Genomic DNA, 132,824 nt, shown 5'->3' with positions numbered 1-132,824 from the left:
TCCTTAACCCCAGCCTCTGCTTGTCCTTGTGATAAATTAAAGCCAGTGTTCCTTATGAATAATGTATGAACCTAAGAATAGTAGTAAATTCTTCAAAAAGCACTCTTCCACCACAGTCCCTTTAAGGGCCTCAGCAACATCACTGGAAGCCCATCCTGGTTGCTTTGGAAAAACTCACTACTTTCAAGATTAGAGATCCAATTTGCCAAAGTCAGTCTTTACGCCATTTCTGAGACATCACCTTAATTTATTTTCAAAATTAAACTTATGTGAATAGGGTTTGGAATTGGAGTGTCAGCTTTTGTCATTACAGTTTTGTAGGTCCTGAGTCTTAAAAAGTTCTGTGTAAGGAGCGCTTCCCACAAAGTATTCCTGCTTTCTCTCTGGCGCACCCTGAGTCTCTCTGTACCTTATTTTCATGGTTACAAAGTTATTTCTTTTGAATAGTTCCTTGATCATACCCATGGAGTTACACATCACCAACAGCTTTTAAAATCATGTGTGCAGAAATGTATTTATGTTCCTTTTGCTTTGGAGAAAATAGGATACATGTTGGGGGAGGGTAGCAGTGGAAAGCGTCATCCTTCATAGGCACTCTGTGTGCACTTTCACCCAAACTGAAGTACACAGTATAGTTCTCTGTGGATCTGTCAGCAAGTACTGTAACAGAAGTCAGTACAGTGAATTAATTGAGGACACACGTAACCAAAACTTCCAGCTTATGTTGGGAGGGTTCTTTTCAGCTAGCAGGTAATTCTTGCTAATGTGTGGGTATATCGCATATAAACAGGCATGCACATGCATGCCCAGGCTGTCGAGTGTATTAGTGCTGTCATTGTCATGCTTATGAACAAGGGAATTAAGCTATTAGCCATGTGATAGTGCTTGATGCCAAAGAAAGATTTTTTTTATGCTGTATTGGCCCTGCGGACGAGTAGGAAACTTTACACCTTGGATTACAGCTTGAATATCTTTAATACACGTTAATTTCAGTATCAGGTAGTAATTCTTTTGTCTTTCTTAAATCCTCCCATGTAGTCCTGTCAAAACAGGCAATGAGGCAACAGCCTCCACCTCTTCCTTCCAAGGGCAAGGGATTGATGTATGTCATGTCATATAAGGAAATCAATGACTCTTTAAAGAGCTTGGTCCTGGGTACCAACCAGAGGATGTCAGTGTGTCAAAGACTTGGCTAGGGCCTTTTGATGAGCAGTTGGAACAATTCTCTAACAAGGTGCAGAAACAAAGAATACATCTGAGTCTTATCCCAAAAAACCCAACTAGAATTTTAATGTTCATTTCATTCTTACTTCTATGTATGGAGAAAAGTTGTGTGCTGGCAAGAGTTTACTCATCTCCTTTGGGGCTGTGCTGAGTTACAGGTGCATAACTGTTTGACCCAGTATTGCTCTACCCTAAAGACAACAGGTAAGATGCCAGGCAGGAGTGCCACTACTGCCTGAGATGTTTTCTGCGCAGGAGAATCTAAGTAAGCTCAAATCAGGCATCAGATTTTGAATTTACATTTTTACAATTAGAAAACAGCTTAAGAAAACAGACTTCCTTTGATGCTCCTTGTTGCTTACATCAGCCTCTTTTGAAATGCTGTGTAATACCTTTGATAAAACTGCCCAGAACGTATTTACTTTGTCTCCAAATTCATTGGTTGCACACAGATAGAAGAGGTACTGGGAGAAGGGTGAGGGTGGTGTTTGTTGCAGTTACTATAAATGGTTATCAAAATGAGGAGGAATAATTATGTAACAGTTCAGTGAAGCAATGATGTATTTTCTGAATCAGTCACTTCCTGAATATTATACATGAGACGTGCACAGGTATGTTCTAGTAATTCCCCTTTCTAAAAATCTTGGCATTGTAAATGTCTCTCCCCTTCCTTTTTTGCCCCTGATATGGAAAAATTGTTTTCAAAAGAAAAATTACAGGAAACTTTGTTCTCTGATTAAAATATTTCACAGAAATGAGAGAAAAATCTGACATTTAAACTTGCTAGTGAAGCACATTCATCTTTCAAAAGTTGTACTGTAGTTAAATCTACAAAACCGTGGTATTTTATTGCAAAGCATATAATCTGTAATACTGGATCTGTTTGTGTCGTGGTTTTGTCTCAGCCAGCAGCTAAACGCCAGCCAGTGCCTCACTTTCTTCTCCCCCTTGGCGGGATGGGGGAGAGAATCAAGAGTTGAGGCAAAGGTAACAACTAAGGAAAGCAAAAGCCACACACAGAAGCAAAGCAAACCAAAGATTTCCTTCCCCATTTCCCATGGGCAGGCAGGGGCTTGGCCATCCCCAAGAAAGCAGGGCTCCATCACATGTAACAGTTACCTGGGAAGACAAACCCCATCACTCTGAACATCCTCCCCCTTCTTCCCCCAGCTTTACACACTGAGCATGATACCATGTGGTATGGAATGTCCCTTTGAGCAGTTGGGGTCGGCTGTCCCAGCTGCATCCCCCCCCCAGATTATTGTGCACTCACTGGTGGAGTGGTGTTGTCCCAGCACACGCACAAGGCCTGGGCTCTGTGTAAGCACTGCTCACCAGTAACAAAAACATCTCTCTGTTAGCAATGCTGTTTCCAGTACAAATCTAAAACGTGGCCTCATGCTACCTGCTATGAAGAAAACTAACTCTATCCCAGCCAGAGCCACACAATTTGTCATTACTCACAAATATACAATTATGTTTATTTCACTAATAAGCCAAAAAGTAATTTCTACCTATGACCTTAATTATGCATAATATAATTCTTATTCTTAAAATAGTGAGATTTTATTTCAGGAAGTGGGTGGTTAGCCTGGGCCTTACATTTTTCACCAAAAAACTCTGTATAGTTCTTCTAGAAGATATTAAATCCTTAGACCTCTGAGCTTTTCCTGAGTAGAATATAAGGCATATGGATGTTTCTCCTTTTTGACAACAACATTGCACAGATGTATAAGAAGCTTTTCGAGCCTTAAGGTGAATAATAGAACAGAAATGTGCTGTGGACCTGTAAGTCTATTTTTATTTGGACATAGGAATGTGCCCTGCATCCTGCCTACAATCCCTTCCTTGTAAACAGACAGGAATTTACAAGCTTGGGCTGAGAGAAATGCACAGGTACATACCTACAGATCACCTCTGTGAGAGAAATTTTGGATCATTTCTATTCCATTTCAGCTCTATAACTAAATAACATCAAACAAGGTAATTCTCTTCCTGTGGGCTCTCATTAGCACCATTGCTAGTCTTCACCCTGCCAAGGCCACACCAGTATGTCACTTGTAAGCTTTTATGGATGCCAGCAGGAAATCTCAGCTCCCTGGAGCCCCTGCGCTGAGGAAAGGGTGTAAATGATTTTATTTATTTAAGGGTGTAGGTGATTTTGTTTATTTATCTATTTATTAAATTTTAGGACCAGGAAAGTCCTACATTTATGTAGTAGCATTTTTAGTGGGCTAAAATTCTCCTGACCTGCACATAAAGCATCTTTTTATCTCACCTGCTGTGGAGTGGACACCATTCAAGTCACTATGTCCCAGACAGTGATATGTTTGGGAAGCTAGAAACGAGCTGCATTCTTACACGTGTAATGCAGCCAGTGGCACAGTCCAACATGAATGCAGTGGAAGGAAGGTGGGATGCTAAAACTTCTCCCTGCCTCTGTGGCAGTAGTAGCCTGGCGTTGGTTAGCTTTGTGCCAGAAGGTGTTTAATGTTACCCTTACCAGAGCTGGGCTCCAGGGAGCCTCTCCCAGCCTAACTTGATGACCGGCATCGAGGTCCTTCTGCTATATGGGGCTGTGCTCTTGGATGTTCTTATTGCCTGGCCCCGGGAGAGGCTGATGTATCACTTGCTCTTTTTTATTGCTAAGACAATCTTTTATTAATATCATACATTTTATAAGCCGTTTTCAAAACCTCTGACCTTTATCTTGGTTAAATATTACCCAAAAATCCCTTGGCCCTTGCAATAAAACTTGAAAAGCAAAACCAAACAGCTAACCATTCATCAGCTTGTGATTTTATCAAGGGTTTTCTCTCACGGCAATTCTGGGTCTTACATAGTGATCTGGTGCAGCATTTTTGGTCTTATATTGGCATGAGGTGAGAGATTATCTTGGTTCATTCAGTGGACAGATGAGTTGTGTTACTGACTAACTACAACCAAGTGAATTTGTTTCATTTTCGCCTGTATAAGAAGGTGCTGTACCAGGCTGGGGATTTGTTTATTCTTTTTAGTTCCACTCCATTGTTCCCCCGTAGCATCAAGCAGCTCAATTGCAGTGGTACTTTTAGGTTTAGATTTGCAATTGCATCAGCTGTCTGTGGGAATGTCAGGACTATGCAGAGAAGTGAGACCATGTGGAAGAAAAGTTTCCAGGTCTCTTCATTGCAAGGGCACTTCAACGTGCAATCAGAACTAGCGATACTATAAGGAAGGCAGACAGTTGGAAGGCAGAACCAAGCACCTTGGTTAGATATATCTGGCCTCTAATCTGGTGTGTGAACCCACATCTGAGATGGGGCCAAAAGTAGTATGTTCCTAGCTCCTCCTTAGACACCTTCTCAGAGCATTGTGAAAGTAGTAAGGGATTTTTTTCATTTCTCACAAATCAGGTGGTTGATGACAGAAGTGTGTTATGCAGGTGTGAGCTGTTGAAGTTTCCATAGAAAATATAGTTACCTGCTTGGACAACAGCTGTGAATTTACATTAATCCAACTCTGGCTTTTCTCAGTCTGCTCAGTCAAAATAATGCTTTGGAGCTCAGATATGTGTGCTGTGAGGACACCTTAAAGAGAAAACACAGCTACCTAGAGGGATTGTAGTTAACTCTAAAAGAGATTTCAGGCAGAAGGCCCTCACCTTTCAGTGCAAATATGTTCTATAGGGAAAAATAAGGAAATAAAATAAAAAGAAGTGGAAAACTATAAGTGCAGGTCTTTAAGCAAGCAAGCAAGCAAATAAAATTGGGAGGAAATGAGAGGTAAATTAACAGGTAAAAATTAGCAAAAAAAATAAATCTCTTTGGTTGCAAAACCCAAAGAGTTTGCAGTGGCTTAATACAAGATGGTTCCTAAATTTATTCATTTTTTTCACAAAGATGTACATGGCCCTTGAATTTAAAAAGGGAGGGCAGTGTTATAGCTATTACAGAGCAGGATGAGAAGCACATAACCCGCTCAGGATTTGTCCTCTTTAAAGCCTCTGGCCACTATCAGAGACAAGACTATTGCACCAGATAGGTGGACCACAGCCTAAGCCAGTTTGGCGTGTATTTCCCTGTGACACATACAGACGCTGCCACAGAGAGGAGACTGGTATATCCTGCTCCTAGCATGCTGTGTCTGCATTTGCCCTCTCTGATTTGAGAAAGCCATGTCTGACTTGCCAAGAGTGAGGAGGAAGCTTTCCTGAGCCACGGCTCTTTACTTTCACAGAGATACAGGTTTATTGAAGGGCAGAGAGGGGAATCTCAGAGTGTTACTGCAGCTGCAGTAACCACCACTCCCACCACCCTGTTCCAAATTAAGCTATTCAAAGGTGTGATTTCAGGGAAATCACTCTAAAAATGCTTTTGCTTTTCAGAGCTGTGCCAGCAGTCAGGGACTTCTCAAGGAGTTTTCAACAGAATGAAAATCACCCTCTGCAGTCCTACAGTTACTGTTCATATCAACAAAACCCCTGTGGTGATTTTCTTTTGTTGCTTTAGGGATCTGCAAGGAAGGGACAGCATTGAAGTTAATCGCCTGAGTTGACCACAAAAGGACAGTGACCAGAAAAAGTACCAGTGGAGGGGAGAGCAACAGAGGAGGTGGCAGATGCTGCAGCAGACGCACTGAAGCAGGGTAGAGGTGGTGGCATGGGAACCTGAGAGGGGACTGTGTCTGTAGGAACTTGTATGAGAGTGCAAAATGGGAGAAACTGAAAATGAGAGTGGCAAACACAAGGCAAAGCGAGAAAGAGGAATGTGATAAGGGCAGTAGTAGCCTGTTTATTTTAATTAAAAAGGATTCAGCTGACATCATGCTAGAGATTTCCAGCCCACGCAGAGGAACAGTGATGACATCTCCAGCGTTGCAATGTAAGGATGAGGGGTGGAGACGCCATGTCTCCCTGTAAGCAGGCACTGAGCGTGCCTGGGAGAGGGCAGGGGCTCCTCCAGGAGCCTGGAGTCCCACCTGCACTGGAGGCAGCATGACACATGTCTGCCTGCCCAGGTCCAGGCTCGCTATGACCCACTGGCAGTTTGTGGTGTTTGTATTTCTGTTGAAGTAACTCTGGAGCATCCCAAACAAGGATTAGATAATGCAAGTCTGTATTAAATAGTAAAAAACCCTAATCCACTTTTCCCATTTAGGAACCTTTATCTAGACAATATCTGTTTAGGCTAAATTTGGTTGTGCTTTGATTAATCAAGAGAAATTCTTAACACAGTCTCCTGGGCTGGTGAAAGGTTGTTAGCCATTACTGCTGAAAAGCCTGGTCTGGTGATGGTCAAACAAGGAAGGACAGTTATTTTCCCCATAACTGGTTATTCAAGATGGACTCGTGCAACTCATCATCTCAGTGTCCCAGTGTTTCATGGTCTAACTACATTTAATGGGCAAATAATTTGATATCCGATAAGTCACCTGTGGTTGCACTGTTGTTTTTCCTGGCATTCAGTATATCCCCCTTTCTGGAAAGGCTGAGTAAAAGTGCATAGAGAGCACTGCATCTTCACTTTGAAGTGAAGAAGCCTTTTGGGCGGAAGATTAAGTTTTCCTCTTCCTCCCAATTTTCCCTTTCCAAATGAGGCACTACAAGCACAGAGTAAAAAATAAAGTTCATTTACACCTTAACAAATTGTGCGACTGCTACAGGCCTAACAAAGGGTCACATATACATGTTTTTCAGCACAGGACATGACACCCCAAGTGAGATAGCCCTCATCCTGCAAACAGACAAGTCCTTTGCCTGTACTCCAGCCAGGGCTATGTCACATAAAAATCAGGTGAGTTCATCCCTCAGAGCGGTTCTTCCCTATCATAAAATGGTGAGGGTTGGAAGGCATCTTAAAGATCATCAAGTTCCAACCCCACTGCCATAGGCAGGGACAATTCCACTAGACCAGGCTACTCAAGGTCCCATCCAACCTGGCCTTGAACATCTCCAGTGAGGGAGAATCCACTGCCTCCTCTTCTCCAGGCTGAACTATCCCAACTCTCTCAGCCTATCTTCATAGGACATGTGCTCTAGCCCTCTAATCATCTTTGTGGCCCTCCTCTTGACCCGTTCCATGTCCTTATACTGAGGACTCAAGAACTGGACACAGGACTTGAAGTGGGGTCTCACAAGAGTGGAGTAGAGGGGCAGAATCACCTCCCTTGACCTGTTGGCCACACTCCTTTTGAGGCGGCCCAGGATATGGTTGGCCTTTTGGGCTGTGAGCATGTATTGTTGGCTCATGTTGAGCTTCTCCACCAGCAACCGTAAGTCCTTCTCTGCAGGGCTACTCATCTCCCAGCCTGTATTGACAATGAGGATTACCCCAACCCAGGTGCACGACCTTCTACTTGTTCTTGTTGAACCTCATGAGGTTCACATGGGCTCACTTCTCCAGGCCCTCCGGATTACATCCCATCCTTCCAGCATGTCATCTGCACCACTTAGCTTGGTATCATCTGCAAACTTTCTGAGGGTGCACTCAACCTTGTTGTCTATGTCACTGATGAGGATATTAAATAATATTGACCCCAGTACAGACCCCTGAGGGACACCACTTATCACTGCAGTCTTATGTTCCACACTAGTTTGGACAGAGGAGTTTTTCATCTCTTTGCATTTTTTAAACAGCCTTATTGAGCCATTCTATACATCTCATTCCTCTGTGCCCTCTTCTCTTTCCTTTCTTTCTCTTCATGGGTATCTATGTTAAAACAACTGAATCTTCAAACCATGCTTTCAGCTTGGAGGGCAGGGCACGCTGCCTTTCCTGAAGTCTAGAACCAATCTTGACTGGCATGTAGACAGAATACTGAACTGAAAGGTACTGTGTGATTCAGAGGACAGTTTCAAAGGTCCCAAAAACATTTAGATTACAATGACTTTGGTAGAGAAATAATTCAGTGGAGAAAAGGAGGCACACAAATTTTACTTTGAGTGACTGAATGAGCTTTCTGTCACCCTGGGAAGCCCTTCAATGCCCTGAACTCAAAAGGACTTCTGAATATTATCTACTTATAAGAGAAAGCGAGCAGCTCTCTTCTATGAAATATGCACGTACTGCAAATGCACAGCTGAGTTACCAATTCCTCTTCTAAAGCGCCAAGGAACTTTCATTTCCTTGATTGCCATCTAGTGGACATTGTCCTCTCTGCATTGCCTGGTTCATTCTAATACTTCCACCTCCAAGCTCACTAAGTGATAGCAAGGGCTTGCTAGGTCAGGAGATGACACGGTAAGGTGCGCAGTGGCACGCGTGTTTCTGAGGTCGGTAAATGGTATTGGCAAGAGGTGAGCTACCAGTGTGAGGGTTCATGGCATAACCTGGCAATCTCTCAGGTCACAAGTCATTCATGATGGAAAGCTACTGTGCACGTCTCCTTCCAGTCAGGTAGAAAGCAAGCTACTGTAGCCAAGCTATGTAACTAAGGTGTATTTTCTGTGGTTGGGATGACTGCATGTTGAAGATTAGCCTTGGCCTGTTTCAGAAGGTTATAATGACTGCTTTAACATGTGTTGCAGAAACAGTGAGGTTATATCATGAAGAAATGTCATTGATTTTCTCAGCTCACAATTTTAGCTCCTTTGTAGTGTTCCTTGAGTATTATGTCTCTGTAAGATGTTCTTTGAAAAATATTTGACATGTCAATCCAGATGCCTGAAAAGTACCAGAATAATTCATTTTGAGAGTGTTTGCTCATGTGCAGACACCAGAATGCTGCTTAGATTTCAACTCTGCATTGAAAGTCACATTTGGTCTTACCCTTATTTCTATGATGCTTTTTCTTGCTTCTTCCGTGTTTTTCAAAACTTCAGCAGCTTTTCTTCAGGAATTTTCATTAGATTATCACCACTCATCCCTAACACCGAAGTTTCTAATCTTGTTCCAGGCCTCCTTACATTGAAGTCCTGCCAGTGCCAAGTGTTTTGGCACCAAGTGAGTGTATCCATGCCATGTGCTTGTGTCCCCTTGTCCTCTCCCTTTCTCATCAGCAATCTTTCACTCTCTCTTGAGAAGGACAAGATTGCTCTTGCTGCCGAGCTGACATGCTTCATGCAGCCTGATCCAAACCTTTGCTGAAGGAGCGTGTATTATTCATGAAACCGTGGTGATGTTGGAAAGCAACCAAAAACTCACTATTCAGAAGCCTTGAGACATGAGTGTCAGCAACCCAGAGACAGAACTGTTGGCAATTAGCCTCAGTACTTAAGCAGAGTGATTCTCTTTAAATAAAACTGTATGCTCTAGAAGTTTCCCAGATAAGATGCATAACTAGAAGCGTTTTGTAACTCTCCTCATGACTAGATTGCATTCAGGAAATTAAATTGATCATTGGGTTTTGCCTACTAATAAAGAAAGTTTATTTTTAGGATTTTTTTTTAATGTTGACCTTTTCCTGTATAGGAAAAACTAGTGCCCAGTAGAAAATCAAAAGTTCTTTAGAAAAATCTTTGTTAATGTTTTTCCTTTCTCCGTTTTTTCTTATTTTTAAATAAAGATATGCAGAGCCTTGAGAAGTTGCTAAGGGATGCGATAATATATGGGCAGCCTCGAAGCCGCAGAGCATGGAGAAAGATTATCATCCTCGTGGAGGGCATTTACAGGTATGTCTGTGTTTTAGAAACCTGAGTACTCTCATTTCTGAGGACAGAAAGAAGCAAACTTTGATTCTCAGTATCTAAGGAAATCTTAATAAGAGTGGGAGCTACAATAACATTCTGTGATCTTATACATATGTTGATTTCCATTCCATCAGCCTGAGCCCTGGTGTAACTTGCTCCAGTTAAATCCTGAATGTCGATTTAGCAAATCACAGTGGAGTGGGAGATACATGGTGAGAGCAAGACAAATCATCAGCTGGTTGATGTGTGTTGTCACAGGTGTGAGAAAACTAATGGAGCTATAGAAGGTGAAGAGTTGTGCTGAGTGAGTAAACCAAGTTTTCTAGAGCTGTTTGTTATGCACGGGCAGATCAAAATACAGCTACAAAGGACTAATTAAGTTCTGCATGCCCAGCTCTACCCAGCTGTTGGAATGTAAAGCACAAGCTAAACATAGGCCAAGTGATATCAGCACCTTTCTAGTAACTGATGTTAGATCTAATGGGCTCACACTTTAACAGGAAGGACAATTAAAAGACCAGCTTTCGAAGAATTATATAGTAATGGTATTTCATGTAGCCCAAATCCCTGGAGGAATTTGAACAAGAGCAGTGCCTTTAAGAATCCATTAGATAATATCAGCAACAATAGTACATTTTAATTATAGAGCATCGTAGTCTGATAGCTCTGATTCACTAGTGTAGTGCATCTTATACCCAACCAGAAAGACAAACCATCACTAGAGGTGAGCAGCAAAGAAGAGGCACCGGGCAGGCTCACCATTCTGGGCTTTATTCTAGCAACTGCTTAAGTCATGATAAGGTTTCTGGGAGGCAGCCATAGGGTCAGTGGATGGCATGGAGGGGAAGCCATTGGTGGGCAAGGAGCTAGAGCAGGGAGAGGCAGAGATCATGAAGAGGAGGGAAGGGCTGATGAAGCAGGAACTTGGACAGTAAGCAGGTTTGCAGGGATCTAGGCAAGGCTACTGCAACAATGACAAGAGGGTGGCGGGGGAGTAGCAGCAGGATAGTTTTGGGAGTAGGAACACCTGCACCAGAGAGAGAACCAGAACCACTCATTCACAGGACATGACATGGGTTATGAAAGCAACATTAAGCTATCTGTGTTGGCATCATATCGTGTGTTGCTGAAATACAGCCAGTCTAGATGGGCACTCATTTATGCCATTTCATTGTGAAATGCTAGCACAGTTGAGCTGATAAGCTTTTCTTCATACAGAATCTTTTACAATCCCCTGTCATCACAACTTCATAGTTGTCAGTGCTTTTTTTTACCTAACATTTTCCATCTGCAAAGAGAACAAATCAGTCCTTACCTAAACACCTGTCACTCAGAGCTGAAACAGGTCAGCAGCAGATCAGCTGATCCAAAGCAGGCTGAACGTCTCCTTTCAAACAGAATAAACAGAGCAAGACTGCAAATAAACATAGCTTGGCACTCCTAAAAGAAAGCTCGGATTTAAGGACTTTGATCATGCAGAACTTAAGTGGACCACCAACATTTTACTGACAAATACTCACATCGGTCTCAGGGCCTAAAGAAACTGCTCCAGCTGCTGAGCTTTTTTCACTTTTAAATCCTTTACCCTGGATATTGACCACCAGAAGATAGACTGGTGACAGAGAAGCCCTGATCAGCCTGAGCAGTGGCACAAGCCCACTGTCAAATACTTGCAACTGTATCAAATATACATCTGAAAATACAGAGTTTTCTTTTCCTCTAGTTTTGCAGTTCATTTTCAAAGATTTCATTCTCAAAAGTTTGAAGAAACTTCTTTTCATGATTTTTGCAATCTAAAATCATGATAAACCTCAGACAACCTCACTAAGAAGAAACAACAAAGTTCCTTAAGCTCCATAAGGGCTAAATAATGTTAAGACCATGTATGCCCTGGCCATCTGTTCTTGTGAAAGGCATAAAGTAGAAGAAAAACAAAGCTCATCTCTCTAATAGTCTCTCATTGGAAACTAGCCCTAGCAGTAGCTAGTTTGGTTGGTTAGTTGTTTTCATAGTCCAAGCAGATCAGAAGTTGAAGATTGTGGTTTGGTTGCAAAGCAAGTTTTCTCTGATTTGAGGGAGCAATGCCACCACACCCCACCAAGCTGTATCCCTGCCATCACTGCCAACCTGAGATGCACGCAGCTGATCTGTCCTTACAGCAGCGTAGTCTAATCCAGTAAGTAGGTAATAACATCTCTTGTGCAAAAGAAAAGGTGGATAAAGAAATACTAGAAATACTCTTTAATTTTTTGTGTGTATGTTGTTTCGTTTCTTGGCCCACGATTTTTGAAAGAGACTAACATTTTCCAATCCTATATTGGCTAATGTTAGATTTCTTGAAGATTTGCCAAATAAGTTAACTTTCATTTAAGAGGAGGTAGTGTTGTTAATGTATTCTTCCTACAATACTTAATACTTTTTTTTTTTTACTTTTTTTTAGTAGTTTTTTCTTAATGGATTTTAGTTATGCTTCAGGGAGAAGTAATGAAGAATTTAAATAACTTGGTTGGAGCCATTCTCCAAGTTAAAGCTTGGCTTGCAAGTTTGGCTTGGCAAATTTTTACAGAAATGCTTTTTCCAGAGATATAAAAAAGAGAAAAAAAAAAAGAGCTAAAATCTAAGCTTTCCTTCTTAAAAAAATGTTATATAGGACACCATAGTATTAGTATGGTGAAGTTGATGGTATGGCAAAAAGTTTGCCTTCTGTTTCCATTAGGAGTATGTTAAAGTGTTTATATTCTGCATAAGATTGGACCTACTGGCTGGCAAAATTTGAAAAGGGTCATTGTTAGCTAACTTGAGCATTTCTGAAAATCAGACTTATGTTCGAAACCATAAACCACAGATTTTGCTTGGTTACTACTGAAGGCAGAATTGGCCCCTCAAGTTGGGAAGCTACATGTTAAATAGCAATAAGTATATGTTTGTTTGGTTTGTAATGTCTGTATTGTCTTAAAAAGAAAAAAAAAATCATCAGAAGTAAATGTAATTGCTAGTGAATGCTGGTTCTTAACTTGGACTAGCCTAGGAGCAAATATATTCCGTTTGAGTTCCAAACAGAGAGAGCATCTAGCCATCAATCTTCAGTACAAAAAGCACGAACAAGTTTTGGCTGCGTCCAGGGCACAAGTTAAACTGACTTGCTAAATCATATTTCTATTATTTAAATTCCAACTAATGTTTTCCTTGGCTTCCCCCATTTCCAGTTCAGGATTAATCAGTTACTACGTTCTTACATGGTTTGTGGTAGGCTTCTGCTCTCTTGCAAACATATTTACCTAGTAGTCAGATGGGCCAAGGCCCAGGGCAGGAGTTACGGGGCACCACAAACTGGTCAGAACAGTTTGTTTTTCATTTGGTTGTCCCCTGCTTTTAATTTAATTTGGGTATTTTCCCTTCCGGCCCAGAAAATAAAATAGTTTTCTGATCAGTTAGATGTTGTTCAGTGCTTTTTCATGTGCATTACATGTTCCTTGGGATTCAAGGCCAATACTGTAAGAAATTTATCAGGGTTATTTTTTATTTCCTGGGATTAAGTGACTGGACTTGCAGAAAAGAATGGGATAATGTTTAGTGTCTTTGACCAGGGACCAGCATTAAAGGTTAACATTTCTATCATCTCAGTGTATGGGGTTGTATTTGAGGGCGGGGCTGGTTGGAAGGTTCCCTTAAAACTCTATACTCTAAACTACAAAACAGAGGTTGTGGTATGAATATGCAACTTTTATGTAAGAAAACAATACCTAAATAATACATTAAATTGGAATGCATACATTCTGGGAGTAACAGGTCAGGAAAGGAAGGGTTTTCCCTATTATAAACTAGCCTGAAAGGGGAGCAGATCAAGTTTTCAAATGTTGAAAGGATGGTGGTGCTACAGGGCATATTTGGAGATGTTGACTTGATATAATTACGAAGAAGATAGTAGGTTGAATATCAGTGAAATAATTTTCCTGTCAGGAAGAAAACTTGAAACTGTGGTGCCAGCAGGGTGTAGAAAACTCTTTTCCTGAGACATTTCAAAAAAACCCAGACAAAAACTGTCAGTATCCTGTCAAGAACAAGCTTATGTTCCAAGTGAAGTGACCAGAACAAGTGCACAGCTCCTGTCTCTCAAAGCACCTGGCTCCACTATTCACCAGCTACATCAAGAAGAATCTCAGTGGTTTGGTAGGGATTGAATCAAGATGCAAAATTCAGCGGTCCCAAAATTTTGGATTATGTCCTCACATGTGGAAGTAGATCCAAACTGTACTGAAGCAAGCTTTTGTGCCGGCCCACTGAATAAGGGAGATGAGGCTCAGCTGCAACCTAGAAGCTGCCACCAAGCTAATAATTTTTGCTATGAGACAGGATCTAAGAGCCAGTTTACGTTCATCTGCATCCAGCCTTTTTGATGTGCCCTGTGTGCTTGAGCCGATCTGGAAACAGATCAATAACTTTGTAGAAGTGACACAACCAGAGTGAGACAGACCCATTACAGTTCACTTCTGGCTTTTTGGTTTGAACTCATCCAACATCACTGTTTACTGAAGGATTCAGTAAACTTTCCATTTGGGCTACCCAAGGGGTTATGCAAAGTGAGCTTTATCTTGGAGCAATTCTAAACAGAGCTATGCTTGTATCACAAACCATCTCCCAGGGTGAAAAGAGAGACCAAGAACAGAACAGGCAGCAACAGAGCTTCATCTCTGCCATCAGGAGGGCTGAGGCTTGATTGAATGACAGCACAGAAAACATGCACAAACCCAGCATCACTTTATCTACTTCAAGGTCATGTTAGGATCTCTGTCAACTACTGTAACATTTATGTCAGCCAGCATCTTTCAAGACCACTAAATCAATACTGAAACTGAATACAAGTGCCTTGTCTTGCTAAACAGCTTAAAGTTCAAAGATAAAACTTACTCTAAAAATAAAAGTTTTCATTAAATCCTCTTAATGGTGAAGTTTTACAACAGCCATGTATCAACTCTGTGTGTTTTGGGATTCAGGAACAATTCTGCTTCCATTCCACAAATATACAGCGAACCAAGCTCTGTAGTTTTAACTTACCATTTTTACTCTTGTCTTTTGGAAGTTAAATATTGTCATCTCCATGAGCCATTAAGCTTAATGATGTCCATGAAAATGTGGAAAAGCTATTTTTGTCTGCTCTGCCCATGTAGTGGTGGGAGGTGGAGGGTGGGATGCCTATTTGCTTCCCTCTGCAGAGGTGCTCTTTGGCACCCCTCTCATTCTCTGACCGACCTGCAGACAAAAACGGCCATACCTGGCACATACAGTGCTGCGTGCCCAAGCACACCCAAGCTCAGTATAACTTTTAGCTGACTAATGCTTTCACTGTGGGCTATATGAGGACTGTGGGCTCTGCCTGTTTATTCATTAGGAACATAGCTGTGCTGGTTCAAATTTGCTTCTCCCCCAGCTACCAAGTGCCATTTTGGAAAAGGGAAAAAGGGAGAAAGCCCAACCTTCTTTCCTGTGAGACCAGGGTGCTGATGTACAGCCCCACAGCTGCGTTTTCTACAGCAAGACAGAACACAAGATTTGCCAGCAGTCACTTGACAGGCAAAAATGTGCCTCCAGACACACACAGCCAAGCTCTCTGCACCTTCCGGTATGAAGAGTATGGTCAACCCTTGTCCATGGGTGCTCCCCTGTGCTGTTCTTTCAAGCTAAGGGAGACTTACCTGTGGGCAGATCTCCTTCAAAACTGGAGACCAAGCTGTTTCCAAGTTTACTTAGGAGGCCAAAGGATGAAGAAGGACTAAAATTGGCTCAAGTGCTAAAAGTACATCCTGCCCCTATTGTGGTACCAAACTTCCAGCTGCATCGCGCAGGTAGAGTGGCAATAAAGCAACCTGTGAAAGCTACTGGTCCAGGATCTGAAAGCTGCCAAGAGTTTGTGTTGATATCACTGTTCTTTTGTACATGCTGTTCAGGAAGAAACGCAACATTTCTACTTACCTGAAACTCTTGAGCATTAGCCATTGGGTACACCTTACCTGGAGGCCTTAGCCCTATTTTTCCTGGCATGCAGCACTCTCACTTTGGTTTTCATAGGGAGTTTTTAGCATTGAAAGACCTGCTCACCAGAGCTAGGGCATGAGAGCATGTTTAACTCATTATGAAATGAATACTGAGTGCATCAGAGCATATCCAAGCATAGCTGTACTCCATCTCACAGAGATTTTCAAGATGTAATAATCTTCACAGCAATGCTATTGGTACTTCATCTTTATGGGATTAGAGTGCATTTCTTATTTGTCTCCCTGGGCTTTCTTTTTGCTGTACAGCTCCCCTGTGCCTTCTAACTTACTAACATGATTGCCAACAGTACAAAAGAATTATCATCTCTTCTTATGTCTACAAACCTCAGTACACCATTAGTGCAAATTCAGAATGTTTCATTTTCCTGCAGGGCTGTAAGAAAGTAAAAAGAATTGAAACTTTTTTTTTTCCCCTTTTGAGTGCTAGGTAGCAGGCTGCATTTCCTAAAAAGTATGTATTGGCAGAAAGAATTGGCAAAAGAGGATCTGAGCTCCCTTTTCTAATTCCCAATTCTGTCCACTCCGAAGGCTGCTGAGGCTGCTTTGAGTTATGGTGCTGTCTGTTCATTTCAGGTGGCCCCTTCTCCTCTGCATGTTAGACCCAACTACTTTGCACCAGGGTAATTTTCTCCACAGCTGTTATCCCACAAATATTGCCACGTTAGCTGATAATGAAGTAAGCAAAGACCAGACTGAATTACAGTGGTTCCTTATAATTCATTGCAATATTTGCTTTGTAGTGAATTGTAACATGTTGGTTTGGGTGAGTATCTCCCCCTCACTTTACAACTCCCCCTCTCCTTTCTGGCATGTTAAAAATTTGCAGCTCTCTAAAGTCTTTTTGACTGGTTTTGGTTCTAAAACTGTTTGACTGTTTTAGACTAACCCACAGATAGCAAAGAGTTGCAATTTTTCTTTCAACTATAACTACAAATTGAGGTTCCAGAAGATCTTTCATGGAGTAAGACAATTAATGCATATATTTTCTGGTGGTGTCTTACAAGAGAAAGAGAGTACAGGATTTGTTGTTCACCCATGATTCTCTCCATCTGCAGCATGGAAGGGTCCATCGTGCGCCTGCCAGAGATAGTCTCCTTGAAGAAGAAATACAAAGCCTACCTCTACTTGGACGAAGCTCACAGCATCGGCGCGGTGGGAGCTACGGGCCGCGGGGTTGTGGAGTACTTCGGTATGAGTCCTGATGATGTTGATGTACTAATGGGAACATTCACAAAGAGCTTTGGCGCAGCTGGAGGATACATAGCTGGCAAAAAGGTAAAGAGAAAACAAACATTTAAGTATTGGTGTGGCAGGAAGTACTTTCTTATGGATGATGTATTGGATTTTCTTTCTGCATAGACTGCTTTGCAGGAGCACTATCCTAAAGCTAGTGCCATTTTTGTCTGGATCACATCAAACAGTCAGACTTTTCTTATTTTTCTCTCATGTTCAGATTATGTAATTTGCTTGGGTTGGGTATTTCTGTGCCACCCTGATGACTGTTGTTTGTCTTGGAAATGTTTAGACATGTTGTGGTTGGATAAATATACTTCTCTATATTAATTTGCATGCAGACTGCTCGTTACTTTGTTTCACATTTGTAAACAGCATGTGGAGCAATATCAAGAGATTAAAGCCAGTTTCATCCACTGATAATAAAATTCCTAAACAGTTGTGGATTTTCATAGTTGCATTTTTTAGGAGGATGGAGAAAGAGGGTGAGAGAGGGCCTTTTGCAATAGTAAAACCCATGTCCTCAGTTGCTCTACGTACATTAACAAAACAACCTCTTGCCAACAACAGATGTCAACAAAAAGTTGAGTTTGTTTTAACTGGGGGTGTAGAAGAAGAGGAAAGCGTAATCAGCACCATTGTGAAATGTCATCAGTTTTGCTGCTTGACAGAGATATCAAGTGGTTGCTGATTATTTACTGTTCTCATACCCTGATGAATGTATTTCTTAAGCAGTTTGCTGAATGAGTAGGAAGCTTGTTTAGACAGCCCATATGGTGGTTGTCAGGAAAACATTCGTAAGGGTAGCGTTTAAGTAGAATAAAAGGGTCATAAAAAACATAGATTTCTTACTGTCTTTTTTGGGTTTGTCTCCAGAGATCTTAAAACAGGCTATACATCAATAACCTATTTTCTTTGTTCCCTTTGCTACTTCAATTTGCATCTGAAGGTTTAAACTCATACCAAAGACAACATGGCTAATGTAGCTAGAAATTATAGGAAACCTAGACCTGTGAAAAGCAGTCTAAAGTAATTCATTATCTAATCCTTGGAAGTTTTCTTAAATGGAAGTGGGTCACTATTCACTAAGCTTTGCCTTGGGGTCCTGGGTCCTGGTGGCAGCTGCTCATCCAACACACTTAACACACATTCATTTCTGCAGCCAAACCTCACTGTGGCATGGTTAATTCTGCATCAGCTAGAGCACAGAAGCCTTCTCAGCTATTTGATCAAACCCTTAGGATTACAACTGCAATATAGTAATGCATAACTCATATAAGTTTAAGTAAATCTTTATGCTTAGGATTGGAGTGGCCACATAGATTCATACAGCTGTTTGGGCAATAAGCTGTGTTACTATCTTTTGGGGTTTTCTGGCAGTATTTTTTATCAAAGGCAGTTTTCACACAGGCCTCATCCCTTTCTCACTGTCATGCATTCAACGTCTAGTGTAGTAACCATTACTCTGATACTTTACACTAGGAGGGGTATGCTGTCATAGCAATGATGGTCTGCATCAAACACTGAATTCCTGCAGTGTCCCCAGATTCAGGAGAGTTACTGGAGCTTTAAACATGCCCACAGGCCATCAATGGTTTTTCTAGGAGCACAGATTGTGCTTGTAGTTACACAAGGAGAAGTTAAAGCAACTATAACATGACTCTCCCTGCCACACTGATGGAAAGTTTCTGTTGAAAGAAATGCATATGCTAATAGCCAAAGACAGAGCCCGGTCATATTGCTTTTCCTGCCAGTGATGTTGCTTTTCCTGGGTGAAGTCTGGTGGCAGAGGATCATATAGGCTTTGCTTTGTTCCCAGAGAGGAACCAAATGGTATTTCAAGTACAGATGTTCATTGGTCTTTAAAAGGTTTTGGCTGCTTTATAGTGACCCTTAGCACAGAAGTAATCATTACTCTATTCCAGACTTTTGTTTCAGCTGTAATTGCCCCACTTAGATGGTAAAGTATGTGCACCTGACTGAAGTTTCTTCAGGCCGTGTAATAACAGCAGCCAAGAAAGCAAACCAATAACTGGTGAAACGTCCTCTTATTTTCACATGTTCTCACTCCTGCAGTAGTAAAGAGGGGGGATCTGCTGCTTGGCCAGCTCAAAGCTCATTCAGGCTTTTATTTTCCTTGCTCAAGGACCTTGTGGACTTTTTACGGACTCATTCTCACAGTGCTGTGTACGCCACCTCTATGTGTCCACCCGTAGCAGAGCAAATCATCAGGGCAATGAAATGTCTCATGGGACTAGATGGGACAACACAAGGTAAGCCACCTTCTTTAACTTCACTTACTTCAGATGCTACCAGAGCATCTACTGTGTACAGACACATGCAAAATGTCACGCGGCAGCAAAGCAGTACGGTAATACAATGCAAATGAAATACTTCTTACTGTAAAAATAATATCCAAATCATCATACTTGTAAGTGCTGTTGACTCTATTTCATCTTACACACTCAACCATGTGCAACAGGGATGGAAATAGCCTGGAATTCTGTCTCTGTAGTTGCAAGCACACACTTCTTTGCAGCAGCAAATAGAAGTACGTGAATTTCCCTTTGAATAGATTGAGTTTGTAGTAGGAGTTAATAAGGACGTGCTGTTCATGGACTAGATGCTGCCTGCCAGGGCAGCTTCATTTTTAGTGAGAACCTTCAAAATGGCAAGCAATTCAAGCACGGGGGAATATTTCAAAACAGGTATTCTATATTAAATAATAGCATGTAGAAGGTGAGCATAGTAATTCATACCTCACTCAGGCATTAATTACGGTGTCCTGAAAGTACTTTTGAAGTACATTTTGCCCCAAAAGAATTGACTACTTGGTGTCTTTATGAACAATTAGATTTATTTATACTCCTCTCCTGAAGTGGCAGATGCAGCTACTGTCCCATCTTCTGTGTAACAGGCAACAAGCAACAGAACAGCTGTGTGCTACTGTTTCAGAGTGATACTGGTATATATTCAATATTCTAGGATTTAGATCCCAACTTAGAGAAAAGCTGGTGCTTTTTGCATTTGTATAGTTTTTGTCCAGAACACCTGAGAATCATGTCAGTGTAACACCGAGCTGAAGATACAGATTCAGCTCTGAATTGCCATCTCTTTTACAGCAGTGCTGTGCTGTTTCCTCTTACCTTGTGCAGGACTAACAGTAATTCTGTGTTAGTGCTCCTTGATTGCTCTGAGTGGGATAAGGTGGGAATGGAAAGGAAAAATGGTATTATGAGAGCAGGGAGGCTACTGCTCTGTACTGTTTTGTTGCAAGTGCCCCGGAGGGTGATTTCAAACCATGATAGACACAAGGATATTAAGATGTTTATCACAGCCCTTCAACGAGGCTGGAATTTACAAAAGGAAGGACAGAAGATCCAGTCTCAGTGCCAAATTCTGCTGAGTGCAGTGACAAAGTGCAGCAAAACTCCCATGCAGCGTGTAGACAAAGAGGAAATGATGCTTCTGTCATTTTGGCAGAGAAGCCCGAGTGAACAACCGTTTCCAACTTGAAATTGGAAAGGTCAAGGTTGCACACACTAATGCAATAGAAGAGACCAGCCCTGACACGGTGCTTCTACCTCGGAGAGGGTGCGCGCAGCCTGCCTGGCGCCCGGCGCTAGCTGTAGGGAGGCCTTGCCGTCAGAGGGCGGCCTTACACTGAGCCTTCCCAGGAGCGAGGCCCTTCAGCCTCCCGTAGGCGCCGCGTGTAAAACACTAAACATGCAGAGCAGTTCCGAACCTTCAAAGCCTCTTAAAAATCATCTTCAGTTAGCGTGATGCTGCGTGCGGTTCCTCCCAGGATAACAGGAGAGCCTGGTTCAAGATGGAGTCTCTTAAGATGTGCGTGTCCGTCTCAGGGCTGAGATTTCCAGCATTTTCTCTTCCAGAAGCAGTGTTTTTTTAATGACCTAATGTTTGTATTTCTGCACAAGTGTTTATTAAGACAAATCCTTTATGAAATAAATTAGTGTTCCATCTTTTTGGTTTTTCCAAATTTGTCTTGCAGTATAAAATGCAAATGGATAGAAAAGCAAATTAATAAATCATATATCACAACTTAGAGTTGCACAAAGACTAGCAAAATGGCTATGGTGTGTAAAAATGGGTTTTGTCCTTCTGAGCCAGACTCATTATTTTAGTCTATTGGTTTTTCTTTCATGTGGGCCTCCCTTCATCAGCCTGTCCTGTGGACTACAAAAAAAACCCCAACACACAAAACCCACAACCCAAAACACAGGAAAAAATGTAATGCTGGACCACACTACAATGCTGCTTTGGCACTAGAGAGAGGAAGGTGGTGACTTAGAAAGGAGGGGGGTGGAACAGAAGGAAGAAAGCATTATGTCTTCTTAGATATTTTTGTTTCCAAGGGCAACAGCAGCCTTGGCTGAGTTCTTTTGGTCTGCTGTCATGGAAAATGGTGAATCCTGCATGTGAGCCATCCTTGTGAGAGCATGAACCATGTAGCAGAGACACCTGGCACAGAAGTGTCAAGTGAAGCAGAGTTGCCGCAGGGTGGTACAGACTCTTTGTTCCCTTGAAGCCCATTGAATTGAAAGAAAGGAATTTATTTTGCAATTTATTTCAAATGGCATTCTCTTCCCACAAGGAGATTTGGGGAATCCTTTATAAGGAGATCTCCACTGCCCGTGCTCCAGAGGGCATTTCTGTAGGAGCTAAGCAGCTGATCCAGAAAAGAGAAGCAGAGGTAGAATTATATAGTGGGTAACGCCAGAGGCCAGAAATGCAGTGAATACAGCTTGTGCTTATCCTGGCGTGGATCCAAATGATTGATCTTCTATATTGTCTTCCTTTATTTTCAATTAGTAAGAATATGATTGTTTGGAAAAGGAAACAGGGTGTGCATCTCCGGGATAGGATCAGTATGCTGGATGCATGGCTGCAGGATATGAATAAATGTGTATGGACACGGGGGGTACAGCTGAATTACAAGGAAGGAACAGGTTAGAGCTTTAAAAATAATACTATGAAATGTAAACGATTTAGCTGGAAATGATCCACAACAGGTTTCTGCTTCAGGCATCCATTTTTTTCAATCAACAACAAAAGTTCAGTCCTTTCTCATAAAACAGACAGATATACACATGGAGTTTTGATGATTTGGGGGGGGGAAACAAAAAAATAATTCTAGAAAAACCCTAGAAAATTTCCCTTCAGTTTCTCCAGGCTTTAGGATGCAGATCTGGGTTGTGGTAGGCAAGCTTATAATTTTTGCCATATCTATGAAATGCCATAGAATCATAGAATCATAAAATCATAGGGGTTGAAAGGGACCTTGAGAGATCATCAGGTCCAACCCCCCTGCCAGAGCAGCTCCCTAGCTCATTTTGCACAGATAGGCATCCAGACGGGTCTTGAATATCTCCAGAGAAGGAGACTCCACCACCTCCCTGGGCAGCCTGTCCCAGGGCTCTGTCACCCTCACTGTGTAAAAGTTCTTCCGCATGTTGGTGCGGAACTTCCTGTGCTCCAACTTGCAGCCATTGCCCCTTGTTCTGTCCCCACAGACCATTGAAAAGGGGCTGGCCATTTCCCCCTGCATCCCATACTTAAGACATTTATAAACATTAATAAGGTCCCCCCTTAGTCATCTTTTCTCTAGGCTGAACAGTCCCAGCTCACTCAGCCTTTCCTCATAGGGGAGACACTCCAGGCCCTTAATCATCTTTGTAGCCCTTCTCTGGACTCTCTCCAGGTGATCCCTGTCTTTTTTATACCAAGGAGCCCAGAACTGGACACAATACTCCAGGTGGGGCCTGACCAGGGCAGAGTAGAGGGGGAGGATCACCTCCTTTGACCTGCTGGCCACACTCCTCCGGATGCACCGCAGGATCTCATTGGCTCTCTTAGCCACCAGGGCACACTGCTGGCTCATGGCCAACCTGTCATCTACCAGGACCCCCAGGTCCTTCTCCACAGAGCTCTTCTCCAGCAGGTCATCCCCCAGCCTGTACTGATACAGACGGTTATTCCTCCCGAGGTGTAAGACTCTACACTTGCTTTTGTTGAATCTCATCTGGTTTCTCCCTGCCCAGCTCTCCAGCCTGTCCAGGTCTCGCTGGATGGCAGCGCAGTGTTCCTGCGTGTCAGCCACCCCTCCCAGCTCTGTATCATCATTGTACTTGCTCAGGGTGGATGCTATTCCCTCATCAAGGTCATCAATGAAGATATTAAACAGGACTGGACCCAACACTGAGCACTGGGGAACACCGCTAGTCACAGATTCTGCTACACAGATCTGCTACACAGATTCAGATTCTGCTCCACTGATCACCACTCTCTGAGCCCAGTCCGACAGCCAACTCTCAACCCACCTCTCTGTCCACTCATCTATCCCCTGCTTTCTCAGCTTTGCTATCAGGGTGTCGTGGGAGACAGTATCAAAGGCCTTGCTGAAGTCAAGGTAGATGACATCCACTGCTCTCCCTCCATCTACCCATCCTGTTATGAGATCGTAGAAGGCTATGAGATTGGTCGAGCACAATCTCCCCTTGGTGAATCCATGCTGACTACACCTCATGACCTTCTTTTCCAACTGCTTGGAGATGGCATCCAGAACAAGCTGTTCCATCACCTTCCCAAGGACAGAAGTGAGGCTGACTGACCTATAGTTGCTGGGATCCTCCTTCTTGCCCCTTTTAAAGACTAGAGTGTCACTGGCTATCCTCCAGTCTTCAGGCACTTCTCCTGGTCTCCAAGACCTGTCGAAGATGATAGTTGCAGGTATCCTCAATAGGTCACAGGGAGATTTCCGACAGGGGATGGGCAATGGTGGCTCCACTGAGGAGTCCTCAGGGCAATCCACAGTATTTTCCCTACTATCACGTCTGAGCCTTACGATGCTACAAGTCCCTGAAGAAATCTCTATTTGAAGAGTGGCAAATTTCATTATCAACTGAGTGAAGGTGAATCTTCCAGCTCAGTGTGGGGGGCCTGAACCAAGCTTCCCCCACCTGGCATCTGGGCAGGGTGTTGGGACCTGAGCACCTGAGCACATCCTGCCTTGTCAGGCACTTAGGGAGCTGAGCCAGGAAGATTAAAGAGATAAGAGACTTTGACAAGTAAAGGAGACACAACAGTGAATAGATAACAAGTGGGTGATAAGGATGGAGACTAGGACCAAAATAAGATGCTGAGGAGGCCAGCTGGAGGGGCTGTGAACAAAAAGGTCCTGGTGAGAGGAAAGCGAGGAAGTGGGACAATGAGGAAGTGGGACAATGTGTCTGCTAGAAAACTACAGTAAACACACAACCCTCCAAACCAATGCTGCTATCTCAGGCACTCCTCCTTGTTCTCTGGTCAGCAAACTGCTGCAGAAGTGGGCTAGCAAGATGTGTGCTTACCTTTCCTTGCAGCAGCAGACTCCAATTTGGATGAGGAAGTTCTCATTTTAAAAGCCTTGCACTGACACAAGTAAAAACCCACAGAGATGTTGTGTCTCCCACAGGAATTATTGATAAATGTATGAGGATGCCCCATATCAGTATTCATTTGTTGTTCCTGCCAGGGCAGTGAGTTGGGATCACTGACCAAGTCCTTTGTTTCTTGAGTGACTTGTATCAGAAGAGTCAGAGAATGACAACAAAAATTGCAGATTTATTTCCATTTTCATATAAAATTTTTAGCAGACTGTAAATCCTGGCATTTTTGATGCCATGTTTTACAGGACTGTCTGAATATTGATGGCTAGTAGAACAAGACACATTTAACCTTGGTAACATAATGTCATAGATAATATCATAGCTCCTATAATAGAGTTTTTCAAAAGCATATGAACTTCTGGCAGTCACATTTCCTTTAGCAATGTCATAAGGCAGCAAGTTCCACAGTTCAGTTCATATAGTCTATTAAAAAAAAAATCATTTTATCCCTCTGAAGCCTTTGTGGCCTTTTCATCTCAAATGTGTCTCTTCTCATTTATTAGGAGGTATGGGAAGCAGAAGTTCCCTTGGTATTTACTCTTTATGATTCATAATATAGATACACTTTATATGTTCTCCTCGTGGCTTCTCATTACACCACTGGACATGCCTCAGGAAACTCAGAAGCTGCCTTAGTGATTTTATCCCTGTGATGAGAATGTGGTTGACTCAGAGAGTTTGGACCCCTCACAAACTGTCAAGTACACTTGCTTGCCTGCAATACAGCTCCTTGAGCTGTGACCTCAGACCTTTTTGTACCCTTTCTCCCTGAGAATATCAAAAGGGTATTTTTACACTTAAAATTTGATAGGTAAAAAATAGAACCACTAAGCAGACAGAGTTAAGACTGCTAGAAAATCTAAAGCCATTTTCTTGATGACTAATAATAGAACCTAGTGGTGTAAAAAGCAAATTGCAGCATTTGCAAAGGCATCATTTTTCTATGTAATGAATGGCAAACAATAATTCACGGACAGCAATAGGCATTTTTCATGTTTTTATGGGATGGTGAAAAATTTAAACCCCCTACCCTCAAGAATCTACTGTCCTTGTTATGTTAAATGATAATCCCTGAGGGTGTTCAGATAGAAAGTGTTGCTTTAAAATGTTGATTTCCTTTGCCATTGGCCCTGATTGCTTTATCTTTTTGCAGCTACTAGTTTTTATATTTCCTTTAGCATTTATGCTCACTCAGACTGTTAGAAGCTGCAGAATGCTGCTTTCTGTTTTGGCTTGGCATTAAAAAGATCTGCTCTAAAAGGTTCCTTTCTCAAACATTTCCGTCTGCCTCCGATTTTTGTATAACTGGAGGACCAGCTTCTTAAACTCCTCAGTTTCCAACATTTTCCACTGCTATCCCTGCTCAGCAATCTTTTGAAAACATTGGCTTTGCCTGACAGGGCCCTCTGTAAATTCAAAACCTTAGTTTCACATCACCACGACCCGCGCTGGTGCCAGGAAGGGCAGTCTTGCCCTCCTCTTTGCCTTTCACCCCCTGCCTATCCCCTTATTCCTGCCCCTTCTCCTCATGCCAGCGTTAGTGTTCGTGCAGCCGTGCAGTGAACTGAATCAGAGAACTGATCTAGCTGAAAAATACCCGACCCTCCCACAAATGGCCAGCGTACAGCCAAACTGGTTCCCTGAGCCAATCTACCCTGTGGCTACATGAATCCCAGTGCCAGGATTTGAGCAGCTGGAGCAGAGAGGAATGATCCCTTTTGCAGCAAAATACATCTGTGCCAGACTGAGCTGGTCATGAAACTGTAGCTGTAAACTTTAATTCTGCAAGCTACTTAGCAACAGACCCCTTGAACCTGCTCGAAACAGCTTACAGAATCAGTCACACAAAAGTATGGCTTTTTTACTGTTCCCTCTCAAATTCTCATTTTGCTGCTTCATTCTGAGATGATTGCCTCTCTCGGGTCCTCATCAAGCAGTCTGTTTGAACCCTGGCTTTATTTTAAGTAAGTTAATATTCCCAGTAAGTATGTGCTTACAATTTAAAGCACTTCAGCAAATTCATTCCTGGTTTGCAGAGCATTGACTCCATGACTAGGGCTCCCGGACACTATGATGGTGGAGATGCTAATGAATATAATATGCTGTCATGGTTATTTTTGGTCTGAGCTGAACATCACAGGTGTTCTCCCAGCAGTGAGTGATGAAACAGCTGAATTCTGCCATCTTTACTCAAAATGAGTGGACGTGCTGTTCCAGTGGAGCCACCTGCCATGCGATCCACCTCCTAACAGGAAGCCAAATGTATCCACGGAGGGTCAGTTGATCTGAAGAAGCAGGGGTATTTAGTGCTTGCAGTGATTTGCAAGAGCTCTGAGGTTTGACCAAATTTGACCTCGTATGAAGTCACTTTTTCCACATCCAAACTTAAACCATTGCTGTACTCCTCTAGCAGACAGGTGTCCCCCCGCTACTCACAAGTAAGTACGAACTGCAGGCAGAGGAGGGATGTGGTCAGACTTGGATGTGACCCATAGCCTGTCCCCCAGCAGAGGAAGCTACACTTTCCCCAGGGACAGCAACATGCAGCTCCATGACACCATCACCTTTTAAGGGTGTCTTTGCTGCCAGGATAGAGCATGAGGATCCCTCCACCCTCCTAGTTGCTGCTTGCTGCTCCCCAAGGAATCCAGCGTGGTTATCAGCCTGAAGAGCACAGAGGAGGGAAGTGCCTTTTCTAAAGGGGTTTAGATCACTGGCATTTCAGAAACACCTAATGTGATGCAGATGGAGGCCTGGTGCACTGGCTGGCTTTCAGCAGGGGGACTGCCCTTGCTTTGTGATTAATCACCTGCGCTGGGAGTAAATAAAGCTCAGCCGAGGCTGGGTGCTCCATCTCTGCTCTTGTACAGGACACTGAATGCTTACATTACATATCTAAATATAGGCAAGGTGCTGGGTTGGCATAGCTGACTCATTCAAGGATTAAGGTAAAAATGACAGAGTTAGTACAATTCCTTTCCTTTCTGCTTCAACTGAAATTGCCACTTTTTTCTTCCCTTAATCTGCTCTGGAGAGTGTTTTGCAGCAGCTCGCAGTTAAAATTGGGCTGACCAAATAAGTCCTTAAGGGCTTATTTAGCACCTGAATTAAGTTGAAATTACTAGGTTTGTAGTTGACATTAGATTGTAGAAGAAAATGTCTTCACTTCTCCCAAGTGTGTAAAAAAGTTATTTTTTATAAAGATTTTTTTATCTAAGAAAATATTTCCTTTAGGCACCCCAGTTTTATAGCATTCTATTTGTGATTTAATGCACATGGAGGTGCATGTGTGTTACTCTCATAATGGAACCAGAGGAAAAAACTAAAATCTGTCCATCTGCAACAGTTTAGTGCGGAAGAGCTATTGTTTTCCAAATTTTTTTCAGCCTATGAAAGTTTGCTTTTTACTATCTAGTTGTTAGCAGAGGGAGGGCAGGGAGTAGAGTTCTCCATCCAAGGAACACAGATTGAAGAGACACACTGACACCGGTATGGAAAAGTCTGATTGTGTAACTAATTATCTAGAAAGACCCTATGAAACAACAGCTGGAGAAGATTAAAGCAGGTGGATTTGTGGCTGGAAGAGTCCACCATGTGCCAAAAAAAGTACGGCATGGGATTATCTTTCCTGGAATGGGTTCAGGGAAAATAGCTGTCCTTCAATTAAAATGCACCTGAGATATTGATATGAAAGGCAACAGGTTGCTTATTATCCTTTTCTATATACTGAGTCAGAATTTCCAAAGGTAGAAGCCTACAAGAAGAGTTGAAAGGTAAAATGTGTGTGCAGGAATTGAATGCAGATAGCTTCTCTGCTTATTAAACTCTTGCAGGAGTGAAAAGCAGACATCTCTGGAAGAGGAAAACAAGCTTTTGTTTCGAAGAGCTGATAGTTTTACTGCCTCTCTGACTGCCAGGACAAGGTCCTCAGTTGGCATAAATAGCAAAGCTCTATTGAAGTGTGTGGAGCTGTGCCATGTAACACCCATCTGAGATCAGGCCATCTGAGTGTGGTCAGATTGCCTTCCTGCTGTCAAACTCCTCATGAAAGCAGGTCTGAAGCCATGGACTGCCATGTGACAAATTGTCTACCAAGTCTGTTACTCTAAGTGTCTCTCTTCACTTCAAAGAAATGATGAGCAAGCCACTGGCTTTTATAATTTCTCTCTTGCCTTCTCTTGTTTTGTTGGGGTTTTTTTTCTTAAACTAAATCATATTAATTTGGACCTATGAAGCCTGCAGAAATGAATGAGCTAAAACTGGCACTATGCAATACTGCATGCCAAATAAAAGTATAATCACAATTTTTCCCAGTATTGTTAACACCTTAGAACTTTGCAGTAAACCAAATATTTTTCAAGCACTGTAACAAATGTAAACTCTAAATTTGCCAGCAGTAGGTGAATTGCAGACGCAGTAAATCTGTTTTTGTTTTAACTAATTAATCCTGCATTTCAGCAACATCTGAGCAAGCTGGCTGTGTATCACTGTGTGTCCCAAGCAGCGTGAAGATAACTTGTGAAATTTAAGAATCCCTTATTGTTCAGTTTTCTCTCTTTCTGTCCCTTCTTAATTCATCCAATAAAAAGATATAGAGCTCTTAATAAGGTCATGCTCAACCTTAGCCGAAAACTCAGGGGCATTAGTAGGTTTAGGTTTAATTAAATAAGGGTCAGTTTTCCCTGTCCAGGCTGTTTTCTCTGAACATATGTTGTGGTGTGGTTTGTGTGTCTGATGGAATATAACTATCTGGATATCCTGCAGGCTGTGCTAGAAGCTATTTGCATAGAGTGTAAATCCTGAAGAATTTTTCAAACTAACAGCTTTCAAACAAATATATTTCGTCTCTAACAATGGATCCACCATTTGGTGTCATACAGGTAAATTCTTACACTCCAATAGATGCAGCTATATTGTTTTACCTTGGGGTCTGTCCCTGCAGACTTTCATCCAGTAATAAAGGATGCAGGATCATAGCCTGGAGAATCAGAGGAAAATGTTTTTTAAATTCTATGTCCCTGCTTAAACATACAGCAGTGAATTTGGACTAAGAGCTGATTCTAAATTGAACTCATCACTCTTACACTGATTTAATCTGCAGTGTGGGGGGAAACTCGGGCTAATGAGACCAAAATAAACATTTTGCTCAGATCTATCTCCTTATCTGACATTGGGGGGGTCCCATAAAGGAACGCAAGAAAGCGTTGAAATACAGTTACAAACTTTAAGGTTTTTATTGCTCTTATCAGGACAGCATATAAGATGGCTGTGTATAAAATGCGTGTATGTGGTCTTGACCACAAAACCTAACATGAGAAAGGAAAGTGTTGACACTTGGTAAAGAAATAGGTTCCTCCCAGCCACCCACCCACAAATACAGTGTGTGTAGCAATCATCTCCTAATGTGCTTTTTTCCCCCTCCAGATATATATGAGTGCTCTGATCTTTTATTTGGCTCTTTAATGCATCCCTGCAAATGAAATTACTATTCTGAGATGTTGCTAAAACATTAAAGTGGCTCTTTTGCATCAGCGCTGGCTGGCTTGAAATGAGTTCCATAGGGAGCCTCGAAAGGGGAATCCATCCCTTCACAAACTGGTTGAGGATATAGATTTAGCAAGGCAACAATGGTAAAGGAAGAGGTGTTTGATTTTCAGGGGGGGTTGCCTGAAACTTCTTTCAGCTCTAATATTTCCTTTGCTACTTCCCCCTGCCTCTTGCTTTGGAGTCTAAATTTCCCATACCTAAAATAAGTGGAGACAAACTGATCAGCTCTGGGCGGTGAGCATATGGTTTGATAAATAGAGAGCAGCCTGGAATCTTGCACGGCTGACACTTTGTTTCCAGCTTTGTGGTAAACAGCTGAATAGAAAGGAGAAGGCGGCAAGTCTTAAACTGCACTCGCCAAGAACATCTGCATTTATGAAAACTTTCCCTAATTGAAAATCTAGTAGTTTCAAATGCTGTAGACTGAGAGCTTGGAAACTAGCTCAGGGGCTGCTAAGGCAGCAAGAAGCAGCAGTGGTTTTGAGCCCCAGTTCAGGTTACTCCCCCACCTCCTTGTAATTTGGGCATTCAGGAGGCGCTAATAACATCTTTACAAATTCTAACAAGGGAAGGAGTCTCTCTTTAGACTTCAGACACATTATTCTGCGGTTCTTCTTAAACTCCCTTTCCTTGCCATCTCCCCTGCCCCCATTTCTCCTCCTCAGTATTGCCTCCTGGTTCTTTGAGATCTACTACACCAAAAATATTTTTGGAAATACCACAGACTATTGTTTTTATTAGTGACTGGAAAGCTTTGTAGTAGGATGCTTTTGTGTTTCATTTGTTTTCCTTGCTCTGGCACAGCTGTTTTTGTTTTAGCAGCATTAGAGAGATGGTTAAACTATTTGTGGCCTTTTCTAACCCAGCAGATCTCTTCCACTGAGTGCTTTCAACTGAATGACTGAAACTCTAACTAACAGGTTGCCTGCGTGGGCAGTTTTGTGCATAAAGTTACAAATGCGCTGGTTTTATGAGCTCTTTTCATTTGTTCAGCAAAACACTGATCACTGTGAAGCAAGTCCCAGTTTCCCTATAAATTTCCCAGCCAGAACACTGACAGAACCTTGATTCGGGAAGATACAGAACAGATGGAGCAGTAGATCTTGTTCAAATCTATGTGTGCTCAGAAGTGATTAATGGAAGAGAAGTTTATGTAGGTGTGGTGATCCCCACCTTAACCAAGAAGAAAAGCCACAGCAGGCGGTGGGGCAAAACATGGCCTGAGGACAAATCTGCGGAAGGTGGTACTTAGCAGCTGTGAATGCAGAACTGGTCACTGGAGTTACAAGGAGGAAGATGGGAAATTTGGGAATAGGCTTCCAGTCAGAGAAGGGTGATAATAGAAAGTAGCAAATGAAAGATGAAGGAAATGAGAAATAAAGTAAAAAGAAAAGTGGAAATGTAATACTTCTGGCAAAGGCACTTTAAAAGCAAAGAGAAAAAAAGGAAATGAGTTGTAGTGGATGGAGGCTTCAGTGTTCATGTCTAGTGACATAACGTAAGTGATATTGAAAGTAAGGACTGATGAACAGCAGGAAAATGGAGGTTAGTACATCCCAGTCTTAACACATGTTCCAACCACCTCTGCTGGGCAGGCACAAGCAGCTGCATGGCCATTAGGTTTAGAGAATTGGTCTGTATGACATCAGTTTGGCAGTTTTCTTTCTGGCAAGGTCAGGCAGATGATGGACCTGATTTGATTCATCACACGGTTGTATGAACCTAGGACTGTTACTGGGGGGGTTGTGGGAAAGAGCAGCATGTGGGTATGGTGCAGGTGGCAGCATCTCTGTCAGCACCTTACAGCATTGGAAGAGCAGTGCATATATCAGCTCACTGATGAAATATAATGCAGAAGGAGTGGGGAAGGGACATACTAAGTCTACCTACAGCAATGTTGAGTGTGGCTCTTCCCTTTTGTATGCAATGGGTGGGGAAGCAAATACACTTGTCAGAAACCACTTCCTTAGGGACACGTCAAAAGAAAAGACTGAGGTGACTTTTCAGGCACATTTTCTCGCAGCTGGTTTTTGTCTTCTTCCTTCATTAAAAATAATTGTTTTCAACTCTCCTGTCAGTTTTGCTAGGGGACACATGAATGACAGAATGAGACCAGGGACAACGCAGAGAACAAAATGTGTGTCTAAAAGTCTTGAAAGACTAAAGTCTGTTGTCAGGTGATGATATTGAGGTAATAAGAAGAAGATAAGATGACACTCAAACTGAGCAGGACTCAGCAAGGGATTATGTATGTAGATGCATATTAGAGCAACTGCATTTATGCTGATTTTTGGTAACAAACTGCAGAAGATGGGCCCTTGTGTAATAACAAAGTTTATTGCATGCTTTTCCTCTAAAAAAGTGCGACAAAAGCATCAGTTTGAGCTGACCCAAAATGCAGTATTTTCTACTTTAAGACATATTACAGTCCCAGAATAAAAGAAAAAAACCAACCAAACCTGTACGTACAGAACTAGCTAAGATAGAAAATGATCCCTGTGGAATATTGTTAATGATAAAATACGCATTTACTGACATCCATATCATCATCTCTAGACATTATTTGTTTTCCTTTATAGTACATTATGTTGAGAGCAAACATACTGTGCCTATATGTGCTGTATCCACAGGGACATACAGCTACTTCTCTATAGGTGTGTGTCATTCAGTAGGCTTTATTGAGCACAATATAGTGATGGGAATTGTTCACCTATCCTGTGCCCAGCAGACACATTGTTTCTGTCAGTGGAAAGGCATCCCACAAGTACAGGAAATCACTTGTCTGTCCTGCAGTGCCATAATAATCAATGTAGTTGCATGTTGCTCAGTCTGTGTTTTTCTTTTAAATCGAATAGCAACATACACATTGCAGCCAAACTTTTTTGACCTATTACCCACAGCCCTGTTTCTTTCCTGCTAGTAGACTCTGGTTATGAACTTTGCACTGACTTTTGTCCTCACTGACATCATTTCAGGGCTCCAAAGAGTGCGCCAGCTGGGGAAAAACACAAGATACTTCAGACGAAGACTGCATGAAATGGGCTTCATCATCTATGGCAATGATGATTCTCCAGTTGTCCCCTTACTCCTTTATATGCCTGGTAAGATAGGGTAAGTACTGAAAAAAACCCTGTTAGCAAAACAAGCACTTCAAGGTCATAGGTTATTTGATATACACAGTGAAACATGTAGTTGTGTTGTAGGTTACTGACAAGAGTAACATACCCTGTTAAATAAATTCACCATTTAGTTATGTCCTATTTTAAATTTGGCCCTAGAATTAATTTTCAGCTGTTCCAGTGTTCAGCATTTTTATAACTTCTCAAATCTTTTTTTAACTTGCTACTTTTGATAGCACTTTGAATTTGGATCTGTTTGTCTTAATCTGTAGTCTTTAAAAGAGACACATTGCCTTTGATGTATGAATTGTTTTGGATTGGATGTTCTTTTTCCCCATCTGATCTTTGAACAGTCTTTGAATGTCTTACCACTCAGCACCTATCAAGCAGCACTTGAGCACTGACTTGGACATGCAGAAGGGCAGAAATCAATAGTATCATAATGTAAGAGTTGAGCTGTAAGGGAGTAGTTGCAAGTAACTATGTGCTCTAGGTCTAGTACATACCCACAAAAGGTTCCTAAACTGTCAGAGTAATTGTGAGAGCAAAGAAACCATCGCACAGATGGTATTATTCCTGTCAGTGTGTAAGAACTCAGCTCTTACCTTCTAGAAGGCAAACTTCTTGCATGCTTAGGGACTGGGAATGCCCACCCTTCTTGATTGGCCCTCAAAGCCTTTCATTGACACAGATGAGTCTTCTCTATTCTAGAGTGCTCTCTCTGTTGTCACATTTGTAGTATTTGACACCCACTGGCTTCATGAGCTGTTAAGCAGCAAAGAATCTCAGTCCTACTGGTAAAATTCTGGCTCTTATTGAATTCAATGGGAACATTACCATGCACTTTAGTTGAAGACAGGATTTTATCCATTGTTTTATTATACTTGAATGTTTTCTCTCTGTGGTCAATTTATTGGAGATAATTTACTTTTTTCCCTCCTTCTTTCTTTAGGGCTTTTGCAAGACGTATGTTAGAAAAAAATATCGGGGTGGTTGTGGTTGGGTTTCCAGCTACTCCTATCACAGAATCCAGAGCTCGGTTTTGTGTGTCAGCTGCACATACACGGGAGATGTTAGACACGGTAAGCAGAGCAGATGTCCTGGTGAAATTAACTTCAGATGCAAAAGAGACTGGGAGAAGCTGTGTGTCTGTTACTTTGAATCTCAATAACTCATTTTTACCCTTTTTTTCTTGCCTCGGCGCTTGATCTTTAAAGGCGTTTTAGCTTTATAGATTTATTTTTTAAGAGAAGTTATGGGACAGTTAAGTTGTTACCTTCTATTTCTAATAGTGACCAAATATGTCATCGCTAATAAAGACCTACATGAAGAGCACAACAAGACAAAACTTAAATGCTAGGTCAAAACTATCGGAGAAGGAAACCTGAAGCATTATGTAAATAATTGAAAATCAAGTTTTCCATACCCTTATTTTGATTCTGCATTTCCACATGTTTCTCAAATTTCACAAGTATATGGGACAGCCTTGGGGGTACAGGTGGAAATCACAAACAGTATTTGGAACTGTTTGAACCTAATGAAGTTTAATTGGTGCTGTCTGGTCTGTCTCAGTTCTGTATCTTTCCCTGATATCAGAAAAACTGTTAAGAATATGCTGAGACTTCCATCATAAACCTCCATTCCAAAGCAGTCAGAAATGTGTTTAAAATAAACACTTTGAAATTTTCCATCTCCCTTTCTTGCCGAAGGTGCTTTTGGCCTGGTTTGATATACGTTCTTTCATTCTCAGAACAAGCTGACTGAGAGGCATGAAACACAGAGGCTTCACAATAAATTTCAGGCTTTCTTTTTCCTCTCTTTGCACAAGTATGATGGTCAAAGGAAAAAAAATCCATGAACGTGGAAGGTGTTTGAGTTTAAGATTCTACGCCGTCATGCAGTCGAGCACCTGTGCCTGCAGAGCCCTGGCTCTGCATTTGCATCCTAAGATTGATGTGGAGCTTGAGGCTGGAGCCCTGGCCAGCTGACCAGCTCCCACGCCAGTGCAGACCCCTCTCAAACAGTGTCAGAAAATCTGCCTCGCATGTGTGCAGTCTAAAATTCCTTCTGCTCTTAAAGGTGCAGTAGTTATTAGCAGGGTATTGTACCATAAAGATAATATTGGTTAGAAGGAGGAATAGCTATAGCTATGCACTGTGTTGGACATTGTTAGCTTTTCCTCTTTGGCTGCATAGATTTTGGCTTATGTAACTTGTAACAGGCGATTAAGTTGATCTGAAGATTAATCTCTTGAGGTTGCTGCTTTGATTTTTCTTCCTCTCCCCCCAACCCCCAGACGTCAAGCCTGTTACATTTTTGGACCATCATTGAATGCTCTATTCCTTCTTCCTGCACATTGCTGCTCCCTGGTACCAGCAAAGGTCTGAAAAACTCCCCAGCCATCATTCTTGAACACTCTGTAGTTTTGCCCTTGAAAGCAGGATCGTGGCTGTAGTACTTGTGGCATTCTTTAAATGTTCTTACAGATTGGGGGAATGGAAATGCCCTGAGTTTAATTACTTGCAGATGGAAAGTTTTTAGGACAAATGCTTTGTGAATATGCCTAAATCCAGGGTAACAACAGGTAACGAGCACAATGAAAACTCTTCCCTTCGGCAAAATTTGTCTTGACTCTCAGCCTGGAACTAAAAAGAAGAAAGGTCCATGTAAGGGCAAGCTCCTGAGAATAACTTCCTTAATGACCTTGAAGCTATCCCTCTGCATATGCCATTACTAAATTACTCCTTCTTGTTCCTGAGCTCATTTTAGTGGCCTAACAGAAACAAGCTCAAAATCAAACTTGCTCTTTTCTTCTTTGATGCCAAAAGGTTGACTGCTCTTCAGTGTGGATCAGATGCTGCAAAAACCCCACCAAGCTGCTTCTCAATGTTATAGAGTTCCCGGGCTACTTTCTGATCTACTGAGAGCTGAGGTCACAGCTCAGCAAACTGTGTTGCAGTATTAATGCATTATTAATTATGTCTGTGATATTAATACAATAAGATAATGAAATACACTAAAAAGCTTAAAATATTTGGACTATTTATGATGGCTCCAATCAGCACTGTGGGCTGAGTCCTAGCTAAGAAAATGCAGTGACAACTCAGGCTTTGGGATCTACAATGAAATATTGAAGCATTGCCTTACACATCCCTTTTGCAGAAGCAAAGATAATTTTTAATCTGGATTATTATCTCCCTGTGCTTTTAGAAGGAGGTAATTTTTTATCTGTGTTCAATTAATGCACTTCCTAATAAAACATAACCTACTGAAGGAGTAAGTTCTGCTCTTGTAGGTGTTACCATACATCTACAACTGCATTGACATCCACTGAGTGAGAATGAAAGCAAAATTTGCCCATTTGCCCTTCAAGCTTTCTTTAATCAATGCTTTTATAATCTTCTTGTTCTGCTATAAAGTAGAGGTTACTAGAACTTCCTTCCTTTTCCCAAGAGAATTGACACAGTGTAATGGTCTTGCAGGTTTTGAATGCTCTGGATGAATTGGGAGATTTTCTACATCTGAAATATTCCCGGTATTCCAAGTCATCTCATCCTGAACTGTATGAAGAAACTAGGCTTGAACTTGAAGATTAAGTTTTCCATCCATGAAGAGAACATTGTGATGCTATGAAAGGGGGGAAAACCCGAAAACTAAAACATACAAATGCATTTCTTCCCTTCTAAGGACAATTTTTGTTTCTCAGTTAATTGAAAGGAGGGGAAGCTCGGGTGTTGCATTTTATTGTATCAAATTTCTGTATTCAAGAGACTGAAATATTGATACAGATTTGCCTCCCCAGGAGATCTGTCCTTCTTACGGTGTTTTTGATGCAGAATGAATGCATCCATTGATCGTTGCTAACGTACAGCTTTTGTTACAGCCCCTTTTTATGAAGAGGCTTCGGATAGTTTTAATTGTGACTGAAATAATAAAGTTTAAAAACTGAATGGATTCCGGTGTAGTATGGTAATATAGCTGAGCTTCAGCAGTGAAATTGACTTTTAGCTGTTAAAGGGCATAAATCAAGACATTGGTGTGGACTGTTAGAGAAGAATGAGCAGAAGGTAACCTCTTTAACTAAGTTGCCCTGCCATGCATTTCTCTGAGAACAGATGTTAGAAAAAGGCTAATGCTGACACCAAGAAAAGTAGCCTGATCAGATCTTGTATTTTTGACAGCAGATGATGGGAAAGGGAAAATGCCTCCTCTCCTCCACAGACCCTTCCTCAGCCACTTTAAATACACTATAAGCTTTGTAATGTACAAAAATTTGGGCTTAGGCATACACAGAAATGCTCTCCTGCTAACACGTTTTACCTACAGGCTTTCACATCACAACTTAAGTCCTTCAGCAGGCTCACTCCCTTTCAGGTAGCAGCAGTAAATAATTTTAATAACCATTTAACTTTCCCGTAAAAACCTTGATCAAAACAGTCAGATACTTGCAGTTCACAAACTGCAGATGACATTTATGGGCCCATTCCTAAGTTTCTTGAACTACTTACAGGCTTAATAAATTCACTAACAAGTACATAATGCTGAAGCTGTTAGTTATACAGAATGGGAAGTTCGAGATACCATGAGCAGTTCTGCCACCTGTTAAATTGAAAGCTCTGCTGTTTCTAAATGTGCTGAGGTCATCTGCTTAATAGCATGTCTCGAAGTAGTCTTGTGTGGTTTATGTATATGGGGTTATTTCACTTGTCCAATTGCAAACCTGGTTTTGGTGGTTCATTTTTCAAATAATTGATTATGTTGTCTTGGGGAGGAGGATGTCCTTGTCCCCTTTTCTGCTGCCTGAGTGACACGCTCAAAGATACTTGAAGGACTTGTTACATCCAGCAGCTTCCCTGCCATGCCTGCAGCAGTTTCTGTGGGCTGAGTGGTTTGAAGGAGATTGGAGGCTTTTCCCCTTTTTTTTGCAGCGTTGAAAAGCAGTTCTGCAGCTTTAAGAATGAACTCGAAACCCTTCCACGCTATCAAATGTCATTGTAAACACATCAGATGAGAGATGTTTAGCTTTCTGTTGCACAGATGTACCACACTTTCATGTTCTCTTGAAAGCAGTGGTGTAAACTTAACCCACAGCTGCAATATTAGATTTAAGAACAGAACAATTAAATTGTGGAGTACCAATTACACTATATTATTCCCTGCTTGTTAAAGCAGCTTTCAGGATATAACAAGGCTGATTGGTTATGAGGGCCCATTTTTTTTGTTGTTGGATTTTTGTTGTTGTTGTGCAAGTTAATAAAAATCCAGTGGTGCTATAACTTTAAGAACTGATTACAACAGATTCTATAATATCAAACGTCGGCTTTAGGAAACGTATATCGAGGACTCAATGGTGTCACAGGATTCTTCACTTCGGTGGACAGAGCTGAAAAACACTGCGGAGGTTCAAGGGAGCTGTGGCTGTGGAGAAGAACAAACTCGCTGTATAAATATTAAATTACCGAAGCCAGAGACAGAGAAATGAGGAAAGGTGAACTTTGTCTTTGAGTAACCTGGCACTTTGTGGCATACAGCTTAGCTGTGTGCAGGCTGAGCGGAGTTACTGCGAAGGAGACGGGGGTTGAGACGTTTCTGCAACCTGTTCCTCCAGGAAAAGTACGGAATCTGATACACCACGTTTTGATCTCTATTGCTGAACATCTGTGGCCAGATCCTCAGTTGACTTCTGACCTTCCATCTTAGGGTATACGGCCATAGTTTATATTTCAGCAAACACTATTACACGTGCTGTTGCAGGCAACATGCTATTTCCCTCAAAGAGAGGCCTGAGATTGATTAAGCCGCAGAATGATCACTTTTTGTCCCCCTATAGGGAATGTTTTCTGGCTAAAGCCAAATTCCTCCTGCCCTCAGAACATTACTCTCTCTCATATTAAGGAGACAGGACGGCTATTTTTCAGAGACTGTCAGTTGATTTATTATATGCTCTCTTCTGATTTCTTCCATCCCTTACACATTAGAGAAAGTAGAGGCTGACTATCCATGGGCTTGGGGAACATTTAGGGAGAACTCCCTGCACCACTGGTGCAATAATAAAGCTCCCAGGAACTTCAGACTTTCAGATCCTCCCCATGAGGTTTAGTTATGGTCTGGCACTAGCTTTTCCACCAGCATAATTTCAGTGGAGTTTTTCCAGATATACATCAATTTTAATAAATTTATCATTGATCAGCCCTTGGAGACTCTATTTTAGCTAGCTTAAGAAAAAAGCTGATGGAGTTGTTCTTAGGGAATTAGCACATCTAGCATAAGGATCACATATTTCCTAGAATATACTCCATCTTCAGGCAGGCGTGATCTCAGGAGATGTAGTTCTCTGTAATTGTTTTAGAAGGTTTTAAGGAACAACTGCCTTCCATAAATAAAAATTGCTCAAGTTGTCATATTTTAATCCTGTGGAAATGTAAGTATGACTACACTAACTTTCTGTTGGCAAGCTGCAATTCCAGCATCTTGTTGTCTCACATAAAATCTTGATTGACCTTCATGCTACAGGAGAGTGGAGAGCTGCCTGTTTGGCAGAGTATTGTTGGAATTGTTTGCCCTGTCTCACCTTTTAAGAAGCCTTCATTTCCTGAGCTTATCTAAACTTGTCGAGGTGGTTCCCCCAATCACTTCTGCCTCTTTATGTTGTTCTCTCCGTTCTGCTAGCATCTGTCCTCTGGGTCTAGGGGAAAGCACGCTGGCAGCTGCACAGATTTTGAAGTGCAACCGTTGGCTTTGTAGGCATTGCCTCATTCTGCCTGCTTTTCCTGGCATCCTCATCGGCTCCTGCAGACTTTAATCTTTCCTTTTCTAATAAAACTTCCCTCCCTTAGTTTCTAGGCAAAATTGAAGCTGAAGTGCCCGAGCTATTGAACCAACAATGGGCTCAATCTGTCACTCATTCAGGTGTAGATCAGGATAAGTCTTGCTTTGAAGTCAATACTGTTGGTTTAAAAATCACTGCAACCATGAGATCTACCTGTCGGTGTGTGGGTGAGCTGCCTGCCTTTATTTCAGAGGGGTTTGAATGCTGATATCTCTTGACTGTTTTGCAGTCACTGCTCTTCACAGGTGGACCAAGATACAGGAGGGAATTTATTTAAGGTAGGATTTTTATCAATTTTCTTCTTGTTTTCTCCCAAAAACGTGTGTGTTTGAAGGTGCATCACATATTTTCCTGTTTTGCTGAGACAGAAAACAAAGAAATGATGTAAGAAAGGCAATCAGTGCTAAAGGTGTTTGTGTACTTTCTAGCCTGCTCAGAAATCCAATAGATATTATGTAATATATGATGTGCTTTTTATTTGTGCATAAAGTTTAATTGTTCTTCAAATTAAAACACAGGTCAAGACCAAATTTTGAAAAAAACACAGCACCAGCTGAGAAATGTCATGTGTCATTCCAGTATTGGCAGCCTCCAAATGCCTTCAGAAAAGTATCTAGGTGTTTTGCTCGTGTTGTTCATGCTCACAGCAGACCAGTCACAAGATAATGAGAATCCCACTCTATCCATTAGTGAGACGGAGCTTCAGGATGGTCCCAGAACCACCACCCAAGTGACCACACAAAATAGTAATTCAGCACCACCAGAACAGGAGTCTGAATCAGACTGGTTGCTTAGCAGTTACCAAAGAGGTGAGTGTCTTTATATGTCATTAACAGGTGACATAAGAGGACAACAATAAATCCATTCATATCACATGCCAATCAAATAAAAAGGTTAACATAGAGGCATAGCATCTGGAGAGGTGTGGTAGACCAGGACACTTAGACTAGATCCAGTTGTGGGCAAAGAAAGTTTTGTGTGCAGGTGTTACAGTGGTTGTTAAATCTTTTTAACCAGCTGGGTGGAAAACAGGGTCTTTACTATCAAAATAGTGATTGTGGAGCAGGCAAAGAGGGATACCACACCCTGTGTGATACTCCAGCTTGTTTATGAAAAGAAGGCAGGGTAGATGGAGTGCCATAGTGGATGTTCCTGGTACTTGGTACTCTATTACATTTCATAGATCCCTTTTGGAGAGTCAATTCTGCCACATGTGCCAAGGCCAGAAGGCATTAATTGTTATCAGTCTATGTGAGCTCAACAGCTTGCGCTGCAGGGCTAACTGGGTTTGCAGTAATGCTTCAGCCATCATTTATAAAGAGCAGTGCTGATGCTAAAAATTGTTCAGGGACCATTCTAGTGGCAACTGTGCATAGCATCACTGATGATTATGATGCCCTCATTGCTGGGATGCCACTGCTGGGAGTGCCTGTGTTATAGTGACAAATGCCTATGCTGCTCTGCACTGGTGTGCCTCCAAAACAGGTATGACAGTCTACTCTCTTCTTTGCAGATACAGAAGAATCTGGCCTGAAGGCAGCAGATGAGTTCCTGGCAAATCAGCTCAACCAGAAGATGTAGCCATAAAAGCTGGACACTGTAAGAAGTCTAGAAAGTCAGTTCTCACAAGTAATTCAAGTCAAGAGAAGATTTTGTGTGTGTGATGTGGAACAGTGGAGTCAGATGCGATGAGTGAAGCTTGCTGCTCTATCACCCTTGTCAAAACTATCTCAAACAACTTGCTATGAACATGAGGTGACGCTACTATCCTCTGAATGGGCCAAGGTATGTGTATCCTCTGGTTCCTGGAGCATAAAATCACTCTCTCATTACATGAAGCATAAAGTACCATCAAGTTTGTTGCCCTTATCTTCAGTAGCTCCATTTCCACTCCCAGCACAGCAAAGCAGCAGGTCTGTCTTACCAGTCCCAAGCACAGCATAAAGTGGACAGCTAAGCCAGTGGGATCTAATATGACTTCATATGGTCCATGGCACCTCAGTGAGTAAATGTTTCTTGGCACAGGTTGGCTTTTGCTCTGATGCAGATAGTCTCTTGTCTGAAGCGGGTTCCTCATCTGTTGGCCTCTCCAGCAGCTGTTCTGGAATAGCGCAGAAGTGATGAAATCAGTGAGGACATTTCAAAAGCGTAGCTTCCCCTGTGTGTTTCCTGGAGCTTGCTCTGACACAAGTATCCTGTGTGTGTGTCCTACTCTCCCCTTGTTACCACACAAACCTCGTGATGGCTTGGCTCTCTGCACTGCACAGAAACTGTTTTGCGCGTTGCTGGGGATCCTACTTTCATGTGGGAGCTGCTTTTCATAAATCCCTAACACCAAGGATGCAGCTACGCTCAGGCAGAGTGGTCAGAAGAGGCATGCTATTTTTCATAGTTCCTGGACCATTTACACTTCTGGCATTTCCCAGTGTGCAGAACATCCTGATAGACAATCCTGAATTCCTACTGAATGCTCCAATACCCATATTTCAAAACCTGCTTAGCAAACCACTGTAATCTATGGACTCAAAGATGCAAGACACCCAGTTCTGATCTGTCTCTGTCTGTGCTAAGTGATTGCAGATGAGACACATTAGTGTTCCTTGCCTCGTTTTTAGCCCTCTGTAAAACTGATAGTGGTCCTGATTTATTTGTAAAACATGAAGTTGAACTGATGAGAAGATCTACAGAAGAGCTAAGGATTGTTATTATCCTAGCCATCTTTTCCTTTCTACAACTCAGAACTCCTCCATTAATCCTGTAAGAGTCACGAGTGCTCTGTTTACCAGACCTAGTATATGAGACAGTACAATGATGAAGGCTAATTATAAATCATAGAAAAAAATTTTCTGGAAAACAGATTCTTTTAACATTTCCATTCTGTGCAGGCTTTGTCAGTGCAGTACTACAATGATGCCAGTTGGATGAGGAAGCTTTTTAAAATGCGAATTTATCTTTTCAAAGATTTGTAGCCAAGCCTTTCCAGTTTGTTAAAATGTAATTAGTGTCTGCTTGTTAATATGATGTTCATTGATTTTTAAAGTACACAGACTTCAAAGCTGGAAATAAATAAATAAAATGAGAGATAATTCAAACCAGAGTGGAACAGCTCGGACAGTTTTACTCTTTTGCCAGGATCCCAAAGCTGTTGTGTTCAAACAATGCCACAGTTTGAGTGGAAATGTGAAGATTAAATCCAAACCCTGCAAGTCAGCTTTTTTGCAAATGACTATCCAGGATTTCAATAAAAAGTCCAACCACAACAGATCATGTTGCCGGGATTTTTATTGCTTAAAAACTTTAACAAGCATTATAGAACAACACACCTAGCACCCAGTAAGTAGCAGTGGAATTTTGGTACTGAACTCTGTTAGGCTTTTTTTGAAGAATAATTTGAAATGGACAAAAGAAGAAAAGGTTCACAAAGACGACGTGTGATCGCAGAAGCTCCTACTTTGCACATCAGTGCAATGTGGCACATGATGGACGGTACATTAGTATGAAACATAACTTGATACCAGTCATGGAGGAAACGATGCAAGCACTAGGGAGGCAAGTGGAGGTAACTCAAAATTCAGACAGGAATTCAAAGATTTGATTGAGGAATATCCCAAGGAGACAGCAGAAGAAACACTAGAGCACACCACTTTCTGAAGAAGCAGACAGTCTGAAGAACAAAGAGGTGGGAAGGGATATCCATGGGAGAACCCTACCCAAGTGCGAGAGAGATGATGAAATTAGCTAGTGCAGGAGAGATGAAGCAAGCAAGAAATTCGTTCAGTTGGAGAAGGAAAGCAATTCAGAAGCAAAGAAGAAAGGAAGGAAAACTACCCCCTAAAGATAAAATGACAAGACAGTGGAGACAGCCAGAATTGAGACTCCACAGGGAAGAATGAGGAGGGAAAAGAAAAGACAGACTGATTTTCAGATAAGGAGAGGAGATCCCACCACACCAGTATGACATAGCTGTCTGTGCCAGCAGGCAGGTCCCTTGAATGTTTAGAACAAGGGAGGAACAATGTGGAGCCGAAAAGCAGAGAGATGCCTTGTTCTTCCATAACTAGGAATGTTAGACATTAACCAGTGACAAACAAAAATAATAAGGAAAGCTGATGGAAACAGACTGTCTTCTGTTCAGAACAAGTTGATACTGTGGAAACAGAAGAGAGCAAATCCCAATGGAGAGAAAACAGTACTTTAAGATACAGATGCTTTCCACAGAACTCTCGGAGACCCAATGGAAAATGATAAGGTAATAAGAAGTGATGTGTTTCCTCAGAACTAGCTGTGGGGGATGTTTGATCACTGAGAGGCAAACAGCTAAAGCAGATTCTTCTCTGAGGGTGGTTTTCATTTGGCCACTTGTGATACTAGTGTTCCAGGACAAAAATTGGCAATGGTGAGTAAAGCCAAGTGTAAAATATGGAGCAACAGGCACAAGAGCTCTGTCTGATTTTCATTCTGGGTTTTAACAGATGGGGAAAGAAAGATCTTGGTAGTGAGTATTTTAAGGGGCAATAGACCTCAAAAGACTAAAGGCAAGCTGACATCAAATTATTCATTCTGTGCTGGTCCAAATATAAGAAAATACTTTTTTCTAAAGATTTTGAATTTGCCACTCACTTTATAATTCCAAATTTACTGTGTGATGCCATCATGGTGAACACAGAAGGAGGTCAGCCGCGTGATAACATCTAAGCTTTGATTTCTGCATTGTATACAATATAAGTGTTCTGGTCTCTTTCTGTTCTTTGAAAATCAAGGGGCCACCTAGGTTTTAAAACCACTACATAGTCATGCCAGACAGTACTGACGGGAGATGTATTCAGTGAAAACACTTTACCAAGTGGTAAAAATGAAAGTGGAGAAGGATGGAGAGAAATCCTTGTGTTCAGAATTGCCACATTGCTTTAGAAGCTGCTGCTTGACATAATCTCCTGATCTTAGTCTTGTCAAGTCATCATGTGAGGCTGCAGACATGGTTTGATTTAAGCTGTTCCAGTAGTAAGTCTTCATTACCTTGGTTCACTATGCATAGGAGCATAGATAAAAGCATCTGTGTAGACAGAAGATCATAGTTTAGGTGATGATAACTTTCAGAACAGGGATGATGCTGATGACCACGAGAGAGCAGCAACTGCTTTCTTTGATACTTATGAAGCCAGCTTACATATTTGTTCATAGTTTTGTCCATGTATGTAGAACATTGAATGCATTTAAGTCATCTACAGAAGTGTAAATCACCAGCAGCTCAAATAGCAGTCCATGAAGGATAGAGTTTTGACTGTGGAGTCAGGATCTTCTGTAAGTCAAATTTGGTTTTAAAATTGTCTTAGGGATTTGTATTTCAGTGGTGTCTCTCTGGGGAGTCCTAGGGAAGAAAAGTTGGTAGGAAGAATGCTCTCAACAGTAAACCCCCCAATGTGACTGTAAGAAGTGAGCTCAGATCCTGTAGGTACAGGGCAAGTGTCAAGGAAAAGCAATGCAGAGGGAAGAAAGCAGAGACATAAAGCGAGAACTGTGAGACCTCAACCTGAGAGATATGATGCCAGGTAATGACAGCAAATGGTAATGGGTCTGTTAGTCATAGAAAGGGAAGCAAAGAATTGAGTCGTGGTGTAGTGAAGTTGGGAACAACCTCATCTGGCAGTTGCAAAAGAAGTCAAAGATGTGCCTATGAATGTGCCCTGAGGAATGCAACATGGTGGCAGAGGTGTGATGCAGTGTTAGCTGGGCTGCCCTTGAAGTAGAACTGGCAGCACTGACAGCCAATGAACAAGGAACCAAGCAAAAGGCAATGTTGGGAAGACTTAAAATAATTAAGGGAAGAGGAGATATCACGGATCCAAACACCCTAAAAATCATTGCTGTGGGGAACTGAAGATCTAGAAGGGTGATTAGAGCTTGCTTAGGCAACACACAATGAAAACTTGCCCATGGAAGAGAAGTTGTAAGGTGGGTCACAATCAGTCAGCAAAGGATTAGATAACACACTCAAAGGAACAACGCAGGGCTAAAGTGATGCAAGGTCTAGGGGATTGGATTTGAGGACCCACAAGGCCCTGTCCAGCTTAATCATCTACAATTCCATGGAGACAGCAATGAAAGACCTGCATTGTCTTCCTAAGAACTAATTTCGTTAGGTATGGGCTTAGGTCACGTATTACAAATAGGTCTCTCTTATTTAGGATTCTAGTTCGGAGTTTGCAGTGATTGATGGATTCATTAAAACGTCATCACAGAAACAGACAAGAATTTTCTGTTTAAAAATAAATAAATGACGACAGAAGCCGCAAACGACCCTTCTGCTTTTCTTGCTGATTCCCCCTGCGGCTTAATATGGTTCAGGAGACTACTTGGTGGGAGAGAGAGAGGAGACAGAATAAAAAAGGATTAGTGAGGGATATCAGCATTTCATCTATATCTTTGGCTACCTGGTTACCCTTAAATTCTGCCTCCCAGTATCTTTCCCTTTGTTTTTCTGAATGTCACATAAGCGTCATTCTAGTGCTGAAAAATGTTTATCCTGTGATCTCCCTTTTGGCCTGGAAAAGGCCCCTGGCCAGATTCTCAGGTAGTTTTAACTGAGCTTTACTGTGCAGATGTAAGCAGAGTTGCACTTGAAGATCCATCCCACTAGATTACTGCTTGTACAGCTGTGCTGTCTTTTTAAAGCCAAATTAGTTGGTATAGAAAGATTTTCTCCACAGAATTTGGCTGTCATCCCTGTGACAGTATGTTATATTTTCAAGTCAATCCCATGGGCCAAATTAATTGTAGTATTCTACTGATGTCAGTGATGTTACCCCGAGTGTGAATTTGGCCCCATTGTTCTAAGGCTAATAGAGATTTTTTTTTTTAATGAAAGTGGATCATAAAATATTCTCAGATTTTCATCTGGTTTTGCTTATAGTAATTATCCTTTCCTGGAGCTGAGTAGTAAAGAAAATATTCATATTCTCCAGTGTCTGGTATAAATTGCAGTGCTTGCTTGCTGCAGCCGAAGACACAAGCTACAGAGAGAAACTGATGCATTTGCCCATGTGTGTACACAGTTAGCTACTTTCTCCACACCAGAAGCAGCACAGCAAAGGCTTTTAAACTTCTCCTAGTATTAGTGCTAGATACACCAAGGAAACACATTAGTTTTTGGTGGATTTTTATACTTTAGAAGGAAACTTTTCTGACAACAAATGTGTAAAGATAACATTGAATCCCACCCTTTGTTATTAATGGAGACAAAAGGCATGCTTTTTTTAACAGGTTTCCTTTATTTTTAAAATAATATCTGTAAGGCTTGCAGAATTAATGCTACAGGAGGGAGCCAGCACATTTCTGCTGGCAGCTTGCATCCAGTTAGGTCAGAGAAGGTGTGGGATGTGATTACAGGAAAATTAGCTGAAGTAAGCAGTTATTACAGGTGGTTCCTCCTACTGATCTGAATGACACACCTGAGGAGAAGCACAGTTGGGACTCTGTCGCTGTTGTTCTGGAAGGATAGGCTGGATTTCTCTGCCTGGCCACTGGTGGATTGCTCTAGCTGTGTATCAGAGCTAGGGCTTTCAAATTTGTATTGTGTGAAGTATTTGGCAGCATAGGAAGTTCCGCACCCATATGTGGAAGAACTTTTTCCCAGTGAGGGTGACAGGCCCTGGGACAGGCTGCCCAGGGGAGTGTGGACTCTCCTTCTCTGGAGATATTCAAGACCTGTCTGGACACCTCTCTGTGTGACCTGTCCTAGGGAACCTGCTTTGGCAGTGGGGTTTTATGATCTCTGGAGGTCCCTTCCAACCCCTATGATTCTGTGAATTGTCCAGAACCAGACAGGTCTGGTTGAACTATTGTGTCACTCTTCAGCACAATCTTTCCATTACAAATTGAGGAACATCAAAGGAAAAAGCTTAAGTGGGTATCGGACATGTCCCAAAACACCATGTAAGGAGTAGAAGGGACTTTACAGGGTATAAAATAATTTATAGCAAATCTTGAAGTGCTACATCTACATATGGAGTTCTCCATCCCTTCTTAAAACACTGGGACTCCTCACATACTCTTGTTGACCAAACTTTTTGGTCACTTTATATTGTCATGGAATAGTTACGGAACAGGAGTGCTCTTGGTTTACAAAATGCCATCAAATAATTTAAGGCTTTGACCTTCTGAATAAATGTTTAAAGAAATAGGTGTGAAAATTAGGGACATGGAGCAGGTACTGTCTCTCAGGCTTAGGAATCTGTCTCTGCAGGTGCATTTGAGGCTTCATCTGGGGAAACCAACCTTTCAGAGTCCACAAGAGCTGAAAGAAAACACGGTGCAGAATGAATTCTTTCTATCTGAGTTCAGTGGCCACTACCCTGATGCACTCCAGCAGGGTATCTGGCCCTCTGGATGTTTAATGAAGAATAAAGACTGGTTCTACCTCTGTGGTGTTGAGGGTGGGAGTTATTCTTGAAAGAGAAATGCTGATATTGGATCAGTCCTAAAAGTGGTGGTGAAAGCTATTCTGTTATTATGCAATTTTCTTTTCTTTCTATTGTGAGTAAGGGGTGGAAGAAAATGCCCAGAAATTGACCCTGTGCCCATGTAAACAGTGTATCTGTGAAAACCATAATTCTTGATGAAAGGAAAATAGTGTCCTAAGCACAGAGATATGATGTGCCCTAAGAAAAAACACAAGAGGGATCTTTATCTCTAGTTATATCTTTTTTTATATGTATTTTTTCCCCCACAAGAATGAGGGAAAGCAGCTGAATCTACAGTATCTTTTCTGGAAATCTACAGGGATTCTGTAAAGACACATCATTAACCAAAGAGAATTCATTTGCTGGTTTTCTCCTAATTCAATATCAATGTTTAAGTATGCTTTTTCCTCCAGAGTTAAGGCTCTGATTTCAGATTGTTCTAGTGTGAAAAACCAGAATTTTTGGTAGAATAAATTTCTCTCCCGTGCATATAGCAGAAATGTGAACTGGACATAGATATGTGTACTTCAGGATGTACTTCATGCTGTTCCTCAGAGTTGTATCTATTAACTACTGTTCCTTGGTGCCTTGGAATTCCCTTTCTTTGCCATCTGTTTATCTGTCAGGCCTCTATGACTTCAGTGCAACTCTACTGTCCTGTTAAAATGGCTCTGTGCATGCGCAGCGTTAAAATACAGAAATGTGAAGGAGCAGACAAATCATGTACTGTGCTGGAGAAGCATCTCTGTGCCTTTAAAGCTGGGTAGAGAAAAAAAAAATTGGAAAACCATGTCTGCTGCCAAAGACAGGCTATTAGCAACACATCTTTGCAGTGATGTTCTGAAGGATGAATACTTGTCTCCATTTTTAATGGGTGTGGTGATGTTCTGTTACCACTAAAAGAGGTTGAAGCCAGAGCAAAGCTTTCCTAAAGAAAACTCGAAACGAGGTAACGCAGCCCACTTCATGGGGTCTGATAACGTCCTGCAGTTCAGGCCAGTTGTGCTGGTATTTACAAACTGGTGCACAGCTCAGCATGAAGGAAGGAAAATTACTGTAACAGGTGGAAACAGGGCAGTGTTTGGTAATGCCACATCGTGCCACGTCGTGCCACATCATGCCACGTGATGCCACGGCGGGACTCGGCGCTACTCGGTAACTTGACATTGGAGAATTTAGATGGGCATAAATAGCAGAAACTGAATGTAGTTCCGAGGGAGCTGAATACTTCAGAATCAAAATGAGGACAAGTTACTAATCCACAGAAGCAAATCCTATCCTTGCCCATACTGTTCTGGTTGAAACCAAGACTTACAAAGTTGTTTCCAAGCCTCAAGGCCAAATTTCTTTTTCTCTTGCTTATAGGAGTACTTTTGATCAGCATCTCCCATGGAACCCCTTACTTCATAAGGTACAAGGCACATTCTGGAGAGCTAGAAGTGAGCAAATGGTTCATTATTTTAGAAGGATGTTGGAGGTGATCCCCTTCTCCAAGCCTCCATGAGCAAATATAGGCCAGTTAACCTGATGTCAGTTCTGAGACAACTGTGAGAAAATCAGATGTGCAAAATAGTCAATGTGTAGTTTAAAGAGATAGTGACACAGATTGCACTAGTCGGTGCATTTTTTATTATAAAAATGACTGTACTAACTAGCTTTAAAATGTTACTACTCAAAATGTGGGACATACTAAATGAGTAAACTGATATATGAGAAGGGAATTGGAAGGTATTTTTATCAAGGTTCTGCAGTGATCTGTTCTTGTGCCTGGGCCATTCATTACTGCTATCAAGGATTTGAAAGGAAAAATAAATAAATTAGCTGCTGGAAAAGTTGCAGATATGCCATAGTGGTAAATAAACAAGATGGGTCAAGTCTGTGAGGCAGACTGAGGCAACTAGTAAACGAGGCTCCTCTGAACATATGTTTTAAAACAGCAAACCGCAAGGTCATACATTTGAGAACAAAGGCTACAGATGACAGTTTACATCCTGGAAGCAGTGACTGTGAAAGCCTTGGCCCAGATACATGCTGTGGGCTTTGTCAGTGCATACATGTGGACAGATTAAATCCAATCCCAACCATTCTAAAATCTGTTTGTGTTAAATCTATATAATGGGTCGTTCTCATTAGCCGGATCATTCGGTTCTCAGCCACCGTGCAGACTTCAGTGAAAGTTTGCCTGCTGGGAACAGTTTTTTTCCCCCTATTCCCAGTAGTTGGACAAAGGCAGAAAGTATCTGATTTTGAACTTGAAACTTAATTGGTTCTTCTCCCTCTGAAATGCCTTATCATCTGCAGTGAATATTCTGCAGCGGTGAACATTGCCAGTTACTACACCAATTACCTGACGGGGGGTCTAGTTTTAGGGCAGCTCAGCCAATTGTAAGTGAAGAAACAAGACCCTGTGGAAATCAGAGAGTTCAAAACATCGCTAAAGATCTGTTGGATAAATGGTTGAATTGGAAAGATCAGTCTGCATTCTTGGAGCCCATAAATGTTCCAAGATTGAGCAGTTCAGACTGGGTTTCATTTCACGTAAGAAAGAATTTTTCAGGTATTCAGAGGGTAAGAAATGCCAGGATTAAGGTTGTCTGAGAAAACTAAAGTAATTTTCCTTGTGCATGGGGATTAAGGTTGCATGACTGCTATTATTTTTTCCACAGGTCCCCTGCCTTACTGATTTGCCATTTGCATTATTTTTAATAGAGGCTCCTGAGTTCTATCTGCCTTCTGAAAATACAATGTGAGCTGTAAATCACTGAGGTGGTCTTGGAAAACATCATCCTGTTGAGTCATCACCTAGCAGGTAAGCTGCCAGAAATGAGCATCAGCCAGTCCTATGGGTGGAGATAGAGCACAAGTAGGAAGCCAAAAGGGATTTCCTCACCCTCTTGGACTTCCCACCCTCCTCTATATAACACCGGGGAGGCATTTTAAAGCCTGAGTAGGATGGAGTGAGGAGAGAGAGGAATAGTGGTGATGGTGAGCAGAGCTGCTTGGCTGGGCTATGGGGTGGGAATCAGGCACACTACAGTGATGAGTGATGGGAGGTTTGGTCTTCAGTCCATGAGCAGAGGGCTCAGCAGGCACAGCCTGGCTGTTACAGTGCCCTTTGCTGACAGCTCTTGTTCACTGAAGGAGAAATGGCAGCACTCCACTCTGGTAACAATCAGGCTGTTTCTATGGAGGTGCCAACTTTTCACCTGTGGGCACAAACTTTGGTAGATATATTGGAAAAACGTAGCGTTAAGCTCTAGAAAGACACACATACACACATACACACTTGTCCTGTTCATCTGACTAGGAATGCTCCAAGATCATATAATCTGGATGCTCATCTGATGGATGGTGAAGTTGTCATTCCCTCCCTTGGAGCAGGGCCACAGTCTTTGCACTATTCACTGGAAGTGGCATTTTTTCCTCTCTGGAAAAGGCCTGTGGCTGGTGATTTATACCCTTTGCCAGACCACCCTAGTTTAAGTTTCATGCCTTTCCAAACCTGGTGAATAGCATCCCTTTTCTGCAGTCTTTAGGGAAGCTGGATTCCCTTTGTAACCATAATGCTCCACATTCCTGCTGTATCCTTCATTGCTTTCCATGAGCCTGTCCTTCCTCTGGCCTGAATAACACCAGTTAGCCCAAACCCAAATAACAGCACAGCATCTTTAGTGAAAGGACCTCAAAAATTAATCAAACCTCTCCTAGCTCCTCTGTACAGCTGCAAAGTAAAAACTGAGGTAAAAGCTGGCAAAGCAGCTGTTTGATTTTGTCTGGTTTTGATTTTTTTTATGAACTGTAATGTTAGGTGTTCTCTCAGGAGGTGGCATGTCACAGAGCCTAAATGCTCTTGGCTATTCTGTGTTCCTCTAGTTGCAACTCTCTAGAAGGTCTGAGCTACCATTTTCTACGCCGTGTCCTAGCATAAGAAGCGATTAGGTTTCTTAATCAAAATATCTCAAGGTGCTGGTTTTCTCAGGCAAAATGGGTTTGGCTTTTCAATAAAATATAGCTGTGAGAACCTTCCCCATGCAGACTTTTCTCTTTTACTGTCTTCTAAGCTGCTCTGCTCTGGTACAACACTTGTGTCGCAAAGGCAGGAAGGCTCCTGGATTTCCTGTCTTTACATGACCAACATCACTTAGCATCCAGCCAGAAGATTTGGTCAGGATGAAAACGATATTGAATTTTGTAGGTCTCATTTATTTAAGAGAGTAAACCGTCTTTCTTTTCAAAGTGCTTCTCTTTAGCTTTCATTTCCTGTGCACAGAGTAGCTTTGTCTTGAGTACAATAATTAAGTTGTTGACCTTCCTTAGAGGTCAAACATAGCTTCCCTTTGGAGAAAGATAAAGACAAGCAATAATAGATACTTTGACTGGTCTAAAACACTTGGTCTTGCATATCTGTGATGTCGCTGGATGTTTTTACCAAGATAATTCAGGACAAGATGCTGTTGATCCATTTCTTTTGGTAGGTACGCAAGATGTGCTGAAGTTGTCTTTCCCAAATTCTTTATGAGTAAAAAAATATTCTATTGTAACTACATCGGTGAGTGTGAGGCAGGATGTATAGGAGCCAATGAGAATGTTTCATGTGATCCTTACCATGCCATTTTATTCATCTTAATGATTTTTTTCTCTAATCTTCTGAGACATTATCCTTGATCTTGAAAAAGAAAAAGATGGAGAAACGCCGAAGTCTTCATGTATTATACAAGCCAAATTGCTTTTATGTTGCTGCTCTTTTTGTGCATAAACAAATTCAGATACTCCCTTTAAAAGTACCTGTTTCTAACATTTGTGTTTGTTTAATTTATTTGGGTTTAAGTACGATTGCTAATTGATACGAGTGTCCCTAATTGATCCGTGTTGCATTCCACTTAGTATATGAGATCACATCAGCAATTCAATTCCCAGTAGCTGTGCCTGTGTGAGTAAGGAAGTCATTTGGATTATCTGATTAGTCTCTGTAAGCATCAGCAATGAGTTTGACTTCTTTTACATAGGAGTTTGAGATCTTGCCCATGGCATGGAAGCTGGGGGTGAACACAGTATCCTTTACAAACTGGGCAATAAATAGAAATCCCTGCAGATGGAAGAAATCCATTAATTCCAGTAATTTGAGACTTTATTGCTGATCTGTGCAAATAGCAGTAAATGTGGGGATTGTACTACATGCAAGAGGAAGGAAAAGCAAATATAGGAACTTCATCCCTCATGCTGGAATAGCGTAGGCAAGACTTAATACTTCTGAATTATTAAACCTTCATATTCCCTCTACCCTTCTAATTCCTTCCAGAAGCCTCTTTCGGGCCGTTAGAGTTCCTTTTTCTGGTGCAGGCAGTAAAATCCAGTCTTGAAGTACAAGTGTGTATACGGCCATATAAAAAGTTCAAATGTACATGTACCCCTGGAAGCAAAAGAACTAAATCTCATCGCAGCTGAGATCAAGCATTTGCCCCATCACATGCTGTTGTGGCACTTCCTATCTATTACCACATGAGTGATCCCCTCCTCATTCACCAAAACCCTTAAGTTCATCCTCCTGTCCCAACATGGTGAACTAAAGCTAAATATGCCTTAGTGAAAGGGGGTAAGTGGTAAAAGGCCTAAGCAAAGAATCTTTTCTTCTTCAGAAGCGAAAGAGCAATGCTGGTATCTAATTTTGGATGCCTGGGAAATGCCTTGATACTGAAGTGGTCAGCACCATGTAAAAACGTAGCAAGAGACTGGTATTCTCCTCTGCCAGCAGTGGTTCAGACTTGTGTGGGCACCCCTCAAAACCCCTAAGTAGAAGCTATGGTTGCAGCATTTTCAGTCGTTTTAGGACTTTGTAGGTAAATGTGGTCCAGTGGCAGCAAAAGGCAGTTCTGGTTTTAATAAAGATTAAAAAATATTTTTGAATGACCCTCCTTGTTCCTTACTATTATACAGTATTAAAATATAAGAGTGCAGCCAAAGAGAATAGAAAACAAAGAGAAAAGCCTTTAAAAAAATTCCACAATTTTATATCCTTTCCCTACTAACCCACCACAGAATTCAAGGGTGGGGGATTCGAGGGCTGAAAGAATCTTTATATGGTGCCAAAAATTCCCCACAGATCTCTCTGGTCCCTCTGCATTTGGCTATTTAAAGCAAACACATTGTGTTTTAGATGCTAGTTTAGATCCATTTTCCATATGAGGAGGTGGGATGTAATTAATTAGCTGTTCTTTTGATTTCTAAGTATCACATGTACATTTCATAAGGGCATGTACTTTTGACAGAGGCTAGGAAAAAGGAAATAAAATACAAGCTGCACCTCTTAAGTCTTCTGGGTACAAATGATGGATCAGCAGGGGATTATCATGTGTATTTCATTGCTACCAATGCTGATTGAATCACATGAGTGTTAATACAAACCTAGAAAAAAATCTGGATGAAATCACAGTAACAGAGCTTAAAGTGTTTATTTTAGTCATAATTGCCCTGGTTTTACATAACAGCTTTGATCTGTAGGTTGAAAAGAGGCAAAGCCAGTAGTCCACAGTAGAAGTAACTGAAGATAAACTTCTCTGTAGAGTTTAAGAAAATCAAGTCCGCAGTCAGAGATACACACGTGGACATACACAGCAGGGAGGTGAAACCCAGGCTCCAGCATGCCAGAAAACACAGTTCATTGCCACTGCAGCTAATGAAGTCCCTTTTCTGGGTTTCATAGTGACTGCATTTTTTTTAACCTGCTAGAGGAAATCCAGTGTAACAAAGCAGTCATGTAAGATGAGGGAAAAACCTTTACACCTCCCAGCCAGCACAACAAAAATAAATAGTCCTCCCAGACTGGAAGGGCCAGCTAAGTCCTCCAGGCCTTTTATCAGCACAGAGGTCCAGCTGTCCTTGCTCCACAGCCATGTTGGCCACAGATGATCCTGGAGACCCCTCAGATGGTTCCCTCCAGATTGGGAGCCAAATTCAGTGTTGTAGCACAAATTTGGTGCCTATGTCAACCTAAAAAAATGACAAAAATGCCTCTGTCTTGCAGAAGCAGCAAAGTCCTGGGTGTCTGCTTTCTCACCAGGAATAATTTTGCTCACCAACCTGCAGACCTAGGGAGATGAGGCACACAGGTGACAGTCAGGGAATGAACCAGAATAGGCAAGCCTCATTTCTAGCACACACTTCTTTCCTTTCTTTTCTTTTGTTTTGTTTTTCCCTCTTCTTTTTTTCTTTTATTATTTTTTTCCCTAAAGCTCAGGAGCATTTCCTAGCTGAAATGTTTGCAGACTGAGGACACAAAGGTATGGTCTAATTGCTCAAGCTGTTTGTCATCTACATCTTTACTCAGAGGAGCTCTGTAGAGAAAGGTACAAACTAGATTTCTGTCACAGAAGTCCTTTTTTTTCAGGTGCCTCTCCCACTGGAAGGCCAAACACCTTTAGCTCATTCAGTGTGTCCCACCCCTTATATTTGGTGAACGTGTACGAGCATTATTGCATGGCTGGTTTTTTTCTTAAGCGCAGTTTTCCAAAACAATTCCTGGAGTGTTTTGTGCCTGTTGACTCTTCCAAAGCCCTCTCTGGATGAGCAGAGGAACAAGCAGGTTTCTTTATGGGGTATTTCAGAAGCAAAGCCTACCACAGCTGCACCAAAACGCTCTGGAGAATAACTCCTCTCTCTCTCAGCTCCAGGGAGGACCAAAGGGTGCTGGAGGCTAACAGGGGCCCATTTGAATCCTTCTGTCAGTCATTATCCCATGCACTGCTGGTACATGCATGCCTGTTATTGCAAAAGGGAATCACACTTAAATGACAAATGTTTTTAAAACAAAACTATAAAATTCTTAATTCAGTTATTAACTTTAAATTAATTGTTTATGTTGTTTCCTTTCACACACCCCATCCCCATTAACTTATTCTTGAGGGGAATGTATTTTTGGAACCATGTGCCTCTCACATGGTTGAGGCTAAAAATAACTTTAGAAACTCATTCCAGCTAAAACTTAATTTAAAATTCAGTTTGTCAGCCTAAGACAGACTATAACTGGTCTATTAGCCTAGTTTCCTTGTGATGACAGCCTTGACCAGCCTTTTCAGTGCTGATTACTTCTGCATTTCCTATACTCCTGTTTAATTTTATACATATATATACACACATACATTCCTGAGCCTAAAGAAAGCCCCAAATTACACACAGAATTTATTTTCTCTGTATGGCCTGGACTTCTACTTGGGCAACAGGCAAACTTACTTTCATAAATGCAGATGTATACTGTGGAGATGGGCAGAAGCAGCTGAGACCTAATGCTAATGCAGCAGCATTAAGTTTGGTGGGGGTTTTGAGAGAGGGGAGCTTGTCAGACATTGCAAGTACACTGTCTAAGTTCTGAACTGTTTTTTCCCAGGTTCTTTTTGTCACTGATGGGCAAATCAGATGCTTCGAAATGTCTGAACCCTCATGGGTCAAATCCTGCTTCCATTTAATTCAGTATGAGTTTTGTCTCTCATTTTAAAGCCAAGACTGTAACCCATAATAGACAATTACACAATCCCTGGATAAAAGGGATGTTTTCTCCTTGTCCTAAATAATTAAGTAGAGTGGAGAATCTTTCCATCCTCATCACTAGTTGCTAGGTTTTTTAATTGGCCTTGAGATGACAGTGTCCTGAGCTCCAAGGGTTGAAATTCTTACAGAAAGGAGACTTTCAGCCTGTAGCTTATGAATCTGTGGGGCAGCAACAGGCAGCTAAGAGAAGCAAATGCATTGTAGGCTCAGGAACTGCACAGAGATCCAGATGTCTACTGAAAAAAATGCAGCACTCACCATTAAAAACTAGATGGAAGATCACTGGTTTTGTTCATGTTAATATCTCTGTGGAAGAGATTTTGGTCTCATAAAAATGCTTAGATTTGTGGAAAAATTCTTTGATCTTCTGGGTTCACACTTTTCTGTCTGAATCCCACTACCCATTTCTACAGTCCTAGGCATTTTCTGTTAAAAAGCATATTCCTTTTTGCTTCCAGAAGTCACGTCGTTTAAGGATGCTGCGTCCTCTCTGTCCAATAGCACAGAAGAGGTCATTTCCCTTTGTGTAAACTAGTTGCTATTTTCACTGGCATGTCTGCTCCCTTCCTTCCTTTCAGTTCTTCTAGGTCCCTTCTCACATGGGAGAGTTCACTGGATGTCAAGGACTTTTTCATCTATCAGTTTATAGCTTTGACACAGAGTTATCACTTAAAACACTAACTGAAATGACAGCAAGAGAATGTTTTCAGCATTATTTTCTCCCTGTCCTTCTCACCTTTTTCTTCTGAGCATTCTCACCAAGCATTTGTGTCAGGCTTCCACACAGGCACCCAGGCTAGTAGTAGTTCCCTTAGCATCAAGCAATGCATGAGAGTATTTTTGCAACATCATTTCTGCTGCATTTTTCTACTCTTTCTTCATTGTTGTGTTGTCTCTTTGAAATGGAGTTTGTTACCATTTTCCTTCAGCTTCACGTAGCTTTTTCAGTGTTGTGCTACCTGCCAAATTCAGCACATCTCAGATTCTATATAGGTGTGTGTAAATAAGTGTGTATTATTCTGCTTTTTAAAATTATTTTAACTGCTTAAATCATTTTCAGTCAGCAGTAGAATTTTGCCCTTTCAACTGTGGTGGTTCGGTTCATTCATTAATCTCTAGGAAGAGTCCTTCTACAAGGCCAGGCAGGCTTTGTCTGTTATTTTGCTGAAACAGTGAAGGAATGCTAGCAGACTGGAGAGGTATCAGATCTCTTTTTATGTCATTCTTGCAAGTCCTCTGTTTCTTTAACGATCATATCAGCTATTTTACTTGGTACTGATGTCTACCATAAGTAGATGCCATTATAGATATAAGCACTGCTGCATGAACCACAACTGTTTGTAGTCTAGCTGCTTGCAAGAGGATTGCCATGTGTTTTCTAGAGACAGAATTAAAGCTGCCATACTTAACTCCTTTGAAAAGGCCTTGATGATCACAAGAAGGAGACAAAACAGAGAGATTTAAACATTCACACATTCATTTTTCCCCCAAGTTGTTAAACATTGGCTAGTGTAAATTAGTTTATCAAGCAATCATATAAATTTGTTTGGGATTCCCACAAGGGTTCAGGCTCTGCACCCTTAACCATTGCTAACATTTTTGTCATCTAATGCACCAACATCAGCAGCTTTTACTTCCACACGCATCCAATTGATCTATCTGATCCCCCAAATTGTATTATGAGCCAGGAACAACCATGCCTTCCAACCTGGTTACATCCCATTCCCATTCTACACACAGATTCTTTTATTTCAGTTGGGGGGAAGATTTATTTGTTTTTTAATTGAAACTGTTAATTTAGTGAAAGCCCTAATGAAGGTAAGGTTAACAGCAGAAGGTGCTTTATCCTGGTATAACCTATTCCTGCAAATTGGAACACACTTTATGTTTGCATCTTCCCTACCTGCAGGGAGGGGGCAGTTGCACCACAGTATTTCAGCATCCCAGTTTCAAGTGAGGGAAGTTAAACTGATACAAAGCCCCTGTGTCCTTCAGCCTCAAGCTGCCACTGAGAGTTAAAAGGGCAGAAATCAGATGTAAAGCATTTCAGTAAATGCATGCAGAAATCTAGCACTTAACCCAAAATTATTTGTTAATGGAATTTCAACATTGTGGGAGGGGGCATGATACTCATTACAAAAGGCCAGAAATTCAGAGTTAGCACTCCCCTGTGCACCATCCTCCTTTTTGCATGTGTGCCTTGGAACTGGTGCTCTGTTACACGCAATATATTGTGGGTTTTGGCTGCTCACGAGTTGTCTACGCAGTCTGGTTCCTGCAGCCTCATCTGACAGTAGTGGCCTCCAAAGGATGGGCACCCTGGAGTGGGAAACACCACCATGGGCACAACTCCCCAGCGGAGGTTTTAGGCCTCTCCAAGGCAGTCTAGCCCAGCAGTGCTGGCTGGAAGTGCTCAGAGCAAAGGAGCTGAGAGTCAAACTCTGCAGCTACTGGGGTTTGTCGTCTTCTTTGAAGCCTCTTTGACTTAATTTCATTATTTCCTTTATATACGTCAGGGTTAGAAATGCAAGTTGAAAAAATACCCCACTAATTTAATATACTCACCTCGCTTGAAGTTTGAAGGCTTTAAGAATAAAAGAGTGATTGCCTCAACCCCCCCATTGATTAACTACACAGGCAAAAGCTTCTGTGTGGACCAAAATCAGAGCAACTCCAGGGGATTAGTGGCAGGTATCTGAGGACAAAATCTGGCTTGCAGTTAGGCAGGGATGGGATTTGGAAACCCCATCCACCACCACCACCACATCCATGAAAAAAAATCAAAGGACAGCAAGCAGTAGACAAAGTTCTGTTCTCTTTGAAACAAACAGCTGCCAAAATGTTCATGTCAGGCTTTTTTTTCTTGGCTTTTTTTTTTTTTCTCTCCTTGCTTTTTTCCTTTGGGCAGGCAGAGCTGGGTTGCAGCTGAGATGCTCACGGCCTCACCTGCACCCAAGGAGCAGGACGGCTAGGCCCAAGCCAAAAAGTCCAAATGCAAACACATGTTTAGGGGAGCCCTATGACAATTTGTGTGCAGGGGGGCTCTTTAAGCATGTTGATGATCGCAAGCATTTGCTTCAGCATCTTCTTATGCCCTTTAATGAAGCTACTGGCAATGAGGTAGTTATATTTTTTTAGGTTTGGTTTGAATTTCACTGAAGCATAATTTCAGCAATTTTTTCTCTGTTCTTATGCACACACAGAGAAATTGCTTTAGACAGGAAGAATTTTCTAAATTGAGTTAGATTTGAATCAAATAAATAAAACCCTATTTTTAAAAAAGCACTGTGGTACTTTACATTCTTAAAAAATAAATTCTTGTATTCCCACTTGTTTTCCAGTAAACTTTCATCGGTCTGTTCGGGTGGTTCTGCAAGTGTGAATATTCATATTTCAAACATCTGGCTTGCAAATCGAGCATTTCAGAAGTACTATATCCTCCTTACTACACAATTGTCAGTAACACTTCATCAACAACCCACTCACCAAGAGCTGGTTCTGCACTATGCAGACAAATAGACCTTTTTTTTTTCCCCATTAACTGGAATGGGAGCAGAAACCATCCTGAAATAGAGGCCCCCCTGGTTTAATGCATGATAAGAGACAAGCAAATAGACCCTTTGAAATGAGTTTCATCTTTTGTGTCCCATTTGTTGTCTTAAGCAGGTGTCAATTGGATCTTTTCCTGTCTGTCCCTGAAAACAACATGTTGTTGAAAAGCAACATGTTGTAGTTAAACCCACCTGTGAATTGTAGTATTTTAGGGGGAAGTTCTTTACAGAAAGAGTGGTGAGGTGCTGGAAGGGGCTGACCAGAGAAGTGGTTGATGCCCCATCCCTGGAGATGTTCAAGGCCGGGTTGGATGGGGCCCTGGACAACCTTGTGTAGATCCAGGCCTGGAGGTTGGTGGTTCTGTGGTCTGTGGCAGGGGGGTTGGAACTCTCTGATCTTTGGGGGCCCTTCCAACCCAGACCATTATATGATTCTACGCTTTTATCAATGAAACCTCCCAGGGATCTACTATAAAGCTACTTTAGGTTAAGTACCACAAGTCGAAAAGGGGTTAATTCCCTGTCTCCCTTTCCCATTTCTCATTCTGTTTCAACCTGTTTCTTGTTTAAAAAAACATCTCTCTACTGTCTCCAAATACAGTAAAAAGACTATTCGTACACAAGGGGCTGATCCTGCCTGCACTGAAGTTCAATTATTTGTAAATCATTGAGAAGAAATTCCTTTTATAGTCGGCCCAGCCACAAATTTTCTATTTTCTTGAGCCAATAATCTTATCAACCACCTGCTTTGTGGAGCAAGTCCTAGAAACAACCTCAGAGTTTTTAACCTTGTGAAGAGGCAACCCTGGAACTAAAACCTGCAAGAGGCTGGCACAAATGCCCTGCCATTTGATCCATCAGGCTGGTGGGCTATCCAGAGAAAAACACCATCAGCGGCTTCTGTAGCAACAATAAGCGCACACATCCCACGTTTTAAGAGAATCACATGAGGTAGAAGAAAATGCACTGGAGATGTATAAACTGTTACATGATAGAACTGCATGAAATGAACATTAATAGCCCACATGATGGAAAGATAAAGTCTGAGCTTGATCAGATGGGGCTGTGCTCCTTTATTGTGCATTTTCTACAGCCTCCCATGAGGATTTGTGTAGGGTCCCACTGCTTCCTGTAGACTGTTCTCACTGCACTGGGATCTTGTTGATACTTGGAGAAGAATAATGTTGGTTGTTGATTAGCACCAGATCACCATCTCAGGGCAGCAAGGTGGAGCTCCAGGCATTGTTTTTTCCATGCCACTTTCTTTCACATTTGGTGGTGTCTTCAAGGGTACTAGAGGAGTGAAAACCTCCTACAGACAGGTCAGCTGCCTTGGATAAACACACACTTTGATCTTTAGTGATTTCCTCAGTCTGGTGTCCCAGTGTTGCACATTTCAAACCCATCCCCCTCCCTCTCTGGCAGGGGCTGAGCACTGCTGTAAACCGTCTGTAGCCATGTAAAGGCGAGCGAGCCTCCAGCCAGCTCAATCCTGTGCCTCCAGTCAGTCAGAACAACTTCTCCAAAACTTCTGCCTCTGGCAGGACCAGGAGAGACACTCCTGTCTTTTCCCCAGGCACTGATGGATGCTCTCTTCTTCCCTTCACAAGCACACACCAAGCATCAGGTCTGCAGCAGAGGCTCTCTGAGCACCTCTCTCCTGCTTCGCTCCATGCTCTGACCATCTCATCCAGATCCGTCAAGATGTGGGTCTCATACCATCCCAGTATGGACAACAGGTGAAGCTGTTTCTATCCAAACCATGCTTGAGAGCACTGGCAATGTGCACATTTGTTTGCCAGACAGTATGCTCGAAGTTGGGTAACAGAAATTGTTTTTCTTAGATTCTGTTCTCTCTCTCCATTACTTTATTTGACATAACACCATCCTCCTTTAAAGGCGCATTTCCAATGATTCCTGTCCACTACTGCCTGGGACATTCCCCAAGCAACTCTGTCCCTATTTGTTCTTATGATTATCATTGTAGGTGCTGGGGTATCGCAAACACGGGCACCACTATGCTAAAAGCTGCACTAAGGGAGGACATGAAAACCAGCCTGCACTTAACTACCTTATGGACTAAACCTTAAAGGAGGGAAGTTTAGATATAGATATTAGGGACAAGTTCTTTACAGAGAGAGTGGTAAGGTGCTGGAACGGGCTGCCCAGAGAGGTGGTGGATGCTTCATCTCTGGGGATGTTCATGGCCAGGTTGGATGGGGCCCTGGGCAACCTTGTGTAGATCCAGGCCTGGAGGTTGGTGGCTCTGTGGTCTGTGGCAGGGGGGTTGGAACTCTCTCATCCTTGGGGTCCCTTCCAACCCAGACCATTATATGATTCTATGATTCAACACTGGTGGAACATCTAATCCAATTGCCTGTCCATAGTCCAGCACAAATGAGTCTGAGACCTCAGCAGCTTAATAAATAACACAGAAAGAGAAGAGACACGTGCTAGTTTAAATGATTTCTTCACCTGCAGTAATAACTATGAGCCTGTTCCTGCTGCTTCCTTGCGGCATGCCAAATTGCTGTGCAACAGCTAATGCCTTCACTGAGCACGTTGTCACAATCCCTACAGAAGGGAGCTTTTTTCCTGCATCTCAGCAAACAAATATGTTTTAAAAGACTGTTGCAGGTCATTCAGACATCTCTGCATTTGTCATCAGGCTTTGATTTGTGGGGCTCAGAGAAAGAGGTGAATGGCAGGGGGGAAAAACCTGCCCTTAGTCTTCATGTTTCTGCCACTTTTGTTGGAAAAGTCTCTCTGTAGAGACAGGACTGTGGCATTTTTCCACTTGTTTTCGTGTGTAGGGTGGAGTATTTATCTGGGAATGTTCACTGGAGATTCCACTATGGAAAAAAGAGGATATTTATCACTAATGCTATTTAGCTCCTGAAGCACTGGCTCAAAACTGAGCTCAGTGTTAATTCAGCACTCTAGGATTACAGACATTGGAGTATGCAGGTCTCAAAACAGAATGTTTCATTGATGTAGCATAATTTTGTCTTGACAAAGCACTGCACAAAGATATAAGTATCAGCTATCAAGTAGAAGAACTGATAGTTAGGACAATAGAATAACCCACTGAAGCCCTTGTCCAGGAGGCACAACTGAATCTTACCTGTGCCAGTGCAGCAAGACACAGACTGTGCTCCAGCCGTGTTAAATCACCTTGGTGAAGCTGTGTGACACTTATCACCTGAAGCCACCAAGAAATGAGCTTTCTTTTCTTTACCTTTCCTGTGGGAATGAAAGCCTTCCTGCAATGGAGGTAGCTTAAACTCTTTATAAGAGAGTCAGACCTTCATTTCACCAACCATCACAGCATTTGCTGTGAAATCCTCCTTCCCCAGTTTCCTTCAGCTACTTAGCTGGCTTTCTAATCCTTTTTTTTTTTTTTTAAATAAATTCCTGATCTCCAGAGTCACAAAAGTAGTCTTGGGGAAAAAAAAAAGAGTCAGTTGCAAGCCAGTAATGTGATATTTTCCCTGGGGAAGTGAAGAGTTGGAAACTGTAGGTGTGGAAGGTGTGAATTGCTCTTTTTATCTCTATTTCTTTAAATTTTTTAGCTATCAGAAAGGCTGCTCATCTTCTACACTGCCAAAGGTAGGACAAGGCTTGCCAGGAATGATCAGCCAACTCAAGCCTGAATCACACAACCCCTTAAGGTGATTTATAACTTTGTTACCCATGAGCTGGGCCAGGACCATCTCCTCACTCTGCCCTTAGCTCCAAGATGCCTTCTCACCATAAGAAGGACATCTCGGTCCTCGAGCGAGTGCAGAGAAAGGCAACCAGGCTGGGGAAGGGGCTGGAGGGCAAATCCTATGAGGACCGGCTGACGAGCTGGGGATGTTTAGCCTGGAGAAGAGGAGGCTGAGGGGAGACCTTATCACTGCCTACAGCTACCTGAAGGGAGGTTGTAGAGAGGTGGGCGATGGTCTCTTCAGCCAGGTGACAGAAGATAGGACAAGGGGGAATGGCACTGAGCTGTGCCAGGGCAGGGTCAGATTGGACATTAGAAAAAAATTTTTACTGAAAGAGTTGTCAGGGCCTGGAACAGGCTGCCCAGGGAGGGGGTTGAGTCACCTTCCCTGGATGTGTTCAAAAAAGGGGTAGATGAGGTACTTAAGGACATGGTTTAGCTTAGGATGGGAATGGTTGGACTTCAAAGGTCTTTTCCAACCTCGTGATTCTGTGATCCTGTGAAACTCTTCTCTGCAGTACCCACTGCCATGTACCTGCCAACAGCCTGCGTAGGTACATGCAGGGTGAGCTGCCACACTATTCCTTATTGCATGTAAGAATTTAAATTTCATGATTAATTTGGCTGAAACAATTTAATGGCTCATTGCTGCCAAATCCCAGGGCTGCCTCTCTGCCACACAGCTGGCACTGCAGCCAGAGAAACCACCGGGAAACTGCTCGTCTCAGCTGATGTGCTGCGACTCGCTCCACCAAGGTAACTCAATCAGGTGTCTGAGCCTTTATACCATTTGCACCTAAACCAAGCCAGGACTTATGCACTGATAGGAAAAAGGGGGTTGCTGGTTTCACTGTTATTTCTCAAAAAAGGCAAAAATTGCCTTGTGGCAAGCTCTTATGGAAGTCAGCAGAATTCAGGAGGCCCCATCTGGAATACTGTGTCCAGATCTGGGGCCCCCAATACAAGAAAGATGTGGCACTGTTGGAGAGGGTTCAGAGGAGACCATTAAGATGATCAGAGGGCTGAAGCACCTCCCCTATGAAGAGAGGCTGAGGGAGCTGGGCTTGTTCAGCCTGGAGAAGAGAAGGTTGCAGGAGAACCTCATTGCAGCCTTCCAGTCCCTGAAGGGAGCAGAGAAACAGGAGGGGAATCAGCTTTTTAAAAGGGCAGATAATGGCAGGACAAGGGAAATGGATTGAAGCTAAAGGAGGGAAGGTTTAGATTAGATATTAGGAGCAAGTTCTTTACAGAGAGAGTGGTGAGGTGCTGGAATAGGCTGCCCAGATTGGTGGAGAATGCCCCGTCCCTGGAGGTGTTCAAGGCCAGGGACGGGGCCCTGGGCAACCTTGTGTAGACCCAGGCCTGGAGGTTGGTGTCCCTGCCTGTGGCAGGGGGGTTGGAACATTCTGATCCTTGGGGCCCCTTCCAATCCAGACCGTTCTGTGATTCTATGATTTGGACACTTTTGAGATGTGTTGCCCAGTGTGCTGATTCCCACCGCTCCTTACTGCCATGTCTTGGGAAATGCTACAGCACAGTTGCATGTCATCAGCAAAAAACTGTGCAGCATATTGAAAAGTGAAAATGTGGTGCAGCATAAAGGTATTAAAAAATATAAATGACAGGCAGGAACTTGGGCTGGATTCTTTTTCTCCATTTCCATGTTCCATAATTCATACTACTTATTATACATTTCCACTTTTGCTTCAAATTTTAATAAAAGTGGCCACTGAATTTCCAGTCTGTCACACAAGGTCCTGGAGATTCAGAAATCTTGAGCCAGCTGTTAGGCCCAGCTGGTGGCAAAATACATAGATGGGCAGGAAAGCACCAGTCTAGGAGAAGCAAGAAAATGGAGAATTCTAAGCTAATAATTTCTTTTCAAAAGATGGTGGTTACTGTTCAAGTTGTAATTTATTGAGATAAAGGAACTGTGCATCTCAGAAAGACTTAAGTTGCCTGCTTGGGAAGGTTATTCTTTTTTGGTGAGTTTGGGGGGTTGTTTTGTTTTCTTTTCTTTTTTGTTTTCTTTTTTAGAGAACAGCCTTGTGTGTGCGTTTGCAGCTTATAGCTAAGAGGTTGGAGCTAGAAGCTAATCAGCCATTCTGTCTCCTATCTGCCGATCTGCTGGCGTTGGGGGAAGGGGAATGTGGGCAAACAGGCATTAAATTCCACCGGCAGGCGACGGGAAGGTATTTCTCGATAAGCAGCATCCAAGATGATGAGCCGTAAAGCAAAGCCCCTGTGAGGAAGCAGGGGAAGAGGCAGAGAAAGATTTTAGCCATCTGTCTCAGCCCAGCCTTGCTCAATGCTCTCCAGAGCAGAGGTCACCACCAACAATAATAACCCTCCAGAAGCCAGACGTATGCTTTCCATTCATCAATAATCTACAAAGCGTCTTAAGGTGAAATCCTGGCTCCTCTGAAGTCAATGGGAGCTTTGCCAATGACTTCAGTGGAGCCAGGTTTTCATCCCAGATAATTTTAAAGCAACCCCCAGGCTTAAAGATAAATCAATGGCATCCTGGGAGTGGGTGCAGGCAGGAGTGAGCTGAGGAGGGTAGACAGGGCTCTACCAGCAAAGCTCCTCTGAAAAGGTATCAGTCTTACAGATATGATGCCTCCACGGTCCTGGAATAAACCCAGGGTTGACAATAAAGGGGTAAAGTGGACAAGCAGGTATGCACCAATATCTTTTAACCACTGGGACAACTGGGGTGCAGGACCCAAGTGAGCTGTGGTGCTCTGACACAAAACCCAGTGTTGCTCATCCCAGTTAATATAGTGCACCCACCTCTACGTCCTCCTCATCTCTGAGATATATGTAAACGTAAAGTGAATCACATTGTGTTATATCATATCTTACTGTGGGTTTTTTCTGCCCCCCTTCCCTCTCCACCAATTCTTACACTGGTCTTGAAGGATGTCACCTGGTTGCACTCACCCAAAATGAGGGTGTTTCACATGTGAGCAGGTACAAATGACATACTATGCACTTCAGTCACTAGGACCACTTGGACTCTGTAAAGTGCCATGTCTCAGGAAAAATGCTTTGTTTTTTTAGAACTCATCACACCTTGTGCCTGCACGAGTGATGTGGTGGCGTTAGCCCATGGTGCAGTCAACCAAGATGGCCACAGCAGGAGAGAGGAACACCACCAGCAGGACATGCCAGTGAGGACATTGCAAATTCAGCCTCAGACATAGTTTTTTGGTCTTGAATGCTGAAGGTGACATGGTGGCTATGGATAACTGTTGTACATTTTTGTTGACAGGCTGGTGTAAAGAAGACCATGGGGCCTTTCACCTGGTAGCACCATGACTGTAGCCCTGAAACACCTCCCCAGGAGAGAGTCCTCACCATGTGATGGAAGCTGTGACAGACAGCCATGAATCCCCTTTGAAGCTGTGGGATGAGGAACACAGGATCTGCGGGGCTCCAGAGAGGCAGAGAATCAGATGATGACATAAAATGTGTGAATTTAACCCTCTTTTGAAAAGCTTGGGCTCAGCATGTTCCCCTTGGCACTGTTGAGGACCTAGGAGTGCACAGGAGCTGAGTCTGCCTTTATCATCAGAGATAAGAGAAAGGGAAGGTAAAAGCTGTGGGTGGAGGGGTGAGGTGTGAGCCGTGAACCTTCATGAAGGAGTTATCAAAGGAACACACCTCCCTTACCCCAGCAGCACTGTCAGATCCACTTGCTGATCTACCTCCCTGCTGACTGCCGTAACCACATCCCGGGAGCAGCATCCCCCTCAGAACCATGGCTTCCTTTTCCAGGAACCACATGGTAGCTGCTGTTCACCCAGCTGGGAAAAAGAGAGCTTTTCCCTTTGCTTTTAAGTCCATCTCCCCTAAAGGTTGCCTTTCAGCCGTCTGGATTCATTGATGAAGTCATCTGCTGATATAACAGCGTTCGTGAATTTAGATTGCCATCTACAGCGCGTGTGTGCGCACGCTCTCCGGTTGTCCCCAGCACAGCCACGTAGGCAGTGTCACCATACCCAAGTGCCGTTTTTACATTGACATTTTCAAGTAGAAAGAGGCTTTGGTTGCTCACTGCCATCTGCTCGCTAAGAGCAGCATTGCTCCCTCGCTGTCGCCACACAACGGCTTAATGTCCCACAAGGAAACGCGCACCAGTACGGGCCCGTCTCATCTGGATTAAAGATGTCTTTTGGTTCAGTCTCTTTCATAAGGCGAGGGAGAACTTACATTACCCAGAGCTCAGCAGCAGATCCATGTGTGTGTTTTTCACCAGGCTGTCACTTGGACTGTTTCGCGTTATGAGCCTTCAGTCCCGCTCTGGCTGTCGATTTGGATTATTAAGCTCTGAAACGCAGAACTCACGTGCCAAGTTCCACTGTTCTTCAACAACCTGGATCCACCAACAGCCACGAGGTAGGGTTAGGCTTTGGGAAACCCAGAGAAAGTTCTCCTGCCTCTTTGCTACCCATCTCCCCAAGCCTGCCTCCCTAACTGCCCTGTTTCGTGGTCGCTGCCACCAGCCTCCGGGATCACAGCAGCGGTGGCAGGAGAGCCCAGGCCAAGCGATGACAGCTGAAGTACATCAGTGTTTTTATCTTCTCAGTATTTTGATTAGCCCAAGGAATGTTTGGGTTTAAAAAAAAGAAAAAAACCCCACAATTCTTTTTAAAAACCATGTGACAGTCCCAGAGTCTGTTAGGGCTTTATGTAAGATTGAAGAGTTTGCTCTGGTTCACTGCAAACTGAGAGCATCAGTGTGAGATCGGCTATTTATCGACAAGTGATTTCCTGAGACAGAGGGGTGGGAACTCGCTGCAACATGCTCAGAGCACGCCCGCAGGAGTCCCTACCCTGTGCAACTGTCTGTGCCAGTCGTTCCTACTGCAGTGCTAATGTGGAATGTGTCTGCAGATTAAAAGTCCTTACATCTGAAAGGTTTGGGTTTGTGGCTTTTGGTCATATCTTTAATGACACTCCAATTATTTTAACCATATTCCTGCCTAATGCTTAATCATTTGCATTGGTTATTATTGGAAGAGAAACCTATCTGACTGGAAGAGTGTGAGACATCAACTCATTCATGACCCCAGATTTCAGATGCACCACGACACACATGAAAGCCCCGCTATGAGAGCTGGCTCTCCTGACACCCCAAATCTGCCAACTTCCTGGCTCAGGCGTACAGTGGGTTCCCACGGTGGGCGTCAGTCCCTGCTGGCACCACATGCTGGAAGCACGTCTCACCTTTGCATCGCAGGAGCCCTGATGAGGGCATCGGTCTCAGACCGAAAATATTTTGGATGGGGAACATTTCTTCCCCAGTTTGCCCATTTAAACATTTTGATACCAGTTCAACCTCCCAGCTGTCACACACTCACGCAGGCCCTGATCACTCAGTTCCTCATTTTTACACATCACATTCCCAACTGTGGAAGAAAGACAACACAAATTCCAAAACTTCCATTTTCTGTTAGATGACTTTATGTTTCAGTTTTATTTGAGCTGTGTTTGTTCTTGTTACACCAAGCTGCAGCTTCAGCACCCAGACCGTTTGGCTCCATCAGACTGGATGCAAGATACTGAGTTACAGCGGGTGATAATCGAACACTTGTTCTCACATATTTTCAAATTCATATTCATTTTAAATTTGGGGGCCTCCCATCCGAGAGAGAAGAGACTGTACTTAACGCTGTCAGCAACCAAGAGCAGGGCAAACAACAGTGAGGAGCATAAAACCCCCATGGCCTGAGTCCTCCCATGCCTCCTGCCCTGCCGGGGTGCTCAGACCCGGTGAAGGGGACAAGACACTTCAGGAAAAGCTCCGTCCCTGCCGTGGAAGGTACAGCCGTGAGTGGGACGGGGTGCGGTAACAGGGTGCCCTGACAAACCGGGGCTTACGGAGCAGCGCAAGGAGGAGGGGAGCGGGGCAGAAGGGGGGCGATGCTAGGCTGCAGCAGGAGCAGTACAGAGGGAAAAGGGAAAGGGGGGGTGGGAGCGAAAAGGAGGGAGGACTGCAGGGGAGGGAGGCAGGGCAATATAAAAGCATCCGACACGCACCTCTCCCGACACAGATCGAGGGGGCAAGAAAGTTGGTCTGGAAGCAGCAGCAGGAGACAGGAGGAGAGCCAGCCGCTTGCAAATACGCACGCACGGTGGCAGGAGAGAGTGCGGAGCTGCCCCTGCAAGCCCTAGGGCACTGGAGGGAAGAGAGAGAGAGAGAGAGATGGAGCCAGGTATCCAGCTCCCGGGGGGGACAGGCAGCTGAAGCTATTCGCAGCCCTTCGCCCTCCATCCCGCGATTCCCCACGGCTTGGGGGTGGGGGGCAGAGAGGAAGAGGGGGTCGCGGGAAAAGTATCGATCTGCCCGTAATACCCCAAGGGTAGCTGGCAGCATCGCTGTCGAGAGCTGAGAGCCGGCGGGGGTTGCGGTGCGGCCCCGCTCCCTCACACCCGCACCGCGAGGGGACGGGACGGGACCCGGCGGGGCGGGCAGGCCGGGGCGACGCCTCGACGGGCGTCGTGAAGGGAGGGGGGAGCCGCGGGGCGGGCGAGGACACGGCAGAGGGGAGAAGCTGATCCAGGGGCCACCCCCAACCCCTCGCGAGGAGGGAGGCGATAGCTCCAAGCTCTCTCCTCCCCTCGAAGCGTCCCGGCTTCCCCGCCATGTGAGAGTCGTCCCCAGCCCCCCAGCCCCCCCCACCTCCCCCCCCCCCCCCCCCCGCCTCCCTCTCCCTCCCTCCCTCCCTCCTCCCTCTCACTCGCACACAGGCTCTCCCGGCTCCCCCCTACCCCCCCGCGTCCTCGCAGCGTCTCCCCGTCAGGAGCCGAACCGCGCTGCTCTCGGCCGACCCGCGGCTCCCCGAGGCGGCGGGGGACGCGGCCCGACCGCTCCCTCCTTCCTTCCTTCCTTCCTCCCTTCCTTCACTCCCTCTCCCTCCGACGGCCCACGGTGCCTCTGGGTTGCAGGGCTGCCCGCCGAGACGCCGCCGGCCTGCGGCCCCGTCGCGGCTACCTGCCGCCCTCCGCCGCAGCCGGGCAGCACCGGGATTTTCGCCGCCGCCGCGGCGTCCCTCCCCGACGTGGCTCCGCCGTGGTGTGGCGGCCCCCGCTGCTGCTGCTGCTGCTGCTGTCGCCGCTACCCCGCGCCCGCCGCCCGCCCCGCCGACGCCGAGAGCGGCGCGGTGCCCGCCGCGCACCCTGCGGCTGCCGCGGCCGGCCCTGGGGCCGGGGCCGCTCCGGCGGCGGCGGCCCCGGCGGCGGCGGCCGCCGCCGCCGCGGCGGCTCCTCCTCCGCCTCCGCCTCCTCCACGGCCGCCGCCGCCGCGGGGCCCTAAAGCTGCCCGGCTCAAGAGGATGGTGCGGCTGGCGGCCGAGCTGCTGCTGCTGCTGGGGCTCCTCCTGCTCACCTTGCACATCACCGTGCTGCGCGGCGGCGGCGAGCCCCACGCCCCCCCGGGCGCCGGCAACCACAGCCAGCGGCAGGTGAGTGCCGCCCCGCCTCCCACCCCGCGCGCGACCAACGACCGCTCCCTCGCGCGACGCTCGCGTGCTCACCTGCCTCACCCGCGGGGCGTCGTGAGGGGCGGCGGCCGCGGGACGGGCAGGACGGGGCCGGCCGGGATGACGGGAGCCTCGGCCCCGGTTCCGGCCTCGCCCCCCCTCCCCCGCCGCTCGTCGCCGGTCCCCAGCCTTCTAGCGGGGCGCTACGGCCAGGTGTTCACCCGTTCGAGGGCTTTCCTTCCGCGGCGCCTGGGGCTGGCTGATTCCCGCCTTGGTTTTACAGCCTTTGAGGGGACGGAGGTGGGAAAAGGCCGAGCCGCTCCCCGCGGCGCCTCTTGACGCTGTGCTGGGGCCGTCGGGGCAGCTCCCGGCGGGTTACGGGGACAGGTCGCGACAGGCAACGGCCATTTCACTGCGTCCCTCAGGGCCTCACACGAGGACGCAGCGTCCCCCCGGGCTAGAAGCTGCCAAGTAGGTGTATGGGGTGGGGAAACACAGGAACAAACCGCATCGCTTTCCTTGGGAAGTCTGTTTGAGAGATGGGGAGATGCTCGGTCCCGAAACGGCCAAGGAACTTATGGCGATAGGTGCTTGTGACCATAAAGGACAATGCCTGTGACCCAGCCAGGCTGTTCTTGCCTCCAGATCCTGTGAAACTGCTGGTGAATTATGTCCATCAGAGGTAAAAGACTTTTTTTCGTTCTGTTTCCTTATTTTTGCAGGTGGTTCTTTTTTTTTTTAGTCAGAATCACACGGTGCTGTTCATTTAAAATGGTTGGAGATGGTGACGGGAGCTGCCGAATCATCAAAATCCCCAGGGAAAGCTCTGGTCAGTCACATGTGCCTTGACCAAGTGCCTTCCCCTGTATCCGAGTGTTCAAGAGAAATCAACCACTAAATTATGCCAAGAAATGACAGAAAATGTGTAACTACTATCGCCATAAATTCACGTAAAACCCTTTATCACCTCTGAAAGAATCACACTACCAGCAGAGCACATTTCTGTGAAGCGTGAGGAAAAATAGGGAGAGTTTGGCTGTAACGACTGCTCCGGATCCCCTGGCTGGTGGTCCGCGAAGTGAAACCACCAGCTGCAGGAGGGAACCCAGATCTGCAGACTCAACATCCCAGTTGCAAACCCAGTTCAGGTCATCTTAACTTAGAAAACCTCCTCTTGAACTTGGTGTGAGTCCTTGGGAGCGCTCGGCCTTGTGCTGTGGGCAAAGCCCCATGATGCTGTCTTTGGGCTGCAGTTTTATCACTGGCTTGCCGTTCCAGGATGTTGGGGTTTTTTTTTTAACATCTTCAAGATTTCTGGTAATAATGTTTTATAAATGATGCTTTCTTTCCTCCTGGGCACTTGAAATGCCTTTTAAGATGATGTTCCTTGGAAAAGTAAATTTGGAGAGGTTTTTTATGAGGTGTTTGCTATCATTAGAATAGCCCTGAATTTGCCTTTTCTTGACAGGCTTGTAACATAATGAGGGAAACATCTGGGCAAAGTGGGAACAATGGGTGATGCCATTTCCCCAAGGAGCAATTTTTAGAGTACTGTTGTCCGGTTAGGGTGAAGCCAGAGCAAAACCATCTTCAGATAATTATCCTAGAGTATTATCATTGCAGTTGGCTGTCTCGTGAAAATCAGTTGATTGTTGTCTTCAAGAACTTTTTTTCTCTCTGGTGATTTTTTACAGGTGAGTTAATAAAACTATGTGCCTTTAAACATCATGATAGCTTTAGCAGCTCGTATTTTCATCATGTTTTGCCATTTGCAGAACTGAAATTTTTATGTACTTCCCAACCAAATTGATTCTGCAGTTGTGTATTTGAGAGAGTGTGTCTGTACAAGACATTATGTGAGGAAAGTAAGTATATTGATTGGAGCAATCAGTTAAACAGATGGAAGTCTATCAGGTTTTTTTGGTTGGTTTGATAACTTTCATGGATTCTATTGCTAGCTAGAAAATACTGTAACCTGCTTTAGAAAATTGTACTCTGACAGGCAGGTGCTTCCATTCAGAGCATCACAAGATAGATCTCATGGCAAGTTTACTCTGGCATCTTCAGATTTTGGGTTTCTTGGGCTGTTACTGTGGCACGTACTGAAGTGAAATGCAGAATCCTAGTGCATTGCATTCCCACGTGAAGAATCAATGTGGAAAGCAAAACTGCATAAACCCAGATTTGTTGGTGTAAGCAAACAAATCTCTCAGGTTGCTATCGATTATACTGGGGGGGGAACAACTGGGTTTTTTTCTGTCTTGGTAGGCCAAAAGGATTGGGAGAAGTGATTGTGATTAGGTCAGTGTTTCATTTGGTGAAACTTCATTTGACAAAGTCTGTTGCACACATTGCAGCAAATCCAGGAAAGAGTAATCTTTGCAGCAACTGTTTATAGATGTATTTTGACAAGGCAAATTTGTATAAAAACAAACTGGCTATTATCAAATGCAGGGTATGGCATTTTAGGGCTTAGGCAGTCTGTTTGCACAAATAAAGTGGTCAGAATTTGTTCTGTGTCTGAAAGGAAATGTGAATTGTTAGTTTAATTCCAAAAAAAAAAACCCCAAACCAAACTAACCCCAAAGTAAAATCTTAGCACATGCTTGAGCCTTTTTACATTGAATGGATTCAGGAGGAATCCTTAGTAATTTTAAAATAGCGTTGGAGATTCAAACAGTCTGAAATGAAAACTTGTGTGCATTTGAGGTCAGATTCATTAAGGGAGGAAGCGCTTCTCTTTTACCCATCCCTTGGTCCTTGAAATGAAGGAATGATTTTGGAGGATCTTTCTTTTGGTCTTTCAATTATGTTAACCCCTTCAATTAATTAGATTGCTAGATGAAAGAAATCCAGAATAAAAAAAAAAAAAAAACAACCAAAACTTCAGTCCAAAAATTAAACAAGCTGTTCTTCCCCTGTCTTGTTTTTGCTTTTGGTGTCCTTCCTTGTACTGTGCACGTCCCTAGAGTTCCCAGATGTCTGGATGTTGTGTTGTGTCTCTGACTGGATGTAATGGAGCAGCAGCAAGGAGAAAATCCAGAGGTACTCTGCTGGTCCTCCTTGCGATGGCTGGGATACAGGCCCTGGCTTTCCTGGTTCACTCCTGCATAAATAGGCACTGAGCCTCTGCGTTGCTGCAGGTTTGTGCTACTGTTAGAATTGGTTTGTGGTAGTGTAAGCTAATGTGAAATGGGAAATCTAGATTGGAGTTGTAAAGTGTCTTGCAGTTCTAAGTTCTGGCAGAGAATCAGCTTTTTTCTCTTTTTCCACCTCAGATTTTATTCCCTCCTTCCATCTCTATGAAAGATAAAAAGGGAGAATCAGTAAGGGAGGAAATTTTGTTGTAACTGGTGAGAACTCTGTTAGGTGTCATTTAATTGGCATCCAGAAACTATTGTGGAGTGTATTTATGAGGTGAATATGTGCAGGCTTTTGCTTCTGAATAAGAGCAAGTGAAACTATATTGCAAGCTGGTAAAATGCTGCTTGGGCACGTTTTTATCTTTTTACATAGTTCTAAATAGAAGGGAAGGCTTGAACATAAATTTTAAAAGACATTTGTGATACTTCACGATGCTCTAAAATCAGCTTTCGTTCTGAGAGAAAATAGTTCATCGAGAAGTTTATTCCCATCACCTCTAATTTTTCCACAGCAGGTCTTGCCCACCAAGAAAAACAGTGATCCCACACCAAGGAAAATGACCTTGTAAGATGCAGCAACAGAGCCACCAACAATATATGCCATAGCACATGAAGTCAGAGTCTCCACTGTTGTACTTGCAGCAGCGTTACATTAGCGTGAAACTCGGTAGTTGTGCACAGAGCTGGGGCCATAGAAGAGAACGTAATTTGAAAAGAAGCACACTGCTATAAACAGCTTTTTACTTTTAATCTCTTTGCTCCTGGCCTCGCCCCCCTCCTCAATAAGCATGCAAGCAATTATGGCATGTCAGAAACATTCTCTGAGCCCTACCAGAAGAAACTCATTCTGCTGCTTATAAACGCTTGCTCAAGAGTCACTCGCCAAGCTGTGTGAGGACTCCTTTCCAGGGCTGAGCTCTTCATTTTCTCCTAAAAGCCACAGGTCAAGATGATAAGTTCAGAAACTGTGCTGTTACCTTTGCAGAGGTGCACCTCTGTCTTTGAAGGTGTGTGTGTTCCTCCTGACCCTTATATTGGATTCAGGCAAATTGCAAAATGATCTCCAGTCAGATACATTGGGGTATTTCAGCTTTCTGGCTGTCTCAGTTTAACTAGGACTCAAGCTGTTTACTTTCTGAGTTTTAGACTGATTTTTTTAAAGCTTATTTGAGCTTAGGAGCTTTATATTTGGTTAGTTCAAAGAGGAACTGATGTCTAAATCAAAATTGACAGAAAAACTGTCAATTCAGTGTTTTGCATTCATATTTTCCAGACTGTCCTTAGCCTGTGTAAGATGCCAGTAAGTGGCTGTACATCATGGATTCAATACGAGCACCAAAAAACCTTTTCTGCCTTAACAACAGTTTATACATTACACAAATAACTTTCAGAGCAGGTGGCTTGGGAATGAAGCAGGCTAATTCTCTGAAACCCAAAATCTCTTTCGGTGAGGTGGTTACTCGTTACAGAGGATGCTGTTTTGTGCTTTTTGACAGTGACAGTAAAACCTGCCTGCCCTCAGCAAGCTTTGCTGTATAGGTTCTTTGCTGAAGCTCACCCTTACCATTTGCATATGTTCTTCCAGCTATGCACTAAGCTTTATGAATGACTTTCACCATGTGCAGTTCATTCTCTCATCTCCCAAGGGAAAGAATTATGTGTGCTCTTTAGTGGTTTTGCTAGTGAGCTGTGGCTTGTTCCAGGATCTAGGGGGAAGGAAGGGTGATTAGCTTTACGTGTGTGGCTGCTGCATGCGTGGAAGTGAAGGAGAAAGCAGGGGACAGCGTGAAGGAGCGAGACCATTACTCTGAGCACAGAAGCATTTGCTGTAGCCTGTGGCTCCCCAGAGAGATATTTCCACTTTCCAAACCTGGCTCCAGGAAAACTCCAGAAAGTATTAATTAAGCTTCTCTTCATACATATCACTTGGATTCTTTTCCTAGCAAACTAAAAGCATCCCTGGTGGAGAAGAGCTACCACAACTTCCGGGTAGGATGTGTTAAGCTTTTTATTATCTAAGACTCCTGCAATAATTTTGTACAGGGATCCAGGTTATATTTAGTTGCAGGTAACAAGATTAGGCAGGTACAAATGTAACTTCATATATTAGATTTGACCAAGATGTTTGGATGAGGTGTATTTGTCTGAACTTCTTTTTAGTTCAACAGCTATCAATTACTGATAAACACCTGCCTCTCAATTTTGTCTTTGCAACCACAGCTTGGAGCAACTTTTTCCTGGTGCCTTATACAGAAGAGTCTATTGGAGAGCTTTCTTTCTGTTTTGAGCATGATTTAGGATAATTTTCCAGTTTGTAATGGTATTTGGGTATTTGGATGAAAAAAAAATAGTGTATGTCATCCTAAATTCATGCTGGGCCGTCATGGTGGCTTTATGTGCATTTCCATGGGCCTGGAGTCAGGTGACTGCTACAGGGCAGAGGCCCCAGAGACATTCCCAATTTTGCCTCCCTCTTCATTCAGTTCATCCTTACCTGTGGGGATGTATGTGGGGGGAGAGTGGTTGAAGGGAAGCCATCTGACAGGTGGTTTTGAGCCCTGTGGTGACTGACTCATGGTCATGAAAAGAAAGGTGGATTTGAGTTTGCTTCCTGAGAAGATCTAGAGCTGTAATGATCACATGTGGTGACAATGAGAGTAGAGAGACAAGATATGGTTACATAGAGATCCTGGAAGGAGCTGGGTTGGTACTGGTCTTAAGTTTTTCAACACCACAGCCCTGCTGTGGAATTCTTTTGCTGCGTAGACATCAGTTTAGCCAGTCCAGTTTATGTTAAATGTAAGTTGGGGATCATGTTTTACATTCAGCAGTTGTCTCTGCTCATGTCTGCTACATTTGTATATTAACAATCAGTGCCTTAATGTTCCAAAATGATGGAAAACATCTTCAAAGAAAGCAGAACAATGAAGGAATTATTGTTTAGGTGAAAATTCTGACTGTGTTGTGTCACAACATGTGAAAACTTCACAGAAACAAAGTACAGAAGACTGTAGTATTGATAATGATGCGGACTGTGCTGTCTTTGCTGCCAAACTAATACATAAAGATACTGGTCATGTTTGAAAAACTTTATGAGATAATACACGGCAGAGATAGACACGACTTCTGAAAAACCAGTCATTGGTATGTAAAAGTGCACAGAATGCAGGTACTGGTGGGAAACTATTTTGCCATAGTTTTTTATGCTTATCTTTAAAAATCTTATCTTTAAAAATCTTTATGCTTATCTTCAAAAATCTTGACATGCACTCATACTTCAAATATATATGCAGGCAAACATAAACTAAAAATTGAAGCAATGATTTTCTCTGTGCTTATATCCCTCAAGTATGGAAATAGACAAGATTTAGCAACTTTGGAAGGTTAAACTGCCAAGAGTAAGTTACTTTACACTATTCTGTGTGTTTTGCCAGTCTTCCTTGCAAACAAACGTGGTAGTACCCAGTTGTTCCTCATTTCTTCACTTCACAGTGGTGTTAGTGCTTGTTTGGCCTTTTTGTTATGATTTTTTTCTTGCTGTCTGCTTTAAGACTGCACTACTTAAAAGCGCTTGGAATTGACTGAATGATGGTTTCCATAAAAACCATTTTTTTAAAACATAAGTTTTCAATAGTAGCAGAGCTAGGTCACTAATGCCTCTTTTTTTTTTTTTTCCCCAATTTTATTTTCTAAATCACAACCAAAGCTCTTTGAGGTTGAGATTCCGTTATGGTGGTGTTTGTGCACCATGTGTAGCATAATACACAGACTTGAATGGATGCTGTAAGCACCGTCACAAACAAGTAACGCAGTGGTAACTTAGAGCAGAGAAATGCAACGTGCTCTAGTAAGTTGCAAAAGTGATTATTATTGCACTTTAATACCATTGTGCATCCAGGATGCTGGTTTTACAAATTTTGAAGACAGAAAATGCCAGGCTAAATTCATAGTCCAAAGCATAGAGATTAATAACATTTCCAAGAAGTAGTGAGCTCATTGATACATCACTAAGAGCAGAATGTTTCCAGTGTTGGTATTTCCATGTACTTTCAATTTGAAATACCAGAAAAAGAAAGAAAACAAAGTAAAATGTAACTTATTATTGTAATAAGTGATGGTTTGCCACAGTGGTCAGTTGTGTGGCAGTATAATACTTGGTCAGAGGAGCTGGTGTGGGCGGTACTGGTAAGCAGTTCCTTTATCCTTTTGCCCTTGTTTTTCAGTGAACTCATAGCAGTGGGTCTTTTTTTTTTTTTTGATTCCTCCCTTTCAGCAGTCAGCAGGATGAAAGCAGCCTGGCATTGCTCACCTCTAAGTTCTCGTAGTGCACTAGCTATTTAGGTCCTTTTAATCTTACAGAGGTGCACATAAAGAAGAGAGAGGAAAATCAGAGCTGAAATCTTTCTCTCACCACTCTTGGTGGAGTCAGTCTGCGACAAAAGGCGAGAGAAGTTCAAATGTACTTTGGCTTTTGTGTCTCCATGCTAGACCTACATCCTCAGTGTGTTTAAACTGACCTTGCTCCACTGACTTTCACAAATCAGGACAAAGTCAATGTCTTGTGTTGGCTGCAGACCCAGCCAAAGTTCCTCTTGCTTTTGAATCTTTCACAGCTCATTTTTTCTACAGCCTAGATATGCATGTAAGACATAATCTGGACCTCCATCCTTGCAGACAGGCTGGGTTTAGGGATGTGGCTCTCTTCAGATTGCATTAATTCAGTTCCATCCATTATGTTTCATTCTTAGTTTCATAAGCACTGAGAAATCCTGGGCTGTTTTGCTCCACAGGAGCTCTTCCTTGGAGAAATTAACATTTCCTTGTAGCCTGCATGGCCATTGAGATCAGCATTTGTGACAAAACCATTACAAGTACTGTGTAAGTATCTACAAAACCCTCCCAAATAATGCACCCCTTCGTTTTCCATCACTGTTTACAGGAGCACTATAGAAAAAGCAGATTCCTTCCTTTCTAAGGAAGTTGCTGAATCAGTGTTGGTCACAGGTCAGGTTTAACTTCCAGAAAGCTTTCTTCAGGCAACTTGCCTTTGCATTCCCATTGAGTTGGGCATTCAGGTGTTGAACAATTGAACACTGTCATAGAATCACAGAATCATTTCGGTTAGAAAAGACCTTTGAGATCATAGAGCTCAGCCTTAACCTAGCACTGCCAAGTCCACCTGTCATTGAAACACTCGTTCTTGTACACGTCTAAGAGAGCGGAGTAGGAGTTGAAGTCCTCCTGGAAGAACTGTATGTAGGCTGAGATGGAAAGAGAAGGACACAGAACATAATGTAATGGAAAGTGCAGTGAAGGGGTCCTAGCAATAAGACAGCTATTTTTTCAAACTAGTGCTTAAAAAATTAGTCACATAGCTTTGGTGTCTTTCTTGCTTTAGAAGTAATCCAGCAGCAGCAGATTTTGCTGTGAGGAAACCATAATTACTCCACTGGAACCAGCTGCTGAAGATGACTAAAGATGTAACAAAACATAAATTTGCTTGGTTTTATTTGCCACATATATCAGGGCAAGATTTTAAAATCACTGTGGACTTGGCCTAGATTATAACATCAGTAATCAGATATTTACTGTCTGCTTGCACAGTGTATATAAAGAAGCAAAATGGATTGATAGTTTAAAACCAAAATATCTCATGATATTGACACATAATTTATGTGAAAATTATCAAGTAGTGTGGATTCTGTAAGAACCCAATACACTCATGAGTTGCTTATATCTTATTTCATTTCATAGCAAGAATTTTTTTATCATATGTTTAGGAACACAACAGCAAAAAACCCTGTCTTTAGTGTCTGCAGATACAAATCTCATCTCATCCAAAAGCCCTTTGAAATTACCTCAGTAGTCAGACTGGACTAGTTTAAGGTGCGGTGTGTACATCGGCATTTTGTGCCGCTGATTGTAAGATCCTCTGCACTGAAGAAGTCTGTAAAGGTTCACTGCACAGAGCAGGCTATAACAAAGCAGTTAATGATTCTTGTGACATGAATGCTGCCATTTCAGTTTATTTGAATGACACTGGCATTCTGTCTTAAATATATCACTTTTTATTAGGGTGGTTTTTTTTAAACCAACTAGATACTAGACATGGGTATGCATCTTAGCTAAACTATAACCTAGTGGGTCCATGCCTTTTGCACTGCAGAGTGCCTAGAGTTTTTCAAAACACGTAACCACAGTGATATTTTTATAAAGGAATGTTCACCTCATGGGATTTTTTAAGGTGTTCTATTTTTTTTTTTCAAGTTACAGCTTCACTTTATTGTACATGATGTCCAATAAAAAAGATATATGTCTGTGATTGGACTTTGAAAAAAGGCCATGGTGCCTATTCCATTTAAAGGGAATGAAGTCAAGCAGTAAATTTGTTGGTCGCCCTTTTCATATTGACTGTATCTCAGCCAGCAGTTGGTCTTTGATGTTGTAACAATAGAGCAAAGGCAGAGGAGGAGGAGGATTAGGACCTCCATAATATAAAAACAAGTCTGTATTCATGATTTTTATAGAGCACAGTCCATGTCTACTGGAGGTTTACAATATAAACTCAACGATCTGCAGAAGAGTGCAGCAATCTCTAACATTTGCAGATGGCTTAGAATTCATCCATCATTACTGCTACTATCTCTTCTTTATTTATGCGTTCAGGGTGTAACTTTTGCTGTCTTATTCCTTCCTAGGATAGTAAAACAGTTGCAAGTTCAGGGTAGTGCTTCTGAAGTATCATTTTGCTTTACAGGGGTTGATTGTCATGTTATTTATGAAAGCTTTACTGCAGTTGGCCAGTACCGTGTTTATTCCTCATCTTGTGCTTTAAAGTCCAAGCTCTTATTAGGAAAAAATAGAGGTATTGATATGTATATGTCTAACATTTGTGAAAAGATGTATCAAAAAGGGACCTAGGGCAGCCACACACACTTCAGGTGTGCTGGAACAATAGCACTGAAGTTTTCAGGGGAACTATTTATCCTGATAGAGTCCTGGAGCTTTTGATACACATTTAAATGGTAGCAGTGGTAGCTCTTGATGAGAGCGTGCGGAAAGGGAAGAGTTATCCATTTCATGAGGATGTGTAACATACCGAGTTGCACTAACTGCTGGTGGAAGTAGCTAGACTTGGAGTTGTGAGCAGAGCTTGGAAAGAGCTGAATAATCTGTCATGCATTGTTGTAGCCATGTGTGTAACACTGCAGATGTGGAAGGCAGGATGAATGGAGAAGTCTGGGGGCGTGACAATGGCAGCAGCAACGAGCCTGGTGCAAGTGGATGCGTATATGAAGCCCAAAGGCAGCTCTTAGGAGTCAGTCTGGGGATACACCAAGGGAAGTTACTTTACTGCACCCAATTCCAGTGGCTCTTGCTTTAAGGCATGATCCTGAAGTGTCTCAACAAGGCAGAACACCTGGAAGCTTCTCTACCAGACTCCAAAGCTGCCTGACCCAAGGAAGGGAAGGGTGGTGGAAGATGCCAATCTGTAGTGCTTTTGACGGTTCATGACATGATTTAGGGGTGGATCCTGTGCCTTGTGGGTGTTCAGATTAGACCCGTGAGTCCAACCCGATAAACAAGTCACCACTTGCCAGCTAAGCTGCAGTATTCCTTAGATGTCTTATCCCACCTTCATCCCACAAAAAAACAGGAGCTGATTTTATATTTATCAGCAAGTCAGTGCTGAGCAAACAGCACTGAGCCTTCCCAAGGCTCTCAGGACTTTGTTCTGCTCTTAGTCAAAGCACTCTGTGGTATCAGTGGTCACCAAATGCACAGCTCTTCAGTAAGGAAACTGTGCTTTTATTTAACATCCAGCACAATGGCTGTTAAAAGGGCAACATCTGGTGCAGAAAATGCACACGTGCTATTTCTGTGCTCTGCTGTATGTCTCCTTCCTCAGGCCCAGATACAGCAGTGTCTTAGCTGTCTCTGCTTTCCCTAGTATATCAGCTATGAAAGCAAACTACGTGAGGCTTAGCCAGTATAAGGTGGGAGTTCTGGCTAGTTAGAGGCATCATCTAGTGTTTAAAAGAGTTTGCCCTTGAGGGATCAATAACTCTGAAAAAGCTGCTGAAATCCTTCAGTGGCAGTGACTTTGATTCTTGGTCTTCTTTGATCTATCATTCATGGATTTTTTTTAATAATGTAAATCAGAGCTGCCTTTCTCACCTACTCATCCCTCTTTCTTCTTCTGTCTTTCTCCTAAGAGGATCATTTTTTTCATGTTCTTGGGAATATAGGTATGGCAGTCTTAACATCAAAATAAAATGATATAATTATTTGCATAACATCAGAGTAAGGGCCAAATTAATACCACCTCTCTGATTTTTTTTTTATCCTATTGAAGTCTTCCCACAGTAAAATATAAGAGGAGTTTGCAGCTGCAATCGTGCCTTTGCACACATGTGGACCAAGTCAGGGAAAAGAGCTGTATATGCCAACTCTGCCATACACACTGCTGCCATTGATAAAAGGAGCCACAATTCCACTGCCATCAGGTTACAAACCCCATGATATTCTCATGGCAATTACTGAGGTTTATTTGTAGGACCTGTATGAGGAAAAAAACGTGTGGCACAGTTAAGTAACTGGAAGTGAGTTCTGTGCCACAGCCTACCAGGAAATGCTCTTCCATCCTGCTCTACAGTTTGCTCTATATGCTTTGGAATCTTTGTGCAGAAGCTGGTCTCCCTTCCCTGGCATCTGACATATAGGCTAGGGCCCCATCCCTGTTCCTCAGCAGAGGAGGTGAAGATATCTCAAACCTGAACTGCTTATCTTCCCTCTTCTACCTTGCCATTGCGCCTGGCTGCTGGGGCTAATGTAAAGATGCATTTGGCCTGCTCCACACAGTTTATTGTCAGTGGCGTCTGGGTGGCTTCAGGCACATGCTAAGATTATAACCAGTTTGAAAAAGAAAACCATTTATCCTAAAAATAGCTCAGAACTAACTAGTGATCGTGGGGCGGAGGGGAGACAGAAATGAAGATATTTTCTTTTCACGTAAGTGTCAGATTCAAAAGCATCTGCCTTGTTCAGTGTATGTATGGTATTCATTTCCTGTCTGCAGTCGATTGGAATGCCCCCCGAGTCGTTTGAAATTGAAAATCGAGTCATGCTTCTTTAATCAGCTCTAGGAAATAGCCCCCCTCCCTTACTGTTCTAAGAAAATTTATATATACATGCATAGAATTCATAATACAAAAAGCCCACGCTTCTCTCCAGGGCAAATCCTCTCTGTCTCCCGTCTAAAATAGAGAAGGGTCTTGTGTATCTTCTCACTTTCTCTTCTTCCCCATAATGTCACTGGAGGGAGGCCTTTCTCTTGTGTATCTGCTTCCTCTTGGGTTCTTTCTCTTCTTCTGACATTAGGGCAGTTCACAGAGATGTAGAAAGAGGGCATAATGTCCAGAGTTGATGTCTTGATACAAAAATAAGACAGTTATTGCGTGTACAGATGCCATTTATGCTAATGACTTCCAGTTGCTCATGAATCAGTCTCCAAAGTTTGCTAAACAGAGAGGGTAAAACTGTACACCCAGGCTTGAAAGAATACTTTGCAGCAGGGGCAGAGGTGCGTGGTCCTGAGGCAGCTGCTCAGATTTCTGCTGCTGTTTTACTGTAAACTCCTGGGTGTAGTAACAACCCCATCCAGAGAGCGTTGTGGGGCGTGGAGTTGGTGTGTAGATATTGAATGTAAACAAACCCTGCCTTTCCTCTGCCTTCACCCTCTAACTTCCATCAAAAGAAAACGGAGCATAGGTGGGGAAGGCAGCTCAGGGAGGGTCAAGTAAATCATCTCGCAGTGATTCAATGGTGTGTGTGTGTGTTTTGAGCATCAAGACTCAAGTGATTTGCCTTTTTTCAGGCACAGAAGTAATATTGCCAGAAGCACAGGAAACATCATGTTTTTGGAATAACACTTGTCTGCTTTCTTGCTTTCCCGTTATTAGCTTTTGCTTATGTGATGAAGTCATCATGTAACTTTTAGTCCACAGGGACTAAACACTTTCTAGTCTCCAAAAACATCTGCCAGCTAATACAGCCAGAGTCATAGACACTTTTGAAAGCGTAGGGTGGATATTCAGTGGCATATGAGAGGGAGACACAGAGGCTGGGAATAGCTGTTTCTTGGAAACAAACTGCTGAAGGCAACTTTGGAAACTGAAAAGATTTCAAGTAAGGTTACTCTTTTGGCTGGGGAGAGATGAAAGCTTCATTTATTGAAGACGGTTCACCTAGTGAAATCCTAGCTGTAGTGATTTAGTGGAATAAACTTGCAAAAGGACGTAGTTTAAAACCTATGAAAATCATTTCAGATGTATGTTTGTTCTCTTTCATTTACACTGACTTTGTGTGTGCTGGCCTGCAAAGCCTGGCCAGAGAGTTGTGTACAACAAGCAGTAACAGTGCGTTTGATTGCAGCTGAAGGCAGATTCTCCCATTCTGTTGGTAGCTTATTTTTAAATTATGATGCAGATGTCAAATGATAGGTGAGATTGGACTCATTCCATTAAATTTAGCTGTGTGTATAAATGGATTCTACTTAAAGCTTTATTATGCTACTGACTTTATGCAAGTATTTAATAAAACCTGATAAAATTGATTTTTCAAAGAATTTGCATTTTGAGAGCGCAGGTTATTGGGGAGGAATTGTTGGGTTATTCCTCAGTTGTACATTTGCCTGTTCAACTGCTAAATCAGTGTGTCCTGTCTGGAGAGCTCCAGCCAGGCACTGATTACAAGGAAGATCTTTGGAGTTAGGAAGAACAACTAAATGTTTACCACCAGTTCAGGCAACTGAAAATATGTGTGAAATACAAGCAAAACTTGGCATTGACTGTCAAAGCCCTATGCAATTTGAAATCTGTGCCCTTGGCCATCCCATGGATGGTTGACTCTCTGTTGAAGAACAAAGCACAGTGTGTACTATGTTAGAAAATTCACTAAAGGGCCTCGTTTTTTCCAGCAGACATGAAGCTGTAATCCCCACCAAGTCCTTTTTATTATCAGTGTTTATATGAACTGGCAGTTCTTCACCTCCAAACTGAACCAGACTGTTTGTATTTTCCAGCTGAAGGCAAACATGAAATACAAGCAAACAAGAGAGAGTAAATAGCTGTGTTGTGAACTATATGTCCACAACATGTAGCAAAATGTTGCCAGATCTGGTTGGTTTTCTCCTTAAGCTCTGAGGAAAAAATAATGTCTGCCAGAGCAGTTCAGATGAGAGAAACTCCCAACCAGAGGCTGAACGAAGTGTGGAGCAGAGCTTGACAACTGCAAGTGTATCAATAGGCTCAGTAGGGAAGAAATGGTGGTAGGGCAGCTCCAGCCTCCTGGATGTAGCAGTTCAGATGGTTCAAGGAAGCAACAGCCTTTTCCTCTGCTGCAGGGGGTCCTGTTGTAGTGTTGGCCATGTGCCAAGGAGTGGTAAGGGACTTACTAGAGCTTAGATGTGATGGGGGCCTCAACACTACCACCCCTAGGATCTCTGAAGTTCTAAGGTTAAGTCCTGGACAAGTTCTCAAGATTTTCTGTGTAGCCATGAAGCCTAGAAGGTTTTAGTGGAAAAAACCCAAAATTCAGAATCTCTGATTCTAAGATCGTTGTGCCCAGATGCTTTGAGCTTCTGCTTGTGCTGTAGACAGCTCCTGAGAGCAATTTCAGCATAGGGCAGAAAATCAGCTGTGGTGGGCTGGGTATATGCTTGGGCATCCCTAACTCCTCACTGCATAACTCTGCTGCCAAAATTTAAGCTGTCTACAGAAGACCTCTGCTCCAGCAGTGACTGCAGATTGACACATCTACTCTGAATTTCCACTGTCCTAATTACAACAGTATTTGCTACTCCGTCCTCTTCTTCCCAGAAACAGAATCACGTGGAGATCAGCACAGCCCCTGGGGCTACGTGTCCCATAGCAATACTCTGTGGGGTGACTGGGCTTGGTATCTGTGTAGCCCCTTGATCACACATGCAGTTGTACCCCAACTCATAAAGAACAGGGTGCAATGTCATTTTACTGCTTTCTAATTTTAAAAAATAGACCCCGGGAAACTGAACTGCTTTTTACAATTATTTGTTTGATTACCATCTATAATCAGTGGCTTGACTCCTATTTACACAACGTTTAAAGCAGTTTGGAGCCCCTTAGTGAAAACAATTGGGTACATGCAAGCCAGTGTAGCCCATTTTAAATGATTGATGAACAGTGATTATCTAAAACACGCTATTATTTATTGCAACAGTTAATATGTGAAGACTTGCTAGAGATGAGGCCTTTCGCTTCAATGATAGATGTGAACATGAAGGACAAGGGCTTTTTAAGAAGAAATGAGTGTCTCATTAGCTGAATGGTTGATGTGACACCCCTCTGGTCTGACTTCTTCTGGAGATAGTGATCATCAGTGACTCCTTGGAGTGAGCCAGAGCTGTGAGACTCATACCATTGCTTGCGTTCAGCTAGTCACACAGAAATTAAATATCATGGAGTCATAGAATATACTGAGTTGGAAGGGACCCATAAGGATCACCGAGTCCAACTCCTGAACCCAAGCGATTTGCCTGTTAAATGAGAAAGCCAAGACAGAGCTAAGGAAAGAACAAAGGTGTTCTGACTGCTGGACTGTATGTGGCATTAATCATAAGAGAAATTTTTCTCTGTGTGTCTCTGATAATGCTTTTCACCTGCCAGCTTCATTGTCTGCTTAACTAACACTGTCCTCATACCTCTTCCTGCTAGGTCCCGTGCTGCTTATACTCATGACCCAAAAAACCCCCAAAACCCTCAGGAATTAGATCACCCAAGTTCATTCCAGATCTTGATGTGCAGAGGTGAAAGTCTCATGCAGTATCCCGGTGTGTTACACAGCCTCCCAAGACTGGTTAAATTTAAAGTGATCATTTAGCACTAGCTTGGAAACACACGACAGCCTTCAAAATCAAAACAATCTGTTTAGGCAGGTGGGAAATGAAACCAGTCCTAATGGCTATAATGGTTTTCTGTGAAAGCCCCAGGCCTCATTTTGTCTCTGATAGCAATATAATCTTTTATAGCGTCTGTGAAGTTTCCTAATAAATGAACGTTCCTTGTTCCTGGTGGTTGAAGATGCTGTACAGGTGCATCATGAAAGTGCATTGACAGACTGTCGGTTTTCAATTCAAGACCTCTTGTCAAGATCATTTTACAAGATATTTCAAAGGAGTATACAAGGAATAAAAAAAGCAGTGTAGCTGCAGCAGGGATTTAGTAACAGATTCCCTGTTGTCTGGGAGCTGTTAGGGATAAAAGTTGCATCGGTTTTCCCCAATTCTTTCAACTCCATAATTAGCAGTGCTTGCAAATGTGCCCTTAGTTTGGCAAATGGGGAGGGAATGAAGGAAGGTAAGAAGGATGAAGGACAGAGAAAGAGCAGCTGTTCCAGCATGGTTTCTGTTGCTCCAGTTATTCTTCACTTATTCTCTGTCTTGGTTGTTTTTCCAGAACTGGAAATGAGATTAGAATAAGGAAGAGAGCCTCACCTGCTAAAAATGCAGAGAAATTCCCTTTTACCTTAGTTTTGTATTATTGCAAGTTCCCATTTCTCTAACTTCTCTGTGGGAAAGAGAAATGGGGTGCTTCCCTGCAGCTGCTGTCTAATGTGACAGAGGCAGTGGAGGGAGTTATTTGATTATGAAGAAGTTAAACTGCAGTATTGGGTTGGAAATTTTTTCTGCATGCAGGCTTGTCTCTTGGTGACTAAACCCCTGCCACGGTGCAGGACCCACCTGGAGCACCAACATTTAAAGTTACCCTCACAAACACTCTGTGAATCACTGCTCTTTGGTTTATAGATGGCCACAAGGATGATGATGGGTACTGAACTATTGCCCTCCCTTCTTCAGTGATGGGAGTGGCAAGGTGTGTCAGTCTGTAAGGCAACCAGTGTGGCAGATGCTCTCTCACTAGGGCTTGTTTCATATCCTTGTCACACAGCTGTGAATAATGTGTGCCTGCCCTTATATACTGTGCACACTTAGAGCACTCAAATCCTAACTAAGCTGGTTTTGTATTAGCAACTTCTATAAATATCTGATCCCATGGGGCAGCAGAACTGTAGCTGACAGCAAGCATGAGTAACCTCTTAAAAATCATCTTTATGGAAAGTTTAAAAGTGAATAATCCTGTTAAATGAAGGGGGAAAAAAAGTGATTTATCTTAAAATATTTAGAGCAGATGCATCATTTGGGTAAGAAAACAGTGTGCCTGAATTAGAAATGTCATAACTTCAGACAAACTGAGTCACTCATTCAGAATGAAGTGACATAGCTTTTAAAGGAAGACAAGCAACACCGCTTTCCCAAAAGCAATCGGGCATGCAAATTGTGTACAACTAAATAGTAGTATAAATATGTGAAATAATGTAGAAATAAGAGAAGAATATCCCCCTCCCTCTGCAAAAAATGAAATTCAATTTAATCTATTCGCTCTGGAACACAAACCCGCTTTTCTTCAGAAAGGATGCTGGCATTGCAGAAAGTACATGGTTTTTCCTGCTAGACTGGTCTTGGAAGATCCTTTGAGTCAAGGCAGTAGAACAGAGTAAGCCCGTAGTCTCATCATGTGCAGTTCAAGCTTGCTTTTTACCAGAAATACACATTTCTAGTAATATTACAAATCAGCTTAGACACCAAGAATCATTGGTCAACTCAGCTCTTCAAGACATACTCCAAACATCCCTCCACCTCCAATTCTGTTCTTGAGTTTGGCTGCCACTGCCATTAGAAATGTGTACCTAACGTTGAACTGGGGTCCTCTGATTATGTCCACCCTGAAGGCGCAGAGCAGTCCATCCCTGTCCTCGCTGCAGCAGCCTTTTGGTACAGGGCAGTTCTCATGTCTTTCACGTCCCCCCTGTTTTTCTTTTTATCGTTAAACAACACCAACTCATTCAGTCTGTAATTAATGACAGTCCCTGCCCCAAGCAGCTTGGTAGTGGGCCCGATCAGCCTGATGTCATTACTTCACCATGACAATTTTCTAACTAACTCCATGTGATATTCCATCTGTCTGACACTATTAAAAACTTTTTATATAGCCCTTATTATTGTAGTTGCTGAGCTCCCCACAAACATCACAGTGAGGAAGGGAAGTGCTCTTATCCTCACCAAGACACAGGCAGACCATGACCTTCCAAGATCACACAGTGAGTCTTATCAGAGACTTAAGCGTAGGTCTCGAAAGTCCTTGGCCAGCTCTAACTGTATGGTATGGTAACATGAATCAAGGCACTCCTGAAGTGGCAAGCAGACGGGGAAAGTATGAAATTGTATGTGAGAATTTTATTATTTTTTAATAAAATCTCACTTTATTTTTAATAAAGGAAAGATTATGGGCATGATACCCCAGAAAAAAATAGTTAAATACCACATTTTTTGTTGTTCCTGTCTGAAGTAATTTAATAACAGCACAATTACACCTTGTTGTTAGTCAGATGTAACTGAGAAACCATTTAATCCTTATGCACTAAGACATTTGCAGTTAAATTCTGTGTGAGAAGTGTTAAGTTAAAGCAGTAGCATATGGCTAAAGAACATAAAGTTATCCAAGTGACCTTCAATTTTGTTTCCCAGAGCGTGCCACTGTGTGTTTTGCTTTCTGCTTTATGTTGACTGAGGGGTGTGTTAATGGACAGGTGGCCTACCAAAGGCATCTGGAAGTCCTAGCCAGTCTTCCACAAAGAGAAGGTTCTTGGTTTAGCCTTCAGGCAATACAGGCTGCTGGGAGCAGATACTTTTTCAGCACTGCACAACGTACACGAATTCACAGTGAAGTTTTTGCATCTGTGCTGTAGATAGGTGTATAAAAGTGGCCTTTTGGCACTTCTAAAGTGTAGCCATTCTGATCATGGAAATGCCAAGACAGCTTTAATTCTGCTAAATCTGATTTTGCTCTTTACAAATGCACCGCAGCAAGAAGGAGAGAGGAGAACGACCTTAGTTTTTTCCTTGAGACGCTTTTACCTAGTCCCAGATTAGCTCTTAAATCTTGGTTTATTTACCTCATTGAATAATTTCCTGTAATGTGCACAGATTATATTGTAAAATCTCTTCAAAGGTCAATTTAGAGCCTTCTAGGCAAATAAACACAAAATAAAAGAAAAGGCATTGCAACTGTTATCTCTCTGAAAGCTTAACAAAAGGTATGCTAGCTTAATTTGAGCCAGGGGAGCTGGATGGAGATTGCGTTTAACCAGAAATGCTGGCAAAAATATGCTTCAGTAGAGCCAGAACCACATGTGGCCATTCCACTTTAATTGTGCTTGTTTTAAAAGATAGGTCTTTAACATTTACCCTCTCCATGCTTGCTGTCTCTTTATGAACTGAAAATAAAAGCTCCCTGGGCAGTCATATGAAGGCCTCGGGACTAAAATTCCTTAGCTTGAGTCAGAAGCAAAACCTGTGTTGAATCTGCCTCATGCATTTTTTTGTAGCCATAAGATTTGACTTCTCAGCTGTTTTTTTTTCCCCTCTAAGTTCCCAGTCATTGGTGAGGTCAAAGGCAGTGGCAGCAGTGCTACTGGTTCGAAGGCAGCCTGCTGTAACACGCTACAAAACCCAAAAGTACGCTCAACAATAACAAAAGCATTAACCGCTGACCCACAGCTTGGTGAAATTCAATCCCACCATTAGGCAAACATGAAAATGAGATCCCAGAGGAAGGACGGTTCAGATGTTCAGGACAGAGAAATTGGGTGAGGAACACAGGCACCAAGATGGAAGTTGTTGCAGACTGAGGGGAGAGAGAGGGAAAGGCTGCCAGTTCAGCAGCAGCATCTTTTAATGCCGTGAATTTCAGTGTGCACTGGGCAGTCAATGGTTTTGCTCCACTTTGGAAGGCAACAAAGTAAAATGGTCATAATAAAGATATCCTTCACCATTTTAGGGACACGTTTAATGTGATCTCATTTGATTCCCCAGGGGATTGCTTCAGAGCTTCGTGGTTCCACACTTGCTTTAAGTTAGTGTTTGTGTCAGTGTGTAGGTGCATGGCCAGGCTGGGCTGTTAGAGGAACTTAGAAGAGCAAGGCAACCAAGCCTGGCACAGTTTTATCTTGTGTCCGATGGCTACAGATTTGCACCTCTGTAACTAAGTATATTTCAGGGAGAGTCAGGTGCCAAACTTAGGAGCACCCTAGAAAATACCAGTCATGTATCTTGAGTGTTTCAGGAAGGAGCTGTGGGTGTGTGCGCTGTGAGGACTTCTGTATGCGCTCTGCAGCCAGCCCTGGCAGGAAGCTGGAGAAAGGGGCGCTGGCAGGACCACACGCTCCCTCGGTTGTTGTTACAGTGCGTTGCTTTCTTCCCCAGAACACACTCACTGCAGATGAGCGTTCTCCAGAAGACAGCTTCACCCTGAACCCCGAGGACAGACGGGAATACCCTGATCTCCAGGCTGCTCACCGTCCATTCCCAAAGCAGCGATTCAGGCAGGAAAATGGGCACACGTCCTTGCAAAGAGATGGACCCAGATCTTTCCTCCTGGATCTCCCAAACTTCCCTGACCTATCAAAAGCAGATATCAATGGGCAGAATCCCAACATTCAGGTACAAATTTATGTTAACTTGTGAATTTTGTAATTATTTTATTGAACTACTGAACCAAGAAAACTTTCAGCCTGGCTTCCAGGACATGATGTCAGAACATCCTATCTCTCTTGGGCACCAAGAGACAATGTATGTAATATACATTATATATAATGTATGTCTACAGTATGTATATGGCTTTAAGCAAATGCACAGATTTCATTTTTTTCAGAGTTTCTCTTTGGATAGCATTGATTATAGAAGTGAGGGTATTGATATAGACCTACTAAAGCCATCTTTGCTCTTGCCATTTTGGAACATAAACTCTTCTTTGATACTAAATGGGTATTTAAAATTCTGTTTTCAAGTCTCTGTGGCAAATTGTGTTTGTGAACAAGTTCTCTTTTGGTGTGCTGTTATAAAATGCAGCCATCTTCACTCCTATGGGGGGCAGTCATAAATCACAGAATGTCTCAGACCCTGACTGCTCCAGCCTGGTTCTCCACAGGGTCACAAGCTCCCTCTCAGCAAACCTTCTGCAGCGTCAACCTCACTTTCTCATCTCTGTGTCTCTCTCTCTCTCTCTCTCCACAAGCTGCAAGTGCTGGCAGGGGCTTGCTCCAGTGCAGGTCACAGCATCTTCTGTAGGTCTCCATCTGCTCCAGCGTGGGGCCTCTCCACAGGCTGCAGGTGGGGTCTCGGCCTTTTCCATGGGCTGCGGGGGGACACCTGCTCCACCATAGTCTTCTCCAGGCTGCAGGGGCATCTTTCTCTCCAGCACCTGGGGGCCTCCTCTGGCCCCTCTTCCCTAGCCTTGGTGTCTGCAGAGTTTCTTACATCCCTTTCTCTGGGGGCAAAAAGCGGCTGCTTGTGGGTTTTTTTCCAACTTAAATGTGATTCCCAGAGGCGCTGTGACCATCGCTGATGGGCTCGGCCTTGGTCGACAACAACTCTGGCCTTGAGCCAGCTGGTGTTTGCTCTGTCGGGCCTAAGGAAAGCTTGCAGCAGCTTCTTGCAGAAGCCACCCCTGCAGCCCCACCTCCTCCACCAGAACCCTGCCACAATAGGTTATAAGAGAACAAATCTTTAAGTTTCAACTCAAAATGTGGTCCTCTGAATGGAGCAGAGACTGAGAGTTAATTTCTGCAGCAGCTGCCTACAGTAAAAAAAAAAAAGTTGTCTGCAAGAAACTTTGTTATATGTTATTCCTCAGACTGTTCTTGGGTTTGGAATGGCCTCTGACAAGCCACTTGCATCTTGAGACTTCAAGGATAAGAAAGAGGAAAAAATGAGTGATTTGTTTTTAATTCAGAGCCTTAAAGCAAAATTGGCATTAATAAGCAGCCTTCTCTAACCAAAACAATAAATCGAAATGTTGCTCTGCCTGAGATGTGCTTATAAAAACAATACACTAATAGAACTGGTTTTCTGGTTAAATTAATTCCTGGCTTCTTATAGCCCCCCAGCCCACAAAATTACCATCCTTTTGATATGTCTAAGGAGTAAGTACATAAAGATACAACAGATCTGTTGGTGAGAGGCCAACATGATCAGGCGAGAGCAAGCTGTCTCCAAGCTGACATTCCATGACATCATAGATGGCTTGCTACCTTAAGAAGCCTAGCAGATTTGGATCAAGTGCAGGTCCAGTACTTGATGGGCCAAGGTGTAGTAAACACGTTCAACGTGTGGTGACTCTGCACACCCCTCGTGCTAGGAGAAGCCTTCCAGAAAGTTTTAGGAAGGGAAGTTAGGGAAGCTGTAGGGGCCCCAGACTGTGGCATGAGGTAAATAGTGTAACATCACTGTTTGAAGAAACAGCATATAAACTGCAGAGGAGGACAGGAGCAAACAAAACCCTCCTCTGATTGGTAACAGCATTTAATGTTTAGACCCAGGGAATACAAAAATGAGATGGAAATGTTCCCCTGGCTTGTCTTTAAAGTAACTGCTTCTGCTATAACCACTTTTTCCACCACCTGATCTTGGAAATGTGTCAGCCAACTATGTCAGCAGTTTTACTGGACACGGAGAACTGAGAAGCCCAGTCCTGTAAACTGGAAAACATTGGGCAACATTAACCCAGAGCTTTTGGGCACAAGGATCACCTCTCTCAGAAACAGGATCCCTAAGTTCAATGTTATATCTATCTAGTCTGTTTACTTAGGTGCATAAATGGGGATATACAAAGGTGCTTTGAGTTCCTGGCTGACAGTTCTGTGGCATGTCAGGCCTCATGGAGATAAATAAATTAATTTATCCCAGTTATCTCACATTAATTCATTACACAGTCAAATGAAAATTTATTTCCTTGCCTAAAGGTTGTAAAACATGGCCTGCTCTGGGGAAAAACAGGATGATAGTGAATTCTTGCTCATTAAACAATACCATATTTATCTGAATGGAAATAATGACACTTGTTGACTTGCAAGTTTCTCGTCGTCTGTTTGGCAGGTGAAAGCAGAATTGATCTGCATTTTTCTTTTTGCACGATGGCTTCAGGCTCTGTAAGTTACAACCCTGGGGGTGTTAATTTAATAGTCCTGATAGGACAGTAAGGTTGGAAAGGAGAAATAAGCTTCTGTATACTATGTGCCCTCTAGTACAAAGGGCACATTTACGTCTCAAAGACGCACAGCTTCTTTTCCCTTCTACTTGTACATATCTACATAGACCAAAAATAACATTTTAAAGCGTAATTATATCTGGAAATTTTAAGACCCTAATAAACAGATATAAAACTCAGCTTGAAACAGCGGGTTGAAAAGTTACTATTGAGGTTTGACCCAGCTAAAACGACCACATTGCTGTTTACTCACAGTACCCCAGTGTGATGTGGGAGAGAATTGGGAAAAACAAGTAAAATTAATGGTTTGAGGTAAAGACAGCTTGATCAGGTGATAATCACATATAAGCAGAGTGGACTGTGTTCTAGGAAAAACTAACAACAGTCAGAGCTGTTTGACTCTTTGCATGCTAGACCAGGATGACACTTTCTGTGACTTCATTCTGTTACTCAGGAGTAGGAACTGTTCTCTTACTCTGAATAATAACCCTGCAAGTTACAAGGTCTGTGTAGGCATTCCTCAGCTGGCTTGTCAAATGAGCACAGGTTTACATGAAAAGGTTTTTAAACATGCAAGAGGAAATCTAGAAGTTTCCTCTTCCAGAAGTCTTCCACGCACTGACAGAACAGTTAAAAGAGAAACTCCCCAAACCCAACAGCCAACCTTTGCTCAAGAGCAGGCACTGCAGTTACGCTGTTTCTGGTGCTGGGTTTGTACCATGGAGATCTCCTGGCTCCTGACACCATCTCCCTGGCCAGTATCGCTGCTTTGCCGAGCTGGCCACAGCACCAGAAATACGGTGTAGCCATGTCAGGAACTAGTTAGTCCTCTTAGAAAGCCAAAGAGACTAGTGCAGGCAGAGCAGGGTGTCAGAGGGCCACAGTTAAACCACTGTCAGTACTAGAGCTGTTACTACCTCTGCACACATTTCCTAATGTTATGATCTAATGAGCTTGCTGCAGAGTGCAATTCAGAGCTGTTTTTTGGACCAGAATTGTAATTCTGGGGTTCAGTTGGGCCTATCAGAGGGTGCAGCTGGGACTGGCAACACTAAAGACAAAGTGCAGGTTCTGAGTTGCAATGTTGTCTTTGCTCCCAGCAAAATTTTAGGGTCCTTCAGTTTCCTTTCAACAAGTCCAGAAAACTATTCCAAGTGAGCTGTCTTGACCTAACCAGAGGGAAAGTGGTATCACTATCGATATCATTTTAACTGAAGTTGTTATGTGGTGTAAACCTAAATTTAACATTTCAATGTCTTACAATGAACACATTTCTCTCCTGCTGTTATAGTTACCTTGGTGCTGACTTGCACTTTACAGAACAGCAAGGTCTGCATTGCAGATTTGTATCACTCATGTGAAGGAAACAGAGGATAGAAATGCCATAGAACCCACTGCTTGCACAATATCCAAGTGTAGTTCTTCCTGAAACAAAATCTTCCAGTTGCCTAGGGCGATGTTTACACCATTAAAGTGAATTCAGAAACATTGTCTCAGTGAACAGGACCAAGTACACAGAACTTTCCGTGCGCTCCAACAGGCAGGGATAATATTTATCTTCTGTATATTTTTGGCTAGGAGAAAATTGGATGTTGGTGTCTCAAGACATCTGTGCTTGATACAGTTGTTTCATTAGAAGTTTCACTGCAAATCTGTTGTTTTAATGTACCTATGCCAATTGTTTTTAACAATATTTAGAGGACCATCCTTATTTATAGCTCACACAACCATAAAAGAAGTGGCTTCATTTTAATTTTAAATACTTATGGAGATGACTCCAGATTTATACAAGAACCATGTTACCGCAAACAATTTGGGAAGCTTGAGGAAAAAACATATAAAACTTTTAGTTTTAATAATTACTGGAAGAAAATTAAGTCTTTAAAATAGTCTCCAAAATAGAAATACTAAACAAGGTCTAGTTCTTAATTTTTGAGTGAAGGTGTTTTTGTTGGAGTAATTATAAAGCATAAGAGCTTTCCCAGAGCTGCTTCAAGTGCCCGTTTTTAATGACTCAGGTTCTAGATCTGATTCCTTTTCCCCGTATTATAAACGAGCCCCAGTACAGAAAGTGCTCAAACAAGATACATTTGTGTATGTATAGTTGGGGGTAATGTTGCTAAGGCCTCTGTACTGGCATATATGTGATTCACAGAGGCGAGGGGTGGAATGTTGCAGTTTTGTGAGGCTGTGCTGCTGAGACGGTTTCTTTAAGCAGCAGTTGGAGTTTTCTGCCAGCCTAACTATACACAACGAGCAATTCAAGGCCAAAGTTGTGGCCTGAGAGATAGTCACAGCGCCTCTGAGAATCACATACAGGAGAAAACAACCCAGAAGCAGCTGCATTTTGCCACCGGAGAAGGGAGCGAGAAGATGTACCGAGCTGTGCAGACACCAAGGCCGGGACAGGGCGGGGGAGGAGGCGGCCCAGGTGCTGGAGAGAAAGATGCCCCTGCAGCCTGTGGAGAAACCCATGGAAAAGGCCGAGACCCCACCTGCAGCCCGTGGAGGGGCTCCACGCTGCATGGAGCAGGTGGAGACATAGAGGAGATGCTGTGACCCTGCATTGGAACAAGCCCCTGCCAGCACTTGCAGCCAGGGAGAGAAACAGAGACACAGAGATGAGTGAGAGAGAGATTTGCACAGGAACAGGTTTGCTGGGGGAGGCTGGTGACCCCACAGAGGACTGGGACTGAGAGACGTTGTGATTTATGACTGCCTGCCATAGCAGTGACCCACTCCAGGGTAGCTGGTGAATAGATAAAGCCCTGGGGAAAGGATTCAAGTTGGAGAAGTTCATGGAGGACTATCTCCTGTGGGTGAGACCCCACAGTGCAGCAGAGGGAGGGTGTGGAATGAATGCACCCCCCGCCCCCCCCCCTGCCCCTGGCCGAGAAGGAAACCAACTTGCAAGGGACTGACCGAAGCCCCCATCTCCCAGTCCCTGCCCCTCTGTGCTGCGACTGGGGGGAAGAAGGGAGTGAAACCATGACTAGAGTGAGGTCTGCTAAGAAGGGAGTGGGGAGGGAGGTTAGAGATGTTCTAAGATCTGAAAGAGGAAAACAGCTTATGAAGAAGTAACCAAGAACCCCATTTTTTCCCAGTCCCTGCCCCCCTGTACTGCGAGCAGGGGGAAGAAGGGAGCAAGATCATGGCTAAAGGGAAGTCTGCTTAGAATGGAGGGATGGGGGAAGGTGCTACCGATACCCCCATTTTCCCCAGTCCCTGCCCCCCCTGTGCTGTGAACAGGGGGGAAGAAGGGAGCAACATCCTCACTAAAGTCTGCTAAGAAGGGAGTGGTGGGGGGAAAGTGTTTTAAGATCTGGTCATGCTCCCAAACCCGTTTTTTCTTCACTGTTCTTTGTAGTTGTAGTGTAGTGTAATAGAGTAGTTTCTCTCTTCTTCACTTTGTGTTGAGTCTGCTTTGCCCACATCGTTGATGACAGAGTGATCTCTCCCTGTCTTTATTTTGACTCCTAAGCCTCTTAATATATATATTTCCTCCCCTGTCCAACTAAAAAGGGGAGTAATAGACTGAGTGTGGTGGGCATCTGACCTCCAGCCAGGGCTAAACCACCACAGAAGTACAGAGAAGTACAGGGAAGAATTCAGTCTTTACTGGTTTTTTTCAAAATTTTCAGCTGGGATAAGGGAGCAATTGCTCACCCGCATCAGCAGCCTCTTCTCACACCTCTGCCCTAACTTCTGGGTCATACCGTGGAGGGATTAATTAGGGTCACTCAGATTCCCTCCTGCCTCTGCAGCATGCATTAGAGTTCATTGTCACAGGGCAGAGCATAGCTGAGGCCCTGAAAACAAACAGAACCAGGCTCAACTGCAGTCATCTTTTATTTTAAGTTCCAAGAGTGGCAGTTCAGGCAATCCCAGGATCCCTTCTAGAATTTCTTTCACTTTTTCTTCTTTCACATTCTTTCACAGATGTGAGGTTTTTTATGCCACATCTTAAACAAACAACTGTGCAATCCAAGCTTAAAATAGGAGAAAGAGGAATATAGGTGTGGGCCAGACTGCCACATTGGGTTTTGCTGTTGTTATGTTCATTTCTTAAATAGGCTATTTAAAAAATCCTGCTTATGCTGGGGTGGATCTCCCTGGACACCTCCTCTCCCCAGACCTCTCTTCTCTTTTAAGACAAGGGGATGATTAATTTGGTCTCAGGGCTTCAACTTCTTATCTGGTTCATGGGTGTCAAAGCACCATAGCACAGCAAAGTGAGTTACAGTAATGCTGGAAAGAACTGTTTCCCTGCCCAGGTATCACTGAAAGCAGCAGCGTGTGATTTCACCTGCTGCTGACAAGAACACCTACCCTGGGCATTGGGTCACCCCAATGGGCTGTGGCTTCCCTCTTTGCTCCATGTTAGCTAGCTCTAATCCAGATGTGAGAGGCTTTTGGTGCAGGCTAAGTTCTTTTCTGCTGGAAAACTCATTTTAAAGGCCTTTGCAATAAGCCTCCTTGGTAGTAAACGCAGGCTGAAGTGGGATATCTGATTGCACAGCCACAGCCTGAAAGGAAGTTGTTGGCAGTGCTGTTGGAAGTCTGGTGAGGTCTCACGAACCTGGAAGTTTGTGTGTTACACCTGCCTCTCTTCCCCAGTGTAGCACATAGCGCAATGCAGATTTCTCTGTCCCTACAAACCCTCTTTGGCTTAAACAGCCTTGGGTTCCTGAATAGGTATTTTAAATCAAATGCCTATGGTTTTTCAAAGTGTACCTGGCTGAAATAATGGGAGTTCATTCTGAGTCACTAGCACATAACTCCAGATTACCAAAGAAAAGGGAATGACTATCAAGTGCTCCCGGTCTTTGTTTTATGAGAGATATTTTTCCCCGCTTTACTGAGTCATTGCTTACAAAGTTACTGTGGTCTTAAAAGTACTCGCTGCTGAAGTACTGGAGTCATACTAATTTCACATGGGCAGTACTAAAGCCCTGCAACTGGCCAGCCGCGCACAGTGTTAGCTGCTCAGGAGCACTATTTCCTTTCACTTATTGTGAAAACTCTGTTTTGCTTGGATAGATGCAACAATGTTGAATCCCTGACCCAACCCTGATGTTTTTGAACTTATGAAATCCATTTTAATTCTTGGTCTGCAAAAACTGAGGTTCAATGAAGTAATCATTCCAATTCCATGTTTAGTCTGGGAGTAAAATCTCTCTTGTGTAAAAGATGCTATTAGGCTGACAACAGCACTTTCCCTCACTCTTGCTCTTTCTCCCAGTGGAGCTTCTTAGTTGCCTCAAAATCGTTTCATTTCAATGGCTTGGGCTATGGTCAAATGCAAAGCATGAAAGAGATGAAAAATCTCCTTTCTCCAAAAAAGGACGTGTGGGCACTGTCTTTATACAGCTGTGTCAGCAGCCATGAAGCTATGGCAGCAGTTCTGTCTTGCTTCCCATGTCACAGTCCTCTGTGGGTCACAGGTAGCTGGAGAAACACAGAGGGTCTTTTCTTTCTTTTGTGTGTGTGTGTGTGTGTGTCTAAATACTAAACCTTTTATCCAAAATGCAAATCTATAGAGCCATGTAAATTACTTTTAGCATAATAGTATATTATTCTGTTTTTCCTGGGCTTACACAACCCAATTTTCATGCAAAGATTGCTCTGCAAATCTACAAAACACCTCTGTACCCATTAAGCATTATAGGTATGTCTGAGAGTCACTTCAGTATCATGGCTATTTAGCCAGTCGGGTGTAATCACTGAACGACAGAAGCACAAAGCATGTTATGATTTATCCATGGCCACACTATGCTTGCATGACTCACTCATAGAGTCAAGGCTTGTGATGGCTAGTTCCTAGCTCTACCTAAACAGTCACCTAGATGCACAGTATTTATCCAAGAGTTTCATGATTACAGATTGTTCAGTACAGAAAAAGAGTAATCCAGGATTGTCCCTGACCAGAAGTATATTCACATTCACCATGTCTGTGAGGAAATTGGGCAGCAAAGCTCTAGGCTTCCATAGAAACCATACGTGGGTTGTGTATGATTCTGTTCCAGCACAGAAAGAGGCCCTGCTTCACAGGGCTTAGCAGCAAGCAGCTACTCGGCGCCACTGGTTGAAAGTGCTGCCGGTGCTCATCACCGCAGCGCGGGGTTTCACGTCGTGCTGACAGCCCACGCCATGGGTGATGGAAGCGCCGGTGCTGCAAGGAGGCCAGGCAAGGGGAAGGGCCATGCTGCTGCTAGCAGGCAAGGCCAAAGCCAGCCCAGCAGAGACCCCAGGCTCTGCACCTTGTGCCTGTGGACTTACTTGGCCCTCTTGAGTCAGTCCGAGCCCTGGGAACAGTCTCAGCACGCTGGTGTGCATCATGCTTGCCTCCAATTTGGCTTCAGTGTAATTAGCATAACAGATTTGGTTCTCTTTTTCTGGTCATATATGTTGGGGTTTAAACATCTTTTCCCCATAAAGCAGAAAATTCTGCTGCAGAGGTTTTAGGCACAGTGTGGGTTGTTATTATTTTGTGCGGGATTTTTCCTAGCCTTTGTTCCAAGGTCTGATTCAGCAGAGGTAGCAGAAGGAATCACTCAGCTGCCGCATATCTCTGGGCTCAGTAATCCCCATATGGTTTACACCATGGGAACGCAGCCCCTTTGCAAGGCAACACCAGCCATTTGTCTTTGCTGTATAGAAAGTTTCCCACTGACAGATGGGCTGCTCTTTCTTGCATCCCACAGGTTACCATTGAAGTGGTGGATGGCCCTGACACCGAGACAGACAAGGATCTGCAGAAAGAGAGCAGCAAGCCTAGCTGGCCAGTCCCATCACCTGACTGGAGAAACTGGTGGCAAAGGTCCTCCACCTTGACTCGCATGAGCAGCGGTGACCAGGACTACAAGTATGACAGCACTACTGAGGACAGCAACTTCCTAAACCCTCTCGGTGGGTGGGATAGTCATGCACCCAGTCACCGGACATTTGAGTCCAAGGAGCAGCCAGAGTATGGTAAGTTTGCGTTCCAGGCCTCTTATGGGCACCTTGGGATTGTAAAAACGAGTTTGGGGGAAATGAGAATGGTGAGGCTTCGCTGAAAGCAGGCCAAGCAAAATAGAGTTTTTTCAACATGTGGCTTTTGTTCATCAGCTTTTAAATACAAATCTGTGCAGATGCACAAGCTGTACTGTGGTAGCTGCATTCCACCAGTAAGTCTATAATCTTGAAAATCATACCAGTTATCCCATAAGAGGACCTTTTTTTAGTCCTAAGTGTACTTTTTTTAAAAGCAAAGGAAACAAGGTTTCATATTTATTTTTAGAGTAAGGATAAGTACAAATTTAGAACCGTGTGGTGGTTTGGGAACTGAAGTCTAACTATTGGATAAATAAGCAAGTACTAAACTGTGGTAGTATTTGGTGGGTACACAAATAAGTTGAATTATGTTGGTGCATGTGTGGGGAGTGGCGTATGCAGCAGGAACATTGTGTATTTGCATGTGTAATTCTCTTCCAGATGTGTCATGGTGAAAACAATTGTTTTCAGCTTGTTGTATGAAACAGTTGCAGAAACTAGAAACAGAGGAGCTACAGTTAGTTGCTCACTACCCCAGCGGGCTGGAACTATTCGTGTTAAGAGGGTGAACCAGTGTGTGCTCACAGGTAGTTCAGGGCCACTTCGGGTTAAGGTGTATGTAATTACAGAAGATACTAGTTAGAACAGGGTTTCAAAGCCACAGTACTTCTACCTTGGCACTTCTTTTGGGTTCCCTAGATACTGCAGAGCAGCTGATTCCATCTTATTTCTCTCCTGTGTTGGTTAACATTAAGTCCCAGGGCCTAGAAAGTTGAGAGACATTTTCCTGGAATGGTGCATTTAAACATGTACAAAATATGCATGTATGAAATTTTGTGGCCAGGAGATTAAATCCCTTCTTTTTGCACCTGCATTTCTTTGTGGGCACACTTTATTACCAAGAACTTGTGTATTAGGTAGTTATTCATTTAGGTAAAATAAAATTGCTTTCACAAATAGTTGTGTTTGAAAAAAAAAAAACCAACAAGCATTACAAATACAAAAATAAGAAGAGTGGGTTGAGCTCCAGCTGAAAATCCAACACGGTTTATTTAATAGTAGATCCTGTGTGTTTCACAGTGCAGTATAAAGACCAGGCCTGAAAACTATCCTGGAGCTCTCTGCCGTATTTCAGAGCACCCTACTAATTGCAAAAGACTCCTAACCTTCTGTCTAACCTAAAATGTCCTGTGCCATTGGCCTTGGCCAGCAGGATGTAGCAGGATCCTGCCCCATAGGGCTTTTATACTAGTTCCAGCCATTGCCCTGTTCACACATTTCACAGCTCCTGAGAAAAGGAATGCAGGGTTCTGCCTGCCCTTCAGGGCCTCTCAGGCAGGGCTCTTTGACAAGCATTGCACCTGCTCATCCCCCTCTGCCTCACCAGTCACATGGAGAAGGGAAATCAGAGTTGGAAAAGAGCTGGGAAGGAGAGTAGAACCAGGGAGAGAGGGCAGATCTCATTTTTCCTAAGCCATCTTGTGCACACAGACAGTAGCCATGGTCCCACCTGCATCACACTGAGGACTCAGGATTTACATACCAATGAGCAGCACTGTAAGAAAAGGAGGCAAAGCACGTAAGGTCCCTGCTCTGAGAACCCGCCTCTAGGCAGCTCGCTACGAGTGAGATATATAACCTTCCCGTACTCCTGGCAATAAATGTTTAATAGCACCCCACAGAGTTGTCGTCAGTCATTACATATGGTACAAATCAAGTTACGTGTTCTACTAACCAGCTCAGGAAGCCCACAGACAGCATGGCAGTGAAGGGGGGGAGCGGGAATCTGTCCCTGTGTCTTGCCTGTGCATACGCATTCAGCCTATAGCTATAGGGCAGGGCTGGCTCAGAGTCACTAGACACGGTTTTGCTTTGCTATGATTAACCCAATGAGCAAGCTGTGATCACAAGGTCAGTTAAACAGCTGTAGATTGCAGAGAAATCCATTAAGCCAGATGTTTCCTAGGGAGAGAGAGAGTGCTCAGCTGGGGAGGCCAGTGGAAGGCAAGGAAACTGGGATTGGTTCATGGACTCCACGTAGTGGCCTTCATGAGGTATGATGTGCAGCAGTTACCTCAGCAAAGGAGTGAGGTTTAAGGGGTTTAGATACTTAGAGTGGTGCAGACTTGATAGTGTTTGCCCTTGGCTGTAAACCAGAAGGGAATAAAGTCATGTTTCATTTTCAGAAGGCTCCTGCTAGTCAGGAGTCAGATTTGATGCTATTTACTAACTCACGTGAAACACACATGTGACTCTGGGCACAGGATACGCAGTTCCCTCTGTTCGGGGCAGTATTCCTGTGGTATCTGATTCCTGTTCAAAGGGCTGAAGAACAAAATTGCAATTTTCATGCGTGACTCTCAGCCTCCAGCACTCCAACATTCCCCATGTCCTAAAAATTAATTGAGTGTTGTGCTATTGCTGCGCGTTTTGAAAAGAAGAGAAAGAAAACGTCATTTATCCTGTGCCTGATTAGTCTGTGGTCAGTCCCTACGTACAGGGGAATTACGTGACTAGATGTGCACTGTTAGTTCATGACCCAGCTTTGCAGCTGAGGATTCTCAGCTGCCAAAAGGTCAAAAGAGAAAGGAAACATTTTTTCAAATAATGTTGCATGCATTTCCCTGAGGAGCATCAAGTGTGAAAACCATTTAAACAGCAGGCTTACGCCTGGCGTTTAGCCCGAGTTTCAGGTAGAGACATCTGGATTACATTCTTGTTTTGCCTTCCTAATAAAAACCACTACACAGTAGTTTTGGGTAGTAGGAGTTTTGTTTCTTCATTTCCTTCCTCATCTTTGGTCTTACACAGATTACATCGATGGGGAGGGAGACTGGAGCCCATGGTCCCTGTGTAGCGTCACCTGTGGGAGCGGCAATCAGAAGCGGACGAGGTCGTGCGGGTACGCCTGCACCGCTACCGAGTCACGGACCTGCGACAGGCCCAACTGCCCAGGTGTGATCATGTTCATGTGAACTGCTGTCAGAGGGGAGCGGGGAGAGGCTGTCCAGGGCGGGAAGGAGAGCCCTCCTGTTCCCAGAGCCCGGGGCCCATTTGTTCCCTGGCTAGGTAAGAGCTTTGGTGGAAAGAGATACGCTGGCCCTCAAGGCCATTCATGAAAGGGCAGGTTCTTCGCTAGGAATGACGTGCTGCTAGATGCAGTCTGTGATCCCTTGGGACTTCAAAGTCAAACACAGGCTTTTTTTTTAGGTTATGGCAGTCATTTCTGTGTATGTTCTGTATTACAAAGGGTGTAACCTACTCGCTTGAAACAAATTTGTATTCATTTTTGAATCTGAAAGCAGCTGTGCTTTTACCTCAGCTCTCCCCCAGTTATATGGCTTCTGAATTTTGTGCCCAATATACACAGAGTTGCCTTAAGACTCCATGTGGGTTAATAGGAAAAAAAAGACTCCAGGTACCTGCTTTGCATTTCACTCCAGAGATCGTGAGGCATCAAGCTACAAAATGTCCTATCCTAGAAAGTCAGTACAGAAGTAGAAATGTCATCTCTGTTTCATTACATGTTGCTTGATAATTAGAGAATTAGAAAGCAGCAAGTCTGGTCCTGCAACAGCTGGAACAAAACGGGAGGAAGGAATGTATAGCTTGGGCTTGAATGTATTCCGAAAATACAGCCAAGGAGCCTTCCTTAGCTCTGCTGCCTACAGGCATTGGCATTTAAAAGTCAGTAGCCGAGGTGTCCTTACCAACATGCAGTTATTGCTTCGGTGAAAGCAGCGCTGGGCACCCAAACCTACATCATAAAAATTTATGCTACAGTGATGCAGTACTTGCCACAATGCTAGGGATAGGAGCAGTTTTTGGTACTTCCCAAGACTGGGGAGAAGTAAAAACACATGCCGTGGGGGTGTGCATTTCACTGAGTTTACTTAATGACTCAGGAAGGCCGAAATTCTTAAACTGGAGGTCAGGTTTTTGTAATGGGAAGTGAAATGTCAGTGGTGCTGGAGAGAAAATGTAGGAGCATCAGCGAGAGAGTTGAAGTTTCTCACACTTGGATGGATGTGTGCATCCAGGGCAAGGTAAGGGCTGCTGGGCCTTCAGCAGTTCAGGAGAAAACGTCTCTGGATGCTGTCATACATCCTAAACCCTCACAAATAAGGGGTTAATTCCAGAAGGCAGCATGCAGCCCACAGTGATACTCTCCAGTATTTATTACCAGCAAGCATCAAACAGTGGCAAACTTGAAATAATATATTATGTCATGTAACAGACCCCCAGCAATCAACAAGCAAAATATATTCTCTCTGAGGCTCTGCTGACATTTTTGAAATTACAAGGGCAAAGCCCAGCTTCTGCTGTTTATAATTCCAGCAGTGAATTACTGCCTTGTAATGGTTTCTTGGGTATCTATTACTTTGCATCTACTGCTGGAGTTAAGGCAAAACCCTGTGATGATTATATTGACAAGCAGCCTGAGGCTGTTTTGAAGCTCTGCAAGCCACTATTATGCCCCAGTTCAGAAGACCGGGGGAAAGTTCATTGATGGGTGGTAAATAGACTTATTAACCATATAGTTATCACTTACTGAAGAGCTTTCTGCTCTCCTTGGAGGTCTTTAATTCAGTGGAGGCGGGGGGAGGGGGGAACCAAACCCAACCTAAACCTATTTTAATGCTTCTTTGAAGAGACATTTGTTTTAAGGGAAGCACCAGGCTGGTGGGTAGGTGAAGCTAAAGCAGTGCTGAAAGGATATTTACTTTGGCAAGATCAATTAATCCATTTTCTGGCAATCTGTTTGTCTCTACTGATTGCAAACACTTAACAGGAGGCTGTAGGAAAATCCGGTATTTTAAGATGCTATTTTATTTGATTGTGAGAGGTGGGGGGAGGTTAGTAATTGTCAACTGCTCACTTTTCAACTCCCTAGCACTGGGAGACCATCAGGCACTGGTCTTCTTGCAACAGAACCATTCTTCCCTGTACTTCCTGAGAAATGGTGGCCCTCATATGGACCTGAACTGCTCCGCTGTCTTGAGGCATGTTACTCTATTTGAGAAAGGAGCACAAAGGCTGTCTGTCTCCTTTAGGCACCATGCTATACCCAAGGCCTTACAGCTTCTCGTAGGACACTTGTTTTACCTTGTCAGCCACTTGTGATCCATGCTCTGGAGAAGGTGCTGGTCACATAAAGCTGTTGGTAAGGTGTGTGCAAAGCTCCTACCTGAGTTATGAGGAGCTGCTGGCAAGCCTTTGTTGGGAAGAGGAGGAACAAAATTAGCTCTCTCATTGCTGTCCCTGCACTGGGTTCCTTAACTGAACAGTTTGTGGCCTAAATATAATCTGAGCTCTAAAGTTGTGACCTCTGGAATAAGCTAGTGCTGACCTTCCAAACACCACAGCTTAGCTGGAAAACAGCCTGGGCTAACTCAGCTCACCTGGGCTAACACAGCTCACCTGTGATGACTGCCTGGGGAGATTGACTCTGGCCTGGCCAGAACCAGGACACTAATGCTGATCTTCCCATCACCACGGCTTGGTTGTTACACTTCTCAGTGAACGCTCCCTCCTCCAATTACTTTCCTGCCTGACAAAAGCACCTGGCAGAACTGGGGAAGGAGGGCATAGCAGGGAGGCAGTTGATTACATTGTGTTTTAGCAGGCAAACACCACCACTGCTAACATGTGTTTGTCTTAGGGATTGAAGATACCTTCCGGACAGCTGCCACAGAAGTCAGCTTGCTTGCAGGAAGTGAAGACTTCAACGCTACCAAGCTGTTTGAAGTTGGTAAGCAGCCTGGTCAATCTCTCAGTGACAGATAAGGAAGTTCCTTAGATTTTCCTGTTTTGACTCTCATCACAGAACCAAGATTTTGGTTAAAATATCAGTAATAATGGCCACTTACTGTCTTGCTTAAGTTTACAATTTGAACCTGAGCATGCTTCTGTCATAGGATCTTTCTTCTCTTATGTCTTAGTAAATTTCTGTGCTGCTGTCATCCTAAAATGCTGATTCTCTGTCCTAGTTCAGAAAAGAGCTGTAAGGCTGGGGGAAAATCAAAATCACACACTAGCACTTTGCTGAAATAGCCTCGGATGGAAGATACTATAAAGACATTTTAGGTACAGCTGTCACATTAAAAAAACACTCCCAACAATTATTTTTAGGGGATGCATAGCTTTTATATCTGTGCATGCTGCAGTGGGGGTAACCAGAGCAATTTTACAGGGCATGACTTGATACTGCTCTACCTACACATCAGCTTTATAACGTTCTGATTTCATCCCTCCCATGAAGCCCTAGCGTGGCCAGTCTTCCACACCGGATGCAGGACTGATTGGGTAAATAATGTAACCCGGCACCTCCCTCCTGTGGTGACAGAGCACAATAGTTAATGACCACCGGGACAGGACTCTTTGAGATGGCAGAAAAACAGGGCATGCATCACTAAGTAAATATTTTGCAGGAATGTTTGCTGCAGGAGCTTTAGGACCCAGCCTTTGCCTTACTCCAGGGTCCTGTTAAGTAAGTGTGGAGCAAGATGTGCAGGGTTTTTTTTGAAAGCCTGTAGAGACCCTAAATAATGTTTTAGGTAGGAGATGTTTGACTGGATTCTCCCAAGACTCTTGCAAAATAATAAAGTGCCAGTATCAAATGTGCTACTAGTCTATAAATCTCTTTAATCTCAGCTATAAGTTAGGGCTCTGGTGCCCTTAAGTCCTCCTAATGTACAGACACTCTGATATTATGTCACGTACGCCCTTTCAGAATCTGGATCGCTTTTGGCTGCATTTGCCAGCTGAGCTGTCGGTCTCCATGTTTGATCTACAGGTGCTTGAAACACCCCTTTGGGAAGATGGAGCCCAAATCCAAAAAAGTATTTGTTAGTTAAAGGACAGCCTGACTCAGGGCTTAATAATGAACTTTAGAAAAAACAATCCAGGCCTTGCTAGCCATCTTGGAATTTCTATGAGAAACTTAATCCTTCAGCTTCTGAATCTGCTGTCTCACAGGGTGAGGGTGTGGGATAGGGGTTTAAACTGCAAACTGGCATCAAAAATCACTGTGATTTCCCTATTTCATTTCTGCCGCTTGCAAACCCGTGATAGCATCTCCTGTGGGAGTAACAGCAGCTAAATTAGAACTTGCCAGGTAGAAGTGCCAAAGGTGGCAGGGAGCTGCACTGTAACTCAGGCTAGTGCTGCCCCGAGGCCTCACACGTGTGAACTCCTCACCTGACAGGACGGCATAGCCCCACGTTTCAGGCAGGGAGCTGAGCTTTGACTGCCCTTTCTCTCTCAAGCAGAGCACTGGTGCTGAAGAGTTACGCTTTACTCATTTGTTATCGCTGAGCAGATGAGCTGGGATGCTGCATAATGTGCCTTAAGTTTCCATTTCCTGCCCTTCAACAGATACTGATAGCTGTGAAAGATGGATGAGCTGCAAAAGCGAGTTCTTGAAGAAATATATGCACAAAGTTGTCAATGATCTCCCCAGCTGCCCGTGCTCTTACCCCAGAGAAGTTGCATACAGCACTGCTGAGATCTATGATCGAATCAAGAGGAAAAACTTTCGCTGGAAAGATGCAAGTGGCCCAAAGGAGAAACTGGAGATCTACAAGCCCACTGCACGATACTGCATCCGCTCCATGCTCTCTCTGGAAAGCACAACGCTTGCAGCACAGCACTGCTGCTATGATGACAATATGCAGTTGATTACCAGAGGGAAGGGGGCAGGGACACCAAACCTGATCAGCATCGAATTCTCAGCAGAACTCCACTATAAAGTGGACATTCTGCCTTGGATTATATGCAAAGGTGACTGGAGCCGATACAATGAAGCACGGCCTCCAAACAATGGGCAGAAGTGTACAGAAAACCCTTCAGATGAAGACTATTACAAGCAATTTCAAGAAGCAAGGGAATACTGAAACGATTTTCCTCCTCTTCAGACAGAAAATTGCATTTGTTTCCTGGATGCCAAAGAACTGATAATGGCTGCTGCATTGTCTCCTTGTCAGGGGTTGATGGGTTTCTTTCTAATGAATGTATATAGTTGTAATATAATACATAAGTATTTTTCACAGTGTGTGTAATTTATAAACACATATCTCTATCTATCTCACACACAACTATTTTTACATACAGACATACATAAACCCTGTCCTGGTAGGATTTTGTACAGCAATAACAGTCATTTAATAATGTGCATTTCATTTTATTGCCCAGCTATAATCTAAGTGCAGGCTGCAGGGGGGTGGGGAGTGGCTGCTGTCACCATCAGGCCCCAAGGCCCCAGCTGGGGAGGGCACACACTTAAAAGCTGTTGTAAACACTAGGATTGCAGAGTGTGTTCTTCCATGTGTCAGTGGTGTACAAGATGAGCACACCCACAGCACCAGTTTTCTCTGTAATTGATTTAATGCCCGGTCATATCTAAGAAAGGAAGGGTAAGAGTACTCAGAAGTGAATATAGACAGTTACCAGCAATTTTCTGTTGGAATTCTTGTTGTCTTCTAGCTCAGTGGTTGTGAAGGAGTTGTTACAAACAGCCCAGTCCTGGAGACATCTCAGATACGGGGCTGCAGCTGTCAGGGAGTGTGTCTTTATGTTGGGGAGCAGTTCTCCAGGGCAGCTACCTGCAAATGAACATGCCATAAGTCTTTGGAGGAGTGAGGCCAGAGAAGGAAGCCAAAGGAAAAAAAAAAAAATCTACAAAATTACAGTTGCTTCCCAATTTTTAATAATAAGAAGAGTGTTCAGATCTGCTGTGAAGTGTCACAGTTTAGCCCCAGCCAGCAGCTGAGCACGACGCAGCTGCTCGCTCGAGAGCTGAACCCAGGACAAGAAGTTTATCTTTTTAAAGAATGGGAAAAGTGGAATAAACATTTCTAAGCTCCCTGGGATTACACATGCAACCAGCCCTTTCCCCCCTTTTATCATATGCTGAGTGCACGGTGTCCTGCAGAAGAAGCTATTTTTTAAGGAAGCTGTCAGGGAGGAGCTATTGGTGAGTTAAAGTATTGATTTTTTTAAAAAAGCTAGCATTATTTTTGTAAAGTATTTATTGAATTGTAACAAGAACTCACATGTGGGATATGTCTCTAACATGAAAGGCTTCTGTAGATGGAACTTGATTACCAAAAATAAGACTGGTGTTAGGCACAGACTTTACTTCCAAATTTTTACACAGTGCAAGTTTACATACATAATCCTGTAATCAAGCAGCTGATACCTGCGTTCTTATGAAAGCTAAAGATTACACCGTGGGTAAATAAATACTTAGAGTTCCATCCTGTGAAAAGCTGTTGTGCTGCAAGTCAGTGTCTTCATTTGGAAAGCAAAACTACATGTCACTAGAGAAGCGCCCATTCTGGGTTATGTGGTCTGATGTACCTGTGCACACTGATGTGGAGCCTCACACAGGGGTAGAGCTGATCTTGCCTTGCAGTCAGTCACAGCAGAAAGATTCAAGACAACTATGAAAGACAATTCCTTCCTCTATATATGTACACACATAAATGCAGTAAGTCTTTTCTCTAGCACTCTTGGCCTTACAGGTGCTGGCTGGTCACATGCTTATACTAAGTCCACCAGGTCTGGGAAGTGTCAGGCTTGTGTTGTTCTGCCCAGGTGGTGTGCATCGGGTCATTAAAAAGCAGCTTGGCCCTTGGACACCCACTCTGACCAAATGTGTGCTGGATACACTGCAAAGGCTCCCCCCGAACGTGCCAGACCCAGTCTGACAGGCTGCAGAGCCTCAGAAACACAGCGGTCCAGGCAGAGCTACTGCACATGTGCAATGGCAGCTGAGCTACTGAAGTAACTGCAGCAGCTGGAAATCTTGGCGGAGTCATGGGATCTTCCCAGATGCAGGCTTGAGTGGGAGGTGGGGGAAGACGTGGATACATTCTAGCATTAGCTGGTAGTAACAAAACATGGTTAGTTGAGCAAGAGGGTAAACATGGAGATCACCCCTTAGTTTTTATAGAAGCCAGGTTTTGTAAATTCTTGCAAGGTCATAAGAAGGAGCCATGAGCTGGTGGAGCCAGTTAAATTGAGAGCAGATGGATGAAAGGCATAAGCAGCTCCAGGATCAGTCACTTAATAGAGAAGACAGGTATTTTCTGCAATGGTGGGGAGAAAGCCCTGCTTTTTACTTCACGTAGCAGTGGGGGGGGACAGCGGTCTCAGGTTTCTCTAGCGGAGGGGTGATGAGAGGGCAGTCACAATTCATGAAATACAAAACACATCCCCACAGCTTATGGATTAGTAAATGACTGCACTATTGAGAAATGCTGCCACACCATTAGTACTGACCATAACAGGGTGCCAGGGAAGAGGAAAAAACACTCTACTAAATGAAATGGCACACAACTTGTCCAGTGTGACCACTCGTAATTTGCTAGAAATGCTGAGGCAGCCCAGTGACCACTGATAAGGACCTACCAGGTTTTTCACAGGATGAGCCCCGAGCACAGGTCAGGACGGTATTTGCATTTCTGCCGTCTTAAGCAATGGGCTTCATTAAAACCAAAGTCAGTCCTGGTTTATAATAAATGGTGATTCATTCAGGGCTGGGCAGGGGTGGTTTTTTTTCTTCTATTTTATCTCCTTTCCAATGACTAAAATTGTACCTGAAGTGACTTTGTATAGTAGTCCTTAGCGAGGCGCTGGAGTTTACCATGGCCAAATCTGGGTCAGTCCCTCCCTGTATTAGAAGAGGAACTGAGGAAGGGTTTACATTCCTGGGCACAGGTCAGTAGGTAGAAGGAGCTGCTGTTTTGATTCTCAGTCACCACAGAACGTGCATATTAGACGACCCAACTGAAGATATTGGGGGTGAGGGGGTGTGGGTGGGTGGTGTTGAAACATGAACTTATGGACTCAATGTTGAGAAGACCTGAGAGTCCCTCATTTACCAATTTCTCATCAACAAATCATAGAATCACAGGGGTTGGAGGGGACCTCGAGACATCATCAGGTCCAACCCCCAGAGTAGGGTGTTTTTACCTCCTGGGTTTACTCCTCTGCACTTTCTCTCAGGCAAGCACAGCTGTTTGTGCAGCAAAAGGAACCAGTCAAGTCATCCAAGTTATTTTTAACCCTGATGAATCAACAGATACAGATTACAGCATGGCTTTGCCGTCGAGTTGGCGGGAACGCCTCAAGCTGGCGTTACTGCTGAGAAAGATGCGTGGAGCGGTGCCCCGAGGCAGCCAGAAACGGGCTGAATGCGTACCTTTGATGGTGAAGAGGAGGATGAGTAGGCCTGGCTTCACATTGCCTGGACAGCTGCTGAGCAGCAAAATTCCACTAACATAACCCACAGCGATGCAGACGGGTTACAGGACAATATAGCAAAAACCAAAACCATACATTGTCGAATCCCCACAGCCCTGTGTTAGTTACCAGCTGCATCCCCCCCCGCTGTGCAAAATGGTTAGCCCTGTCAACGCATTCTTTCACAAAATGCCAGCCAGTTCATAGCACTGCTGTTCCCACAGCTAGTGCTTCCACTGATGGGAGCCTTGGTTGCAGCGGGTAACTGATGAACCTGACACTTGCAACTGAGCAGGGTCAGGAGAGCCAAAAGTGGGAGAGGAGAAATAACCTTTCCCAGTTGAAGAATCTGCTGCGTTGGGGCAGGGAATTGCAGCATTCCTGTGTGCCATTTAGTGAGGGGGATGGCCCTGCCAGGCCACAATGCCACAGCCTTCTATCTGTGGTGGTCTCCTGGTCTGCCGCAGGAAGGCAGTGAGGTGATGGCCTGCTCCCCTAGGGAGCTGCCTGAGGCTAAGGACCTGCTGATGCTCCCCCAAGCCTTTCCTTTGCTCCCCTTCCTGCATTCTCCATGAAGACACCCCTAGAGTCGCCCAGCAGCCATCATGGCTCCCTGCAGTGGGTACCTGCTGGGCAGCACTTAGGCTGAGCACCAGAGTCACACATTCATCCCTCCTCAGAGAAAAGTACTTGCCTTCGGGCTGGACAGACTACACAGAAACCCTACCCAAACCTGGTGAGTGCCATTCCTAGCTCCTGGCAGGGCAGTGAGATGTTATAACCCACTCAGAGTTACTCTGCAGGCTCCATAAAGTCACCTGCATGATCATCTGACACCACACAAGGGGCACCGGCATGACATGGCTCTCTCTTCTTAAACCAGAGGAGCAAGGCTGCAAAACTGATACGGACACGCTTGGATCTCTTGATGCTCACTGCATGTACCTGTGAAGGCATAATAAGCACAGCCACGTCCCTCCCGCCCACACCCACGGAGTCCAGAAGGAGGGCACGAGCAGAAGACCAGCAGTGAGCAGCAGAATGAAGATGACACCTTTTCCAGTAAACGCATGTGAGTGCTGGTTGCTGCCTGGCTGCATTGGCGGTTGTGTGACAGCTGAGCGAGCGTGTGGTTTTCTATCGCCAGTTCTCCCCTCCCTTCCCTTTGTAACTTTTAACGGAAAAATGTGTGGGCAGTTTCCATTATGCCTGCGCCGTTTCAGACAAATTAAGGGCTTGGCTAAGAAATCACCAGTTTCATATTTCACACAGAATACACACACATGCATATATTTATATATCTATGTAAATTAATTTAGGATATCCTCTAGTCATGCACTTTGCCGCAGTACGTTGCTGAGCGCAGTGTCTGCAGGAGCAGACCCAGAGGAGAGCGCTTCCCTTTGGCCTGCACAGAGGGGATGAGGCTATTTTTGCCCTTGCATGGGGGGGAGAAGGGCCAGGAAGCTGAACTGGCAGCAGTCATTCTTCAGCTCGGGCTTTTACTCTCTGAGTGGCAGGTTTATTCGTTTTCCCTTTCCAGCCGTGTTGCTAAAGCCGCAGTACGCCGGTCATGACTGTTAATTTTCTATCAGTTTAGGGAGTTAGAAAGTTTTTATCCTTACTTCTCTATCACAAGAAGGATCGAGGGTGTATTTTTAAACACACAGAAGCTTTTCATTCAGTAGAATGGAACAGTTTATAAGGGATTCAGAATGTTATACTGTGGAAGTGATAGCAGTACTGCACAGGCCAAACCGGCCAACCCCAACAAAACTAAGTGTGGGTGGCTCTAGCTTTCAGAGCAGCGCTTAGATAATATTTCCTTTTTAAAGCTGCACAAATGACATTACATGTGCTAAATGTCAGTTTGCTGTTTTATTATGGGCCTGACCACTGCTTAGTGTGGAACAGTGTTTCACTCAGGGGGGATCTGGTATGACTCCGAAACATGCCTGAGGCGTGAAAGGGTTGGCATCTGCACACCACAGAGGCAGAGGCAGCATGTGAGTCAGAAAGTTTGGGGAGCAGAGAAAGCTTGGGAACCAGCTCCTACTCCAAGTACCATCTTCTGGGATGGCTCCTATCTCTGCACAGCTGTGCATAACCCATGTGCTTGTCCCCAAAGGCAAGCTGCAGCCATCCCCTTCCTCACTTCCCAGGGCAGCTCTGGAGGGGACATTACTCAGCCACAACAAAACAGAGCCAGGGCACTACTGGCTTTGGGACAAGCCCTACCTGAGTGACTAGGACACTTGGAGTTAGGTAAGAAGATGAGACAGGTACAAACATACTTGCCATGTGGACACAGGGATTCCTCTGCAGCATTTACTGTCAGGCAGTTGATGGGAATTGCCTTCAAACCATGGCACAGCCTGGCTTCATCCACCTCCCACCTGCCAAAGAAGCATAAGAGCAGTTTGCCAGCATTTTTGTGGTCCCTGTCACCTCCTAAATGGATAGGGGATACATCCTAGCATGATGCCTCCACCCAAAGCCAATCCCCACCAGGAGGAAAAAGCAGATCCTCATGTGCCAATGTCCTGGCTGCCTCTGCAGCAGTAACCATGTCTGACAGCAGCGCACCAGTTCTCTTACACCACCCTCATCACACAACCTGCCTGGGAGGCATACAGAAAAGCATAGAAACAGGAGTCTCCTCTTTGGGTTGAGAAAGTGGATGCAGTACAAGGAACACAAATGACTTCTGGCCATCTTGGAGAGGAAACAACAGTGTTTTAAGTCTCATTAAGCAGCCTCATTAAGGGTCATCAAAATTCAAATCAGTGTGTGGGTAATGATATCCTGAGGGACAATGGCCTCAGAGAGGGGAAAGAGAAGAAACAAAGCAAGGCTTGAAAAGGCGCCTACCAAAGGTAACACTGAAGTGATACCTATGTCCCCAGCAGGCTGAGGGCTTCCCTTGCCTGGCCATGTCCTCACAGTCACATTCCCCAACTGTTTCACAGCGTGTTTAATCCCCACTAGGTACACAGTACCAGAGAAGCCACATGAAAAGGTCCAGCTGGTAGGTGTAAGGGGAGGAAAAGCTATTGAGCCGCTTTTCCTGAGTAACAGCCCACATGGACGTGTGTTCACAGAGCCCGCAGCACAGTGGCAGCTGCACCACAGCTTTTAGCTGTCCACAAGAGGTCAGTGGCAGTGGTTAACCTTGACAAATAACTATGTTTTGCCCTTGCCCATAGTGGCAGAGCCACTGTATTCCTGTAATTTAATGCGGCTTTTGCTCCAAAGGTCAACCCCCTTTCTCTCACGTCCGTGCCAGCCACCCAGGGCGGTGGGTTTGCCCCTGTCCCAGCACCACCAGCTGCACGATGGAGCAGAGGCAACGGCTTGGGTCACTGGGCCAGTAACATCTTTCCCTACAAGGACAGGGAGACCCGGCCTCATCTTCCTAGTGCACAGAGAGGAGGCACAAAGCCACCAGAGATACAGAGGCAGGAGGTGGGAAAGGATGCTGACTCAACCTCAAGCCCAACTGCAGCTGTCATTGCTAGGCTGGGTGGCCTGCTTAGAAATACAGCCCATGGGACTGCCCAGCAGATCCAGTCTGTGAGCTGAAAGGAGACCAGCAGCATGCTCCATGCCTGACCATTGCCAGCACTGATGAAGAGGAGGACAGTGGAAGCTACATACTTCAAGATGCAGCTATATACAAGATCCAACACTGCCAAGCTGAATCTCAGTCCTGGGATGGAAACAGCACCCTGACCATAACACAGGGAGCTGGGCCTCACCCACACTGAAGGGACACATGGAAGGAGAGCTAGGCTTTGATGTCTGAGTCACTGTCAGGGGGTGTTATGCCTGCATTAGAAAGGAGATGAGACCAGATGTAATTCCAGATGTAGTAGACCTGCAAGGTCAGGGAGTCCCACAGGACTGTCTGCTCCATCCGGCACCTTCAGGCTGGGAATTGTGCTGTGAGCTGCAAAAGTCTCTTTAACCAGAGCTTGAACAGGGAACAGAAAATTTGATAGAAACCGTGTGATTTGTTCCTCCCATGAATATCCACCTCTTTCTCCCACAGGTTGCCTTCTGCCACCACTTTCTGTGGGCATATAGCTGCTCTCCAACAACTTCAAAGCCAGAGCCCTCCAGAGAGGTTCATTTTCTGGCAGCAAAACAAAGGGGAACAGCAGTACCATCACCCCACACCCAGCTAAATGATGTCCACCACATCACTGCACCCCCAAAAATGCCAAGAGCAGCCAGGCCCTTCTTTGTAGCAGCACTCCCAGCTTTTCTACCAGCTGGCTGAGTTTTTCAAGTAGATCCAGGTGTGGACTCCAGCAAATGCTACTGCAACAAATGAGGCCTGTTTGAAATGCTAATACATTTGCTGCTCACCCTGGGGTGCAGGGGACAAGTGACAGCACCTCTCCTACCACTAACTTGCCCTGTGTCGGCTTTGCACGAAAGCAGTTGCACATGGTGGAGGCATCACTGCATCTCTGACAGTGCAGCTCAGCACCACTGACAATGGCCACTCCTTTGCCCTCATTTACCCCAAAAAACACTTCCCATGCCAGATTTTTCCTTTTTTTTAATGCAAAGAGGCAAACCCAGACCTCCTGCATGAAGACAATTTGTCTCTCCTGGACAGGTTCCAGCATGAGGAGGCTATTTTATACATATGGGCTCTCTTTCATGTTTGATTGCTGAACCAAGATCATATTGTTGTCCAGCTCAAGGGGGGGTGGGAGGTAATAGCAAAATCCATTCAAATCAGGCAAGCATTAGGTGAACTTAGCTAAGAATACATCTTCTGATCAAACGGAGAGCAGTGTTCTCTCATACAATTAGACCATTTGCAGGAAGGCAAAAAGAACCAACTGTGATGCTTTCAGGGCTGTGGGAGACAAGCAGCCCCCAGGAGACGATCACGTCTCTCCCCCAACGCACTGGGTCAGCATCCCTGGGCAGGCTGCAAAAGGAAAGTGCAGTTTAAAACACCCTCAGAAGGTCTATCGTTGCTTTGCAGCCCTAAATGCAGCCCCCCCATTCAATGGAGACAAGGATACAGGGAGATAATGCGTGAAAACAAACCCCGAATGGTCAGAAAATGTTTGAATATTGTCTTCAGATTTGCCCAAGGTGGGCAAAGTGCTGCTTTTGGCATTCAAGAGCCGGTGGCACAGCCAGTGCAGGAGCAGGTCAGATGAATGGGACTGTGGGGAAAGAGAACCCGTACCAACACGTAGTAGCAAACAACAACCGTGTCTGTCATACAGTGACTCTGTCTGTAACCACCTTCTCCTCACTGGGAATGGCACCAAGTGGGCATCGAAATCCACAGGCACAGCAAAGGGCACCCACATTTCTGCTCAGTGCCACCTGTGGTGGGTGGTGGGGATACAAAGAGCCAGACCCTTCACCCTCCGAAGTCAACGGCAAAGCTCAAATGCTCTTTAGCCCCGGCCGCTGTTTCGGGAAGGAACTCCACCAAAAAGAAAGAAGCAAACATTTTCCATCCTCCTCTCTTCCTAGGCATTGAGCAAGAGTAACTTGCAAATTGCTTCCAGTGACTTTGAGACAACAAGGGAACAAACAACTATCAACAGGCATTACACTCATTGCTTCACACGAAAACGGTTATGAGACTGAAGGGATCCTGACAGGCAATTGGAAAGCATTGATTTTTATGCTAATTTTATTGTATTTTAGACCAATTTTCCATGATTTAAAACGTGCAATGTAATAGGGAGCTGGAATGCCTTCTTTTGTCATAATATTTCACACCCAAGGCCTCAGAGCACTTTTGTGAATCAAACTCTGCAATAGTTTTACAAAGCAAACAGTTTAGGAAGCAAGGAACTGGAAATAGAGGGCAGTTCTCAGAGCTGGTGGTGGTCACAGAGGAGCCTATGAGAAAACTGAAGCATCTGGCTTCCCCAGTCCCATGCTGGGACCATGGGCTCTTACCATCCTTGGGCAGACATCTGCTGACAACTCACGGGTTCCCTTCGCCTGGTGCTGGAGCTCCTCACGTGCACACCCCTGCTGCACTGTGCCATGGCAGCAAAAGAAACTTGGAAAGAGAGATGGGATGGCTTCAGCAAGGGAGGAAAAAGTAGAACGTGCACATTTTGCATTCACTAGTTCAGATTCTCCCCTGGAAGGAAACAGGATCAACTATCTTGGCATCATTGCTAACTGGACCATAGCTAACTGGGACCATTTGACCGGCCCAGTTCAATTCTCATGGCCAAGCAGCCCCACTGCAAAAGCTAGTTGCAACTGGAGCTGTGAAACAAAGAGCTCAAAGCCTGAGCAAATAAAAAAAGCTGTGCTGCTTCTTGGTGATCCCACACAAACACATATGGGTGAGGCTTTTTAGTGCTTCCATGCACAGGAACTTGCCTATAACCATAGGCAATGGTAACACAAACTTCATTAGATTATTGGCACATAACTACAGGGCTTCAGGGGACTACGAGCTGCTAGCTTAACTATACCCATATAGCGAAGCTCATATAACTCCTTCCTGAGAGCATTTCTCCACCACAGGCAGAATTTCCAGATTAGACAGGGAAACAGTTGGGGCCTTTCCACTAATACAGCCTTTCTCACATGAACAGTATGCTAAAACCAAAACTGATTATCAGCTGATGGTTCTTATAAGCAACAGTCAGCCCCTACGCACCTTCAGGTGGGACAGGCAGCCTCAGGCACCAGGGCCACAGCCATATCTGGTATGGTTTGCACTTATGCTTCTGTCACAGTGCAAAACCTCTTCTAAGTCCCTCACAGGAGTCTCAGCAACTGCAAATATTTATAAGCTAATTTTCCCCACAGCTTTAAATCATGAAAATACTATCATCATGATTTTTAGGGAAACCCATGGTGTCAAGAGATAAACCTGGCCAAAGTCAGAGAGGAAGGGCTATGGCAAAACTGGAAATTGACTATAAATTGCTTTTCCTATAGGTCTGGATGCCTACCTGTGCAATCTGTCCTAAGGAACCTGCTTTGGCAGGGGGGTTGGACTCAATGATCTCTTGAGGTCCCTTCCAACCCCTACGATCCTGTGATTCTCTGATCTCCATCTTACTTCTAAAGGGATTAGCGCTCTAGGCAAGACAGCTGGGAAGTAGCTTCAATACTGGTATTTTTCTAAGCTCTCGGTGATTATGTCTCGTTTCCACCATCAGTTTAGACAGAAACCAGGTAGCCACCAGATTGTGTGAGGCAGAAACCTGTGCCCCACACCTCAAAGGAGCACACATACAAATCCTCTGCACCTCAAAGAGTATGAAACAGGGTGCACACCGGGAGTGCAGACAGCATAGACATGTGCTCTCAGCAGCTCTCAGGAATGTGCTGCTCACAGGGTGGCTCGATGATACTCCATCCTGCATCCAGGAGGGCTTTGTTCTCTGTGGAGTGAAACCTCAGCCTTCAGTTTATTAAATGCAATCACAGAAGCCAAAAGGATGAGTCACAAAGCCAGTTGTGTAAGCATGCATATGATGAAAGCACAGAGGACATGCATTTTCTTCACAGAGGATTGCTTGGGTCTGTCAAAGCCCCTCTGATGGGCATGGGCAGACAGTTGGGGGATAGCCATCATCCATCATCCATCACCTCCCACCCGATGCCAGGGAGGGCTCAGGCCTGTGCATGTATTGACTGCAACAAAGCAAACAGCGGGTACAGACACAGTGGTGGGGACACCCTGGCACACAGTCTCCTCTGCAACATCAGTCATAAAGCATTCTCTGTGGCAAGCCAGGATTTGGCCAAAAAAAAAGGGAGCTATGAGTCCCAGCTCCTTCCCTTGGACACAGCACTGCCATCCCCCAGCTCGCTGGCTACATCAGCTCCCAACCCACCTTCCCACTGCCCCTGTCCCCTGGCTGCTTTTAAAAGAGAAACCAGGAAAAGGGAATGGACAGGAAGAGGGATGAGCACCCCCTAAAGCTCCACCAACAAAGCTGCTTGGACAGGACACCTTTGCCAGTGAGCAGATTGCAAACAGCACTGACTGTGGGATGCAAAACATACAGAAGCAAAGGCTGCAGCACGTCCTGGCTCAAGCTGGGCAGCATTTTTCTGATCCTCTCTATGCTCAGCAGATTTCAAAGCCTTCGCCATGACCAAACACCTGCCTGACCACAGGAGCCACAGTGGGAGGCAGAAGTGGATCCTGCCTCTCTCCTGCACTGGGTCTTTGGCTTGGGAAAAACACGGCTGCCCGTGGAGCAGCACTGGGGAAGAAGGAAAGGGGGAGCAAACACCTGCGGGTGCTGCTGTGGCAGAGATGGTTCAACCTCAGAGAGGGACCTGCTCATATCTCTGCAGGGTCTGGAAGGAAAACAAAAGGGGTAGCTTAAAATTAGCTCCAGGGACAGCTGTCCCTTTACACTGCATCACTCACAAGTATCCACACCACGGCTGTGAGGTCCTTTGGTGGTGTAGGTAGATCCTCGGAAAAGCGACCAGGGGGTTGGCTTTGTTCTCCTCACCCAGACTGCCTCTTTTCCTTACCCCCTGCCTCCAGCCAGATGTGTTCACTGCCTCTCTCCTGCTAGCCCTTGCATTCACCCTGGTGTTAATTCAGCAATTCAACTCAGGAAGCTGATCCAGCTGAAATCCTCAGCAAGAAAAAAAAAAAACCCAAAAAGAACATTTCCAACCAGGATATAAGCTCTGCTTTTGAACACAAAACCCTTCCTAATTAAAGAAAAAAATATAAAGCAAGCAACTGAGGGATCTTCATAAAAAAATCTCCTTTTAAGTTGAAGAAAAGCACCATGAAAGTACCAACCTCCTAACACCATAAACTGAGTTGAAAAGGAGATGGTGACTTTAGCGAAGAGACTACAGGCTGCATGGAATTCAACACTGGTTTAGTCTTTTAAAATAAATCAACTGGCAAAGTTATGACATGACCTACTTAATTTGTTGTCTTGAAACTTGATGAGCATTTAAGATTTGCTCCCAAGTCAGGAAAAGGAAAAAGAAGAGAAGAAATGCAGGCACTATATCCAAATCCCTACATTGTGATGCTGCTCCCTTCTAGGCACTACAAAAGACACTGTTACAACAGTGCTACCAACAAAAAAAGTCAAGCTCCAGCAGCTCTCACAAGTAACTCCAGTCCATCATCCTGCCTCAAAACAGGTCAAACAGAGTGTTTCTAGCAGAGATTTGTTCCACACGTTCTTGAGAAGTTTCTGCTGACGGAGGTTTTGCTCCACACCTGAGCAAGATATCTGTCTCACAGAGCATAGCTCCCTGCTGCCAACCTAGTCTTCTGAAAACTTTCTATGACTCATTCAGAATCCTCTTTTTCCTGTTATTTTTTATTATTTTCATTACCTAAGATTATATAGGCTGCCATATCCAAACAAAAAAAAAATCCAAAATCTCTTCAAAAACCATCAAAAACCCCAAATCTCTTCACTCTTTCCTAGGTGAGACACTGAAAAAACTCCAGTGATGCCATAAGAAGCAAAGCACTGCACAAAAAATGCAGCCCAAGGGCTCCAGAAACCCAAAAGTTTGGCAAGCATACCCTGGTACTTTAATTAAAATGCCTTGTTAGGTTTAAAAGTGTTTGGGTGTTTGTTGTGGTGGTTTTTCGTAGGGAAGAGAAATTGATGGTATCTACCTGGGTGCATTTATAGCAGCTTAATCTTCTTTGAGATGTCATATTTTCTCTCTGATTTGATAAGATTGTGGCCCTTTAATAAGTGGAAGCATCCAGATACTTATGACAATCTGGCACTCAACTTGTTTGCTTTAGCATTGCGGATTGCACAAGAGACATGAAAGGTTTCAGCGTAGCTGGAAAGTCACTTTTGATGAAATCACACATCGCTCCAGGGGCTGCATTCTTTACAATTTGTGCATACTGATGATATGTGTCTTCAGATGCATTCTGGCAACCCCGTGCCACTCTCAGAAATCCATCTGGGCCTCAGGAACAAAGCAAATGCACACGGACATGAGGAAGACAGAGCTGGCACAGCTACCGGATGGAATTTCTTTAAGGAAGCTAAATCGCTCGTTCCTTCTGCTGGCAGAAAAAGATAGGAAAATGAGTGTTCCTGTTCTTGATGAACTTTGTGATATTGTTAAATCCTTCAGACAACATATAATTCATGGCAAAGCTGCGGCAGAATTCCTTTGCACTTATCCAGAGCGTGGCTCTCCCCCAAAACACAGATCTCTGCCTTCATTTCATACACAAAAATTTACCCAGATGAACAATAGCTCTAACTTTAGAGAAAAATCAGAACACTCGCCTGTATTTTTTGCTTTAACCCTGCCAAAATTTAGTAGGACTCCATCAGCTACATAGTTTTCTTTCACGAAAAGACAAAAATACAAAAGCAGAGTCCATGCTGAGCCGCGAATCAGCAGGTGACTTCTGAAGAGTTTGCCAGGTAATGCCTTGAGCTTTGCCATGCAAACGCCAAAGGGGACGGCACAAACGATGTCCTCCACTTGGCAATCTCCCTGAGCCCAGAACAGAATGAGGGGGTGGCACATACTTGAGCTCTGACCCCCGAAGTCAGCCTAAATCTCCTTCATAGGTGCCAGAGAACATTTGAGTTACGCTGGCCAAGGACGTAGCCCGGGATGCAAATTGTAATTAATACCCATCCCAGCTTTGCATTTCTTTTGGAGAAGAGCAGTGAATCACTGAAGTGGAGGCCTGCAGAGGAAATCCTCAGCCACAACAAAAAGATTTCATGCTTTATCTCCCCTTCTCAAGTATTTTAGCAGACAGGCCGGGGATTTTCCTCCCAGTGACAACAATAACTACGCTCATTGAAGAAAAATATGTGGAACAGGAAGACCTGCATTCCTTGTGTGAAAAATAAGGTCGGTCTGTGCCAACTGCATTTTTCAGGAACAACTCATCCCCATGAAGAAATGGCTGCTGCAATAGTGTCAGGACCAGTGAGGCTGATGGTAGCGTGCTATGTAACGGACAGATGGGGGAAGTAGAGAGAAATGTGGGTTGATCATTGTTTCTTCCAAAGTTTCCATTATTAGTATGCCTCTTTGACTCACAATTGAATGATTCATGTCTTCCCCACTCTTTGCTCCCATTGCTTTGAGCAGAAATTGTACTTTGTTCCTAATTGCACCATTCCCAAAAATTTAGTTATTTTGTGTTTAACGGACCCCTTGAAATACATCCTGTTGTCTTGGGCTCTTCAGGGCAAGGATTTGGAAAGCTTGTCCTAAAGTTATTTAGGCAAGTGCCTAACGTCACCTGTAGGTCCCTGAATTAATTAAGCTTACCAAAGCGATAAGGCTTAAATGCAGTCCAGTAGTCCAGACAACAGTACATCTATTGGCGATGATGAGGATGATTGTACAAAGAGAACTCAAAAAGAGCTGGGAATATTTGATAACCATCTCTTTAGGGGAAAAGAGTGACACACGTGAGGTAAGGAAGTGCCCATGTTTTACCACATCAGACTGTTAAACAGCAAGGACACACTTCCCACTCTCTACATGACCACTATCATCCCCAGAGCAGGAGCCCATGGATGTTCTCAGTTGCAACTTTCCAAGCTTCCTGGAGCCTTCCCCTCCCCGGTGGCATGAGCCCAAGTGGTTCTCCCACATCCCATGGTTTTGCTCAAGTCACCCATGGCCATGACATAAAAAGACATTGCTGCAACTCCCATGTTTCCATTGTGCTGGATCCACAGGGCACATCGGGTAACATTGAAGGCAAAGTGAGAGACATCAGGGCACAAAATTGGTATGTGATTGATGAGTGGCAGAACAGGCAGGCATGTGTGCATGGGGGCCATGCACATCAGCCCATCGTTGGCTCAGTGCATGGTGCTCACCGCACCATGCTCGCCTGGGCAAGCGGAGGAGGCCATTCGGCGCCAGCCGAAAAAGCAGAGACTGAGCTATGCCAGTCTCACAGTGTAAAAACACTCAGCTCCCTCTCAGCCATTAAAATGAATGAAGAGCAAGACTGTTTGGATAAACATCAGCCAAAAGAAACCTTGGAGGCAGTTAGAAGGCTACTGCTTCATACAATATAGACCATGTTTCCAAATACAAATATTACACTTGGCAAAGCCGCTCCTTTGCTTCATGAGTTATGTTGCATTTTTTGTTATGTTTAAGTTTGTGCAAGAGGTATAAATAGCTGGGCTGGTATTAAATGAGCTTTTCATTTTTTTATTTTTTTTTTTTTTTTTTTTCAAAATATCAAAATGGTCCCAGCTCTTCATGGAACAAACACACACTATATTCTTGTGCCTGAATTTGGGTTGCTAATTACAGAAAGTACCATGTAACTGAAAAACAATGTTCAAGAGCCAGACATGAAAAACACAACTTTCCTATATGAAGTCATTTTTCAGAGAGCTGTCTGGAGAAGGGCATCTGGTTCACCATATAATTTACATGTTTGCGTACATGCTTGTTTGCCTCACGGAAGAGTAATTAGTTTCTGCTTGCACCATGCTAGGACATGAAAAGCCCCATGTCCAAACTGAGGAACTGTGCACAGGACAGACATACCCAGAGATGGTCTTTGGTCACAGCTGCTTTGGTAGATCCTGTATTCCTCAAAAGGCAGTCCTGATCACAGACCTAGCGACACAAGACTACGCTTTCTACTGCACACAGCCAGCTCCTCAAACGTCAGTGACCAGTCCATCCTCGCCTTCTCACCATGAGAAGATACTACAACCTGAAGGCCCACAAAGGCTCTGTAAGCCTATTTTAGGTTAACTTTGGCAGAAATACATCTGGGTTTGGAGAGGAAATTCTTCAGTGCGAGGGACCAAGTTGCTCTAGGTGGTTATTCATCCCAAACTCAAACACGACTACATACAAATCACCAGAATACACCGGAGGCCAAATGGCACTTTCATTTGTTCTTTGATAAACCTGAGTGTGCATAAACACCAGAGCCCAGCAGGGCTCTCACTAGCCGAATCCCCAACTGGAGAGCTCCCAGCCATGGCCCTGACCTGACATGGCTTCTTCATCAGCACGACAGCAACGTCTACCTGGTTTAACCAATTCATACCTGAAAGGATAAGCAAATTACTTGGATATAAACTGAACTACCCAACAGTGATGCAAAACTTAAATAAGCCACAGAGGAGGGTTGAAATACACCTTTAGTTTAGCATTGCAAAGGATTTTCAATTTCAGGCAACACACAGGGCTGTCTACCCCTCCTGAAAGACAGTATTTGCTTCCATTGAAAAAAATTCCCAAGTATTTCCAAGTCTTTTAGAAGTGTCAGAAGCCCACCAAGGCAACAGAGCAGACACCAACTGAAAATACAAGAGCATGCTTAATTCTTCTGCAGCCCACAGGTCCACAGCACATGCATATTGCTTACTACCTACAGAGGGGTTAAAGGGCTTTTTTTTGTGAGGGGAAGTGGCGAATGTCCACCATGAACAGCTATTATTTAGGGTGTTACACAGGAACTCTCCATCCACCCATCCGACCTCAGCAGTCAGGAGACAGCAACCAGGGAAAGTCTCACCTGCACAAATGTTAGAACAGAATTGGTCAAATGCTGTAGATTAACAGCCAAAGTACAACATTAAACAAAAAGCCATTTTCTCCTCTAATCCTTCATGGTTTTTCTGATGGCCAGAACCATTCATCAGAAGCAGATGAGTGTGCATTGCAGTATGTTTTTATAAACAGATCATTTACTATTCTTCTGGTTATTTTCCCCTTGTACTGATGCAGGGAAAAATACTGACCACCACCAATACCGAGGCTGATGGAACAGGATAAGAATTACTTTTAACCCCCCCCCCCCCCCCCCCCCCCGAAATGTTGATAAGTTTAGCTCCTGACACCACTCTCTGGGAGCCACTGAGCATTCCAGGCAGTGTCTGACCAGTAATAGTCATCCTATGGCAGCGTGGCCAATCTCCATTGAAAAGCCTCTGTGCATCTTGTAAGCAATGCTTCTTGACCTCATTTTCAGTTCAAATCTTTGGCTGTGAGAAGGGGCCTGTTTTTCAGCCATCATGATAATCCCCAGAAAACACACTGGGGGTAGTTAGACCTACCTGGCTTTGTACTCATTTTCTATGAAAACAGCAACTCCCAAAACAAAGGTGTGGGGCAAAGCAAACACCCTGCAAATAGAGAAGAGCCACGCGCTGCGTTTGCTTACTGCTGCTCTTCATTTGGAAAATACTTGTATTTTTAACACCACAAAATTAGCACAGGGTGGTGAACCATAGGTTGTCATTAGAGGCTGCCAAATGAGCCAATGTCCCTTGTGTCAGTAAGTAAATAAGGGTGTAAGAGTGTTGAATAAACAAACAAACAGAGCAGGCAGGGGTGTCTTTTGGACTCCAGCACTGGTCAGAGGAGGAGGCATCTAAAGAAACTCTGTGCTATTTTCTCTCTGCTTTTGCACTAGACACTGGGATGGGTGCCTTGGGTCCCTATCTAGACCAGTGAGATCAGTTCAGTTACCCGTTTCGTCATCCCAATCTTTCCCTTTCAGTAGAATTGAAGAATCAATTACTGGGGAGTTGTGGAGTCTCCATCTCTGGAGATATTCAAGACCTATCTGGATGCCTCCCTGTGCCATCTGTCCTAAGGAACCAGGGGGGTTGGACCCGATGATGTCTTGAGGTCCCTTCCAACCCCTACAGTTCTGTGATTCTGTGATCAAAACATGAAGAAAATTCAACCTCTGGATGAAATAATTGGGTCAGCAAGATTCCTCTACAATCTAGGCAAATGCTGGCCCGTGCAAAGACAGCTGCACACTTTCTATCAAGGTTTCGGTCACACAGAGTCACATCACAATAGGAGCTGGAGTAGGGAGCTCTCCTGTCTAACCATGGGCACAGGAAGGGGCATGGGGCTGCAGAGTCACTTTCTGGAGGCACTGGAGCAACAGGCACATGGGCAGGTCCAGCATAGTGCAGAGGTGGCAGCATGGTCACACAAACCTGTGTGAATTGTACCGATGTACAGCTCACAGACCTGTATGAATGGCACGAGCTCTGTGCCTGCCCACATGTGGTGATTTAAGTATTCTCTTCTCAACAAGGCCCTGGGAAGTTAAATGCAAAGTGGGCATGTGATGCTTGTCTGATGGTGGCCTCACCATCTGAGCTTAAACTTCCCTACATTCATGTGCAGAAACAAAAATACCATCCTTCATCTCCCCTCCTCCAAACTGCCCACAGAAGACTACCAGAATTTCTTCTAAAATTAAAATCTTACTCATGCATAAATGGAAAAACAAAACAAAACAAAACAGACAACTAAGGAAAATACACAACAACGTACACGGAGTTGGCAAACACTGGTCTTGGTTTCTGTGTGGGGAATAACCTGGCCCAGCAAGGTTAAGTCCCTTGGGCCCTCTTACAGCTATATTTATGGTAGTTGTGATTCTGCTGATGACTTCAGTTTTCTAATTCATACAACCTTCTCATACAATTTTCCCCACCTCCTTACTCCACCTGCATCCCAAATCCAAAATTGTCTGTTTACTTTCAAGACAGATCCTTATTTTCGTACTTTCAGGACAAGCCTTATTTTGCCTCTTTGGCTAAGATAGTTCTGTTAAGAAAGAGTAAGACCTTAAATATTCTTTGGTTTTTATGCTTACTATGGACTGAAGAGATAATATTAAAGCTCTTTCTTATATTTTTTGCAGTGTAAAAGCACTGCTGCATTAAACATATTCATCAAAAAGAAACACTGCTTTCACTTGCATATTGCTACCATAAAATCTTTCTAGGTGACCTACAGAACTGCTGACTGCGATTCTCACACAGACAGTGAGGACAAAGAATATGTGATGCACAGAAAGTTTTTTAAAGTCATGATCTAAAGGTACAAAAAAAGAAAGGGGCTGCCAATTCCCTGCTGCTATTCCCACTGCTGTGCAGTTTTCTAAGGAGTTACTGCCTCTGCAGAGTGCCCTGAGGTTCTTCTTCCCCACTTCTTTGTGTGAAATAAAGAGGTGAAAGCAGCCCGTAGCTGCCTTCCAGCAAAAAGTGGATCCTCAGTTATGAAATGGAAGTGGGACTTGTGTTCCCTCGTGTTTGCAATGGCTGTTGCCTTTCAGAGGTGAGATGTTTGTTTTCCAAAGGGAAGGAGTTTTCCTCCCCACTCACAGGCATTCCTCTAGCCATGCAGCCGTGCACACATGGGCTGCCATCATGCACAACCCAGGGAGGATTCAGAGCTTTTGCCCGGCCTGGCTCTGGAGCAGTTTATTACAAAACTCTGCTGACCATACCAGGTGGGCATGAGGTCTGCTAAGCAGCTTGGAAGAAGTTTCCCTGCATAACTCAAAGGCATCATTCAACCAAAGCTAAACACTCGCCTTCTTTATACTTCTGCATCAGGGACATGCTTTCATTTAGGTTACTCATATTTAACATCTTGTCAAAAATCTCCCAAAGGTCTTGCATTTTGCAGGGTCTACAAAAACACAGGAGCTGGATGGCCGAGTCAGGGATGGCCATCACCCCCCTGGGAGCCCTGACGGCCCCTCATGTTTCCTGTGCTTCCCTCCATCCATCCCGTGGGGCCACGTGGCTCCAAACTCCAACATGTTCACAAGTTAGTGACATTTCTTTGGGAGGGCATACAGAGCATTAGGCAGTCATGATTTAGCTGGTGAGGAAGTAATGATTTACAATAACATTTGAAGTAGGTTATTAAATATGACCCCCTCGTTGTAAACCCCATGCAGAGCAAGATATTTTCTTGTAAATGATTTACCAGCAAGCTTTTCATACTTCTGCATAGTAGCTTTTCCATAACCAAAGTCAGACTCACTTGCATTTCCCAAGCCCTGGTAGTGGTTTTTCTTCAAACTGTGAAAACATCTCAAGGCTGTTGCCAATTGGTTAGGGAAGCTCAGCAAAGAAGCAGAATTCTGGGCTGTTTTGAGGACACAGCTGCTTTCTCTGATCTGAACTTCACCTTATTAGAAATACAACCCAAAAGCTTCTGAAGTGAAAGCAACTCAGTTTTAGTTTTCCTCTTTTCTCATCTACCAGGTGATCCACCAAATGTTCTCATTTTTTTTCAAGCTCCCAACACGAGGTCATCCAAGCACCTTCCAGAAATACACCCACTGCTCTGACTGGCATTTGTCTCCTTACAACCCAGTTCTTTGGGAAGAATTAGTCCTGAAGCCCATGGCTAAATCATCTTGAGCTGTGAAAGTACCCAGTAAACCTACTACAGTCAAAACCCAGCAGAGCAGTCTGACTCTCTGCATGGGGAGGCTGCAGTCAGAGACCAAGGGGAGCAGCTTACTTATTTTCTTATTTTCCTTTAATTCCCAGAAGGAAAGGCTGCTTTAATAGCAGGGAGACCAATCTGTTGTGCTGCTGCCTTAGTGTTGACAAGCTGCTGGTTTGTAGTGCCAGACTCGAGTCTATCCCAGTGCTGCAACAAGGGATAGAAAAATAATTTTAAAAAAAGGTTGTTCTTGGGGCACTCAGTTAACTTCTGTTTAATTTTCTCTGTCTGACAATGCTGAATCTCTACCTCCCATCTGCCAAAGAAGGGGTGCTGCCCTCCTCTGAACTCTCAACTACACAGCCAACGTGCGGCTGCGGCTGCAGGGTGGGTCCCTGCCTGCACACGAGCATCCAATGCCCACAGCAGCCCCGTGCTTGGTAAATGCCGATGCCTTGACTAGTGCAGGGAGGATTTCTGCCAAAATCCTGGGATAGCTGTAACGGTACTTGAGCCAAGAAAACTCAAACCATGCCAGAGGGCAGTAACAGAGCACCCAGAGGTGCTCTCTTCAGTGGGGGAACCTTAAATCCCACTTGCCTGTCCTCTGCTGGGAACGGCCAACTTTAACGTGAATCTGCAGATACACCTTCTCAAGGCAGAGAAATCTGGGAATCTGAAGTGATCGCTGTGGTATTCATATCCCACTTTTTCCATCATGAATAAGTTCTACTCATGTCCTTCTGAGAGGCATTTATAGTTTTGCAACATCATGCAGCCCAATCCAAACTCCCACTGGAGTCCATAGAAGCAATCTATCTTGTGTTTTGTCAGCTCCAGGCCAGGCTTCAGTCTCCAAAGGACAATCACAAATGAAGATAAGCAAACAAACTACGGGGATTTGTTTGGGTTCGCCTTTTAAGTATAATTTTTCATCTGTGTAACTAGAACTGTTCCTTCACAAATGAGGCTGGATCATATTGCACTCTGCAGTTGATAGCATGGGAAACAAAATATTTGCATTTATTTAGCTAGCAGATTTCTTTTGCCTTCTATGGTGAAAAAAATGCCTCTGCATTTTTACTCTTATCATAAAGAATACTGTTATCCTCAACATCTGATGTCTCTTGAAAAACTTAAAGTAAGTACTTAAAAAACAAATTATAAGCATGTACAATAAATAATCCTCATTTTGCTTTAGGATCAGGCAAGATATAAAAGGTATCAGTACTGAAGATATCCAACATTTGATGTCAAGCACTGGGTGCTCTGTAAGCCTATTCATACCTACACCACAAGCAGATGGAAGAAGGCAACATTTTCGAGAAGGCAGATGATAGTTTCTTTGAAGCAGAAATTCTTATAAACCATCCAAGAGGAAGATATTTACCTGTGAGCATGACTGTAACCTTAATTCTTCAAACGGCTCCAGTTCTGGACAATTACAGGCAACTGAAGCTGCCCTCCTTGATGCCAGCCTTATTCACGCCTAGTGCAAGCTATGCAGCTGCTCAAACGCAACCACAAAGCTGAGCCCAGCATGTGTGGAGCCACCAGGGAGATGATTGGATGCACTGGTGCTCAGCACTGGGCTCTGGGTCCCTAAAACCAGAGAGGTGTGTTGAATTTCAACCTTCGTAAGCAACACAGTTTTTGCAAAGACTGCTTTAAGTTCAGGGCCCTTATAAAGCCAGGTTGGGAAGCAGCCCCGCTCTTCGCAGTTGGCGTGCCGGGTAATCACAGCTCTCTGCTAACACCTCAAGAACAGCAGGAAGACTGAATCCTGACAATGCATTCCCAACAGCCCAGGGGACAAAACACTGCGGAGGATTTATATAGGGAGGCACAACAGGCTGATGCTCTGCCCAGCTTGGGCACAAGCCGCGCTCACACCGCCGCTCCCGAGCACACGTGTAGCAGCGGCAGAACGGGATACACGGAGTAGCGAGCTGTGATGGTACCACATCTGTTATTTCCCGCGCTGAAACCGTGTCACTGTCTGTGGTACCCTCCTGTGGCCAGGTCTGACATAGCAATCTCTGGGCCACCTGCGACACTTCTTCTACAGCCATCTCTGTGGTCTTCTTTATCCATACTGACTGCTGGGCCACCCACAAGACTTTTTCACTTCTAATTATCTCCGTGCCACGCATTCACCCATCGCAACCTCCAAACTGCACACAGCACTTCATCCCCAGCCATCCCTGAGCTGCCCTTGACCCCTGGCCCCTGT

General features: G+C 43.8%; 2 protein-coding genes across 2 annotated transcripts in view; both read left to right on the top strand.

The window, feature by feature from the left end:
• Positions 1–36,828, top strand: part of SPTLC3 (serine palmitoyltransferase long chain base subunit 3) — a gene marked incomplete at both ends in the record, with an annotated part of 84,157 nt that extends 47,329 nt beyond the window's left edge. The window contains 6 exons of the mRNA XM_084261450.1: positions 9,709–9,814; positions 16,941–17,160; positions 19,265–19,391; positions 33,089–33,224; positions 34,185–34,314; positions 36,715–36,828. Of these exons, the coding sequence (XP_084117576.1) occupies positions 9,709–9,814; positions 16,941–17,160; positions 19,265–19,391; positions 33,089–33,224; positions 34,185–34,314; positions 36,715–36,828 (833 nt within the window). The remainder of the gene's footprint in view (positions 1–9,708; positions 9,815–16,940; positions 17,161–19,264; positions 19,392–33,088; positions 33,225–34,184; positions 34,315–36,714) is intronic.
• A 34,833-nt stretch (positions 36,829–71,661) lies between these two features.
• ISM1 (isthmin 1) lies at positions 71,662–110,061 on the top strand (the record flags this gene model as incomplete). Its single annotated transcript, XM_084262032.1, has 6 exons — positions 71,662–71,790; positions 92,311–92,547; positions 101,797–102,064; positions 104,939–105,082; positions 107,790–107,879; positions 109,505–110,061. 6 exons carry the CDS (start codon positions 71,662–71,664, stop codon positions 110,020–110,022), a joined length of 1,386 nt encoding a protein of 461 aa, XP_084118158.1. The 3' UTR covers positions 110,023–110,061.
• Between the last annotated feature and the right edge of the window lie 22,763 nt (positions 110,062–132,824).

This window comes from Gallinula chloropus, assembly GCF_964237585.1.
Source record: "Gallinula chloropus genome assembly, chromosome: 3".
NCBI classification, from domain to species: Eukaryota; Metazoa; Chordata; class Aves; order Gruiformes; family Rallidae; genus Gallinula; species Gallinula chloropus.
The sequence above is the reverse complement of the archived record's forward strand: the minus strand, read 5'-3'. Positions and strand labels throughout refer to the sequence as shown.